The sequence below is a fragment of the Notolepis coatsorum genome, assembly GCF_963971535.1.
Source record: "Notolepis coatsorum genome assembly, chromosome: 9".
Taxonomy (NCBI): Eukaryota; Metazoa; Chordata; class Actinopteri; order Aulopiformes; family Paralepididae; genus Notolepis; species Notolepis coatsorum.
Window position 1 is genome coordinate 117,065,144 of NC_140173.1, and position 144,179 is coordinate 117,209,322.

Sequence of the window (144,179 nt, forward strand, 5' to 3'; positions counted from 1 at the left end):
TTGGAATGTTCCGAGCGGGCAGAGAGGATCAGCCTCATTCTGCTTCCTCGAAGAATATATGCGATCAACAGCAGAAAGTGACCAGCTTAGTAGATCCATATCGAGTAGGTTTGAGTAGAGAGACTGAATATATAACCATATAACCATATAACTGAAGATATAACCATCAACCATAACATAAATCATAATCAATCCAATCAATTATTTCGGCTCCAACACTGCAAGTTGTTACAAGCTGTCCAACTGTCTTTCAGAGAAGAGGTTGTTACAAACCGTCCAACTGTCACGCAGAGAAGAGGTTGTTACAAGCTGTCCAACTGTCACCCTGAGAAGAGGTTGTTACAAGCTGTCCAACTGTCACCCAGAGAAGAGGTTGTTACAAGCTGTCCAACTGTCACCCTGAGATGAGGTTGTTACAAGCTGTCCAACTGTCACCCTGAGAAGAGGTTGTTACAAGCTGTCCAACTGTCACCCTGAGATGAGGTTGTTACAAGCTGTCCAACTGTCACCCTGAGAAGAGGTTGTTACAAGCTGTCCAACTGTCACCCTGAGATGAGGTTGTTACAAGCTGTCCAACTGTCACCCTGAGAAGAGGTTGTTACAAGCTGTCCAACTGTCACCCTGAGAAGAGGTTGTTACAAGCTGTCCAACTGTCACCCAGAGAAGAGGTTGTTACAAGCTGTCCAACTGTCACCCTGAGAAGAGGTTGTTACAAGCTGTCCAACTGTCACCCAGAGAAGAGGTTGTTACAAGCTGTCCAACTGTCACCCAGAGAAAAGGTTGTTACAAGCTGTCCAACTGTCACCCTGAGAAGAGGTTGTTACAAGCTGTCCAACTGTCACCCAGAGAAGAGGTTGTTACAAGCTGTCCAACTGTCTTTGGACAATTTTGTTCTACTGAGGAACAGGCCAGTTCAGTCGCTCCCAGAGTGACTGTAGATGTGTGTTTGATTACTGTGTGTGCATGTGTACCTCTCCCACTGCGTCCTATGAAACGCAGATCGTTAAAATGGGCATGGCCTTGCTTCATGATTGACGTGGCGTTGCGTAGCTCAGCGCTGCTGTTGTCATCATTACCAGCCATCACCATGACAACCACCCCATCAGCAACATCACTGCCCAGAGCAACCACCTGGGGAGGAAGGCAGGGCGAGGGGGAGAGAGAGAGAGAGAGAGAGAGAGAGAGAGAGAGAGAGAGAGAGAGAGAGAGAGAGAGAGAGAGAGAGAGAGAGAGAGAGAGAGAGAGATGCATCGTCAATGGAGTGGGGCGGGCAGACTACAGGCAGACAGACTGACAGACAGGTACGGACTGTGAAGGGTCTTGGCAGGGTCTTGTTACATCTCCAGTGTGCAGGTAGATAGGTACAGAGGAAGTTGGGGCTGTCTGTCTGCACCAGGCCTCGGGGCGGTGCCACGCTGCGTTGGGGGAGGGGCCTCCGCAGTGACATCACTTCCTGATCCTCTGGTTGTCTAATGCTGGGGGGTGGAGTCTGTCGTCTCTTCATCAGTGGTTCTAGAGAGAGAGAGAGAGAGAGAGATAGACAGCAGACAGACATACATACAGAGGGAATAATATTTGTATTTTAGAAATCCGATCTGGCTCTGTTGACAGAATCTGGCTATGGGGCGACAATAATGTGGTCAAGAGGCATGGTTTCTATCTTTAGCCTTTGGCGTGGTTTATTATTATTCACATGGTAAACAGCAGCAGTTCTAGAGTTCTCCTCTCTCTGAGAGGCAGGTGGGAAAGAGGTAGAGGGGGAGGAGACATCTCTTTATATACTCGCCACCTGGTGGTATCATGAGTGGCTCCGCCTAGAGCGCCCTCTAGTGGAAACAGTTATATATGCAGTTAGACAGTTACTTGCAATCCTACATAGAACCTCTAACTTCAACACTCCCACTTAGGGTTGTTTAGCACACTGGATAACTTCTCCGAAAACATTTTACAAAGAAAATAATACAATCCAAAACATCAAAAGAGTATAGCAGTCAATATTTACACATTAAACATGACCTCTGCAAATCTCTTCAATTTCTATTTGGAAACAGGTTTCCTCATAGTGTCTGCTACCATGTCATCCGTTGGACAATAAATCAGTATCATTCTTTCTTCTCTGATGACAGATCTGATGAAATGATATCCTATATCGACATGCTTACATCTATGTCGGTACACTGGGTCCCTAGCAATCACAATGGTTCCCTGGTTGCCCTCATAAACAACAGTCTTCATATATACATAGGTGTCCATCACTAGCTAGAAACATACACTCGGCTTCACAGGTTGATAGTATCACTGTGGGCTTTAAGCCCTAAACCCTTGCTGCCCTTTCTGAAACACAGTTACCAGTACCTTTGGGATAACGAAAAACATGTTTTTGACGTAGTTCAATGCTTCTCTGTGGGGTCAGCAAAATGCTGTGACAATTTTTTGTCTCACTACAAAACATAGGTCAGGGCGAGTACAGGTTGTCAAACAACTGAGGCTACCCACAGCTTCTCTATACATCTCTTACATCAGTCAAAACATTTCAGGATCTTTTCCACATAATTAAATCATTTAGAACATGGTAAATCATCCACCTCTGTACTTAAACATGGGACCCATTTCTGTATTTAAAACATGTTGTCGTATATTTCTAAATGAAAACATGAACATAAGCAACTATAAATGTACCAAATGATAAAACAGAGAAGTTGATTTGAAAGACAGGGTGATTTGAACACCATGTGAAGTTATTTCTGAAGACCCTAGGCTAAAGAGGTTGAGAGACAATGGCCCCTCACCCGGCCAGCTGGCAGGAAGCGAGGTTGTTTAAAGTAAGTGGTATGAGACAAGGAAGGAATTTCAGGTTACAACACGGCAGCTGCTGACTAACCCAGAGGTCAGAAAGGTGACACAGGCTATTTGGAAATCGCCCCTTACACAGTAGAATGCCACTCTAATAGGTAGACTAGATGGTTTTTAGACCTTAAGGATATAAAGAAAACTATTGGCTTTGTCAGACAGATTAGTTAGATGGCTTTAGAAAACATTGCAACACATATGTAAAGAAAGGACCATTATGATAAAAGTGAGCTGTCATACCAAATCACCTTAGATAAATAGGTTTGGCAGGCATGAAAAGTTGACCATAAGTGAGCCAAATACAAAGACATTGTTTGTAAATTAATGTTAATACTGAACAAAATAATAAGTGATCAAAATAGAGCTAAAACCTAGATTACAGCGTACTTTAGAATAGGAAAAACAAACAGTAAGATAAATAGTTCAATCAAAAATAAAGTAAAAAGTGGACCCAACTGAAGACAAGACAGTGAGTCACTGGCTAGACAATAAAGAATTATCTTAGTATTCTAAAAATGCAATTACAGAATGATAAAGAGTTTGTAGATGGAAATAGCTCATGTTGTATTATCTAGGGATCAAGAGCCAGTCTGTCTCCCCATAGACTATGAAAACGGTTGTGTCAGCAGAAGAAAATGTGTAACATGTGGACACAGGACACCAACAGACAGGTTTCTGCTGGAATGTGGACCAAAATAAGAAAAGCGTATGGACGTGAACAGGCAGGCAGGGTCTCCCCCCTCCCTCTCGCTCTCTGTCTCCCCCCCTCCCTCTCTCTCTCTCTCTCCCCGCTGATAAAAAGGGCGAATGGCGACTCACTACAGACAGGACTCACACCAAAAGGGGACCTGGAGAGACAGACAGACCTGGAGCGACACACACACCCGGTGACACTCAGAGGAGACGGAGAAGGATCCCTGCAGAGCCAAGCCGAGACACAGAGGGACTGAGACCCGATGACAGACGAAATCGCTTCGCATCAGGAGAAGCGCTGACACACCAGAAAGGACCTGAAGACCCAGAGACATGGGGACAGACGATGACAGAGATCGCATCGCAACTGGAGCGCTGAAAACCTCCACCGACAGAGGGAGACTCGCCACTCGACTCGCCACTCAGGCTACTAAAGAGCCGATGACTCAGAGAGCCATTGAGACCAGATGACCGAGCCGAGGTTCATAGCGGACTCCGCCGATACGAAATCAAGCACTCCCTGCCTGATCGGCGAGGAGACAAGGTTGTCTTGACAACCAGACCAGCGAACCACAAGAGAGGACTCGGTGTTGGCCATGGACAACCTAAGACAGCGAACAGCACCGAGAGACGACAACAGCCAAATGAAAGAGATGATGTACTGTTTTAATTCCTAAAGCTGTTTTATTAATAAACACCGCCGCCCGTTGATTTTGACCATATCGTCAGTCTCCTCTTACTTGAAACCGAACATCTGAAAATACCTAAAACCATGCAGAGGAAAGGGTGAAATAGAACACTATACGATCAATGAACTTAGATAAGAGATACATGAATGAAGAAAAGACACGTTAATCTGGCGCCGTGACTGCCGGTCTGTACATCCGAACGGGACCCAGGACAAGGACAACAGAACTTCAAAAACTCTCAGAGCAGAGCAGCGACGCCTGACTACACCATCCTCGAGCAACAACAACCAGCAGAGGCCAACCGGTGAGTTGAAGATGTGTCTGTATTGTCGGGGTTTGTTTGGGCAGATTTCGAACAGGGGTAGGGAATGGTTGCATTGGCGCGATCGAATTAAACGATTGAGCGCACAGCCGTATCGGCACTAATGAAATGAAGGGGATTGGCGCGATCGGGTTGGACAATAAAATAGTTCAGGTCGCGCACTGCTGAGGGGCTAGAGGATTGCGCCAGGTTAGGCGACAGAGACTCTTGTTTAGAATCGTAGGTTCAAATGCAATGACAATAACTGGAGACGTCTGGTTTGTACGTTGCTAAAGACAAATCGACGTCGTACGAATCCGTTTAGTTCTTACGGAACAAGAGATCTGGAGCGCGTAAGGTAGTCCTCTTAAACCTCGGAAAAATTAGCACTTGTGCACTGGGGGGTTATAGAGATCTGCGCTTATGTTCGAACTAAAGAAGGGCACTTAGAAGCATTATGAGTTAGTATATAAAGCACTGTTTAGTAGCGGGGCTAATAGGGACCTGTGTAGAAATGTATAAAAAAAAATGGGTAAGGGATGTAGATTGTGATATGCATTAATTCAATGTGATATAACACCGATGCGCCAGCTTTAACATTGGCGTCGCGAGTTGCTACGGCGGGGACCGTGCTAAGAGGTTGCCGTTTGGAACCCGAGTGCTAATGTTAGGTGCTACGTGCTGTGTTGAGCTGCCCAGGGCTGAAGGTTATTATAAAATTGGATGAGAGAATGTGTGTGATTGTGGCGTTGTATGAAAGAAAATGGGGATGAGTTGTTTAGAAGGTTAGGAATGAATGAAATAAAAAGATAATTTTGTAAACAAATGAAGTCCCGTGACGAAGCCTCGCGTGTTGCTATTCTGGTGTCCAACGAGATCTCAGGAATGGCGGACGTGACGTAGTTTCGGGGATGACGTCTGCAGGATGCCGGCCTGCAAGACGAACTACAATTCGGTGCGGGGGATTCTGGGTGTTGGGGTTAAAATTGAGAGGGCACGTGGGCTGGCGTGCTACGTAATGGTGCACGTGTTGTTAGAAGGTTGAGGGCGCCTCCTGCAGGATGTTTGGGGGTACTGTGGTGCAAAAGTAGTGATGTGTGGAAAAATACAGCAGGGGGCGGTGTTATCATAGGAATTAAAATAGCTTCTGTTGTGCCACGGTCCCCTCTGCTGTGAGGGGTGCTTGTAAATCTCCCTCCCTCCCTCCTCCCTCTCCTCTCCCTCCTTCCCTCTTCTCCCTCCCCCCCCCCCTCCCCCCCCCCCTTCCCTCCCTCCCTCCTCCCTCCCTTTCCTCCTCTCTCCCTTCCTCCCTCCTCCCTTCCTCACCTCCCCCTCCCTCCCTCCTCCCTCCCTCTTCTCTCCCTTCCTCCCTCCCTCCCTCCTCCCTCCCTTCTTCTCCCTTCTCCTTTCCTTTCCTTCCCTGTCTCCTTCACTTCTCTCTCCCTTCCAATATGTGGTACGGTCAGCAGAAGTTTAGTGTGAACCCGCCTCCCCTCCATCCTCTCCTCCCCGATCCCTCCTTCCTCCCCCCCCCCCCCCCCTTCCCTCCCTCTCCTCTCCCTCCTTCCCTCTTCTCCCTCCCCCCCCCCTCCCCCCCCCCCCCTTCCCTCCCTCCCTCCTCCCTCCCTCCCTCTTCTCTCCCTTCCTCCCTCCCTCCCTCCTCCCTCCCTTCTTCTCCCTTCTCCTTTCCTTTCCTTCCCTGTCTCCTTCACTTCTCTCAAGGAGATGCGTTTGGAATGATTGTGTACAAATGAATAGTATGCTTGTGAATGAGACATTGTTTTGCTAAGTATATGTGTTTAAATGGATGGATGTTAGGAGCTCTGAGTAAATGTCAAGGTATTTTTTGTATTATTATGAACCAGCTGGTGGCCAAGGCTGCAACGGAGAAACCACACCCCTGTCCTGCCAGCATTAGCTGGCGCGACGGGACTAGCGTGTGGACGCTGTGTTGCGTTTTCGAGTGAATTGAATGAATGACATGTGAGATGGAACCTAGGAGATGTGTAATGTGCGTTGAAATTTTTCAAATCGGGGCTGTAGAAGTTTAAAAGTAATGTAGTAAAGATCAAAGAAAACGGGGATTTTAGAGCTGGTGACGTCATAGGGAGCGTCGGAGCTTGGGGTGCGTTAGATTTGGAGTAACGGGGCTAGATCGGGAGCGTTAGATTTAAAATACGGAGCCGGCCGGGGCCAAGCGGGCGAGCATGCTAGAATGAGGATAATAATATAGGTTCTGTAAACGGGGGCTTAATAGGATTAAAGTTATGTTACGGGGTGTAGCTGGGGTTGTGTGAACGTCGCGATGTGTTGTGCCGCTCGAGTCAACAGGACTGGGCCGTTTAGGAGAAGTGATGTTGGATGCTAAGCTAAGCTGGTGCTAGCGGCACTGAGCTAACGAAGCTAAGATGCTAAGCTACCTGTGCTAACAATATAGCATGATTGAACTCTCGGGGAATCTCGCGTGTTGCTACTCTTTGCTAGTGCGGGATCTTAGAGAGGCGATGGACAGGTACTTCCGGTGTAGAGGGTTCTGGGAATTGTAGTTTTGTGGTTGAGGTAGAACGTCGAGTTGACGTCTTGGGGTGGTTTACGTGATGACGCACTTGCGGGGGAGGCGTGGCGCCTCCTACAGGAAGTGGTGAGTGTTGTGGTGCGTTGGTGATGGACAGGACGTTCCAGCGGAGGGCGCTGTTGCCTCTTTTATAGTTTCACCTTTACAGGTGGAACGGGGTGCAGTTGGCAGTGGAGAAGGGTTTGTAATTATTATAAGTTTTGAGTAGCGACCATTTGTGGGGATTTATAAATTCTTTATGTTCGGTTTTTTCTGTTGTTGATGATGGGGGTGTTTACTGGTTTGATTATGAATCTGTATTTGTTATGGGCCAAGTATGGTTGAAGTGAGAGCAGCGGCGTTTTGTGATAGGATTGGCGTGAACCCCCCCCCCCCCCTTTTTCCTCTGTCCCTCCCTCCCTCCCTCCCTCTCTCCCTCCCTCCCTCCCTCCCTCCCTCTCTCCCTCCTTCCCTCCCTCCCTCCCTCTCTCCCCCCTCCCGCCCCCCTCCGCTCCATCCCTGTCTCCCGGCTTAACTTTGTGAGGGGACAGGTGCACAAAGGGAGTTTTTGTTTAGTATAGATTGCCTGATTGATTGATTGATTGAAAGTTTTTATTAACGGATTGTTTAATGGGTACGATACGGTACAGCTCAATACACACAATTGTTAAGGGGATGCAGACCGGAGGAAGACTTTCGTCTTGTTTACATCGGGGTCCCCCATTTTCAATTCATCATGGGTTTGGAGTATTGGTTATATTAATATAGTGTTACTTGCTAAAATAGGATTACATAAGGATAGACGGAATATTCATGGTCATTTTTTTGGTCTGATTTAAGTTAAGGTTGATTTAGACGGTTAGGGAGGGGATTAGGCACCCCGAACCTCTAGCCTTCAACAGGCGGCAGTGGGCTCGCAAGAGTCTGGGCGCACGTTAAACACAAATCTATAGTGCTGGGGAGAAACTGAAGGCCCTCGTGCGTAACGAGGTATGAAATAACATACCACTGTGGTACCGTCTAGTCGGCCCAGGAAACGTCGCACGTAAGTTGGTGTGGGCACTGGGTGGTACGTGGGCGACAGTCCACACCTAGGAGCAGGGCGGTGCACCGTAGGGGGCACAGCTCCTGCCATGAACAGGCAAGGCTGGCGAAAACGGTCAATATTTCCATGCCCAGAGCAAGCGGGGTGGGGACAAGACCGTCGGTTTCTAAACTGAGTGGCTGATAGGTACTACGGACAGTCAGCTGCTTGGGGTCCTGACTTGATGACGGACTATGAGGTCGCTATCGACTGGGTCGCCAGCCGGTCAGGAGAGCGTTATGACCCCTGCTTATAGTCACAGATAGCGGGACGGGGACCGTGAGTGACTGGACAGTATGGGCATAAATGCACTTGGCTCAATGTACAGTCAGGCCACGGTAACCTTACTAGCCGATACAGGGTTAGTAGGCGAGCTGTGCTTCTGTGATCAGTGTTTTTGAAAAGAAAATGCTGGGAAGCAGAGGGATGAGGGGTGTCAATTCAGAGGAATCTGAATTGTCTCTCCTAAGGTTGGAAAGGGACCCAGCCTTAAACTGCACCTGAAGGTAAAATAAGGGGACTTCTTCTGTTCATGTGAGGAGACCTTAGCCTGGAAGTGGAGGCCTGTATCCTTGGTTGGGTGAGAGGGGGTCCAGTGTAGGCGGCAATGCGGCCCTGAAAAAGCCGGTTTCCCCACACGTGGTATCTCCTGATCCTGGAGGGGAGAGGTGCATCTAAGTAGGGCAAGGAGTGCATCCGAACGGGAGGAGGGTACTCTTAACTGGAAGGAGGTTAAAAGGGTCAAAGCGTTTGGTAGTAGTTAATGTTGCATTGTGTGACCCCCCCCCCCCCCCCCTTTCCTCCCCTTAGTCCCTGGATCCCTGTATCCCTCCCTCCTTTTTTCTTTTCCCTTCCCTGTCTCTCCTTGTATTTCGCCATCCCTGGATTGCGGCGTGTGTTGTGGGCATTTGGTTGTAGGTTTATTTGTACTGCGTTGTTATTGTATATGTGAAGTAGGTACCGGATGGGCGCTGGCCTGTCTAGGTGCAGGTGGTGGTAGGATGATTTGTGATATTCTTGGTGTGGTAGAAGCTTGGGGTGATTCCGTTCAGGTTCGAAACTGAAGGGAGGACGCTTTGGGCTGTGAGTTGACGGTTCTTTGTGTATTCGGAGAACTGGGAGGATATTGCGGTGGCATAGTGCGGGTGTCCATGAAATTATTAACGTGGCCAGCTGTACTATGTGTCGGTCAGGGTTTTAGTGATCTAAGTTGCTAAAAGTTTATTGTTTTCCCTGATTAGGTGGTTGGTAGCAGTAGCAACACTGATTAATTTTTATTAAGTGTTGTGGGGGGTAATGGTTGTGTGTAAGGATGAATGAAATGGATGTAGTATGAGAAGTGAAGCGAAAGCGAATAATACATTTAGTCGATACGCTAATCGGGCATTTAAAAGTAAGAAATAAGGTTAGGATGAACAGATTCATCAAGCAAAGAGAGATTAGAATCAGATGAAGGACCAGGTTTACAAAGGATTATTAGACAATGGATAGGAAGGGGATTAATGATTATATTTCCCAGGAAATCAGGAGGAGAGAGCACACAGGGGATTGGAAAACTCCAGTGTTCCTGTTGAAGGAACGGACAAAAAACAAGATAAGCTGTATCGTTATTTTTTCAAGCAAATCACACTGTGTCTCTTTAAAATATTAGTATAGTGTTGCCCGACATTTCCAATGCGTAACGAAGAGTGGAAATAATAAGGGAAATGCCACTGTATTAAGTCTGGATTTCTGCTTTCTTTCTATACAGATGCTCGGCCGGACAGGTGCTCTAACGACTTCCATAACCATCTAGGGAAAACGGTTTTAAAGGCCTTGGTATAAGTATGAATGATAAGCCAATTATCAATCCTTGTCTGCACAGTAAAATTTTGACAGTGTGAGTGTTTTAACTCAAGTAAGTAGAAAATAGTGTAAGACGGAGAAATTTGTTTTTTCAAACGGTGATTACAAGAGAGTGTTGAAAGTGGAATGAATGACAGTAGCATAGGAAGTTCACCTTAGAGGGACATTTGATAGGAACAACTGAAGCGTTAGATGCAATAACAATAGAATAACAACAACGACAATATGGAAGAGGGCCTTAGTGATCGGGCCATTGGGGGGAGTAGGCCGAGGGCCTCTGCAGACATTTCCCAGATAGACTATACCAGTGATGATCTGATTGATTTGAATATGGACTTCTCTCATGTGACCAGTACGACAGAAGGACTTGGAATGATGACTTTGATTCCAACACAGGGGAGTGAACCAGTGACAACGGTGTTACTCCAACCAGAACCGATTCAAGCTGGAGTGTCCATTGCAGGCGACTGCGGTTTAACCAAGGGGCAGAAAAAGAGACTGAGGTTACAGCCGTCCCACGAAGTCCACTCTGGCCGGATGGCTGGAACTGAGACCGGCAGCAGGTATGGAATACACGAACAGTTTCTACAGCCCACCCGTTTCCCACATCCATCCTGCCCTCAGCACCAAAGCCAAGATGAGAGGCGGAGCCCAACGATGGGACGGCAAGCCGCCCGTGCTGAGATGGGGGAAGAGGCAACATACTATAGACAACAGAGAGCGTTTGTGACGGCGTTCGAACAACACGAGGCAGTTCATCGAGATCTGATGAAGACACAGCTGGAGATCGGTCAAGCCGCACACGAGACTCAGAGACTGGGACGAGAACTGGCGAGAAAGACTGTGCTACTAGAAGCGACAGCTGTTGAGATCATGCTTCGGGCGTCTGACCTAGGCCGCTGTGATCAAAGAATGCCCTGTGCTCTGTTGCCCGGACAGGGAACTGGGCCGCAACAGGGTGAACAGGACCGCAGGAGGGGTGAGTTTCCAGGCCCCTCCCAACAAGAGAAGGCCCGAGGAGAGGCAGCAGAAAAGGACAGGTATGCCCCTCTCTCCTCCAGGCAACAGGACATGCGACCAGAGGACAGGAGAGGGGTGGACCTGGCGAGGACGGTGGGAGGCCAGCCGAGAGACTGTGGGAGTCGTGGTAAACTGGGTGAACTGGAACCCCTGGGATGGCCGGCGTCGGCTGTGTGCTGGGGTTGTGGGGAGGTTGGCCATTTCGCTCGGTCATGTGACAAAGGGTGGAGGCCTCAGCGAACGTCCAGAAAGAAGCAAGAGTCCAAACAGGGTTGCTGGGAATGTGGAGAGTTGGGACATTGTCAGAGGGGGTGTCTGCATAGGTCATAGGTTAATTAAGAACGAGGCAGGAATGCACAAGCGGAGCTAATAGTGCTGGGGAAAATAGAGTTATTAATAAGTTAAAATGGGAAGAAGGACTGATTGGAACAAAAAATAGAATAAAAAATATATAGGAGCGTTGATACATTAGATTATGAGTGGAAGCGACTAAGATGGATGTGCAACTAACAGGGAGAGGTGAGATGACTGACAGATGCATGAGCCAATCGTACTAACAGTTAATTAATAGACAAATCATGGGTTTTCCTTTTTGCTACAGTGTGTCTGATCAACTCTTGCTGTGGCAGTGAGGAAAACGTAAGGGAGAATGGTATGGTGGACGATTTTTGGTATCTCCCACCTGTGCAGCCTGGCCCGGCTGCACAGATTGGAGAGAGAGAGAAGAATGGTCACCGCAATGGCTCTTGTGGTCATGTGAACTCTGAACCAGAAGGTGTCAGAGAAGAGTTAAATAGTTGGTTTTAGACAGGAACAATGGAACACATAATATTAGACAGAGTTAGAAACAAAGGACTATTTATAGTAGTGATTACAATACTTGATCAAAGGGTGGTCAAGGTTGAATTAAAAAAAAAAAAAAAAAAAAAAAAAAAAAAACAACAACAATATTATTATTTCATTACTTATTTTATTTCTTTTTGGATTTCTAATTTTGCTGTCTTAGTTTTGCGGGGGTATTTATGCCTCTGGATGATAGTTTAATTCTGTTGGATGGGTGTGTAGCATGTAGGCACTCACAGTTTTTTGTTTATTTTTAATTTTCTTTGTTTTTGGTTGACTATATTTTTTTTAGGAACTGGCTGGCTGGGGGGGTTCTCTCGCCGGTCAGGGGTAGCAGGTGGTGGTGACACAGCGAGACTGGTAGGAGGTCTGATATAATGAGCTGGAAACTGAGAATGGACGGGAGCTGGTTCATGGTTTGTTTTCCGCTCATTGAGGCTCCAGATGTAGAATCTGGAGGGTTGTGTCACTTTTTGGGTTATGATAAGTGTTGGGGAAACATATTTCTCTGTCTATAAGAAAGCTCTGTAGGTTGTTGGTCGCAATTTGGCCAGTTAGTGTTCATGTCGGGTGCAGACATGTGAATTTGATGATTGACTTATGGAAGACTCTGCACCGGCTTGTTGAAAGCTGGCGGAGTGTGTGTGATGTGTGTTTAAAGGGACTGTGGTTTGTTGACCATGCACATAGGTTCTGTTGGTGATTGGCCTCGTCTAGAGCTGACTGTCCGGACCGAGGAGCTGTCGGGAAACGAGGTATTTGGAAGTGAAATAATAGTTATTCCACTGTCAAGGGTGGAGGTAGTTGTGTTGATCTTGAGATATTGAATCTAGTAAAACAGTACAGCACAAAAAGAAATGAGACAAAGATGATTTGATTGAATGCTAACGTAAGAAGCTGTGAAATACATAGATAATGAATTGGAGAAAAATGTATTGTCAAAATGCAGAACAGTAGAGAATGTATCTGCGAAAATAACTGTTTCCAATCTATTGTGTGTTTTGTAAATAATAATCCAAAATGCAAAAAGGACAGAGGGAAAATCGATTCCTTCTGTGGAAAATCGGAGCAGTACCAGAGACCTGCATACAACGAAGAAGGGGCGGTGATTAGCACAAGATACAACAAGAAGAAAACGGTCAAAAACGAGTTAGCAGTAAAGGCCTTAGGAGGTTTAAACAGGGATAACTGACAGGGATGAAAGCAAAGGATAATTGAGGCCTCAGTGGTCTTTTTAAGGAGTAAAAATGATTTATGTTGCTTGTTTGAATTTCCCTCAAATGTTTAGAGAGTTAATCTTTTAGTGGTGTGATGTATTAATCTTTTCTTGCAGAGTCCATTACACAAAATAGACATTTAAGCTAAGTACATGGATAAATATAGTCTTAAACGAAAAGAAGCTGAGAATGGTACGATCATCTCTTTGCATAGAGAGACGGACCTAGACTGGATGTCATAATAATAACTGATAATGTATATAAACTGTGAAAGGAGGGAAAGGTAGGTGAAATGATGATTTTGTAACTGTACAGATGGAAAGGGGTTTTGTAGTTTGATTTGGGTCAATTTTGGATTTTTTTGAAATTTTGAAAAATATTAGCAAAAATTATGGATATGATTTTTAACATGTTTAATTTAGAATATTAATGTTGTATAGGAGGTTATTAAACCCCCTAAGGGTGGATTGTCGTATATTTCTAAATGAAAACATGAACATAAGCAACTATAAATGTACCAAATGATAAAACAGAGAAGTTGATTTGAAAGACAGGGTGATTTGAACACCATGTGAAGTTATTTCTGAAGACCCTAGGCTAAAGAGGTTGAGAGACAATGGCCCCTCACCCGGCCAGCTGGCAGGAAGCGAGGTTGTTTAAAGTAAGTGGTATGAGACAAGGAAGGAATTTCAGGTTACAACACGGCAGCTGCTGACTAACCCAGAGGTCAGAAAGGTGACACAGGCTATTTGGAAATCGCCCCTTACACAGTAGAATGCCACTCTAATAGGTAGACTAGATGGTTTTTAGACCTTAAGGATATAAAGAAAACTATTGGCTTTGTCAGACAGATTAGTTAGATGGCTTTAGAAAACATTGCAACACATATGTAAAGAAAGGACCATTATGATAAAAGTGAGCTGTCATACCAAATCACCTTAGATAAATAGGTTTGGCAGGCATGAAAAGTTGACCATAAGTGAGCCAAATACAAAGACATTGTTTGTAAATTAATGTTAATACTGAACAAAATAATAAGTGATCAAAATAGAGCTAAAACCTAGATTACAGCGTACTTTAGAATAGGAAAAACAAACAGTAAGATAAATAGTTCAATCAAAAATAAAGTAAAAAGTGGACCCAACTGAAGACAAGACAGTGAGTCACTGGCTAGACAATAAAGAATTATCTTAGTATTCTAAAGATGCAATTACAGAATGATAAAGAGTTTGTAGATGGAAATAGCTCATGTTGTATTATCTAGGGATCAAGAGCCAGTCTGTCTCCCCATAGACTATGAAAACGGTTGTGTCAGCAGAAGAAAATGTGTAACATGTGGACACAGGACACCAACAGACAGGTTTCTGCTGGAATGTGGACCAAAATAAGAAAAGCGTATGGACGTGAACAGGCAGGCAGGGTCTCCCCCCTCCCTCTCGCTCTCTGTCTCCCCCCCTCCCTCTCTCTCTCTCTCTCCCCGCTGATAAAAAGGGCGAATGGCGACTCACTACAGACAGGACTCACACCAAAAGGGGACCTGGAGAGACAGACAGACCTGGAGCGACACACACACCCGGTGACACTCAGAGGAGACGGAGAAGGATCCCTGCAGAGCCAAGCCGAGACACAGAGGGACTGAGACCCGATGACAGACGAAATCGCTTCGCATCAGGAGAAGCGCTGACACACCAGAAAGGACCTGAAGACCCAGAGACATGGGGACAGACGATGACAGAGATCGCATCGCAACTGGAGCGCTGAAAACCTCCACCGACAGAGGGAGACTCGCCACTCGACTCGCCACTCAGGCTACTAAAGAGCCGATGACTCAGAGAGCCATTGAGACCAGATGACCGAGCCGAGGTTCATAGCGGACTCCGCCGATACGAAATCAAGCACTCCCTGCCTGATCGGCGAGGAGACAAGGTTGTCTTGACAACCAGACCAGCGAACCACAAGAGAGGACTCAGTGTTGGCCATGGACAACCTAAGACAGCGAACAGCACCGAGAGACGACAACAGCCAAATGAAAGAGATGATGTACTGTTTTAATTCCTAAAGCTGTTTTATTAATAAACACCGCCGCCCGTTGATTTTGACCATATCGTCAGTCTCCTCTTACTTGAAACCGAACATCTGAAAATACCTAAAACCATGCAGAGGAAAGGGTGAAATAGAACACTATACGATCAATGAACTTAGATAAGAGATACATGAATGAAGAAAAGACACGTTAATGTATTTAAACATGGAGTATCCTCCTCCTGCATTTAAGCAGTGTAGCCACCCTCCTTCAGCATTTAAGCATTTAAGCATTTAAGCAATTAGCAATTAGCTACGAACCATACTTTGTATTTGTCGTGGCCTTCAATACCCTCCTTGATTGAATACACCTATTCCCCTCCCACTGTCCCTCTGGTAACTTGGTTAGAGTAAAAGTGTGGTTGTCCTCTAGGGACCTCATCTCCTCATCCATTGCTCTCTCCCATTTACTTGATTCAGGGGACACTATGGCCTCTTTAAAGGTCGGAGGTACCCCACTGACTACCCTGTAGCAGCAGTAATCAATGGTGGTAAGTGTACTGTCATCCTCGTCACTTTCTCTCCGGGCATAGTCTGTCAGATACTTTGGGGGTTTGTGTTCCCTTGAGGGATACCTCCCACTACTTGGGGCACTTGACGTCACCCTCGGGTGCTCCTCGTCATCGCCCTCTGGGGGTGGCTGACTGTCTGTCTGCACGACCGTGCTAAGTACACTGGGCTGAGGTGTCTCTGTTTCTTCACACCTTACTCTGGAGTCCAGCTCTGGCTCCTCTGTCTGTGTCTGTTGTCTTTGTGACAAACTTGACTAGCATGTGTTTCTGCACTCTCCCTTTACCGGGATGATAAACTAGGAAAGCGGGGCTTCCCTTGTCGTGCCCTACAAAGAGTCCTTTTTCACATCTGGACTCGAGCTTTCCCCTGTCCTGCAGGTAAGCATGACACACTGATCCAAATCGGTGCATTCTAGCTAGATTACACTTCTTTCTTGTCAGTGCTGTATACGGGGTGGTGCCTGTGTGCTTATTAAAGCACCTGTTTCTGGTGTAAGCGGCTTCTTGCACCGCATAATGCCATAGGCTCTTAGGTAAGTTACTGTCTACTAGCTTACACCTAGCCATTTCGAAAAGGGTGCACCATTTCCTCTCTGCCACTCCGTTCTGGTGGGGGGGATATGGACATGACGTCTCGTGTCTTATCTTGTACCTTCTCAACAATGATTGGAACTCTCTGTTTGTGAACTCGGTTCCGTTGTCGGACCTCAAGCATCTTACGTTACCATAAGGGGCTACGTCTGCCAGGAATTTCTCCGTGGCCTGGAGTGTGTCACTCTTTGCTTTGAGAAAGTAAACAAACACTGCTCCTGTGCACACATCTGTAAAATACTGTACATATCTAAAGCCTCCTATGGACTTGTTGCTTACTGGACCGGCTAGATCCGTGTTAACTAGCGCAAGTGGTACCTTTACTTTTTCTGTGGGATTTCTGTTTCTCGATTGAGTAAACTTCCCTGTTTTGCACATTGCAAACATTTTTGACAGGTCTACGCTTCTCCCCCTCAATGTGCATACCCTCTGACACTACTTGCAGTTTCAGTAAATCCTCGTAATTACAATGACCCATAATCTCGTGCCATGTCTGAATATCGTGACTGGCCGTCCCGCTACACACATCATCATTATCGTTACACTGGTCGTAGTCATTACACTCCGTTTTCAGATAAAATACTCTCTGGTACATCTTTATGTCAAACCGAAACCGGGTACCGCCAGGTTCTACAAGAACATTTTTACCTTTATCGAAGAATACCTTGGCGCCGCTTGCAGTAGCAGCTATTACAGAGAATAGTCCTTGTGGGAACGATGGTACATATAGAGCGTTCTTTAGGGTCACCGTACGCCGGCGCCCCCTGCTGTCCGTGAGGCATACCTGTGCGTCTCCCCTCTCTTGTGCCAATCCGTAGATGCGTCTACCGTCTGCCAGCTCCATGCAGTGCCTCTCAGAGTGGAAAGTGTCGTCAAAGTTCTTGAACCGACTCCTGTCGTTGATAACATGGGACGACGCGCCCGTGTCCACGATCAGTCTCCTTCTCTGGGCCCGCTGCATCTGGGCCGGTCCAAAAGCGCAGTCTTCTTGTCCCGTTATCCTCCGGGCGTCGTCTCGACTCGCCTCACGTCGATCGTCGCCGCCATCTTGTCCATGCGCGTATCGCGTGCTCTGGTTGTGTTTCTTCATGCACGCTCTGTCTGTGTGCCCCGTGGATTTGCAGAAGCTACACCAGACAGCCTAGACTAGACTCTTTTTGTATCACAAACAGTACTGTATTTGCAAATCTGGTATGTCATAAATGTATAGATGTAGCAGTACTGTCTATCTGTATGTCGTGTATGTCATGTTATGATGAATTGAAAATGGGGGACCCTGATGTAAACAAGACGAAAGTCTTTCTCTGGTCTGCATCCCCTTAACAATTGTATGTATTGAGCTGTACTGTACTGTACCCATTCTGCAATCGGTTAATAAAGTTTTCAATCAATCAATCAAAACTCTCCTCCATGATGCGTTATTTTTTTCCGTAGCCGCTCTCTGATTGGCCACTTCATGTGACATGTGTGCCCAATCGTGTGACGCCTGTTTCTACACCGGTTCAAAGCCATATTATACACAAAGTTAGAGGTTATATGTAGGGTTGCAATTAACTGTCTTAACTGTACTCAACTGCTTCCACTGACTGTATGTATATCTGTGTCCACTGGAGGGCGCTATAGGCGGAGCCATTCATGATGCCACCAGGTGGCGAGTATAAAAAGAGTTGTCTCCTCCTCCTCTACTTTTTTTTTTTTTTGTAGACCACTACACTTCCGCGTTACATTGAAATCAGGGAGGAGATTGCGGGGGAGCATATGAATGAATGTGGACGAGAGCCGTGATGTAAGTGGTTGCCGATACGGCTGTGGGGGTGCTAGAGACATGATCGAATAGACGTTTATGCGCCTCACTCTCCTGAACACGGCGTGACCCATTCCTAATCGATCAGAACTAAATCGGCAGAGAAAAAGCCCATTTTAAAGCACCTATTCCGCATGGACATGCGCAGATTGCCCATGGAGTCTGGACGACACGAGATGACGCACGAATGAATGTGGACTGTTCCATCAGAGGGCGGAGCTTCGGTGGTAATATGAGTGGCTACAGACCGCTGCACTTAAATATAAACATTAGTCTACCTGGAGACTCAATGAGGTAATTGCAGATGTCGCCATAAGACGCGTCTGGCCATTTAGTGGGATAATGTTTTCATTATCCTGTTCGGCTGAAAGGACACTGGCCACCGACGCTCGCCCCTCTGATGGAACAGTCCACATTAATTCGTGCGTCATCTCGCGTCGTCCAGCCTCCATGGGCAATCTGCGCATGTCCATGCGGAATAGGTGCTTTAAAATGGGCTTTTTCTCTGCCGATTTAGTTCTGATCGATTAGGAATGGGTCACGCCGTGTTCAGGAGAGTGAGGCGCATAAACGTCTATTCGATTATGTCTCTAGCACCCCCACAGCCGTATCGGCAACCACTTACATCACGGCTCTCGTCCACATCCATTCATATGCTTCCTAATTTATGCAAATGACATGTCGTCAGCTTGTGACTGCAACTTGTTCCTGTTTGCGGACGACTCAGCCCTGCTGGTCTCTGACAAGAACAAGTTACAGGTTGAAAAAACCCTCAGCTCGGAACTAGGCAAAATCTGCATATGGCTCGCCGACAACAAACTATCATTACACATGGGCAAAACAGAGTCCATTCTCTTCGGTTCAAATAACAAACTCAGCAAGACCGACGGCTTCTCAGTTACAGTGGGTGACAATATTGTCACAAGGAAAGATGAAATTACCTACCTGGGTTCCATCCTAGAGGCTAATCTTTCCTGTGACAAAATGGCATCCAATGTAATAGAAAAAGTCAATCAACGAACTCGATTCTTGTACCGGATCTCCTCTCTGGTAAACAAGAATACCCTGAAGACTCTGGCAGGAGCACTCATTCAAGGGTACTACGACTATGCTTGCACCTCATGGTACCAAAGCACCTCAAAGGCACTAAAAACCAAATTACAAACATCTCAAAACAAACTAGTCAGACTACTGCTTGACCTGACTCCTAGAACCCACCTCACCCCTGCACACTTTGCCAACCTAGGATGGCTTAGAGTAGACGACAGAGTACAGCAACTTGCAATGGGCCTGGTCTACAAGATACACTATACACGACCAAGGTACCCAGGGCCGCCTGGGAGAAATGCGAGGCCCTGTTTTTTTTCTTTTCTTCATACAGTCAACATATTCTTAAATAATAGCGCTGCCCGAGGCTGGGCATGATACAGTCAACATATAGCAAGAGAGAGAGCGAGAGAGAGCTCCCGTTCTACAGTCAATATACAGTGTACAGAGAGAGAGAGAGAGAGAGAGAGAGAGAGAGAGAGAGAGAGAGAGAGAGAGAGAGAGAGAGAGAGAGAGAGAGAGAGAGAGAGAGAGAGAGAGAGAGAAAGAGAGAGAGAGAGAGAGAGAGAGAGAGAGACACATTGGAAAGAAATTGAAATGCTATTTGGCCCTAAACAGAGAGTACACAGTGGCAGAATACCTGAGCACTGTGACTGAAGATCCTTGACTAGGTACAGACTCAGCGAGCACAGCCTAGCCATCGAGAAAGGCCGCCATAGGCAGACTGTGTGTGTTAGAAAGAGAGAGAGAGAGAGAGAGCATGTGTGTTTGTCGTGTGTGTTAGAGAGAGAGCATGTATGAGAGAGATAAGCAAAGATGAGCCCCTAAAGAATATTCAACTTTTAATGGAAGAACAAAACAGAAGGAAAAGATAACTTCACAAAGGCAACATGAATATACATAGATCCAAAAGGACAAAGATCAACACTTAAATCCAAAGAGAAGAGGGTCTATACCAGAGAAAACAAAGCAGCAAGGAGTGTAGCTAAATAGGCTAGCCAGGTACTGACACCAGGCCACACACAGCTTTGGCCAACGGCCCAACGCTACCCAAACTACACAAACGACCAAGACAATTCACACACAGCACATGTCGTATCTCCAAATGTTGTGAAGTAACATATGTTTTGCCTGGAAAAAAACATCGTTATTAACAAAACATTCGGGAGGGGAAGGAAGGAAGAGTGGGGTAATGTCATGACATTTTCATTCATCTTACCTGCACCAAGGAACGCAGGGCGAAAGGCCACAACACAGGTCTCCACGTTGACGAAAGGCCTCTCGCTGGCGGGACAAAAAGAAGCTATGGCCGGAGCCTTGTCATGGTGCAGGCCCGACTACATCTTCTGTCAAAGATGATGTCGTAGTCAGAGTGCCAGAACCCCTTGCTATTCTCACGGCTAATGTCAATGGTCGTAGCACAAGCTAACAGCTAACTCTAGGCTAACTGATAGCATCAAACTAACGTTCCCAGCCGAGCGCAGCCGGCAGCTAACGTCGTAGCTAAACAGCTAACTGGCTAACAGTTAGCTCAACCCGGCTATCGCTAACCATTAGCTAACGCAGAAGCAAGCTATGCGGCTACCACTGAAAAACTGTACAACGTGAGAAAAGCAATACAGGTGCTGACACCAGGCCACACACCGTTAGCTACTAGTACTACAACAGCTAGTCGGCCAGTTTGGCTCCAGAGAGAGAGAGAGAGAGATATCCACGGCGGGAATAGAATAGAGTGCATTAAAAACTCACCAAACGTCCAAGAGGATGGAGACAACCGCGTGGAGTTGACGAAGTTCATCTGCCGAACGACCATCCTCTTCATCTTGGCTGCACGCGCTGTCTCTAGGTTAGCTAACGCTAGTTAGCCTTTAGCTAAGCTAGCTACTAGCCGACATCATCATGGCTATATCCCGACTGAACCACACTTAATATTATAACGTAGCTAAAGCTAACTAGCTGTGCCTGTCTTTAGCCGGGATGGCTAGCCTGACTGAACTGTCTAACATGCAACAACTTTCATCTTCAGTCCATCTGCCGAACGATGTCCTCTTCATCTTGGCTGGCATAACCTCCAATGCTGCACGCGCGAAATAGTCAGACGCTAGTGATGGGTCGGTCATGAGCGACTCGTTCATAAGAGCCGATTCATTGCCGTGAGCGTGAGTCGAATCGCTCACGTCTGGCAATGAGTCGGTTCACGCCCCCCCCCCCCCCCGGCACGCACACAGACACACACAATGAACTCAACAGACGCTACCTGGCTGTAACCCCTCCCCTCATTGAAACCAATTCTGCTGCCTGCAGAGCCTCAGAGCCAGGAACGTGTCTAATGTGAAATATATAAGCATATAAGCAAAACTAGATTTTAGGTCTGTGATGAAAAAGGGCCTCGCGGGAAGGGGGGCCTCGCAAAAAAATAAATAAAAATAAAATAAATAATAAATAATTTTTTTTTTTTTTTTTTTGCGAGGCCCCCCTTCCCGCGAGGCCCTGTGCGACCGCACTGCTCGCACACCCCCTGAGGTGGCCCTGAAGGTACCCATGTACATGTCAAAATACTTCCCAAAGGTCAGTGAATACCACGATCACAACACCAGAGGGAGCTCCACAAATCATGTAAAACCCAGATTCGGCTCAAACAAGTCACGTTTCGCAATTAGGCCACAACAATGTGGAACGCCCTACCCAAAGCTGTAAAGGAATGTGAATCACTACCCACCTTCAAAAACACTCTCAAAGAACACCTACGGGAGACTGCAATTCAAAACTGGCCCCTACAAATGTCCTAACCCAGTTGTACAATAAAGACCAAGCATGGCTTTGTCATTATTCCAATGTACCCAACCCCCCCCCCCCCCCACCTCCAATGTACAGCCCCACCCAACCCCACCCCACCTACCCAACCTCCTCCAATGTACAGTTTCTATGTCAAATGTATGTCAGTATACCAATGTACAGTGTGTGTCCCCCCTACCCAACCCCCCCCCCCCCCCCCACCTCCAATGTACAGCCCCACCCCCACCTACCCAACCTCCTCCAATGCACAGTTTCTATGTCAAATGTATATACACTCTTTTTCTGGATTTTTTTAGTATCACAAACAGTACTGTATTTGAAAATCTGGTATGTCATAAATGTATAGATGTAGCAGTACTGTCTATCTGTATGTCGTGTGTGTCATATGATGAATTGAAAATGGGGGACCCTGATGGAAACAAGACGAAAGTCTTTCTCAGGTCTGCATCCTCTTAACAATTGTATGTATTGAGCTGTACTGTACAGTCTGTACCCATTCTGCAATCTGTTAATAAACTTTTCAATCAATCAATCAATCAATCCAGCCTCCCCTCCCTGATTTCAGAATCCCGGAAGTATTGCGAACGGAGAAAAACTACAGCGATCACACAAACTTGCGTCGCTGAGGGTTCTCTTATACGTCATCAAAGTGTGCCACAAACACGTATGGTTTCGTAGAACGAACGGAGGAAAGAAGAAAAGACGTTTGAACATAATTCAAGGCAACATCCTAAAACTGGGTCAGAACATCTCTCAGTACTCTCTCTTTCTCTTTCCCTGCCTCTGTCCGCGTGTTCTCTCTGTGTATATTTCTTGTGTCTTAGCACATTTGAGGCGCTCGCCTTATTAGTTGTGTCACTGTGTGTACATGTACCGTAATGGAGGAGGCAATTTGACAGTTGTGCACAAATCAATAGATGGATAGCTACCAGTCTATGAATATTAGTCTAAAACATAAAGGTATACAGGACTAATACACAACTGTTGACTGTCGGTCTACATTTCTTTTTTGGGCTGAATCATTTGTAAGCATAATTTCTCAAATGTAAAATACAGCCTAATCTTTGAAGATACACAGAGCCAGAGTGCACTTGAGGGGCAGGGGCTGATTGATTGATTGATTGATTGAAAAGTTTATTAACAGATTGCAGAATGGGTACAGTACAGTACAGCTCAATACATACAATTGTTAAGAGGATGCAGACCTGAGAAAGACTTTCGTCTTGTTTCCATCAGGGTCCCCCATTTTCAATTCATCATATGACACACATGACATACAGATAGACAGTACTGCTACATCTATACATTTATGACATACCAGATTTTCAGATTACCAGTTGGCTCAAGCCAACACGCACACAAGCCCCCCCCCCCCCGGCCCCCCCCCCCACACACACACAACCTAAACTTTGGTAAAATGGTAAATGACTGCTTTTTTATATAGCACTTTTATCCAAAGCGCTTTACAATTTGTTTCTCACATTTTACCCATTCACTCACACACCGACGGCGGAGGCAACCATGCAAGGTGCCAACCTGCTCATCGGGAGCAATGGGGTTAAGTGTCTTGCTCAACGACACATCACCACGCTGCCCAGGAGGAGCGGGAATCAAACCGGGAACCTCCGGATTGCCAGACGACTCCTAACATTCCAGTGGTTCCAAACCTTTTCAGGCCTAAGGCACACCGAAAATCAAACCAGAATCTCAAGACACACAAACGTAATACATTATAGGGTTATAGAGTACAGGGTAGCACCGGTACCAACATGGTCAATATATACGACCCAGACATCATGATGTGCTTCATCGAAATGAGCCCCAAAATCGTGAGGATCCAGCGACAGCAAGCAGTCTCCATGGCTACACGTTTAATGAAACCAAATTAATAATGCAGTGCACTCGTACTGTCAGCAGTAGTGGCGCAGCCATGTGTTCGGTTTCTACATTTAAATAGGTGATTCTGTGTTTGCGTTTGCGTGTTTATTTTTATTTTCTTTAAGTATCGATGTTGGCACCGGTTACTAGGAAGGACCTCCCATCAGTTTTGGCACCAGAATTGGAAAAAGAAATCGAACGATACCCAACCCTAATGATCAATTAAGAAGCTTTTGTCATAGTTTTATATTGTTATTAGAGATATTGCCCTATATGGCAAATTGACAAATGACCACTCATCAGAAATATGTAGGCCTATTAGGCTTTATGAATCAGAACAAGAGCTTGCAAGACAAGTGTGCAACACATTATTGTTCAGATCCTGTGGATGTTAACAGTATGTGCCACATACAGATGCCATATCCCAGAAAACTGAACCTAAGGAATCATTTGAGATCCATTGCAACACTCACTGTATGTCAATCTTTTGTATCTATTGTAATTGACTGTTGTGGACACGACAAGAAGAAGAATCTATTGATAAATCTATCAGGATCATAGAGGTATGGGTGTAGGCTATACTGTATAGGGCCTTGGCACATTACATTCCCATGCTCTCTTCTATCATTTGCTGCAGCACATTTTGGGTTGATACTGTACCATTAGTTAGACAGATTTGATTCATAATTGTTGACCCCTCGAAAATTTACAGGGAAAAAAGGCCAAAAATCCATTCAAAATACTACATGAAGACACCAAGACCTTGAAGAACACTTGAAAAAAAGTTCATACTGTGATTGATTTAGTATCTTAAGTCTACATAATCTGGAGATTTATGCAAGAATTGTAGTTTTTTTTTTCATCGGTTGTATGCTGAGCAGTTCTTTCTGAAAATGGCTCAGAAAACCCCACATATTTTCAATGTATCTTGGCAAGCCATACATCCTCTGAATGAAGAGCGTCAGTGTTACAGCCATGGCCATTTTATGCAATTCCTTAGGCTGTTTATGGACTATGCAGAAATAAGGTACAAAACACAAACTGATCACATCTTGGTTGCACAGTGCCTTCAATCCATTGAGCTAAAAAATTTCCCAGACTGTATGGCTAGGGATTGGCCATACAGGAGGGTTGACTACTGGTTAACCCCCCCCCCCCCCCCCCCCACTCGCTCTCTCACTATTAGCTATTTGAATAGGAGGGAACTGGTTCTATTATTATTCAGATTAAACTGCCGGAGTGGAAGCTAGTGGTCACAACACCTGTGTGTGTGTGTGTAGTCAGAGACCACTGTTTGTTTGGTTTATTGATTCTGCTGCTGTTCAGCTATGTTGTTATTCTAGATCTCTGTTCTGTTGTTATTCTAGACCTGTTCTGTTCATTTCTGTCCTGTTATTTTATACCTGTTCTGTTCCATTCTGATCTGTTCAGTTATTTTCTATTTTGATATATTGTGACTATGGTCTCCAGTGCTTATTAAAGACCAAAGCAGGTTGGGTAGGAGTTTAAATCTAGAGCTTATTAAAGACCAAAGCAGGTTGGGTAGGTCTTTAAATCTAGAGCGTATTAAAGACCAATGCAGGTTGGGTAGGTCTTTAAATCTAGAGTTTATTAAAGACCAATGCAGGTTGGGTAGGTCTTTAGATCTAGAGCGTATTAAAGATCAAAGCAGGTTGGGTAGGTCTTTAAATCTAGAGCTTATTAAAGACTAATGCAGGTTGGGTAGGAGTTTAAATCTAGAGCTTATTAAAGACCAAAGCAGGTTGGGTAGGTCTTTAAATCTAGAGCGTATTAAAGACCAAAGCAGGTTGGGTAGGTCTTTAAATCTAGAGCGTATTAAAGACCAATGCAGGTTGGGTAGGTCTAGATCTAGAGCTTATTAAAGACCAATGCAGGATAGGTCTTTAGATCTAGAGTTTATTAAAGACCAAAGCAGGTTGGGTAGGTCTTTAGATCTAGAGCTAATTTACGACCAAAGCAGGTTGGGTAGGTCTTTAAATCTAGAGTTTATTAACGACCAAAGCAGGTTTGGTAGGTCTTTAGATCTAGAGCTTATTAACTCTTAACAGGCGCCCCAAAAAGTGGCCATTTTTGTTTTCGTTTTTGAGGACTGCAAACTCTTTTTGCAAACCAAAATTCTATACTTCATACTTATAGCACATACATAAGCCTGGTCTCATTTGAAAGATAACATTCAGAAGTTTCTGATACAATAAGGAAAGATCACTTTTAGTGCTAATGAAATAGAGTAACATAGGTCTGAACTTGAGTTGTAGAAAAACTTGTTACTCACTCACGTTTTTCTGTAGTAGTTGCAATATCCAAATATAGTATTTTTTAGTATGAGCTGGAAATCACCCTGGGTCCATAGCCTGACGTCTTGTGTAGTACATGTCCAAATTTGATATTTGAAAAAAACAAAAGTCTGCCGTGTACTTTGGCGCACACCTCACATATCGGCATGTAATTCGAGAACCACTGAACAGATTTTGTCGCCTGAAACGCCAATCGACAGGCAACAAATATGGCTTTAATTCGATATATATATTGTATTAAAAGATATGCACAGCCAAGCCGCTAGAGGTCGCCAAAATGGCCAGGCCGTTATAGGTTAAGACTTAAGAGGATAATGACCAAAGCAGTTTGGGGAACATTATTGTGATTTTAGAGATATTCTTAACACCTTTTCAGGAAAACTACCAAAAGAATAATATCCTGAGTGACTAAGCAGTCTGTCTATTCTGTTCTATCTATTCTGTTGTGTTCTATTCAGTTTGATCTATTATCTTCTGCTCTATACTACTCTGTGCTATTCTATTCTAACCCTGTTGTGTTTGTGTGCTTATTGTTTTCATTAGGTGGGTGTGGTTATGAGCAGTCCCATGGCTAGCTCCACCCCTTCCAGCTCTAAGGACCGCCCCCTTTCCAGGACCAGCTTCATACCTGAGCTACAGAGCATGCTGTAACTATCCATATTCTAATATATAGCCCTCTAAACACTAACTAATGTAACTATACTTATTGTAATATATAGCCCTCTAATACACCAACTATACATAATACATTCCACTATATAATACACTATACACACACTATAATATACTAACTTGTTTGTGTGTTAGGGCTGTCCTACGGAAATTCTTAGTTGACTAATAGTCAACGACTTTTTTGACTAATCAATTAGTTGATTTAGCTGATTTCTAGCTTCACGAGAGAGTGATGCATGTTCACAAATACTGACTCGACTGTTCTGGGGCACAGAAAGAACATAATGTGTGAATTTTGAATGAGATGAACAAGGTAGATGTTACCCGGATATGTCTCATCATTTGAACCCCCCTACCCCCTAGCTGGGGACCAGCAGGCAGCAGCGGTGAATCGTCTGTTTGGAGTTGTCTGTCTGAATTCAGCCTAAAAACAGTTAATCCGGGGCGGCTGGGTAGTGGAGAATGCACTCGCCTACCACCGCAGAGACTCTGGGATCGAATCCAGCTGTCAGCGGTACCTCCGGCTTGGTCAGTCGTCCCTACTAACACAATTGGCAGTGCTAGCGGGTGGGAAGCCAGCAGGGTATGTGTCCTGGTCGTTGTAAACTGCGGTTCCTACTGGTCGGTCGGGGCGCCTGTTCAGCAGGGAGGGGATCGGGGGGAAATAGCGTGAACCTCCGCATGCGTTACATTCCCCCAGTGAGAGTCCTCACTGTCGGGTGAAAAGAAGCGGCTGGCTGACTCCACATGTATCGGAGGAGGCATGTGGTAGTTCTACACCCTCCCTAGGCCGGCAGTGGGACAATGCGCGCAACGACCAGGAAGCGAATTGGCATAACGACTAAATTGGGATGGGAGCAAAATACAGAAAAAGTCAAAAAAAATTATAAAATAAACAGTTAATCGACCAACAATATGTCTTGGTCGACTAAGACCAAACCAACTGACTAATGCCGGGATCAGACTACACCATTATTTGTCTAGACTATTTTTGTCTTTCACGATGGTCACCATGTCGGATTAGGTTAACGTAGCGTCATAACGACTTGCTGTGTCTTGGCCGGGAGACAGGGGGCGCTAATCCTTTGTCTCCGACAGATCAGCGCATGCCGTCTTGGCATGAAGTTCACCAGGGATCAGGGAGAGGAGGGGTTTGGTTTGGTCTTGTCATTTTGAGAAATAGTCAAAGAATACTTCACAGGAATTGCTACACTAAAAGAAAAAAAGGAAAAGATTCTAAAATACTAACTAGACCAGTGGTTCTCAAACTGTGGTACGCATACCACTAGTGGTACTTGGTGGTACTGCTGGTGGTACTTGAAAAACTTTTTTTTTTTTTTTTTTTTTAGTATATATATATATATTTTTTTTTGTTTTGTGCAGTCAGGCCACTGAACTTAGAAGCAGGCCAGGCCAGTGTTTCTAGTTGTGGTGGCGCGATAGTTAGATAACCTACGTGGGGAACAACCAGGAGATCAATGTGACAGAGAGTAATGCAGTCTAAACAGTCATAAATCTTTTATTCAACTTCAGCCCTGATCATAACTATTTTTATTTTTAGATTTTTTTGTAATGTCAGATAAAAAATGAAATACTCCCACTTTTCTGAAAATAGTTGTTGTTAAATCTGACATTACAAAAAATCCATCAAAATCTGTGTTGTTGCTAATCATTGACACATGCCTAGACTGTAATAACCCCCCCCAGAAAAATGTACTTTGCATTTGATATATTGAAAATATTTTACTTTTTTATTTATTACTTTTTTGTTTCAATAATTTGTGATGCCATCACACAAACTGGCATTTAAAGGGTTACAATTCGAAAATGTATTGAATGTGTGGTTTTTTTTTTAGTTTTTTTTCAATAATTTGTGATGCCCATCACAAACACTGGAATTTAAAGGGTAAAAATAAAAAATAAAACCCTGCACCAGAATGCAGTGCGTGTGTGTGTGCGTTTGTGTTTGTGTTTGTGTTTGTGTTTTACTCACCCCAATACAGGGCTGCGTTGGTGCTTCCAAAGAGACTGTTTGATGCCATGGCAACCTGTTTGATTGACACATTAACTGTCGTTAAGCAACCAACTATAGTGAATATAGAATGGATGGTTTAAAAATTTAAAACTGAGCTCGCTACAGCCTTCAAAACACAGTGAAGTTAATGGCGCATGACCTGCTGGTAGGTTTCAGAGGGTTGAAAGTAGGCCAGGTTAAACAAGGTCAGGACCGAGGAGGGGTTATAATTCACTTTTGAGATCTAAATGATGTTAGAAATAGACCTACCAGCAGGCTACATTTTCATTTGAAATGTATTTAAATAATGTTTTATTTTATTAAATTAAAACATGAATCGTTTGTTTTTGCATTTCTATCTTATGTAAACAGGACAATTTAATACAATTCCACCTATACTTATTTTCTTTATAAAAGCAAGATTCGATCTTCAAAAAATATCTTTAAAAAAAATTGTCTTGGAAAAAAAGGGTGGGGGTTGTCTTATATGTGGGCCCTATGGTAGTTCCACTGACTAAACTGTTAAGCCCTGACCATTATCACACAGGGTCAGACATTTAACCTGTTAAGCCCTGACCATTATCACATATAGTCAGCCTTTTAACCTGTTGAGCCTTGACCATTATCACATATAGTCAGACATTTAACCTGTTAAGCCCATTATCACATATAGTCAGACATTTAACCTGTTAAGCCCTGACCATTATCACATATAGTCAGATATTTAACCTGTTAAGCCCTGACCATTATCACATATAGTCAGCCTTTTAACCTGTTAAGCCTAGACCATTATCACATATAGTCAGACATATATATATATATATATTTTAGCCTTTATTTAACCAGGTTTGTCCCAATTGAGATTTGACATTTACACAGACCTGTAACTTTCATTGAATGGTTTACAAACATAATTGCATATATAATAGAACCTTAATCTTGATCATCACATCTCTCACCCAACAAGGTATTATAATAATAATAATACATATTGGAACAGTGAGCTGTAGCTGTGGCTGTTGTTTTCACATGGTTCCAAAGGTTCTAAAGGCCATCGTTTTCATATTGCTGCTGTCGATGAAAACATAATAGAAAAACAATGTGAATTGTCCTCTGATGTCACTGTATGTAGACTGGCTACAGTGACTTTGAGCAGGCTGGAGAGACTCTGTCAAACACCCCAAATAGGCCTCCAAATTATAACAATTACCATGAAGTATTTCTGCATTACAACGGCTAGATTTACACACACACACACACACACACGTGCAGTGATATGTTTTTTACTTTTTGCAGAACAAAAACAGGCCACCTGTGTTCTGGGGTCACAGTGCTGTGTGTGTGTATGTATGTGTGTGGGGGGTACTCACTGTGGTGTGTGGTTGCGGAGAGGTTGTGTGTTGGTGGTCAGACGCTCTGGAACCAAACTAAACCCTCAAACCTGAACCTTACCTGAACCTTAACCCAACCCACACAACCCCAACTGACAGCTCCAACCAACCAATAACAGGCCACAGGAAAGAGAGAGCGAGAAAGAGAGAATGAGGGACAGAGGGAGGGATAGAGAGGATGTGGTTTGGGTCAGTTTGGCATCATGGATGTGGCTTTTCTCTATGTAAATTGAGGCCTGACCAAATGTGTGTGTGTGTCTTTGTTGCCTGTGTGTGCGTGGTGTGTGTGCACATGTGGGTGTGTGTGTATGTGGTTGAGACAGTGAAAGAAGTACCTAAATCCTTTACTTCAGCAAAAGTAGAAATACCTTGAAATACCCAGCTCGTCTTACTAGTAAAAGATACCGTAGGTGGTCTCATCCCAGCTCATTTCATTCATGAATCAAAATAACCTTTGATTCATGAATGAAATTGATCTAAATTGAGAGCACTACATATTCAAACCCTTTGATCAAAAGTAACTAGTACTGCAGGTGTATGGATAAATGTAGTGGCATAGAAAGTAGGACACTTCTCTTGTAATATAGAGGAGCAAAACTATGTATATAGTTTCCTAAAATGATATAATAAAATACACCAACATCTAAATTGATGGTAGAGCCTTCCTAACTCATTACAGGCCTGTGCATCCATAGTCAAAATGAACGTACTGCCCAGGATACATTTTGTTAGCTCAATGCTCCCATTACCTCCTCCAATAGACCACAGGGGCAAGACACAAACTATCATATCCAAATTTATTTGGAATAACAAACGCCCAAGAATCAAAAGAACTACCAGTCAACGTAGGAAACAGGATGGGGGCCTGGCAATCCCCGATTTTAAGTTGTACTTCTGGTCCTTCTCGCTGAGACCCCTGATAAGCTGGTTTGACCCTGACATTTCTGTATCGTGGTGCTCCTTAGAGGCAGCAGCGGTCTCACCGCAAAGATTACAAGATGTAGTATACTCCAGTACCCCTATATCAAAATGCCAATTACGATATGGACCGATCATATCCCACGTGATTCAAACATGGCGTAATGTACAGAAGTATTGTGCTGTCAAATGCCCATGGCACCTCGACACTCCAATCTTTCATAACCAACAGCTACTTGTTGGGCACAAACCTGTTAATATTCCTCAATGGGAGGGGCGCCCTTGTGGCGCGTACCATAGTGCCACGCGCACCTACGCGGCCGACCCGGGTTCGATCCCAGCACCCGACGTTATTTTGTCGCATGTCCTCCCCACCTCTCCTCCCGTTCGCCCTCTCCTCTGTCGGTCCTGCGTGACCAAGAAAAGCTGTAAAAATGCTAAAAAATAATAATAAAAAAAAAAACCTCAATGGGAGAGGAGGGGAGTTCATACTCTGGGGGATATATATGATAAAAAACGGCCTTTGAGCATTTCAGGACCTAAGAGATTTTGATGACATCCCCGGCGTATCATTCTTCCTCTACTTGCACCTAAGGTTGGCGCTCAGGGCGCATGGGGTACCGTGGGCTCAAGCACTACACCCACACCCTTTTATTAAGCTTATCAGGGACAGAACAACCTCAAGAGGATTTGTCTCAGATTTGTACACACTCTTAATCAAATCCACATATAAAACGTATCATTGGATACAATCTGGCGAGGGGATATCCCAGAATTAGACTCTGAGTTTGACTGGGACAATATTTGGGCTAATGTTATACATTAGCCTCCCGCAACCCTAATCACCAGCAAATACATTTTAATTATATTCATAGGACGTATCTCACAGCTAGGAAGCTGTTTGCTATGCGACTGGTGACCGACTCTCTGTGCACTTTGTGCGCTCTGAGGGCCACTGGCACTTATATGCACATGTTTTGGGATTGCCCACCAGTAGCTCGTTTTTGGAAATTCATAACAACTAAACTTTCAAACATAATGTAACCTAACGATTCCACTTACGGCAGCAACACTACCCCTAAATGATATATCATTACTACAGGCATCCATACAACAAAAAATAATCATTCTGGCGGGTGTCACTGCAGCCAAGAAGCTGATAGCCATGAGCTGGAAACAACCTGAGAAACTTACAATGACACTACTGGATATAGTTTATATGGAAATATCTACTGCACGCGTAATTGGGGTTGGACAGGCCAAGACTGAGCTGTGGGTCTCAGCAGCCGAGAAAGTCAAGGCCACTATCTAGCAGCGGAGCGGGGTTGGGGGGTTGGTCCTGGGGGGTACGGAGTGGGAGTGGGGGAGGAAATGTCTCTTGTGGTGTCTGTGATAATATAATTGGTTTTTATTTTTATGTCCTGTATTTATTACTTTAGTTATTTCTATTGTTATTATTATTATAGTCCTGTGAAGTCCTGATTATTATTATTATTATTATTATTATTATTATTATTATTATTATTATTATTATTATTATTATTATTATTATTATTATTATTATTATATTGTGTGTTGTCGTGTTTTATGTTTCATGTAAAAGAAAAGAAAGAAAATTAAAAAGAAATTGATAAAGTTTCCTAAAATAAAGTTGTACTTAAAGGCCCAATATGTAATTTATGTGACGTATACATTTGTGTATACATATACTGTAGGTTCTTGATGAGTTTGACTTGAAATGGAAAATAAGTCTTTTCATACTTTCATTGAGTCAACTTTTACAAACAATTACAAATGGAATTAGTCTGTTCTTGTCTGAATAACTCCACTTCTGGTTGGTACGAGTTAAATGCAATGATCTAATTTCTAGAGCATAAAATGTGAATGACACAAATATAAAACAGTTTTTCCTTTGGTTGCAGTTTTCTCTTATCCTCCATATTTAAATAAGGTGCAGTCTTCCATAGTACAGCTTTAATGAAGCATTGAAAATGTGTTTCTATCTCTGTGTGTCAGGTTTGCTCTAGGAGATGCTCGCCGGCCGCTGCATGAGACAGCTGCTCTAGTGGAAGATATTGTCCACACGCAGCTCATCACCATGGTAATACACACATCTTATCATTCGAGCCATGCAGTACCAGTTTTGATTAGATTATGGAAATCATTATTGATAAGATTTTATAATCAAAACAATCATCATTCTAATCTGGCGTTGTGGACAGCGACGCCTACAGGTCGGGTCTGGGCGCCTGCTCAGCGAAAGGCAGGAAATGGTGAAGGCAGCATGACCTCCCACGCGTTACGCTTCACCAATGAGAGTCCTCGCTGCCAGGTGAGAAGAGAGCCACTGGCTGTCTCCACATGTGTCGGAGGAAGCATGTGGTGGACTTCAGGGTTCCCTTGTACCAACCAGTAGGAGGAACATGCGCACAACAACCAGTTAGGGGAGGGGGGGGAATTGGCATAATGAATGACTAAATTGGGATGGGGAGAAAAATAGAAAACCAGGCGGAGAAAGAGGATTAAAAAAAAAAAACAAAAAAAACATCATTAATTTATATAATCATTGCAGCCCCAGTTCCCCCATACAGGAGAGATATTATTTCCATTATATGTATGCTTAAATATAATAATAATGATAATATAAATGTAATTCAATATATGTTGCAGACATTTAAATATATACACAAATATTTGCAGCAATATCCACATAATATATTATCATAAAAAATATATGCATACATTCAATTGATATGAACAAGCTTAATTTGTCTGACAAAATTTTGGCATGAGAATTATATAAAAATATATTGTTCACATTCATTTTTCACATGGCTGTCAGTCTAGTTCATGGGGATGTTCCTAATTTTCTGTACTTTCTGTATGTTATATAAATCTGTGGTAATATGTCATCTAATCTAATCATGTCAAATATGTAGACGATTATGTCATAAAACATCTGTAGGAATATACTGTATGTCATGTAAAACATCTATAGGACTATGCCATATAAAACAGAAAATAATATTTCATAAACATAAATTGGAATATATATGATGTAAAACATGAATAGGAATGTCATGAAATATCTATATATATCATATACAAATATATATATTTATATAACATTTATATAAAGTGGCCATTAATTCATTCAGCGCCAAACACGTAATAATACGTTTTTAGATCCTTTGATCTTTTTCCTCTGATCCCCATTCTAAACCATCATCCGGATCATTCTGTGTCCCTGGCTCGTTTGCCTACGTTGGAATGGACCTATCTCAAACCCTGCCCTCTTTTCTTGATCCTCCAATCACAACTGTCGCTTACCTCGGACAAACAAAGCTTGTCCGAGGTAAACAACTGTCGCTTACCTCGGACAAACAAAGCTTGTCCGAGGTAAGCAACAGTTGTGATTGGAGGATCAAGAAAAGAGGGCAGGGTTTGAGATAGGTCTATTGCAATGCCGATCGAATCTCACCAGGTGGCAGTATCGCCTACCTTTTGAACTCAGAAAGAAATGGACCAGGAGAGGCAATGAATGAACCGGACTATCGAGACTCGCTCTGAGGGGGAGGAGCTCTTCCAAAGCAATCGCTAGCAGATCTGCTCGCCTCAAAACCTATAGTGTCCCGTAAACACGTGTAATTACTAGGGATGTCCGATATTATCGGCCTACCGATATTATCGGCCGATATCGGCATTAAAATGTGATATCGGAAAATATCGGTTTTCAAAAAAATATATATATTTTTTAGTTTTTTACATTTCTATAACCTTTATTTACCCAGGCAAGCAAGTAAGAACAAATTCTGATTTTATTTATTGTCAAAAGTATGCATAATGTTGTGTTAATTCCACAACAAGAGATATGTAATGTTAATGACCTGAAATGATTCCGTTTTTTGGGGGGGGGAAACCCTGCATATATCGGTTGATATCGGTATCGGAAATTAAGAGTTGGACAATATCGGTGTATCGGTAAAAAAGCCAATATCGAGCATCCCTAGTAATTACATATAAATGAGTAATCGCGATCGCCGATGGCATCATTGGAATTATTCTTTTTGGAGTACCTCCTGGCTAAGTACCCCCTATGTCTATTTTACCGAACCTGAAACGGGGTGTAACGATGCAACCTCACAACGATTAATTTTGATTACGATTATTCAGGCGACGATTCAATGCATCATGAAATCTCTTCATTTGACCACGATTCGATTCGATACATTTTCTATAAATTTTCTATCAGTTAATTCCCCCCCAAAAATTTTATACACAAATGTGGCTGGGGGAACTGATTCACTCACAATACACACAAAAAAAACATTTAAAACATTTTTATAATTTCGATTAATTTAGATTATAATCGATTCTAACATTTTCAAATCGATGCAGTTGAATCGTCACATTAGAATCGATGCATTTCGATTCATCGAGGCATCGTTACACCCTACATGTTTCTGTAACGATCACAGTGGCTTACTTTACCGGACATAAACCAAGCGTTCGCTAACGATCGGATTTTCGGGGTAAGACTAATGCGTCCTATCTTGCGATCTATGGAAAAAGACTGGATTATTCCGGAAATGGACGATGTTTAGCATGTAATAAACTACAAACTACAGTGTGTAGAAACAAACTCTTTTTTACATGTTGGACTAGAAATAGTGTCTGTCAAATGAGCCGTACTATTGTCTCCATAGCTATAATATAGAATATACAATAAGCTCCGCAAAGATCGTGAAATATTGCGAAAATGGTCATGAAAAGCTGGCGCTAGACAGTGAATGATGGGGGAAGCTTATGGCACTCAAAGATTTGATTGGATATGTGGTATAATTATTCTGATATTGATTATGCTAATGACTTTGGATTGATTGGATAGCTGCAGCAGGCATGTGAGGGGGCGTTGCTTCGAGGGTCAAGGGTCATCTCAGTAGAGGACATCCTATTCCTGATGAGGAGAGACAAGGTAACCATGGGAACACATACCAACACATGCACACGCACATCCACACACAAGGTTAAGGAGCTTTCAGTGTCACCAAATAAAGAGGATTATCTCTCTCTCTGTCTCTCTCTCTCTATGTCTCTACCAGAAAAAGGTGTCCAGGTTATTAAGGTTTCTCGAGTTCAGAGACTATAAATCTAAACTGGTAAGAAATCTGGAGGATGAGGACATGCAGCAAGACACAACAGGTACACGCACGCACGCACGCACACACACACACACACACACACACACACACACACACACACACACAACTGTGTGTAACAGTTGGAGAAGTCTTTTAAACTCAGTATTTTAAACTATGGTACTCAGTATACTGCCCTTTTGATTTGGCTCCATCAGTAGCTTTGAGAGCACAGAACCAGGTATCTCCCTTGGCCTGAAGCCTAGTAAGCCTAATATCTCCCTTGGCCTGAAGCCTAGTAAGCATAATATCTCCCTTGGCCTGAAGCCTAGTAAATCTAATATCTCCCTTGTCCTGGAAGCCTAGTAAATCTAATATCTCCCTTGTCCTGAAGCCTAGCAAGTCTAATATCTCCCTTGTCCTGAAGCCTAGTAAGTCTAATATCTCCCTTGTCCTGAAGCCTAGCAAGTCTAATATCTCCCTTGTCCTGAAGCCTAGTAAGTCTAATATCTCCCTTGTCCTGAAGCCTAGTAAGTCTAATATCTCCCTTGTCCTGAAGCCTAGTAAGTCTAATATCTCCCTTGTCCTGAAAGCCTAGTAAATCTAATCTTACTAGGCTGACCATTCTGCTGTGTTGTAGACAGGTGTGGAGGCGGTGTTGCCGGGGGTAACCAGCGGAGGAAACGATTGGCTCAGGACTTCCTAATGTGGGTGGACCAGACAGGAGAGCTGTTGTCATTGGCTGATAGACAGGAAGTGGACTCTGTCAAACAGGAACGGCTGGAGGTTAGAGATCATGAAATGATGATGGTGTCATCTTGATGTAAATGTTCCTGACAAGAAATCCATAAAATGTCATTCTTCTCTATTTCCTGTGTGTGTGTGTCCAGCGTCTAGAGCGTCAGACCAGAGCGATGGACCAGACTCAGTACTCTGAATTCTGTGAGAGTCGACAGCTCAGCTTCGGTAAGAACCAAATCACCATGACAACCATCACTATAAACATCAACATTAAAGGTGATGTGATTGTTTATCCATTTGTCTATCTATCTATCTATCTATCTATCTATCTATCTATCTATCTATCTATCTATCTATCTATCTATCTATCTATCTATCTATCTATCTATCTATCTATCTATCTATCTATCTATCTATCTATCTATCTATCTATCTATCTATCTATCTATCTATCTATCTATATCCATTTTCGTAGCTAAGAAGGCATCTAAGTTCAGAGACTGGTTGGACTGTAGCAGCTTGGAACTGAAACCCAACAGCATGGCCATGGAGATCCTGTCTTACCTTGCCTATGAGACCGTCGCCCAGGTAACACCTATGCCCCATCCCATTGCGCCTCACTCAAATCAAATCAAATCAAATTTATTTGTAAGGCCCGACAACACACGTTAATGTCCCCATGGGCCGGACACGTCTTCTTTAAACAAGTCAAGAAGAAACATCACAATAAGTCAAGAACTAAACAAAAACACCATAAAGTCCAAAACATTTTAAATAAATGCAAAATGAATGCAACACTCCGAGACATACCCCACGCGAAGGTAAGGAAAAACTCACTAAAACCTAGCAATAGGAAAAAAAATGCACCACAGGCAATGAGGAGGAGAGAAACCTTAGAAGGGCCATTCAAGGGGGGATCTCCCTTCTTAGATGTCGGTGATAGTAGTGTTGCAATAAAACAGGCGAACAGTTGGTAAGCATGCTCTCATATGTGTAATGAAACTGAACATTTTGAAAGATTAAAGATAGAGCTGATAGCGGATCTATTTGAGGCAAAGGGGCGGCGCAGAGAGGGTTGCATCCTCCCGGTCATCATCACGGGACGTCCAACACTCTGGTCATCACTCCGAGACAGCCACGGTAAGATCCAAGCTGATCCATGGCCTCTGTGGTGCACGTAGAACAGTCACTGCAATCTTGGCCAAGACCTTGAGACATCCACCACCTTGGTCAGCACTACGAGACAACCACTCAGAGAGATGGGGGTTGGGGGGGGGGGGGTTAGAGAGTTCCCATGTTTGTAGTGGGCGGAGATGGAGCAATAAATACATGTAGTGAGCAGTGCATGTGAGCGGAGCGTGAGCGGCGCGGGCGGTTTTGACGTGAGCGAGGAGTGGGTTTTAAAATGGGTCGGCGCGACGTCCGGAGCGAGAGTTCTCCTCCACTCCAATCCGCTCCGGGCCGCTCTCACAGTGGTTTAACACTGATGTAATATACATGTAGTACAATGCCAAAGCAACAGATGGCGATGTACAATAGGCATGGGCGGTATGACGGTATTAAGGTATACCGGGGTATTTAGAGATACCGACAGTATTGAAAATCAATACCGTCAAAATCACAGATCCATTTCAGTTTATATTACAGTGAAACAGAGTTTTAACAGTGGTTGGTTGTAGTGCACTGCACACACGCGCCAGCAGAGGGCGAGACCAGTCCTCGAGTCACTAGTGGAACGAGGCAGCGAGCCGCAGGAGGAGGAGGGGAAACCCCGCTTCACTGGAAATTAAATGAGAGTCGAGACACGCTTACCGTTGCTGCCTGGTGCTGCGGGCTAACTGGCTGTTCTGAGAGCTAACTGTTGTGTATGTGTATCACAACGGTGGTCACGCTTTACGGTAATGTTGCGACAGTGCTGTGAAAATACCGTAAAACTTTGTGGTAACGAGAGTGTGTGTTGTTGTGGACTGGTGGAACAAGCAAATAAACGGTAAAACGTTACGTCGCAGTCCGGTGTGTTTTTGAATACACAATACTAACGTTACTAGTACTAGGGTGCTGCGGGGCTCCTGGCTACCATTCTGAGAGTTAACGTTAGTATTACTCGGATGCTGCGGGCTAACTGGCCATCTCCGCGATCTGTTTACGTGGTATTACGTGGCCATTGCCCCCCCCCCCCCCCGCTGAGGAAAATGAAAGTCATACCGTTCAATACCGTACACCGGGGTATTATATAATCAAGGTATAACGGTATGAAAAAAGTGATACCGCCCAAGCCTAATGTACAAACATGAAGGCCATTTTCAACCAATGAGAAGGGTGAACCTGTGATATCCTGTTCAGGCTTTGTCACTCACATCCTGTTAGAAAAAGTTTTGACGCCATTGTTGTTGTCGTTAGCTTACATGCTAACGTTAATGGCAGCGACCATAGCATTGTGGCTAGGCTAGCTATCAAAGCTTAATAGAGCTAGTGAATGGATAAACAACGTTATTTAACATTGCAGAATGGGTACAATTACAATGCGGCTCAATACAAACAATTGTTAAGGGGCCCAGGGGGTGTAGACAGTTGTAGTTTGAGCTAATTTACACCATGCTCCTTGGGGGCGGGGTCAACATGAGCGATTAGCGGAGCGGACCAAGCTTTAAAGAGCGAAGAGCGGATTTCTCGCCCGCGCCGATCCGCTCACGTGGCCTGGTAGTGAGCATATGCATACATGGTAGGGGTGTAACGGTACACAAAAACTACGGTACGTACCTCGGTTTTGAAGTCAAGGTTCAGTACGGTTTTCTGTACAGTGGGGGAAAGTTTGGCTTTCCATGTTTCACTCAGGGGTGATGTATTGTGCAGTAACTAATTGTACTTGTAGGGCTGTCAACGAATATTCTATATTGAAATTGATAATCGACTTGTATTTTTTTTTTTAAATAATAATAATTATATTAGATTGTGAAAAAAACAGCCCCCGTGGGCAGTCGTTAGTGGTTAACATACCGTTGTATTCGTTCGGTACACTACACCAGTGGTTCCCAAAGTGGGGAACCCGCGGGGGGTCGCCGGATGATATTTCTTTTTTTAAAAGGCCACTGAAGCAGGCCAGGCCAGTGTTTCTAGTTGCAGCGGCGCAATAGTTAGATAACCTAGGTGGGGAACAACCAGGAGATCACTGCAACTCACACAAGTTGGAGAACTATCTCTCTCTCTCTCTTGCTCACACACACACACACAAAGGGAGCCGCATGTGATTGGTGGAGGCGGTACTCTTACAAAAACAAAAAATCCATCAAAATAAGTGTTGTTGCTAATCATTGACACATGCCAGCCTGTAATAATCCCCCCCAGAAAAATGTACTTTGTATTTGATATATTGCAAATATATGCCATCACACACACTGGCATTTAAAGGGTTAGAATTATAAAATGAATATGTGGTGTTATGATCAGGGCTGAAGTTGAATAAAAGATTGTATTATTTTCAATCTGACATTACAAAAAAACAGAAAATCCATCAAAATCAGTGTTGTTGCTAATAATTATGCTAGCCTGTTTTTTAACAATAATTTGTGATGCCATCACAAACACTGGAATTTAAAGGGTACAAATAAAAAAAATGCCTGCACCAGAATGCAGGAAATGAAGTCTTTGTAACAAAAAAATTCCTGGTGGGGGACCCCCAGACCCCCGCTTAAAAAGTGGCATGACTGGGACTGTATTTCTTGGCCTGAATGATTTCCCCAGTCTGGCCCTGGTTAAAAGCCTCCAATGCTTATTAGTGTGTGTGCGTTTGAACGTTTGCATGTTTCAACCATACATTTCCATTTATATATAAAAAAAAAAAAAATATTACAAATCTTATATATATATTTTTTTACCTCCTATAATAGTGGGGATCGCGGCTCTCTGACACCGTTATTTCGGGGGTCGTGGCCTGAAAACTTTGGGAACCCCTGCACTACACAGCCGTTCGGTACGGTACGGTACACACTGAAACTTGTTTGGTTCGGTACGGATACGTGTACCTTTACACCCCTAATGGTGACAGTAGAATCATAGTATATAAGAAAATTGTGTAATTGAGTAATAGATAGAACTACTCCAAGCGTATGGATACAGGATGAGATACAAGACAATAGCTCAGGGCCGTATGCCCCGGGGGGCAGGAGAGGCCACTTAGAATTTGTCAGGGCGGAGCAGGTAAGGTTCAGCACTGCAGGCCAGACAGAAGGCGGTATGAAGCTGTTCCATGGGACCGGTTGAGACAGAGACGGAGGTTAAAAAGGTTCTCCCATGTCTGCAGAAAATGCTGAACCTGTTCTATCAGTTAAATAAGATTTAAACCAAGCAAGTGTGTGACCCCGAATGCCAACATGATTTTCGAGCCGACCTTGAAAAATCGAATGATCGATAGTGTCAAAGGCTGCACTGAGATCAAGCAATAAGAGCACAGAAGTTAGGTTTTAGTCGAGAGAGAGCTGTAAGTCATTTGTGACTTTGGTAACCACCGTTTCGGTGGCTCTAAAGCCAGATTGAAAAGATTCATTAAGATTATTGTCTGATAGATGGTCAGTAAATTGCTTTGCGACAATCCGTTCTAATATTTTGGATAGGAACGGAAGATTGGAGATGGGTCTGTAATTTTTCAAGATTAGAGGGTCGAGGTTCGGTTTTTTAAGTAGTGGTTTAATATGACTGCTGATTTAAAGGCCAGGGGCACCACGCCAGTAGACAAGGAGGTGTTGAAGATATTGAGTAGGGCAGGGCCTAGAGTTGGGAAGAGTTTTTTGATGAGAGTTGCTGGAAGAGGGTCAAACAGACAGGTTGAGGGTTTAGCCGCACCAACCAAATTAGAGAGGGCACTAAGTGAGATGTTTTCAAGGCAGCATAGCGTATGGCTGGATTCAAAGTCAGGGGAAAGCCCATCAGAGGTTGGGAGGGACTCTGATTGTTGAGTAAGCCAACAATTTCATCTCTTATGAGATACATTTTCTTGGTAAAGAATTTAATGAATTTGTTAGCCGAGAACGCATGGTTTAGGGCAGTTGGTTGTTTCTGAGTAAGTTTTGCAACTGTGTCAAACAGAAACTTTTTTTGTTTTTTTGTTAACACATTAACTGCCACGCTTCTATCCATCAATGTATGATCACTGCCAGCAGTCTAAGCCTATGGAGATGTTCACCTTCTTTGCAGGGCTATAACTTGTTAAATTGTATTGCTAAATTGACATTACTATGGCCCATTCAACATCGATTATCTATCGTTCAGGATGTAGGAACGTTATACTTTTTCATTCATAGATTCATACGAAAATACCGTCTAGAATATAAATGTTTTTATCGTTTTCGGCAGTAATTCCTAGAACGTGAGTTATAGGCATAAACGCATATATATAGATTATCAACTGCCGTTTGTTGCCGATACACGTTATATAAAAAATGATCCTAAACGTTATGACTGATCATGCGCGGATGAATGGGGGGGGGGGGTCGTTTATAATTCCGCGATCGTCAGTAAATGCTTTATGTAGTATGGGTGATATATTGATCAGAGCAGTTTGCATGAATAATAATAAACACTCACACTGAAAATGACGTCGGCGTCCTCTTACCGTTCGCCGATGAGACTGGAGGAAAAAGATCCCACTTATTTGATGGTGATCTCCTAGATCCATTTCCGGTTTGTATAATCATAATAAACGCCCAAATCATATTGATTATTGAGTTATGGCAGCGATCCATATACACGATGTGTGTCTAGAGTCCCGCAACAATATGTGAGTGCCGGACGCATTTGCCCTGTGCACCGAGATCACAAGAGATCCATTTCCGGTTGTAACTCTCCGATCATCCACCAGGCGGCAGTATTGAAGCGTTGCAGAGTTGTGCAGGCTCCCACTGCATCAGACCAGGCTCCGTGAGGGCATTCTGAATACCATGGCGAAAAAATGAAATATGATCTCAATAACGTCGTACGCCGTGGAATGGCAGAATTAGCATGACCTTGAAACACGTTGTACGGCGGTTTTGGCGCAGGATGTGTTAATGAGCCTGGAAAAATGAGGTTTTGGCAAGTGAGAGTGCCTTTTTTTCCCCATTTTTTTCTATTTTTCTCCCATCCCAATTTTGTAGTATCCAATTCTTCCCTCCCCTGTCTTGAACGTTGCTAGACTATGCCTCCCACTGGTCGGCTGTAGTGAGGACGGAAGCCTTGCATCACGTGTCCCCTCCGGTACACGAGGAGGCAGCCTGTCGCATCTTTTCACCGCAGCAGCTCGAACTCTCAGTGCGAGGAGTAACGTGTGGGAGGCTCACGCTGCCCCCGCTGCTTCCTGCTTCTGCCGCACCGGTGTCACCAAACCGACCTGTAGGAGTCGCTGTCCACAACGTCCAATCCCTACCCACCGGCTTTCCCACCCTCTAACACTTGCCAATTGTGTTAGTATGAACGACCAGCCAGCCGGTAGCAACGCCGAGATCTGGGCTCAAACCCAGCATCTCCTGCGTTAGAGGCGAGCGCCTTGCCCACTGTGCCAATCAGCCGCCCATGAGAGTGTCTTTTTGTAGTTACGTAAACTATCATTCCAGGCAAGGCGGAACACTTCGAGTTTGGTCGAACGCCATTTATGTTCAAGTTTGCGACATGCCTTTTTAAAGGAGCGAGTTTACAGGAACATAGGGATTGATTGAAAAGTTTATTAACAGATTGCAGAATGGGTACAGTACAGTACATCTCAATACATACAATTGTTAAGGGGATGCAGACCAGAGAAAGACTTTCGTCTTGTTTCCACCAGGGTCCCCCATTTTCAATTCATCATAACATATATGACATACATGACATACAGATAGACAGTACTGCTACATCTATACATTTATGACATATCAGATTTGCAAATACAGTACTGTTTGTGATACAAAAGTGTCCAGAAAAGGAGTGTATATACATTTGGCGTAGAAACTGTACATTGGAGGAGGTTGGTGGGGTGGGGTTGGGAGAAACGGTCAAATCTGACACAGTGAGACCGCGGGCTAGGACTAAGTCAAGGGTGTTCCCACCACCACCACTGTGAGTGGGTTGGTCAACGATTTGAATGAGACCGACCAATGATGTCGGTAAAAGCCTTATTTAGGGGATCTAGAGTTTTGTTGGAATGAATGTTAAAATCACCAACAATTAATGTTATCTGAGCGTGTAACAAGCTCAGAGATTAAAGTGGAAAACTCATCTAGGAAGAGGGTGTAAGGGCCTGGGGGTCGGTAAATGACAGCCATTACAAAGGATGCAGTCGAGGTAGGAATCAGACGTCACACTTTCTGTTTGGGGGAGAGGGACGCAACAGGAGCACCTCAAACGAGGAAAACGTACAGTTTGCGTCGGATGTAAAGTTGTGCTTAGAGTCGTAAATTATAGCAACTCCGCTTCCTTTCTTGGAGGTGCGTGCAATATGGGAGCTACTAAAATTAGGGGGTGAAGCCTCGTTTAAGGGCAGAAAGTCATTAGGTTTAAGCCATGTCTCAGTGAGGCCCAATAAGTCGAGACTATGGTCTGTTATCAGTTAATTTACCAAAAGAGCTTTGGTTGGCAGAGAGCGAATGTTGATAAGGCCAACATTCACGCACTCTGTATATTTAACAGAGCGAATTTCAGCCATGCGGGTAGGTTTAATCGCAATTAAGTTGGCATGGTTTATCGCACAAAGACGAGCTGGGTAAAGCGGAGCGTAACGAGATATACTGGGTTAGGGATAGAGATAGAAAGAGAGGAGTGGGGTGCCTGGTGGGGGAGGGACCCAGCATGGTTAGGAAAGGTATAGGGATTGGCAGGCTCCATCGGTTTAGCATGACTAGCAGGCTCGCTATGAGCCTGTACCCTGGCATGCTTGTGGGGTGGCTGTCAGCCCAAAGCTATAATCTTGTCTATATTTCTAGATAAGAGAGGCGCCTTGCATGTTAGGATGCACACCGTCCTTTCTTAGCAAGCCAGGGTGCCCCCAGAAAGAGGATCAGTTATCCACGAACCCTACCCCTGTTCTTTACAGTATTTTTTCAGCCATCGGTGTAGAGAAGCTGTCCTACTCATGAACTCATCATCATGCCTGTTTACAGGCAGGGGGCCAGAGAAGATTACTCGATGCAGACTCATCTTTCTGGCGAGGTCAGAAAGCCTAACTATGTTAATCTTTGTGACCTCAGAGACTTTCATCCTACAGTCATTATTTCCAACGTGTATAACAATATGCTCAAATGTATCTTCAGTGGGTGCGGGATGTATGTTATCTTTTCCCTTTTCTATGCTATTCGCCCGAAATCTCAGGTTGGCTTCAATGTCTGTAGCTCTGGCTCCCCCAAAACATTTAATCTCGGCTGGCTTGCCTAGTTTAATATGCCGGGTGATGGAGTCGCCAATCACAAGGACAGGTAGACAGGGTTTCAGTGGAGACCGCTGCATGCTGGGACCGGAACCCGCAACATGTGTAAGATCAGGTTGCGGAGCAAGTGTCAAGACCGAGACCGAGCGGTTACACTGCCGCCCCGTATCGGGCGCAAAGGCCAAGTCCTGAGCACTATGTCTGGGACTCTACAGACTAGAAGACCTCGCTCGAGGCTCCTTAGAAAAGCCTGAAATGTCCAAGACTTCTAAAGCTGACTGTTTTCCTGACTCAAGTTCAAGGACACGACTCTCTAACAGAGTTAACCTATCTAGCAGAGAGGCACACTAAGCTTAGTGTGCTTAGGTACTTGCCCACTTTGGTGACATTGTGACGTGGGACATATAGTGTGCAGGGATTTAAAAAACAAAACAAATGGAACAGACTCAATGAACTGGCTTCATTCAGATTCAGATTATTTTATTCTTACAGCTTTTAAAAATGTACACTGTAAATGGGGGACCCTGATGTAAACAAGACAAATGTCTTTCTCTGGTCTGCATCCCCTTAACAATTGTGTGTATTGAGCCGTACTGTATTGTACCCATTCTGCAATCTGTTAAATAAAGTTTTCATTCATTCATTCATTCATTCACATACATTCAGAAAAACGTGAGATGCTTGTTTTTCCTGGCTGTTCAACTGTAGTAGAATTGTAAACACATTGCATTGTCTATTGCGAACTCAACAACAGTGTTATTGTACCACAGTGTAGGTGTCGTGGTATTATGGATTCACCCCGACTGCTGTGGTGGCAGATCCTATGTGTGAACGCGATACCTGGAATAGATTTAATCTGAATCTTCACATTTGATGTGCACATTCATGACCCCTAGAGGAAGAACCCTACTGATATTAGTGACACCAAATTTCTGAAAAACGTGTGGTGAACAGAAAGTGATTTGTTACTTGTGATTTCTAATTCCCACCAAACTTGACAAATATATTAGCCTTTCAATAGCAAGGCCTGTAATGTTCTGGGTCATCCAGCCTCATAGCTGCGCTATTCTCATAAAACTAAAAACATTAACTACTTGTCAGTGGCTTGCCTGATGATGATGATGTTTCAAATGTGTTGTTACTTTGTGATATCCTAGTGTTGATATACCACTAGTTACATTTCTCAAAAACTATTGTTTCCTCTCAACAAACCTCATGTGTGCCATCTTAAAAGTTGTATAAAAGCAGTTTGTTGGCCAAACCATTTGATTCTAGTTATTATCATACAGCGGTTGTATAGATCTCTTTAGTGCTTGTTGACACCATGTTTCTATATGGTGATGCTGAAGGAAACTCCTGGAGCTGACTGGGACCAGACGACTAAAAGATTAATTCACATGAATTCACCTGCTTGGTCTGTCTGTCTGTTTTTCCATCTCTCTCTCTCTCTCTACATCTCTCTCACTCTCCAGATTGTGGATTTATCTCTCTTGGTGAAACAGGAAATGACATCAAAGACCAATCCTATTAGTCATGTGATCTCCGCCAGCTACATCCACTACAACACGCACATAGAGGTACACCTCTACTGTGGTGTAGATGTATATAGTATACGGTATATACAATATATATAATAGGTGTTTGTAGTGAAAGTTATTTTTTCTTTTAAGGTCAAGAAGGATCCAGACTCCCCTGAGGCCACACCCCCATCCACTCCAGGTCCTTCCCACTCTGCTAAGCCCCTCCCCCAGGGCAATGGCAGTCTGGATGGCAGAGCCAAGCAAAGAAAACGCAAAAAGGTCTGTTTATATGTATATATTAGGGGTGAAACGGTACACAAAACTCACGGTTTGGTTCATATCATGGTTTTGGGGTCTCCGTTTTTGGTTCAGTTGGGAGAAAAAAAATACAATTTAAGAATTCCAACAAAAATAACAAGGTTTTGCCTTCATTATGTTGAGAAAATTAGGAACACAAAGGATTTGTCTCTAGGTGGCTCTAGAATGTAGAGCCTTTACTAGACCTGAAGATGGACCAAACAACTTTTTCACTTTCAGATTATAAGATTATCAATGCTTGAATCCAAAATTACAATGTGGTTAGAAGTGGTGGAGAGAATAAAAGCTAGCATATAATTGTAGTGCCTGGTTAGGAGCGAATGATAATGGATGGATTATCCAAGGGGGGGCCCGGGGGGGGGAGCGAGCGAGAGCATATGTGTGTAGGGTATTAGATAGCAGGTATTAGGTGTATATCTTGTATAAGACATTTATTTAAATGGTGATTTCATTGGATGTGCACTGTTAATTAATGCTTGTATATCTAATTTTATGTTGTCATGTTTGTTTGTGTCTGTTTAAAAAATAATAAAAAAATTAAATACAAAAAAGATTATCAATGCTACTTTAAAAAAATAATAATAATAAAGTTTACAAGTTGTACCATTAACACTTTCTCTGCCAAGGACGCCTAAACTCGTCATTCCCCGCCATGCTAATTCTGCCAATGCCGCCGTAACACGTCATTGAGATCAATATTTCAGAAATCTGTGATCGCAATCATATTTCTCCCCCGGAGACTTGAGATCTACTGTTGATCCCCTCTCAACTCTCCAACGGTTCAAGAGCGCCATCTGGTGGCCGATCGGCGGATCGCCCAAACCGGAAACGGAAGCTGGTGCTCATTCCAATTCGGTCCGATCACTCGCTAATAGTCCCGGGACTCGAGCTAGACACAATGGATAGCAATCCGTTACCAATAACTCGATAAACAACATGATTTGGACGTATATACTATTATACAACCTGGAGATGTATCGCATATTTCAACATCCCATAATAGGAATATTTTTGCTCCACGCTCATCGCCCAACGCTACGAGGAAGCTACGGTGAGTTTCAGCGTTTTTTTTTAACGTGTTCGATATAAACTGCTCTAATGATCATATCACCCACACTAGATGAATCATCTAACGTTGGCCACGGAATTATAAACGACCCCCCCCCCATCCAGTCAACATCAGATGATAAGTAGTAACTTCTAGAAGCACGTCCATTTGAAATTTTTTATCTCGCGCAGATCGCTATCAAACTGTATTTGATCATCAATATAATGCATTTAGGGCTATAAATCACGTTCTGGAGAAAGCTGCAGAAAACGATAAAAACATATTTATACTTTAGACCGTATTTTAGTATGAATATGTGAATGAAAAAGTATAACGTTCCTACATCCTGAACGATAGATAATTGACGTTGAATGGGCCATAGTAATGTCAATTTAGCAATACAATTTAAAAAGTTATAGCCCTGCAAAGAAGGGGAACTTCTCCATAGACAAATAGAGCTGGCAGAGAGGGGTATATTGATGTACATAAGCCTGGCGAAGAAAGTGTTAATGTTTGATTATCTGTGTGTAGAGCTCTCCAGCTGCAGTGGAGCCCCCTAGTGGAGCCATTCAGCCCTGTCACATCAGAGAGGCCATCAGGAGATACAACTACAGACACACAGTACGTACACACAAAGCATAAATCAGTCTGTTAACATACTATACCCCATATTTAATAGGTCATATCATTTCTGGATTGGGGCTGTCGTGGAAAGAGAACATCCGATGGTCACCAACACCGGAGACGCTGGATTCGCCTGTTCGAATCCAGCTCACAGCTCCGGCGTTGTCACCAGCTTGGCTGGCCGTTCACACTAATACAATTGGCTGTATTAGAGGGTGGGAAAGCTGGCGGGGTGGGTCCGGGTCGTTGTAAACAGCGACTCCTACAGTTCGGTCGGGGCGCCTGCTCAGCGCGGATAGGATCTAAGGGGGGTAGTGTGATCCTTCCACACGTTACACCCTCTCAGTGAGAGTCCGCGCTGCCAGGTGAAAAGAAGTGGTTGATTGGCTAGACGTGTGTCGGAGGAAGCATGTGATAGCCTCCACTCTCCCAGACCGACTGTGGGGGGTAAGTGCGCAGCGACCAGGAAGGGGATTGAGAATTGGCATAACGACTAACATTGGGATGGGAGAAAATCGGAGGGGGAAAAAGATCAAAAAAAAAAAATAACATCCGATGAGCCCCTGGGAAAACTTAACGCCTACATTAGAGCGTCGCACATGGTCCCTGCTTGCCATCGTGGAAGAAAAAAAAAACTGAAACATACAGACTCTGGGCTAACTTCCCGCTTGTGAGAAAGAATTAAAAAATAGAGCAGTGCCTTAAAAACCTTGAAAGAAAAATCATGAAGTGCCCCTTTATCCTAATTTTCTTTATGAAAATACTGCAGTTCGACCAGATAAAATTGTAAAAAAAGAAGTCAAACCTGTGAAAACCTGTCCCTCTAACAGAACAGCGTCTCAAAGGATCTCTGAACCTCAAAACCCCAGTCCCCTCGGGACTTACACAGCTGTCTCCCTCTATTACAAAACAGATCAGCGCTATAAAAAAAAAAAAATTATCTTTGAAGCTCAAAAACCCCAGTCCTCGCCCACCGCGACTCTTGCTTGAACTAATTATTTACTATACTCGTAGTAAACCTTGCCTCTTCCTCGGCCTCTCAGCCAAAGTCGGACAAAGTCTAATCCTCCCTGGACATACTTAAGACTAAGTATTTAGATAAAAAAAAACGTTGCCAGTCTGCCAAGCACACAGTAATATATACAAATACAATGATATGTCCTAGTTTAGACAACTCTTAGACAGAAATCAGAATCACAACACCTCACAGAATGTTCAGGCCGGGTCTATCGACCTTGCACACGTCCACAGGGTAAGTTATGCCGGAGGTGACAACCAGACGGTCTCTCAGTGGTTCTCTCTTCTCCTGTCATTTTTCTCTGAGGATTTTGAGACAGGGAAATGATAGTGTTCCCCTGGAATGCTCTAGGATTCACCATCTTTTAGTCTTTTTACTAATTACTAAGAGAACATCCGATGAGCACAGTAAATCATTCTGAGTCTAGTTATATAAAAAAAATAACAGATTTATTCATTGTGGCCACAGTGAAAATGATCAGTTTATAGAGAGACACGTGTACACACAAGCGTCTGACCAGAAAGTGACCAAGAGGTCTGGTCAGACTAGGGATGCTCGATATTGGCTTTTTTACCGATACCGATATTGTCCAACTCTTAATTTCCGATACCGATATCAACCGATACCGATATATGCAGGGTTTTCCCCCCCAAAAAACGGAATAATTTCAGGGTAATTAACATTACATATCTCTTGTTGTGGAATTAACACAACATTATGCATACTTTTGACAATAAATAAAATCAGATTTTGTTCTTACTTGCTTGGGTAAACAAAGGTTATAGAAATGTAAAAGAAAAAATTGAAAACCGATACCGATATTTTCCGATATCACATTTTAATGCCGTTATCGGCCGATAATATCGGACATCCCTAGGTCAGACAGATTACCGTAATTTTCGCACTATAAGCCGCACCTGAATATAAGCTGCAGCAGCTAAATTGAATGATGTGTACATATATAAGCCGCACTGGACTATAAGCCGCAGGTGTTTTTTTCTTTTTGTTTTTTTTAAATCTTTTTCCCCCTCCTTTTTCCTCCGATTTTCTCCCATCCCAATGTTAGTCGTTATGCCAATTCCCAATCCCCTTCCTGGTCGCTGCGCACTTACCCCCCACAGTCGGTCTGGGAGAGTGGAGGCTATCACGTGCTTCCTCCGACACACGTCTAGCCAATCAACCGCTTCTTTTCACCTGGCAGCCCGGACGCCTGTTGCTTCTTCCCAATCCAACAGTGCAAAAATGCTTCCGCATTCGTCACCGCAGGTACCGTAGTGGCGTGCGGTAATGCGCCTTTCATTTTCCTTCGCCCAGCGCCCAGGTGCGTGCACCGGAGCGGAGCTCATTATATCCCAGTAACCGCCCCTTATTCAGTATCCAGAAATATAGCTCAATTGGCAAGACTGCATGGCTGTGGATCCTACGGCTCGTTGCTGGCGAGTTCGATTCCCTTCAATTTCTTTTTATTTATTTTTTTTTAACGTGCATTCGGCATTCTTTCGCCGTTTCATTTCGCCGGTTAAGTTTAGGCATTGTTTCGGAGTTGGTTAAGGTTAGGCATTGTTTCGGAGTTGCTTAAGGTTAGAAGGGTTAAGTTTAGGCGCTGTTAAGGAGCTGGTTAAGGTTAGAGTTTGACTTAGATAATGGCAATATTTTTTAACGTGCGTTCATTTCGCCGGTTAAGTTTAGGCATTGTTTCGGAGTTGGTTAAGGTTAGGCATTGTTTCGGAGTTGCTTAAGGTTAGAAGGGTTAAGTTTAGGCGCTGTTAAGGAGCTGGTTAAGGTTAGAGTTTGACTTAGAGAATGGCAATAGACAGCCAGCCGAGGTTTCAAGTGATTCGTTGCAATGTACGCGGAAATGCCATAGCATTTGTCTAAGCGGGCCTGAAAAGAAAGGCGCTTTACCGTAGTGGCGTGCGGTGACGAATGCTTCCGCATTTTTGCACTGTTGGATTGGGAAGAAGCAACACGCAGCCCGGACTCTCACTGAGAGGGTGTAACGTGTGGAAGGATCACACTACCCCCCTTAGATCCTATCCGCGCTGAGCAGGCGCCCCGACCGAACTGTAGGAGTCGCTGTTTACAACGACCCGGACCCACCCCGCCAGCTTTCCCACCCTCTAATACAGCCAATTGTATTAGTGTGAACGGCCAGCCAAGCTGGTGACAACACCGGAGCTGTAAGCCGCAGGTGTTTTAATGTTTAATTACCATATGTAAGGGTTCGTGCACAGAGGGGATTGTCAGGAAAGAGATGGCTGTTTGAGGAAGCTCCCATTTATTAACATTTGTTTAAACAGGAACGATAGCCAGTTAGCCAGCGCCAGGTATAGTAGGTACCAACGTTAGCTCTCATAATGATAGCCAGTTAGCCAGCGCCGGGTACAGTAGGTACCAACGTTAGCTCTCATAACGATAGCCAGTTAGCCAGCGCCGGGTACAGTAGGTACCAACGTTGGCTCACATAACGATAGCCAGTGCCAGCTACAGTAGGTACCAACGTTGGCTCTCATAACGATAGCCAGTTAGCCAGCGCCAGCTACAGTAGGTACCAACGTTAGCTCACATAACAATAGCCAGTTAGCCAGCGCCGGGTATAGTAGCTACCAACGTTAGCTCTCATAACGATAGCCAGTTAGCCAGCGCCAGGTACAGTAGCTACCAACGTTAGCTCTCATAACGATAGCCAGTTAGCCAGCGCCGGGTACAGTAGGTACCAACGTTAGCTCTCATAACGATAGCCAGTTAGCCAGCGCTAGCCAGCACCTGCGAAATCGAATGCCAAACTGATGATATCAGGAGCTATCAGTAGCTAGATAACATTAGACAACGCCTCATGTATTAATAAACTAAAGTGAATAGTTTGTTGACTGGGTCATTTAGTTTAATGCTTGTTATGTTGAAAGAGGAGCTCTGAGCTACTCATACACTAGACTCTTGCCGTAATGGTTTGTTGATGTGGTTATGTGAGGCGGAGGAGGAGGGGCAAGGCGTGCACTGCTGCAGCAGATTTAGGAGTCTGATCTGACGGTCACAGAGCTGAGGGAGCGCGCCCAGTTAGCTGTAAAAATCCATAGATTAGCCGCACCGGTATATAAGCCGCAGGGTCGAAAAATGGGGGGGAAAGCCGCGGCTTATAGTCCAAAAATTACGGTAAATATACAATTGAAATGACGTACATTAGACATCCAGATATGACAAAGGATAACCAAAATATGAACAAGCCTTGGCTAGGCGGTGTTATTGTTACGTCTTTAACTGGAATGGGAAACAACCTTGGACCTCTCCTATCTCCTCAAACCTTGGTTCGCTGTTAAAGACACAGTCAGACTGTAGCCTAGTGTCTGCTGTAGTCAGACTAGTTTACTAGTTGACCTATATTAAACTAGTCAAGCTGTACAGACATTTAAACACAGATGGACATAGATAACATTTTCCATAACAGGGCTTTAATGTGAATTAAGGAGAGAAAAAAAGCCTAATTTAACATTAATTACTTCCTATCTCTCTCTCTCTCTCTCAGAGTGCCTATCGGAGGAGTGGGATGGCCTTCCTAGCCTGTTGACGATTCCGCACAGTCTTGCATTACTGTTTAATTTGTATAATAAAGAATTTTTCATTTTTTTTCATTCAGTCAGCGTTTCAGCCTCTGGTCGAATCAGATGTTTATTTGTATCTGTGTTTGTGTATAGATGTTTGTGTGTAGGTTTGATTCCTTATTGATTTGACCGACAGTATTTAATCTAGTTCAGCCAAAGGTATTGATTTGATTTAGGTATTGATGGAAATACCATACTTTTTTGTAAGGGCTATTTTGATATTTGATATCTCTGCTCAACAACTTAATAACGAGACATGTTTAATTTTATATCACTGTGAAAGTCCTTTTGTTTTTCCGCTTTCACTAAATGGAGCTAGTAGTGTTGTTTTACTGCCATTTATAATACAACTTTGTATAGCACCTTTCATATAGAAACTGCAGCTCAAAGTGCTTCACAACAGAAAAGACGGGCATACAATGAGCACATAAAAGTGTAGACATATAAAATCAGTTATTTTTTTTACAGTGCAATAAAATAGTTCTGGTTGACTCTTTACCTTCTCTGTTTGGTATCCACAGTTTAAAACCTGACAGTCTTCCCTCCTGTTTGATACCCACTTTGACCCTTCGAACCTCCCACTCAGGGCGCAGTTCTAGGCCTGGTCCTAGTTTTAAAGCCCGACAGTCTCTCGTTTTGATACCCCACACAGTTTAATACCTGACAGTTTTGAATCTGTAATAAAAAGCAATAGACAGAGTAAAATAGTGCAGTGCAATAAAATAGTAGAATAGACTGTAAAATGATACAGCAGTGCAATAAAAAGTAAAGTAAAATAGAAATGCAATCAAATAGAATGGACAGTAAAATAGTGCTACAGTACAATACAGTATTAAAAGGCTACGGTGAAGAGGTATGTTTTTAGCTTATTTTTGAAAATATTAAGATATCTAGCTTCCCTAATGTCCATAGGTAATGTGTTCCATAACTTTGGTGCAAAGTTAGCAAATTGAATGTTGTTTGGAACCCCAAGCCTCCCTATGACTAATTAAGAGGGCTATACAAAGATTAACACAAAGAAAAATACATTTCGCATACAATTCTGATTGGTTGGGGGCCCTAAGCCAAGTGGGCAAGACGGCCCTGACACTAGAGGCAAAGTCTGCATCCACTGGATTTACAGTACATGTTTTTAAATAGGGTGTCGTGGTGGTTGGCGGAGGGACTTCACCCCTATAGGGAGGTGTAGTGGTTACGTCATTTTCGTACCTTTCTGTGCGTATTCATCCACAATGATTGTGGATGAATACGCACAGAAAGGTACGAAAATGCGGCACAATCTAGCTCAACATGAAAATATTTGCAATTAACCCATTCTCCGCCATTGACGGATTAAGACGTTATTCCTCGCCATGCTTAATCTGCCAATGACTGATTACGCCGTCATCGAGATCAATATTTCAAATTTTCGTCATGGTATTCACCCACGGAGTCATGACTGTGCTGTAGATCTCCACTCAACTCTCCAGCGCTTCAATACCGCCACCTGGTGGCCGATCGGCGAGTTGCCAAACCGGAAGTGGGGCCGGAAGTGCTTGGTGTCACCCCTATTCCGTCCGCCACTCGCCTTCGCTCGCGGGACTCCATCTGGACACTCGATCCGTTGCCATATTATACAACCTGGAAATGGAGCGCATAGATCAACATCCCATAATAGCGATCTTTTTGCTCCAGTATCACCCCCCATCGCTACGAGGAAGCTGCGGTGAGTTTCAGCGTTTTTGATTTATCCATACAAACTGCTATGATCAATATCACCCATACTACATGATTCATTTAACGTCGGTCATTGCATTATAAACGACCCCCCCCCCCCCCCTCTGGTCAACCGCGCATGATGAGTCATAACGTCTGGGACCTTGTACAGTTAAAAATTTTTATCTGGCGTCAATCGGTATCAAATTGCATTTGATGATGTAATATATGCATTTATGGCTATAACTCACGTTCTATGAAATACTGCAGAAAACAATAAAAACATTTATACTCTAGACCGTATTTTTGTATGAATGTGAATGAAAAAGTAAAACTTTCCTACATCCTGAACGATGGCTAATTGATGTTGAATGGGCCATAGTAATGTCAATTTAGCAATACAATTTAAAAAGTTATAGCCCTGCAAAGTAGGTGAACATCTCCATAGACAAATAGAGCTGGCAGAGGATGGTATAAGAAGGGTACAATGCGGGGGGCGGAGCTGAGCGATCATGGAGTAGACGTGTTTCACATGAGCTCCCTTCTACCGTGCTGAATATACGTTTCTCCCCATTAGTCTTTATTTTATTTTTATTTGTTTTTTATCTGTTTGCTAGGTCGTCGTGCTTAGTATACATTCATCAACTTTTTTCGACTTTCTACGATGGCGGGGGTGGAAACCAGAGCCATGAAAGAATTAGGCACGACACCGGCACCGCCGAGCATGGCCGCACCGTCTCCCGCTGTCGGGGAGTTAAGCGAAGCTGTGCTCTTGGTCATGACCAAGCTACACGCAGACTCTGAGACACGCATCGCTGAAGCACAGAAGAAAGTACACGCAGACTCTGAGGCACGCATCGCTGAAGCACAGAAGAAAGTGTTGGCGGATTTCTGTATCAGCCTCCGTCGTGAGATATCAGAGGAAATACGGCTGGCGGTAGTACCGCTAACAGACAAGATGGAGGCGATACACGCTGCCTCTTCGGCTAATGCTAACGAACTAGCCATGCTAACAACGGAGGTATCATCACAGTGTGAGAAGATGGCGGGTCTTGAATCCGCCCTGCTGGCTAGGCAGGCTGAAGTCAACAAACTACAGTCGGCGATGGAGGAGATGCAGTCCCGGGATAGACGCCACAACGTCAGGATTGTTGGAGTACCGGAGACCAGCGGTGAAGGCCGTCTCTCTGAGACCGTGCCCGAACTGCTGCAGAAGTTACTAGGGACAGACGTCCTCCCTATGCCTCCTATCTGTGAGTCGGCCTACAGAGCGGGCAGGTTTTCTCCCGGCGTGAACAAAGAACCGAGGCCCATCATAGTCAAGCTGAACAGACTCCAACAGAGAGAAATCATCATGCGGTCGGCTCGTACCAGAAGGGGTACTCTGAGGCTTGGCGATCACAAAGTGGCCATTTTCGAGGACTTTACACCGGAGGTTCAAGCTCAGAGAGCCGAGTACAAGGTGGTCCTGACTAAGCTATGGAAACTAGGCCTGAGGCCCACGTTATTCGCTCCCGCGAAATTATCTGTGTTGGAGAAGGTCGGTGGTCAGCGTTTGTTTTGGTCGTTGGCTAAAGCGAAGGAATATCTCGCGGAGACACCCGAGTCTGTTGCTTGATATCTATGGAGGGTGAGTGACTTGGCGGTTTGGACCTAGATACATTGATTAGGTCGACTATTCACAAACACTTGCTGTCATGCCCAGACATGCTAACTGTCCTCTGCCCATCCAACTAGCGGGGCTTCCCAATGACTTCTGTTACTTGCTAAAGCTGACCTCATGGTCGTACTTGTGTATCGCCTCTTTGGAAGCTAACGAGCTAGCTGAACAATGTACATAGTAGGCTAACGTGCTATCCGGATTCGTCACTAGCTTACGCGCTAGCCTCGGGCTAGCCAGCGGGCTTCGACTATGGTCTGCGCTGAGACATTCGAGACCCGTTAATGGTTACGTATTTTGGTTGCTGTTGCTGTTCAAAGGGACATTGGTTTGCACAATTCAAGAGTGACCGAATCCCTAACTAACTTCTGATATGCTTTTTATTTTTATATCCAGGTTGTTTTGAGCTTTGGTGATCCAAAGTAGATGCCAAGGTCGGTTGAATATGCATATACAATATTTGATAACAGGTTGGGTCGGGTATGGCTTGCACTTCATGGCTATATGGTTATATGGCTTGCACTCTAGCCATTACCCTCTTTTCCTTTCCCTTTTTTTTTTTTCTTTCCTATTGTCGCTGTTTTTATGTCATCTATATGCGCGATTTAAATGTGATCCGGTTCTACCTTGGACTAACTGCTGACTCGCCTTAATTTTGTTTAGAATTTTCCGTGAGCCACTTATGCTATAACGTTGATACATTAATATGCAGACTCCAAGGTAGATGGTTACAGGTTGATGCTGAGTAATTATATAATAATTATTGTCGCTGTTTTAATGGCATTTGAATGAGCAATTTAACTGTGATCCGATCCTACCTTGGACTAACTGCTCCGACCGATATCTTTATTGAAACAATGTATTATATGGCTTGCACTATAGCCATTACCCTCTTTTCCTTTCCTTTTTTCTTTCTTACTGTCGCTGTTTTTATGTCATCCGTATACGCGATTTAAGTGTGATCCGATTCTACCTTGGACTAACTGCTAATCTGCCTTAAATGTGTTTTGAATTTTCCGTGATCCACTTATGCTATAATGTTGCGACATTAATATGCAGACTCCAAGGTAGTTGGTTACAGGGTTGATGCTGAGTAATTATATAATAATTAGTGTCGCTGTTTTAATGGCATTTGAATGAGCAATTTAACTGTGATTCGATCCTACCTTGGACTAACTGCTCCGACCGATATCTTTATTGAAACAATGTATGATGACAGGTGGTGTCAGGTGTTGCCTATTACCATCCCCGGATTGATTAATGAATGATTGTGTTTAATTCTATTCTTACATAGGTTATGTCATTTCAGCCGTTGTGCCTGATCAGAGGGACGGCTAAAGGGATGCACTTTGACCATAACCCTTTTTTTCCCTTCCTCCCTTTTTTTTTGTCATTGTTTAATTGACACTGTTCACACAATTTTGCACAATTAACCTGTGACCCGAACCTGCCTTAGACTATCGGCTGGGATGCTTTAATTTAATTTTGTTTTGAATTTTCCTATACCCTTTTGGGCTATAACAAAGTGATGTTGAAGCGCAGATTCGGAAATAGAGGGCTGCAGGTTGATGCGGAGTTATTATTTAATAATGGCTATTTTTACCATTATGGTTGTCTCATGTTGGGGCCAGGGCTCAGGTGGGTTTCGACCGATATCTTTATTGAATTTTATTTTATTATTATTTGTGTTTATTGGACTAGTGGGGGTTTACTCAGGGGTTTATCTAGAGGGGGGTGGGAGTGGGGAGCGTCTTATTGATCCATGTCTCTAGTGGGAAGTGATAGGAAGATGACCATCCTCAGTGGATGGGGCATAGGGTGGGGACTGGAGAGTGGGTATAGGGGAACTTATAGTAGGACGGGTGGGTTAGGGTTTAGAGTAGAAGGAGGGGGGGTTGTAGCTGGGGTGGTATTTTTATGTGTTCTATGTACTGTTGTCTTATATGTGTGTAAGTGTTCCTCCTCTGAACTCCTGGGATTGACCGTCCGGGCCCGCCGGGATCGGCACCTCTGTACTCAGCCTGGCTGCACGGGTATGTTCTCTACGCACTTATACAAGCTCGACCATGGCTAAATTGAATATTTTAATTTGGAACGCAGGAGGGCTTAACGCCCCACACAAGCGTGCCAGTGTCCTTTGGCTATTGAGGAGAAATATTGACCTTGCTCTCCTTAGTGAGACGCATTTAATGGTAGGTGACGTGTCAAGACTGGCAAATCGGCAATATCACGTTATCTCCTCATCCTCAGCCGATGATAAGACGAAAGGAGTAGTCATAGTTACAAGACGTAACCTTGATATCAAAATCTTGGATGTATGGTCGGACACGGAGGGAAGGATTACTATAGCAAAAGTTGAATTCTTGCATAGGAAGATGGCTATAATAGCATTGTATGCTCCTAACACATTTGATTCAGCGTTCTATAATACAATCACGAAGAATATGTTGGAACTTAATGGATACGCTCTCATTGTGGGTGGCGATTTTAATGCGTGCTGGGATGCGGAGATGGATAGGTCCGGGCCCTCTGAAACGAGCGACCAGAAACGGGCCTCTAAGGCCCTCAGGATGTGGGCCAAAGACACGGGGCTCACAGACCTCTGGCGCTTATGCAACCCCACCCTCAGAGATTACTCTCACCTGTCAGCCAGACACAAAAGCTTCTCTCGAATTGACTATGCATTCGCGTCCCCTAATATGTTTGATAGTTTCGATGTCTCATTGGTTCCCTTGGCTCTCTCAGACCACAAGGGGATTTTCCTTACGGCAACCTTTGGCAGGCTCTCCGCAAGAGCTCCCAGATGGCGTTTTAATTCGACCTTGCTAAAGAACGATGACTTCTGTTCTGAGTTCAGGAGTAAACTAGCTGAATTTTTGCAGATCAACGTTGGCACAGTAGAAGACCCTAGGGTCCTGTGGAACGCATTGAAAGGATTCATCAGGGGTCATGTCACACTATTTGCCTCCAATTTGCGAAAATCCCGGTCAAAAAAGCTAGAAGGACTGGAATCATTATATGCGGACCTATACGCATCCTTGCAAACTGACTATAATGAACGACTAAACACACAACGTAAGATAGTCAAAAAAGAAATAAACTCCATACTTAAACAACAGTCTGAGTTCTTGATACATAGGACAAGACAAAATTACTATTTTCACGGCTCCAGACCTAGCCATCTATTGGCAATGAAAATACGCTCAAATGATCAATTCTCGGATATCCCCTCGATTAGGACGAGCCAGGGTGCAGTCACTACTGATTCGAAAAAGATCAATGACACTTTTAAAGAGTTTTACTCACAGTTATATAGCTCAGAGGGTAATCTGGATGACTCTAAATTTGAATCGTTCATTGGCGGGCTTGAGATACCCCACATTTCTGAGGAAGAGGCCAAGGAACTGGGGAGACCGATTACTCTCGTAGAATTGAGGGAGACTATTGTTGAAATGCAGAGGGGTAAGGCGCCAGGCTGGGATGGTATTCCACCCGAAGTGTATTTAGCTTTCTGGGACCAACTGGGTCCATTGATGCTCGATATGATCAATTACGCTATCGAACAAGGGGAGTTCTCAAGAGATGTCAATATGGCGTTGATTTCTTTACTTCTCAAAAAGGACAAAGATCCCAATGATTGTGGTAGCTATAGACCCTTGAGTCTTCTCGGGGCCGATTTAAAGGTGTTTGCCAAGGTGCTGGCCCGTCGCCTGCAGAGATTTATGTCTGTATTGGTACACTGCGATCAAACTGGTTTTATCCCGGGGCGTCTGGCTGCAGATAATCTTAGGAGGCTGTTGCATGTAATCGATAACAGTAAAGACAATACAACTCCATCCACAGTTCTGTCTTTGGATGCCATGAAGGCGTTTGACAGACTTGAGTGGTCATACCTGTGGAAGGTACTTGAGGTCATGGGTCTTGGAAAGAGTTTTATTCATATGATTAAAGTCCTGTATGCCTCGCCGTCTGCGATGATACTGACAGGCAAAAACTGTTCCACACTCTTTCCAGTCTCCAGATCTTCTAGACAGGGTTGCCCTCTGAGCCCGGGACTGTTCGCGCTTTCCCTCGAACCTTTGGCCCAATTTATTAGGCAATCGGAGGACATCGTCCCCATAATGGTCAACAATACTCCACACAAAATTGCTCTCTATGCGGATGACCTGCTGATTTTCATGGACGACCCCTCCCGGTCGGCCACAAAATTATTGAGGATAATCGACGACTTTGGTAAATTGTCAGGTTTTAAGATTAACTGGAACAAATCAGCCTGCCTACCTCTTAATGAACTGGCCAAGGCGGTACGACTACCAGCTGATATCCCCATAGTAGAACATTTTAAATACTTGGGCATAGAGATATTCCCCACGCTGAACCAAACTACTAAGTACAACTTCACGGGTACTTATGATAAAATACGCCAGGATCTAGACAGGTGGTCGTCCCTTCCTAACTCCTTACAAGCCCGGGCTTCCATAATCAAAATGAACATCCTGCCTAGGATAAATTTTATTAGCTCAATGCTCCCCCTGCCCCCTCCAATAGACCACTGGCGCAAGGTACAATCGATGGTATCTAAGTTTGTCTGGAATAACAAACGCCCGAGAATCAAAAGGGCTACTACTCAACGTAGGAAACAAGATGGGGGCCTCGCAATCCCTGATTTTAAACTTTATTTCTGGTCCTTTTCACTGAGACCTCTGATGTGCTGGCTAGACCCTGTAGAGGCTGTATCGTGGCGCTCCTTAGAAGCGGCGGCGGTGTCTCCGCTAAGATTGCAGGATGTAGTGTACTCCACTGTCTCTATTGCAAAATGCCGGCTGAGGTATGGACCGATCATAACTCACGTGATCCAAACGTGGCGTAATGTACAGAGGTCGTGTGGGGTTAAATGCCCTTGGCACCTGGACTCTCCAATTTTTAATAACCAGCAATTACTTGTTGGACACAAGCCGGTTAATATTCCTCAATGGCAAAGGAGGGGAGTGCATACTCTGGAGGATATTTATGATAAGAACGGCCTCCGTGCGTTTCAGGACTTAAGAGAATTTTATGATCTTCCCGGCGAGTCCTTCTTTCTTTACCTTCAACTAAGGTCAGCACTGAGGGCGCATGGCGTACCGTGGGCTCAAGCCTTGCACCCACACCCCTTCCTCAGGCTCATAGTGGACAGGACGACATCCAGAGGGTTTGTCTCCGACTTTTATACGCTCTTAATTCAATCCACGTATAAAAATTTATCATTGGATACAATCTGGCGTGTGGATATCCCGGAGTTGGACCCCGAGTTTGACTGGGATGATGTTTGGGCAAATGTGGCATTATCTTCCCGCAACCCCAATCACCAGCAAATTAATTTTAATTATATTCATAGGACCTATCTTACACCTAGGAAGCTATATGCTATGGGACTGATAACCGACTCTCGGTGCACTTTGTGCTCTCAAAAGGCCACTGGCACTTATATGCATATGTATTGGGATTGCCCACCAGTGGCCCGCTTCTGGAGGTCAATAACGGACAAACTTTCAGATCTGTGTGGCTTAACTATCCCATTCACAGCTGTTACGCTACTCCTGAACGATATAACGACACTACCCGCGTCCGTACAACTGAAAAGGGTTGTCCTAGCGGGCGTCACAGCAGCGAAGAAGCTAATAGCAATGAGATGGAAGGAGCCTGAGAAGCTTACAATGATTAACTGGTCCCTAACTCTATTGGATGTGATTTATCTTGAGATATCCATAGCCCGGGTGATTGGGGTGGGGCAGGCTGGAATTGACCTGTGGTTCGCAGCAGCTGAGAAGGTAAAGACCGCAGTGTGCGGCTGAGCGGGGTTGGGGTGCGTGTTCGGGTGAGTCCGGCGGTCTCTTGGGAGGGGGAGGAGGAAATGTTTTTGTCTGTCTTGTCCCTTGTCTTGTCATATTGAGTTTAGCTGGGGATATTATGGGGGGGCAGCTATTTAACTATTTCTTCACTGTTTGGCCACTTTTACACGGTCTCTGTGAGTCTATGGAACACCTCTACAGGTTTTTGTTTTTTCATGAAGGTTCATTGCTCTGTTTTCAGGTCGTGTTCCCCCAAAAAATGGTCCTTGTGGTGGGTTGGAGATGTACGTTTTATTAATATGGGGTCACACGGCCGGGAATCGGGGCTGAACACTGGGAAAGACCATTTATTAGATAGTACCCCTTGGAATTAATTTAGAAGGTTGAACTCTGGTTTCTTTTCTCTTGTCTGTATAATTGTTAGTCTGTATTATTATTATTGTTTTTGTTATTTTCTTGTGAAGTTCTATGTATTGTGATTGTGGTTAATGTGTTTCGTGAGTGTCAATAAAAAAATTTGATCAAAAAAAAGAAGGGTACAATGCCTGGCGAAGAATGGGTTAATCGTAAAGGTAGCTAAATAACGTTTATGTTTTCGTTAACTGGGAAACTACACTGCCATTTTGGCGCTGCTGACTGACGTCGCCACAGCGTAGACGCCTGGCTTTAGTCGCAGACCTAGGATCAGATTTCCCTTACATTCCATAAGCTTAACAATTCATACAATGGGAAAATAACGGACCCTGAATCTGTGGCTAGTATCTCTCTGGTGCTTAATCTTAATCAGATGAAGCCAACTATTTCTAAAAGCAACAACCACATTATTTGTATTCGCTGCATATTAAATCACTGAAAATACTAATGTAAATCATTGTTTCGTTGTACATAGGGTATAGTTTATAACGTTTTTTACATAACGTTAGTAGCTAGCTAGCTTGCTAGCCATTCCCGAAACTACATGCCCCGATTTAAAATGGTTCTCTCCTCTTTGTATACTTTTGTCCTCACAAAGTATTCTGCCAGGGAACTTATGGACACAGCAGTAGTAGTTATAAGGTTTTTGAGCTTGTAACGTTATCGTATCAGCGGGCCATGACGTGTAGCTAGCTAGCTTGCTAGCCGGCATGATGCGTGCAGTGCTTTGCCCCAGAATGTAACCACAGGTCTGAGAAGAGGACCTGCAAATTTTATTCGTTCCCGAAACTCCTCTACATGCCCCGATTTAAAATGGTCACAACAGTAGACATTGCTAACGTCTAGTATGTTTAGCGGGGTAACGTTAACGTTAGCTAGCTTGGTATCAGCTTGCTGTGACGTGGATTAGGCGACCAGCCTATTGGTAAATGTAGTTATTTTTTTACGACAAATTAAAAACCTTATAACTACCTTTATTTCAACAAAAAATGCTTAAACAATAATGTTAGTGTTAGAAGGGAACTCATTTTGTGCAAAAATGGAAGCTTGTCAATTTCCATGCGGCAGAATTGTTACAATAGCCGATAATCCATTTTCCCAATAATGAATCCCTATACGGGTGGAACAACCAGTGACGTCAGACTACACCTCCCTATAACTACGCTATATCACATTTATTCCAACTTTGATTAGTCATGTAGAGGAATACTTTGTCATAAATGCTAAGCACTGGGATACATAGCAACTGTTATCTCCTTTCAATCGTGCTTCTAATAGCAATGCATGCGTACACACAGACCCAGAGCTGTTAATGTTGAAAAGAAACTTTATTGGTCATTATTAATACAGAAACACAAACGACAGACTCAACAGGGCATGCTCACAATTCTGACAGCACTGCAACATCAGCAAAAAGGCGGGGCTAATCCCTGGGGTTGCCATGGTGCTCATAGAGGCGGGTTCTAGCAGAACAGGAAGGATGTAGAGTGTATGGGGGGGGGCATCAGTGTGTGTATTTGTCTCATTTAGTGTGTGTGTTTATTTAGTGTGAGTATCAGAATGTTTATGTGTGGTTGACCAGGGTCTCTCTCTCCGTCATTAGCTCTCCGTATCTCTGCTGCAGCTCTTTCTCTCTCTCCATCTGCCTCTCTACGTCCTCACGCAGCGCCTGGCACACACACACAGAGATACACATAGGACAAGAGAATGAAGCAGTCAGTGTGAAACTGACAGACTGGTTTAAGGTCAATTCGGTACTTTATTGGACTCAATACATCTTGTTTGCTCATACTGTAGACTGGATGTTTGACAACAAGCCTTTTATAACTTTCAGAATTCTGATCACTTGTGTGTGGTGTTCAGCAGTGTGTATGTGTGTACCTCTTTTCTGCGTGGTATAGCCGTATCTTCTTGTTTTTTCAGTTGATTGAAGGTCTGGAGCTCAGTAGCAGCCTGCTCCACCTGGTGGTCAAAATGTCACATTACAACATAATTAAGAGCCTTTACTGGTTTTACCATAACCCTACATCTAACCCCATCCAAAACTACAGACAAAATGGAGATGCAAGGACATTGCATTTTATAAGTGTCATGGACATTTATTATAATATTCTTTAACCTTTTTTCTTCCATCTCCCCAATTTAGTTTTTATGCCAATTCCCTTCCAGGTCGACCAACACATGTGGAGTCACCAGCCACTTCTTTTCACCTGACGGCTAGGAGTTTCACTGGATGAGTGTAACGTGCACAGCGGTTCATGCTATCTACTGACCCCACTGACTTCCCAAACACTACCTATTATGTTCGTAGGGACGACTGACCAAGCCTGGTACTGCTGCCGGGAACTGAACCTGGGTCTCTGGGTAGTGTAGAGGTCTTAAGCACTCGCCTACCACCACAGCCACTCCAGTGCTTAGACCTTTACACAACCCAGCCACTCCAGTGCTTAGTAGGGTTGGGTACCGTTCACATTAGAACCGGTACCTGGGAATCGATGCCGGTACCTTTTTCAGGTACTTTACTCTATGCAATTATTTATATTTATTGTAAAACTAAACTAAGTCTAAACTTCTCAGTTTCAACATTGTTATCACACCACACAAACTAAAACCCCTCCCTACCTCCCTCTCACAAACCGTTCCTACAACAATTTTTTTTTAACGTTGCATGATCATGTATAATTAATATTTTTTTATGTATTATATTTAAATATCAACATTATCTGGCCATCGTCAGTAAATACTGTCAAACTCCTGACCCCATCTGGTCTTTCCAACGACCAAAAAGATGGGACGCGCGCACACACATACATACAGAAAGGGAGAATGACTTATAGCAGACTTAATGATTTTAGAATATTTCAGCTAATGAAGTTAATGTTAATTATCTATCCAGTTTGTTTTTTATAGTGTAACGTTTGGCTACTTAAAATAGACTGGTCAGACTAGAGGTGGTGGCAGAGAGGTGGATGAGAAGGAAGCTGGCCATTATCCTGGAGAACACCTCCCTCCTCTATGATGAGAAACACGTTCAGTCACATACTCATACCCCCCGACACACCACTATCCGCCTCGGCCAGTCCTTCGTACCAGCGGCCATCAGGACCGCTGCCAGGAGTCGGAGAACTAACGGCAGCAGAACTCAAACTACTAGGAATGTATGATCACAGAGTGCGTCTGACTCCCACCCAACGGCACGGACTACAACGTATAACGTATATCATGCCATACGTACCTTATGTATACTGCACCTGTGTATACTGTATACTTACTCATAGTATTTAGATTCTAGTGTTTATCGTAACCATAATTATTGTAATGCATAATATACCGTAATTTTCACACTATAAACCGCACCTGAATATAAGCCGCAGCAGCTAAATTGAATGATGTGTACATATATAAGCCGCACTGGACTATAAGCCGCAGGTGTTTTAATGTTTAATTACCATATGTAAGAGTTTGTGCACAGAGGGGATTGTCGGGAAAGAGATGGCTGTTTGAGGAAGCTCCCATTTATTAACATTTGTTTAAACAGGAACGATAGCCAGTTAGCCAGCGCCGGGTACAGTAGCTACCAACGTTAGCTCTCATAATGATAGCCAGTTAGCCAGGTACAGTAGCTACCAACGTTAGCTCTCATAACGATAGCCAGTTAGCCAGCGCTAGCCAGCACCTGCAAAATCGAATGCCAAACTGATGATATCAGTAGCTAGATAACATTAGACAACGCCTGATGTATTAATAAACTAAAGTGAATAGTTCGTTGACTGGGTAATTTTGTTTAATGCTTCAGTTATGTTGAAAGAGGAGCTCTGAGCTGCTCATGCACTCCTCTTGCCGTAATGGTTTGTTGACGTGGTTATGTGAGGCGTGCACTGCTGCAGCAGATTTAGGAGTCTGATCTGACGGTCACAGAGCTGAGGGAGTGCGCCCAGTTAGCTGTAAAAATCCATAGATTAGCCGCACCGTACTCAGCAAGATGGAAGGAAATTGAAAGCGAAATGACAGACGGGGTCCCACTAGCAGCACTAGTGGCAGATAACAAATTAATAGACAACATGAAAGAAAAAAAACGACCCCTGGATTAATGTAGCACTGAGAATCTGGCAGGACACAATCAAGCTGTGTGGAGTGAAGGGTCCTCTCAGAATGTTGAGATGGTGTGCATTCAATTCCAATTTCCCCCCCAATAAATCAGATGGCAGATTCAAAGTATGGACAGATAAAGGCCTAACAAATTATTTTACTTTTGTCCACAAAGGGGTGTTTCAGAGCTTCGAATCACTACAGAGAAGACACGGACTGGAGCAAAAAGATTTCTTTAGATACCTGCAGGTACGACATTACTTCAAATCAAAATTTAGTGGGAGAAATAGGAACGGGAGAACAAGAAATCATGGAAGTGTTTACATCAGCAGACAAATCATCAAAATGTAATAGGATCGTCTCCAGAATATACGGAGGACTCTGCCAGGCCAAATCGAAATCAACTAACACAATGTACATAAAGGAGAAATGGGAAAAAGAACGCAATATGTCAATCTCAGGAGAGGTATGGGACATATTATGTACACAACAATGGGAAACAACAGGCTCAAACAACTGGAGGGAATTTGGCTGGAAGAACCTAGTTTTTATCACCCCATGGCAAAAAAAACATCAGGGGACCGGGGGAAAATGCTGGCGATCCTGTGGGCTAAACGAAGCCAATCATATTCTGGGAATGCCAAACCCTGGTACCATACTGGCAAGAGATACACAAGAACCTAGAAGCAATTTTTGAGACTGACATCCCCTTCAAATTTGACACCCTATACCTAGGAAATATTCCCTATGAAAAATGGGACTTCAACGACAAAAGATTGATAATGATACTTCTGATAGCAAGCAAGAAAGCTATCACAAGAAGATGGTTAAAACCAGAGGCACCTACAGTAGATGATTGGATAGACGTAACTCATGACATCTACATAATGGAAAAGATGTCATTTTCAATACAAATTCAGCAGGAGAAGTTCTACTGGATCTGGTCGAAATGGACAGAATATGTCAAACACACACGATCTGACTTCTGCTAAAAGTAATAACGATCAAATGTAAAGGATCCTCCCCAGGAACAGCCGCTAGCCTGTCTGATATATTGTATTACTGTTTTATGTTCCGTCTTATGTCTGACCCTATGTGATGCCGCCCCCCCCCATTTTTTTTTATTTTTATTTTAATTTACATTTTATTTTGTCCTTGTTTTTATTATTGAGTCTTATTTTTGTTTGTCTTTTATTTTATCTTTTATGTTTTCTTCTTCTCTCCTCTCTTTTTGTCACCTCCACCCCTTCCCCTTCCCTCTTTCTCTCTTTCCCCCCTCTTTCCTCTCCAACTTCTGCTCACTCTATGTTACCTGATGTGTACCAAAAGATTTATCTAGTGGCCATTGCCCACTGGTAAAATAATTTTTTTTAGATTAGCCGCACCGTTATATAAGCCGCAGGGTCGAAAAATGGGGGGGAAATCCACGGCTTATAGTCCGAAAATTACGGTAACTGATAGGGCATACAGACCCTCATCTGCACCTTGATCACACTGCCTACTTGCTCAAATGTGTACATTCATAGTTTATTATATTGTTTACACTGCCTATTTTTACTTTTCTACTGCACTATCATTTTATTGCCTGTATTATGTCTTCTACTATACGATTCAGGTGCCTGCGATCGATATGAGACGATATTATATGCCTATTTAACACAATCGGTAACATTTAGATCAACTCAAAAAAGGCAACGGAAATATCATTTGACATTTTTATTTTTGAGCTCTTCCAGACATTTCAATGAAAAACAATCTATTGTTTTTAATACAAATAGACCTCCTGTTCACTGTAAAGTGCCACGTTTTGATATATTGAGCTTTAAACTTTAAGTAAAAAATGTTGGAACTCACAACACGCAACCTAAAACCTTCAGACAGGCAGGACAACATCAGCACACTAAGGTACACAGGCATTGAAAAGGTAGAGAGACCAGCCAGAGGAGGAGACCATGGCAAACTACTCTTGCAGAGAGAAATCTACCACATACATACCCTTCAGACTATGGCCCCTCTTAGACTTAATGAAGAGTTTGATATCAAACCCTTCCTGTAAACACACACATTCCATCTCTGGTTCTGTTTTTAAGTTTTCTCATTATATTTTTCTCAATTTTACATGTGAAAGTGTGATCCATCTAGCTACTACTGTTATTGAAACTATGTATGTTCTAACATTTAAGCTGCGCATTTTTTTGTGTGCAAATTTGTAGCCTATAGGCTAATTGATTCAAACTTGGGAACACTACAGACTGTGTGCTGACTTCTTTTTGCAACTTTACAGATCTATTTTTGAGTCAAGCACCTGTGACTACACTTTGGATGTAAGTGTTAATTTTGGCAGCTAATTTAATTTTAGTTTTAGTCTTAGTCATGTGTCAAATGCTCCTTTTTCGTTTATCATATTTAGTCACCTTCATTTATTTTTCGTTTAGTCAGTTTTAGTCAACTACAGGTCTGAGCATTTTAGTCTTAGTCAGTTTTAGACTTGATTTTGTCTTTTTTGTTTTAGTCTAGATTTAGTCACAGAAAACGGATGACATTTCGTTAATGAAAAAAAAGGCATTTTATTCTCTTGTAATGCAATTCTATGTACCGCTACAGTCAGTCAAATTCACATTAATTTCTATTGGGATCATAGATTCATGTAGACGCCCCTCTCCCCACTCCCCCCATAACGTAATGAGTTAAAGATGTAAACAGTTAAAGACCCTCACCAGTCTTAAAATAACAAAAACAGTAAAGTGAACCCAACGTTTCCACAGCCCATGTGAAGCAGACACGACCCTTGGTTGTACAAAAATAATATATATATATACATATAGAGCATAGAAGTGCTCCACATATATACACCGTAAGACATAATCAAACCAATCGTTTTAGTCATAGTCATGTGTCAAATGCTCCTTTTTCGTTTATCATATTTAGTCACCTTCATTTATTTTTCATTTTAGTCTTAGTCAGTTTTAGTCAACTACATGCAGGTCTGAGCATTTTAGTCTTAGTCAGTTTTAGTCTCGATTTTGTCTTTTTTGTTTTAGTCTCGATTTAGTCTTTTTTGTTTTAGTCTAGATTTAGTCAGGGGGAAAAGCTTCGTTGACGACCATATATAGTCATAATTTTCATTGACAAAATTAACACTGTGCGTGAGTCTTTTCTACTACATTCGAAAAAGAAACAACATTGTACTTATTTGGAATAGCAGTGTCGGATACCTAACTTAACGTTACATTTTCAACAACAGATTCGTTTCACGTATGAACTCGACATAACATTAACGTTATTCCGTTTCCATGAAGTGTTAAATTAAGTCCATGGAGTTTCCAGTGTTGCTGCCACCGTTGCGTCGCAGATGGATGGTACACTCGGCTGTGTCGTGTTATTCCACAAGTCCACAAGACTAAATATGGTGCATTCATTTATTTGCACGTATTTTAAATTTGTTGGACCTTATGGTGTTCTTGTTTTGTTCTTAACTTATTGTTATGTTTCTTCTTGACTTGTTTAAAGAAGATGGCCCATGGGGACATTAACGTGTGTTGTCGGGCCTTACAAATAAATTTGATTTGATTTATACACGCGAGTCCTCGATATTTGTTTATTCTGTTAGCTCCGTAGCTAATCCGCTCCTAGACTACCGATAGCAGAACTGATAACGTCGGATCTTATCAATACTCTGTTTTTTTAAATTTAGAACCAGTTCCTGTTTAGAACCGTGTTTCGGGGGGCATCCCCAGTCCCCACTAATAGCGCTTTTAGACCGCCCGGGCTCCGGTTCAAGCTCCAGCTCCGTTCTGAACCCTCTGAACCTTGGTGCTCTCTGGCGAACCAGCCCGCGTTTACACCCATTTAAGCAGAACCAACATTCCACCATCTCCGTCATCAACGGGGGCATTACTCAGGCGGAGGTAAACATAATGCGTGGAGAAAGGCTTAGCGAGCCTCAACGTGCGAGCGCACACACAAAAGCACACATGCACTGTATACGTTTGAAATGAATCGTTCCAGCAAAGTAGGCTTTTATGATTGGAATTATTGTTTTAATGGGTATCATAGTAGTAAGTCCTACTGTAGAACATGACATATTAGCATGACATCTGATTTATTAATGCCAATACAAAAAAGTGTAAATTATGGATTAGTCACTTACAGTTAATATCTGACTGATTAGCTCAACTGGTAAGGCCGCTGGCTGTGGATCCTATGGTCACAGGTTCAAATATCTTGCTTCCAATTTTTTTTCGTTAATTAATTTATCCACTCTGGTTGGATGGTGTATTGTACTTGTGCTGTATAATGACAATACATTTTAATCGAATCTCATTTTGAAATCGCTACCTGTTGAGTGGATCAGCATGGTGCAATGCCACACCTCCGAAGCTGTCTGCCACTGTCGTGTCCATAGGCAGCGTAGCGATTTCAAAATGAGATTCGATTCAAATGTATTGTCATTATACAGCACAAGTACAATACACCATCCAACCAGAGTGGATAAATTAATTAACGTAAAAAAAAAAAAAACGTTTGGATGCATGAGTTACCTGTGTGTGTGTGCGTGTGTTGACCCGTGTGTGTGTGCGTGTGTTGACCTGTATGTGTTGACCCATGTGTGTGTTGACCTGCGTGTGTGTTGACCCATGTGTGTGTGTTGACCCATGCGTGTGTGCGTGCGTGTGTTGACCCGTGTGTGTGTGTTGACCTGTGTGTGTGTTGACATGTGTGTGTGTGTTGACCAGTGTGTATATGCGTGTGTGTGTGCGTGCGTGGGTTGACCCATGTGTGTGTTGACCTGTGTGTGTGTGTGCCTACTGACCTGTTCCCACAGTTCCCCGTGTTGTTTGAGCAGCCCCAGCGCTCTGGACTGGAAGCCTCCCAGCAGGATCTTCAGACGCTTCTCCAGCTTAGCTGCTCGACGAGCCTCTGCTGTCATGTGACCGCGATTCACCTGGAGAGACAGAGAGTCAGTCAGACAACATGAGTGTATATGTGTGCATGCTCGGGTAGGATAGTATTCTGATTAGAGCTGGGCATAGATTAAAATTTTTAATCTAGATTAATCTAGCTGCAATCCTGGAATTAATCTAGATTAATCTAGATTAAAATGGCAAAAAAAAAGCAGGTTTCTCAACAAATTAAATGTCCCGGGCCCCATTACAGTCAGAAATGTGGGAACTACTTTGTCCTCTTCAATTCCATTAGCTATAATTAGCGATGCACCGAATGGGAAATTCTTGGCCGAAACCGAAAATAGAAAACAGTTGGCCGAAAACCGAATGCCGAAAATGATTCATAGAATAGAATTTTTTTTTACCAATGTTGTGGAACATTATGATTATGGAAAAATATATGATTATGGCAAAACTTAACTTAAATAATCACTATTATGGGTCCATAAAACATTTATTCAGCACTTCTGAATGCATACAGCATGTAGCGACTATCCTCATGTCCTGGTAGACGCTCGGTTGGGTGCGGGGATTCCTCGTCTTTGACGCGCAATTAGAAATAACACAATATCGAGTCCGTGTCACCTGCCGTTGGGTGAAGTTCCCATTTAATTGAAGTATTCAACATAATACATGTGATGAGCCAAACAATAATTTCTGCATACTGCTGTTAATAATACTGAAAACGAGCGAGGGTACGTGCGTGTGTTCGTGCGGTAAAAACCGTGAGATCTCTCCGTCACCCATACCTAGATACCTTGATTAACAATAGCCTACACCTGTGCCTTTATTCAAAGCATATGCGCTCCGTGCTGCCACCCAGTGCTCCGTGCTGCCACCCAGTGATGAACTTAACAACCTACAAACTAAGCACAAAAACCAACAAATATCTCCTAGTACACAGCACATTAATTCCATCTTTTCTCTGGCTGCCGCGGCGGACATCTGTGCTCTACTGAGCGCACCTTTCTAGTCCCCAGTTGAATGTGCTCTCTTGACTCGGCACAGTAGACGCGCAACGTGTATGCTTGAGAAAGATTATATTATCAACGACAGACAGCGTCAATGTGAGAAACACTATCCCCCCCCCCCCCTCTCGCTCTGAATAATATGCATATTAGATCACTCAGTGATTAACCGCGACGGGCATATAGTAAATAAGGATGTTAAAGACGCATTTATTGGACGCGTTGCGCGCAGAGTTTACATAGAAACAGCGCGACTCCCGACAGCGCGACATCATCACAACAACACGCGTTAGGTTACTGGTTGTTTCTGTTTCGGTATTATATTTTCGGTGAAAAAACTCTTTCGGCCAAAAGCCGAAAGGCCATTTTTTGCCATTTTCGGCCGAAAACTTTCGGTAGCCGAAATTTCGGTGCATCCCTAGCTATAATGAAGTAATCAAAACGCTCAGTGTAACAGTTCCATAACTCCACATTGTCATCAAATGGTCCAATATTTCCAATAACCCAAGCCATTTCTGTTGTAAACACTCATGATAGTCCAGTCGATCCTTCCTTTAGTGTGTAAAGTGGATTTCCTCCTCTTGTAGATGTTTCCAAGTGCCGGTGTCCACGACGTGAGCTAACATGCTAACTCGCTAAGCTAACGTTAATAATGTAAACAAAGCTCGCAACGGACTTCTTCTTTCTTGCATTGCACAGATTCAGACGTCCTCATCGACGAATTGTGTTATATCCTGAGGACTTCTTAACTTCACCTGTATTCACACACATTATTCTGACTACAGCTCCGGTACATACTTGTTGCAATCACTTCCGGGTACCACAGCTGGGAACTACGGCAAGTATTTAAGGACAATACAGACCCAACTTTGAGAATTAGATTAACGGCGTCAATTATATTATCGCGCGATACTAGTCTCGTGTTAACGCAGCACGTTAACGCCGTTAACGGCCCAGCTCTAATTCTGATACTATTGCAATTTTTTTTTATAAATGCAATACAGTGATAATCAAGTTCTATTAATAAAAATGATTGTAATGCTGCACTGTATGACAGCAAAGGAGAGTATTGCTACAATGTGGAAAAAGCAATAAAGAATATGGCCAATGTTACATTATCTGATTTAGTGTGGCAAGGAGAAATACTACTAGAAAATGTTAAAGTGTGTATGTGTGTGCGTGCGTGTTACCTCTAGTTTCTTCTCCAGACTCTCAATGCGGTCTTTCTTAGAGGCCAGATTAGCTCTGGTATACCTGCTATGATTGGCAAGATACAACACCTAGAGAGAAAGATATAGAGCGGTAGAGGAGAGAGAGACACAGAGGGGTGAGACAGGTACTATGGACTCAGGTCCTGGTTCTCCTGGTCTTGCAGACGGATATATATACCGTATATAGATAAACAGAAAGAAAGATAAATAGATAGATACCTGTCCGTAACATTCCTCCCATACTTGGCAGTAGGCCTCCATGCTGAGGTCACCATGTCCCATCCCCACCTTCACCACCTCCATCTCTGCTGTTAGCACTGCTGCTGCCTGCACGCACACACACACACACACACATCATCACTCATGATAGCACTGCTGCTGCCTGCACACACACACATCACACATGATCAAACTGCTGCTGCCTGCACACACGCACATCACACATGATAGCACTGCTGCTGCCTGCACACACACACACACACGCATGATAGCACTACTGCTGCTGCCTGCCTGCACACACACAAACATACACTATCACACATGTTAGCAGTGCTTGATTTTCACAGAATCCTGGCTTAATCGCTAGATTCATGACAGTGCTATTGAGCTACCAGGTCAAGTGTAGACCTTTCCATCAGCCCAGGGAATTTACAGCTAACATTTTAACGGCATTCTAGCAAGAAAGGCTGGACTACAAAAGGCAGGCAGTTCAGGAGCAGTGTTTTCTGTCTCAGAGAATAACTCCCTGTGGATTCTGTAACACTACAAACATTCTACATACACCTCCAGCTATAACACACTAAAGGTAAGGGGGGAAACCCAAAAAGTACAATATGTCCTCTTTAATGTTGTTGATGTTTTAACATTGATGATGTTGTAGTTTTAACGTGGATGTTGTCGATTTAACATCGACATTGTAGTTCCAAAACTGACCATGTTTATATACCAAACCGCTTCTAAATGAACATTTAAAGGATATTCTAGAGTTGTGTCTCCGATGTGATAATCGTATATGTATGTGTGTGAATGTGTGTGACCTTTTCCATCTCCTCCGTGCTGATTGGCTGGTAGGTGTGAGAGTCCAGATAGGAGATGTGAGAGGCGTTATTGGATGTAGAGGCGGGCCCTCTGGCCTTGCCGCGCTGTGCTTGGTTGGCTGTGTTGAGAGACGGGTGGTGCAGACAGTCATAGTGCATCATGGTGATCATTTCCTGTTTGATGAGCTCCTCAGCCAATTGGAGGTCAGACAGAGGCTCCAGGGAGGCAGGACGAAGTACAGACTCGTTCACCTGAAAGCACACATACACTGTAGGTGAGGATATTCTCTGTTTTACTGTTAAAGCTAGACTGCAGGTATTACCAAGCAAATACAACCTGGCATTATGGTTCCCTGAAAACAATCACCCCACAACGTGCCCTGCACCCCGATTCATACATCAACATCTAGAATCTGTATCACATGTTGTTAATGATTGTACTACATATAAAGGGTCTATAATACACAATGGTATTGTTATTGGCTGTACTGTATATATATATATATATATATATATATATATATATATATATATATATCAAGGTGTGTATTCTACTAGACATGATGGTATTATTGTTAATGGTTTTACTACATATAAAGGCCTGTATTATATTGGACATGATGGTATTGTTGTTAATTGTTTTACTACATATAAATGCCTGTATTATACTGGACATGATGGTATTGTTGTTATTGGCTGTACTGTATATATATCAAGGCCTGTATTATACTGGACATGATGGTATTATTGGTCTGGTTGCTCAAGCTGTCATGTACTTCTGAATAAACATTCAGCAGTGATGCCTAAAAGGTTTAGGATGTTTTTAGGATGCTTAATACTCCTGATATCAGAGATCAGAGAGCAATGCCTCTCCTTGAGAAGGGGTGCCCATTCCACCTGTATATGGAACAAACTGACCGAGGACCAGCCCTTGGCTGCACATGCCAGAGGCCATGGCTATGTCTGTATGCTAATTTTATTTGATTTATCCTTTATTTATCCAGGAATGTCCCATTGAGATACAAGATCTCTTCTTGTATCTCTAATGATACTAACATCAGAGGCCTTAGCTATGGCTGTAGGCTAATGTTCCTGATATTTGGCAGTCTCTTCTTGGCTATGACTATAGGCTAATGTTCCTGATATTTGGCAGTCTCTTCTTGGCTATGGCTGTAGGCTAATGGTTGTGATATTTGGCAGTCTCTTCTTGGCTATGGCTGTAGGCTAATGGTCGTGATATTTGGCAGTCTCTTCTTGGCTATGGCTGTAGGCTAATGTTCCTGATATTTGGCAGTCTCTTCTTGGCTATGACTATAGGCTAATGGTCCTGATATTTGGCAGTCTCTTCTTGGCTATGGCTGTAGGCTAATGTTCCTGATATTTGGCAGTCTCTTCTTGGCTATGGCTGTAGGCTAATGTTCCTGATATTTGGCAGTCTCTTCTTGGCTATGGCTGTAGGCTAATGGTCCTGATATTTGGCAGTCTCTTCTTGGCTATGGCTGTAGGCTAATGGTCCTGATATTTGGCAGTCTCTTCTTGGCTATGGCTGTAGGCTAATGGTCCTGATATTTGGCAGTCTCTTCTTGGCTATGGCTGTAGGCTAATGGTCCTGATATTTGGCAGTCTCTTCTTGGCTATGGCTGTAGGCTAATGGTCCTGATATTTGGCAGTCTCTTCTTGGCTATGACTATAGGCTAATGGTCCTGATATTTGGCAGGCTTGACGAGGTCCATATACTTGCCGTTAATAGCTTGAGAGTAGGGATGCACGATATTGATTTTTTGACACCGATACCGATAACTTTATGCTCCTCAAGCCGATAACCGATATCGATAACCGATATTTATTGTATTATTGAATTTTTTTTTATTTTTTTTTTAACATGAAACAAAACATATCACAATACAATAATACGTCAAATGTATATACTCTCTTTTCTGGACTCTTTTCGTATCACAAACAGTACTGTATTTGCAAATCTGGTATGTCATGTATAGATGTAGGCAGTACTGTCTATCTGTATGTCATGTATGTCATTATGTTATGATGAATTGTAAATGGGGGACCCTGATGTAAACAAGACAAAAGTCTTTCTCTGGTCTGCATCCCCTTAACAATTGTATGTATTGAGCTGTACTGTATTGTACCCATTCTGCAATCTGTTAAATAAAGTTTTCATTCATTCATTTGCTGTCTCGTTATAACACAAACAGCTCACCATGAACCATGACAAGCTTAATTACGTTAGTTAGCATCCAAGCTAGCGTGATAACGTTAGTAGTTAGAAACGGCTAGGCTGCCTGCTTACCTGCAATAATGTTGTCATCGTCCTGGACAGATAGACTTTTTAAATCATAATATCCACACTTTGTGCTGGTCCTCGGTAAATGTCCCGCCGCCCGCCAGCAGCTGGTTTTGGATTAGCTTATGCCGCGTTGCATTAGCCTTTAGCTGCTCGGCGTCGTCGGATTTTAATACACCATCGTAGCGGTGGTGATGTTTCAGGTGACTTATTATGTTGGATGTGTTATCGCTTGTTGCCCCTTTTCCTCCTCGTGGAACTTCTGCATTTGTTACAAATAGCAAGCAAACTGTTTTCCTCTGAAACTTTGAAAAAGTCAGACGACGCCGCCATCTTTTTTTACTATCTTGCGTCAGTCAGTCTGAATGTCACCTGACTACGTCACAGCCAAGAAAGGGAGCGCTGGATTTGTGAAAAACTCCCTCTTCCTAAACCACACGCTATCAGTCGTAATACAGTACTGGCAAAACGGGAGGAGGCTATAATAAAAACAAGTGCCCTTCAACCCAATCCACCCACAACGGATTTCTTTTAACCAAAAAATGTATTATATATTATCGGAGCTATCAATAACGTTATCGGGTTTATCGGGATGACGTCATAATTGCTGATATCGGCCCAATAATTATCGTGCATCCCTACTTGAGAGCACTTCAGGCCTTCTGGGAGAAGCTTGTAAGATTCTAAGTAGGGTAGCCAGGTAGGTAGGGGGGGGGGGGGGGGGGGGGGTGCATGCGTGCGTGTGTACGTGCGTGCCTGTGTGTGAGACTGAGACTGTGTTACCTCTGTAGGTCTTGGTAGACTCCTCTGGACAGCTGTGTGTCTCATCTTCAGATCCTTTTCTTTCTCTGCATCCCGCACAGCCTGAAACAAAAACACACAGTAAGTTCCAGCTGTGTTTTATGATAGATGGACAGACAGATATATCTAGATAGATAGTAGGGGTGTGCAGAGATAACTGGTTTGCCGGCTAACCGCTTATTTGAAATTAATTGGACATTCATAAGGGTTAATTTGCATATTTGACAGTATTTTGCATTTAGTTAGATAAAGTGAACACACAGGGGCACAACGGGACATAGAAGCGTGACGAATTATTATGCACTAGCAGGCATTGTGTTGTGCTGAATGATCCCTGTGTGCATGTTGTGTGGTTAGCTGTATTCGTTTAATATTATGGGTGTGTTGAGATCAAGTTAGATCAGCTGGAGAGAGATAGAGAACTGGATTGACTTATGATTGCAAAAGAAAACACAATGGTTAATTATAATGGACAGCCGGCCCTCCAAATAACTGCTATTTCCATCCCTAATAGATAGATAGAGATAGCCAGATAGACTGAAAGATGACAGATACACACCTGTTTGCGGCACTCTATTTCAGAGGCATCCTCTATGAAGCCACCATCAGGGTCCGTCTCCTCCAGGTCTCTCTCAGCATTCTCAGGAAGTACAATCTCAAAGTCATTCTTGGGAACCGGAAGGGACAGCAGACCCTGCTTCAGCTGCTGCAGGCTCTCCCTCTGCTGTAGGACGGACACACACACACCACACTCAATGTGTCAGCTCATTGTAGGTGCTCACCAGCTAGACCGGTTGCATCAGATAATGCTCTTAGCTATAAGTAAGGAATGTGTGTGTGTGTTACAGATGGGCATTTGAAGGCATATCAATATTAGAATAGTCTATAAAATCTTGATAACAGGGACTATGTGAAGTCATGTGGTGTGCAGTGCACTCATGATGTAGCCTGAAAGGCTTCGGTGATCCTTGCCTTCACTAAACAAATAGTATCCACAAATAGTGACCGGTATCCATTTATTAGTCAAATAAATAAGGAAACCAAACCCGATTTGTTCAATTTATAGAACATGGGGGGGGGGGGATGTGCCCATCCCTAATGTGTGTGTGTGTGTGTATGTTTACCAGGTGTTTGGCGTAGGCTGGGTCAGCTAGCTGCTCTTCACTGTTTATGTTCAGCTTGTCTCTCAGCGGAGTTCGAACAGGGGTTAAACCAGGGGTCACAGTCCCTCCTACTCCGGGCTGGGGGGTCATGCTACCCTCTGATCCCGGACCTGGCCCAGGGGTTCTGCAAGTATGACATCACAGAGTTAGAGGAGGTTGACCAGTGACATCCAAGTTAGAGGAGGTTGACCAGTGACGTCACAAAGTTAGAGGAGGTTGACCAGTGACATCAAAGTTAGAGGAGGTTGACCAGTGACATCCAAGTTAGAGGAGGTTGACCAGTGACGTCACAAAGTTAGAGGCGGTTGACCAGTGACATCAAAGTTAGGAGGTTGACCAGTGACATCCAAGTTAGAGGAGGTTGACCAGTGACATCCAAGTTAGAGGTTGACCAGTGACGTCACAAAGTTAGAGGAGGTTGACCAGTGACGTCACAAAGTTAGAGGCAGTTGACCAGTGACATCCAAGTTAGAGGAGGTTGACCAGTGATGTCAAAGTTAGAGGAGGTTGACCAGTGATGTCAAAGTTAGGAGGTTGACCAGTGATGTCAAAGTTAGAGGAGGTTGACCAGTGATGTCAAAGTTAGGAGGTTGACCAGTGATGTCAAAGTTAGAGAACAAGAGAAGGTTGACCACTGACATCAAAGTTAGGAGGTTGACCAGTGATGTCACAAAGTTAGAGGATCTTGACTAGTGACATCAAAGTTAGAGGATCTTGACTAGTGGTGACATCACAAAGTTTGAATGTCCAGTGAGGTTATCGGAGGACACTGAATCATTGTGTTGTGTTAACTCAATTAAATTATATTATATAGATGACAAAGTAACAATAGGGATCGCTATTTTTCATCATCGCCATCAGTAGTAGTAGTAATAGTAGCAGTAGTAATAGTAGCAGTAGTAATAGTAGCAGTACTGTAACAGCAACAGTAGTAGTAGCAATAGTAGCAGTACTGTAACAGAAACAGTAGTAGTAGTAGTATTAACGGTAGTAGTAGTAGTAGGGAGCAGCAGCAGTAGTAGTAGTGAATGGAGTAGTGAGGACAGTGTTAGTAATAGTACTACCTGAATGGAGTAGTGAGGACAGTGTTAGTAATAGTACTACCTGAATGGAGTAGTGAGGACAGTGTTAGTAATAGTACTACCTGAATGGAGTAGTGAAGACAGTGTTAGTAATAGTACTACCTGAATGGAGTAGTGAGGACAGTGTTAGTAATAGTACTACCTGAATGGAGTAGTGAGGACAGTGTTAGTAATAGTACTACCTGAATGGAGTAGTGAGGACAGTGTTAGTAATAGTACTACCTGAATGGAGTAGTGAGGACAGTGTTAGTAATAGTACTACCTGAATGGAGTAGTGAGGACAGTGTTAGTAATAGTACTACCTGAATGGAGTAGTGAGGACAGTGTTAGTAATAGTACTACCTGAATAGAGTAGTGAGGACAGTGTTAGTAATGGTACTACCTGAATGGAGTAGTGAGGACAGTGTTAGTAATAGTACTACCTGAATAGAGTAGTGAGGACAGTGTTAGTAATGGTACTACCTGAATGGAGTAGTGAAGACAGTGTTAGTAATAGTACTACCTGAATGGAGTAGTGAGGACAGTGTTAGTAATAGTACTACCTGAATAGAGTAGTGAGGACAGTGTTAGTAATAGTACTACCTGAATGGAGTAGTGAGGACAGTGTTAGTAATAGTACTACCTGAATGGAGTAGTGAGGACAGTGTTAGTAATGGTACTACCTGAATGGAGTAGTGAGGACAGTGTTAGTAATAGTACTACCTGAATGGAGTAGTGAGGACAGTGTTAGTAATAGTACTACCTGAATGGAGTAGTGGGGACAGTGTTAGTAATAGTACTACCTGAATAGAGTAGTGAGGACAGTGTTAGTAATGGTACTACCTGAATAGAGTAGTGAGGACAGTGTTAGTAATAGTACTACCTGAATGTAGTAGTGAGGACAGTGTTAGTAATAGTACTACCTGAATGGAGTAGTGAGGACAGTGTTAGTAATAGTACTACCTGAATGGAGTAGTGAGGACAGTGTTAGTAATAGTACTACCTGAATGGAGTAGTGAGGACAGTGTTAGTAATAGTACTACCTGAATGGAGTAGTGAGGACAGTGTTAGTAATAGTACTACCTGAATGGAGTAGTGAGGACAGTGTTAGTAATAGTACTACCTGAATGGAGTAGTGAGGACAGTGTTAGTAATAGTACTACCTGAATAGAGTAGTGAGGACAGTGTTAGTAATGGTACTACCTGAATGGAGTAGTGAGGACAGTGTTAGTAATAGTACTACCTGAATGGAGTAGTGAGGACAGTGTTAGTAATAGTACTACCTGAATGGAGTAGTGAGGACAGTGTTAGTAATAGTACTACCTGAATGGAGTAGTGAGGACAGTGTTAGTAATAGTACTACCTGAATGGAGTAGTGAGGACAGTGTTAGTAATAGTACTACCTGAATGGAGTAGTGAGGACAGTGTTAGTAATAGTACTACCTGAATGGAGTAGTGAGGACAGTGTTAGTAATAGTACTACCTGAATGGAGTAGTGAGGACAGTGTTAGGCGTGTGGACGTTCTGGCGTTGAGGCGTGACTCCACTGAAGTCGCTGTTATTTAGCGGTGTGTTCAGCCCTCCCTTCAGCGGTGTGTCAATGTTGGTCAGCGCCATGAGGTTCTGAGCTTCCTGGAGGATTTTGTCCTGAACAGCCGGGGTGCGGGGGGTACGAAGACCTGATGCCATGGCATTGGTAACGCTGTATTCCGATAGGAGGGTTGAGGAGGCAGAGTTAGTCATGTCACTCTCTTCGGCAGCCTGACGGGCGACTTCACTGGCCACGCCCAGTTTGACCACTTCCTCCAACTCAGCATCACTGATCTGTAAACACAAATCACACAATTATTATACACACACATACAGCAAACAAACCGCTACACATATAAAACAGCTGTAAAACAAGTGACATCCACCTCTAGTTCAGCACCAATCACCTATAAGGAAAATATATCTTTACATCAATACATAGAGCATTTCTTGGTGAACTAGTTAGTGTTTACTAGTTACCTGAGGAGCTGGTAGAACTAGTTTGGAGCGTTTCTTGGTGATCTAGTTAGTGTTTACTAGTTACCTGAGGAGCTGGTAGAACTAGTTTGGACTGTTTCTTGGTGATCTAGTTAGTGTTTACTAGTTACCTGAGGAGCTGGTAGAACTAGTTTGGAGTGTTTCTTGGTGAACTAGTTACTAGTTAGTGTGTACTAGTTACCTGAGGAGCTGGTAGAACTAGTTGAGTGTTTCTTGGTGAACTAGTTAGTGTTTACTAGTTACCTGAGGAGCTGGTAGAACTAGTTTGGACTGTTTCTTGGTGAACTAGTTACTAGTTAGTGTGTACTAGTTACCTGAGGAGCTGGTAGAACTAGTTTGGAGCGTTTCTTGGCGAACTCAGCCACTCCGCTGGTCTGGAGGATGGCAGAAGGCAGGTCGCTTTCTTTCTTCTTCTTTATCTTCTGTCTATCCTTCTTCCTCTCCCTCTCCTCACGCTCACTACACACACACAGAAATATAATCATTAATAAGAACTATGCTTGTGTGTGTGAAAATGAAGATGTGTAGATTGGACTGAAATACTAGATAATAGAACATGCTGCTTTAAATGGGTTGAATATTTTTGACATGCATATGGCGTGTATAGTGATTGTGTTAGCGACGTGTGTGTATTTGTTGGATTAATGGTTACTGACTTGCGTAGCTCTCCGTCCAGATGTTGTTGTCTGAGTCGTTTGAAGTTTGGTTCCAGTCCTTCATGCTGCTCCATGCTGGTGTCATAGAAACCCTAGAAATATAAACAAATAAATGTGAATAATATACTGAATATCTGACTAACTATATATCAGACTTGCTAACAAAGCAGAGACCAATACCCCTCAATACATTTGAATGGGACTTAAAGGCCAACCTTCATGTTGTATTTTTGTTCAATAAACAATGTGGACTAACTAGGCCAACGGTGACTTTCATGAAGGAAAAAAAAAAGTATTGAAATTGACCCAGTTTTAGCGTTTTTATCAAACATTTTGTCTGCCCAACACAATCACCACGCACGTGGATATTTTAATCAATGGTTCATAACATGCGTGTGTAATCGAAATGATGTCGTCACAAGAGGTGCAGGGCACCAGGGGGCTCACCAGGGGGCGCTGAGAGTCACACACAGCTAGTGGCAGGCACTGAGAGCCTTGCTACTACTAACCGAATGAAAATGTATCTGTTTCACCTAACAACACTATTGCTCCGTGATCATAGCCATCCATCTCTAAAGCTAACCACTATTTGTAAAAGCCACAACCACGTTACCATATTTGTAATAATGTAAATCATTGTGTCGTTGTACATAGTGTACACCGTTATAAGCTAACATAGCTTAGCTTGGTAGCTATTGTGCTAACAACATATCCCGACGTCCGGCTCGCTGGCCGGCATGAACGCCCGACACAAAATGGTTCTCTCCTCTCTGTACACCCCCGTCCCCACGGGTACCCTGCCGGGGAGCCCATGGACGCGACAACAGCGGCAGCCGTAGGGTGCTCGAGCCCGCCATAACGCTAGTGGTACACGATAGCTATGAGCTAACTAACGCTACGGCCGCCGCTGTTGTCGCGTCCACAAGCTCCCCGGCAGGACACACGCGAGAACGGGGGCACACAAAGAGGAGAGAACCACTATAGCTCCGCAGGGACAGCGGAGCTATAGACTAACGTCAGTGTAGTGGTCCCGACTGTAGCAGGGACGGCGGAGCTATAGGCTAACGTCAGTGTAGTGGTCCCGACTGTAGCAGGGACGGCGGAGCTATAGGCTAACGTCAGTGTAGTGGTCCCGACTGTAGCAGGGACGGCGGAGCTATAGGCTAACGTCAGTGTAGTGGTCCCGACTGTAGCAGGGACGGCGGAGCTATAGGCTAACTGTGATGCACCGAGTGGGCCACCATTGATCAACATGCAGCGACGTGTAGCTTGCATGATGCGTGTGCAGTGCTTTGCCACACAGGTCTGAGAAGAGGACCTGCACATGATTTTACTCGTTCCCCAAACTCCTCTACATGCCCCGATCTCAAATGGTTCACGACAGTAGACATAATGCTAACGTTAGCCAGCGCCATATATCGAGTAGTACTATGACCCGGACGGGCATAAGGCATACGTTTCCTGAAGTGACGTCACGGCCGTGCTAGCGTCTGATAAGCTTTTAGATTCGGCTCATTAATATGCACCTGTAGTGACGTGGGCGTTTGATAAGCTTTTTTGATTCGTGCGTGCATGTTATTCGTGCGTGGACCCTTTTAACTCTTTCGGAGTGGCATTTCCGGTGTCAAATGGAAAAAAATAAATAATGAAATTATATACCAATGATGTAAACTACCCATAATTGATCAGTAGGGTTTAACCTGGATGTTGGGCTTTAAAGGAACATGCCAACATTAGGGGAAATCAATAAATGAATGCTTAAAACTCTGGGAAGGGTGTTTTTGGCCAACAGCTAGGCTAGCTGGTCCATATCCACTTCCATTCATTTGTGCTAAGGAAGGCTGGCAGCCAGAAAACGTTCTACTGAACGCACAGAGATTTTAGGTACACGTACAGTGGACTCTCCATCAGAATACTCAAATAGAGTATGTGATATATAATTGACTTCTGGTGTTCAACTATATATATATATACACACATATGATCTAGTTAACCTCTTAAGCCCGTGCCTAATTTTCTGAAAATCTGCCTAAAAATACATACAAGATACTTTTAATGCCACACAACTATGGTTGGTGCCGGTAATCGTTTGCGGTACAGCATGTTAGTTAAGCACTGTCTGGGACATCAACATGGAACATCAAACGCCCCCCTCCCACTTGCCACAATAAATACATACAGGACAGTCACATATAACAAGTGTCAGTCAGTGTCAGTTCATGTTCACTTGAGTTCAGATGCTAAGTAAATGGAAGATTGCTCCACTTCTACAAGGTCCATTTGCATGTTCTTTGTATCTAGGGACATCTATGGATCTCAGGGAATGTATTCCCAGTGTCAGAAATATTGTGTCTGTTACTAGGCTTGAGTAAATTGTGATGAACCAATGGTAAATAACACCATGCTAAAAATGACCAGCCCTTACAGTAAAGACAGATGACTGGCTCAAGAAAATTAATAACTCAAAGATGACTGGTGCAGTATTACTTGATTTTAGTGCTGCATTCGATGTCATAGACCAGGGGTTCCCAAAGTTGGGGTCACGACCCACAGGAGGGTCGTGAGCCGCGGCCGCCGCGGGGGGGTCGCCAAATGATTTAATTTTTTTTTAAATAAAAATCCGATTTTTTTTGCAGTCAGGCCACTGAACTTAGAAGCAGGGCAGGACGCCTGTTACGGAGTTCTGCGATTTGCGAATCTGATTGGCCAGTATCATTTCTGGTCATGTGACATGTACGCCCAATCGTGGGACCGCAAGTTTCTACACTGGTTAGGCTTAGGCGCTCGTTCGAAGTCGGTTAAGGTTAGAGTTTGTCTTAGAGCATGGCGATAGAACGCCTGCCCTGATTCCGACGGTTAAGCTTAGGCACTCTTTCGAAGTTGGTTAAGGTTAGAGTTTGTGGCGATAGAACGCCAGGTGCTTTGCAGGCTGTTCGACGCGGAAATGGGCAAAGACATAGCTCGTCACACTATTGGGCGCACATGTCACCTCTCCTCTGTCCTGATTCTCCTAGATCTATCTGCAGCCTTCGACACAGTCAACCATCAGATCCTCCTCGCGGCCCTCGCAGGAATGGGAGTGGCTGGATCTGCGCTGACATGGCTGACATCATACCTCAATGACCGCTCCTACCAAGTGTCATGGAGAGGGACTCTGTCGGCCACCCGCCCCCTCCGGACGGGTGTCCCCCAGGGCTCGGTCCTAGGACCCCTTCTCTTCTCCCTCTACACTAAATCACTGGGTAACATTATCACGTCTCATGGCTTCTCATATCATTGTTATGCCGATGATACTCAACTCTTCCTCTCCTTCCCTCCCTCAGATATCCACGTCTCTGAGCGGATCTCGGCCTGTCTGTCCGACATCTCCACCTGGATGACGACCAACCACCTCAAACTGAACCTAAGCAAAACAGAATTGCTCCACCTGCCGGCCAAATCCTCCCCCCTGACCGACCTCTCCATCACAGTCGAGAATGCAGCTGTGACTGCGTCGCCGACCGCCAAGAACCTTGGTGTTGTCCTCGACGACCAGTTGAACTTCTCTGCTCACATCGCAGCGACAACCAGAACCTGCAGATTCCTCCTGAGCAACGTCAGAAGGATACGCCCCTTCCTGACAAAAGAAGCCACCCAACTCCTCGTCCAATCAACAGTCATCTCCCGCCTCGACTACTGCAACGCACTGCTAGCTGGCCTCCCGGCCACTGCCACCAAGCCTCTTCAACTCATTCAAAATGCAGCGGCCCGCCTGATCTCAAACCTACCAAAGTCGGCCCATGTCACCCCACTTCTTAGGGACCTGCACTGGCTCCCCATTGCTGCACGTATCCGCTTCAAGGCCCTCGACCTAGCATACCGTGCGGCAAAGGGAACCGCTCCCGCCTACCTCCGGTCAATGGTCTCTAACTACAGTACACACCCTCAAGACCCCTACGCTCTGCATCTTCTGGCCGCCTCAGATCTACACTTTGATGAACATTGTTACTCAGCTGATAGAGTTATACCCTTCTTGCTGTCTTGTCGCACAGAACTTGTAAGTCGCTTTGGATAAAAGCGTCAGCTAAATGACTAAATGTAAATGACCAGAAACGTCAGTGGCCAATCAGATTCGCAAATCGTCGAACTCCGTTGTAGAAAAATAGGACGCGGCCAGGACAGTGTTTCTAGTTGCAGCAGCGCAATAGGTAAGGGATAATGTATAGCTACGAGGTCATTGTCGCAAAATAATTGACCGACACGTAGTTTAAAATACCGAGCCGCTTCGGCGAGGTGTTTTAAACGTCAGTGAAGGTCAATTATTTTGCGACAATGACCGAGTAAAGCTATACATTATCCCGCTTATTACATGGCTAACTTACTAACAATATACCTAATTCATTTGACAAATCGCAGTTGTTCTGTGGCTCTGTCAGCCCAAATAAAGTGATTATTATTATCGCGGGCAGCCTGTTCTGGCTCCGCTGTAATCTACACACACTCCGCTGTCAGTGCAGCCGCGGCAGGTGTGTCTGATTTGCTGCACTGATGTGGACTTGATTGCAAACAGCTGCGCACATCGGTCATTATTGTCCCACAGCGGTCATTATTGAAAAATAATGACCGCTGTCGGGGGGCTATTGACCAATCACAAGCAAGCATTTCGGCGAATGTGAAAACGCCATGTAATAATTAGAGATAACCTAGGTGGGGAACAACCAGGAGATCACTGCAACTCACACAAGTTGGAGAACTATCTCTCTCTCTCTCTCTTGCTCTCACACACACACAAAAGGAGCTGCATGTGATTGGTGGAGGCGGGACCATTACAAAAAACTGTTGTTGCTAATCATTGACACATGCTAGCCTGTAATAATCCCCACCAGAAAAATTTACTTTGCATTTGATATATTGCAAATATATGCCATCACACACACTGGCATTTAAAGGGTTAGAATTATAAAATTAATATGTGGTGTTATGATCAGGGCTGAAGTTGAATAAAAGATTGTATTATTTTCAATCTGACATTACAAAAAAACTGAAAATCCATCAAAATCAGTGTTGTTGCTAATCATACTTATGCTAGCCTGTTTTTTAACAATAATTTGTGATGCCTCACAAACACTCGCATTTAAAGGGTACAAATAAAAAAAATGCCTGCACCAGAATGCAGGAAATGAAGTCTTTGTAACAAGAAATGTCCTGGTGGGGGACCCCCAGACCCCCTGCTTAAAAAGTGGCCTGACTGGGGCTATATTTTGCACTATATTTCCTGGCCTGAATGATTTCCCCAGTCCGGCCCTGGTTAAAAGCCTCCAATGCTTATTAGTGTGTGTGCGTTTGATCGTGTGCATGTTTCAACCATACATTTCCATTTATTATTATTATTTATAAAAAAAAAAAAACTGTTTTACCTCCTATAATAGTGGGGGTCGCGGCTCTCTGGCCCCGTTATTTTTGGGTCGCGGCCTGAAAAGTTTGGGAACCCCTGTCATAGACCACGATCTGCTCATCGGTAAACTATAATTTTGTCAACGAAAATTATGACAAAATATGTTAGTCAACGTCAACAAAGGGTTTTTTTCATGACGACAACGAGACGTCACGTTATTGAAGACCATGTGACACTAACGTGACTAAATAATTAATTAAAAACGATAATTTTGTCAGACAGTCTGGAGAACTTGATTTATGAGGTGATGTCCGCCCCCCCGGACCGCACGGGCGGAAGAGGTTAAACCATTGGTAAACAAACGTATTGCTGAAAATATACACTTTGACTGCTGTTTTGACAGGGTTAGAGTCTTTACTCTTGGCTACATTAACGCAATCAGCGCCAGACCCAAGGATAGTCGGGTTATCTCGCCATGCGTTGAGCGCCAGGACCCCCGAAAACCAGAGTATAGTGGGGTTTTCATCGTTATTTCTTTTATTCTATATTTCTATTCATTACAGGCACACAGACTCGGGGTTAACATGGGGAATCATCCTGAGAATGCCAAAGTGCAATAGCGGCCGCATCCTCCCAGGTGGCAGTATCGAGCACCCTTTGAAACCGTATATTTTGGCCTGTGCAACGTTCAAATGTCTCCGGGCGCAGTTTTCTTTGTCAGGCGAGTCGAGCGGGTATCCTGATCGCATTGAGAAGCATCAAATGCCCCCGATGCATCTGTTGTGGTGGATTATGTTGGCGACACAATGGACACCAATACTTGGACTCGCGATCAGACAATTGGAATATTCTTTTTGGGGTACCTCCTAGTGAAGGTAAGGACTAAATGATATCAATCCTGCTTTGATCAAACCATGAATTCACCTAGATCGCAACGTGTGTGTAATGTTACTCCACAACGTATGCCGTTGGTGATGATCAAAGCATCAAAAAACTACCCCCCCCCCCCCCCTAATACCTATTATGTACATTTGATTTGGAAATAGTAGCGTGTCCAGGCGAGAAACGCCAACGCTTTTAGTGAAATTCACGCTTTACTGCATATCGTCGTTTTCTGAGATTAGACAGGATCACTCTAAAACTATACTTATATTCACCACGGTATAACACGCAAACGTTTTTTTTTTTTCACATATTGAACGATATAGTTGATGTCAAATGGGCCATAGTATTGTATCCATAGTTATAATATAGAATATATATTATATAGCCCTGCAAACACCGGCACTTATTCCCATCTTTTAGAGCGTTGGCGTGGTAGGAACAAACGATGCTCAAGTCTGTGGCATCCAATGAGTTAAGAGAGAGAGAAAAAACATTAATTCATACATTCTGTAGAGATGGATTTATGGGGGTCCATGGAATTTATGATGTCCAGTACCGGACCGCTCTGGCTTAAGAGGTTAAAGACTAGTTAAACTATATCTCTGACTAGTTAAACTAGTAGCTTACCTGAGCAGGCTTCTTTTCAAAGGGGATCTCAGCGTTGTAATCCACTCCTCTCTTCTTCTTTCTCTTTTTCTGCACATCGATCCCTGCTGCTCTCAGCTCCCTGCGCTTCTGAAGAGCAGCCAGACGCCTGGAGAGACAGACAGACAGAGAGAGAGACAGGTGTATGAGTGTGTGTGAGGCCAGGGTGAGTGGAGCTAGGATGGGTCAGGACTGGGCGGGTGGGCAGTACGATTCTACGAATGTACTGATTTCTCTACTGATATGTTAGGGTTAGTAGCTGTAGTTACCTGGCTTCCTCCAGCTGTTTTTCTCTGGCCTTCCTCTTTGCTTTCTTACCCTGGGTGTTGGCCAGCCTAGCCCTGGCTTCAGACAACATCTCCAACTCATCTATACACACAAATACAAAACACAGTAGGTCAGGAGAAGAAAAACAGGGCAGCCTCCTGGCGTGATGACATCATCCACCCACAATGCAAAGTGTCCTACTAAAGACACTAACATTTTCAAGAAAATATAACATTTAGCCAAAATGGTCAATAAAAGTACTATTTTAAGTTCAAGTCAAGTCAAGAGTTTTATTTGTCACGGCATACAAGCATACAGTGAAATGCGGGTTATTTGTATCTGTGAGGTTGGTACCTGGTTAGTTCTACTGGACGTGGTAAATGTACACCTGACACTACGGTGGTTCTAGTGTGTGTGGTGTAGGTTTGTCAACATTTTTCAAAAATTACTTTAAACTATTCCTTCTTAAAAAAAAATTAAACATAGATTTGAACCATTTGAATATCCATTATTGCACATTATGTCCACATGAGGGCAAACCAATACAACAGGAGACATAAAGTATGGGTAATATTTATTTGTATGTATAAATTACCTTTAAGATAAACATACCTACACCAGCATAGGGCTGGACAGTATGGTCTAAAATGTATATCACGGTATAATTTGAAGCATAGACGGTAACGGTATATATCACGGTATATTCATTTATCTTAAAATGTCTATATAAATGCTTCAGAAGGGGTAAAACACTGGTATGGCAGCTATTACTGTACTCTTGTATTACTAGGACATATTTCACATAGTACAGAGGTATTTTAAGAACATTTATTGTGCAAAACTGCAATAGAAAAATGCAAAACCCTTTCTCAAGTTACTTCCATCTCTGAAATTGTTTTTTTTCATGAAATACAATCAAATCAAGCGGCACAAAGTGAAAATAAAAACTACAGGAGGTTTCTTTCCCTCAAACAACTGTCTCAAACACAATAAAACTCCAACATAACTTAACTTGTAAGTTAACTTGTTAACTTGAGATGTATTAGGTTTGAGTTTGAGGTTTGAGCGGCCTAAGTTGCCGTAGTTGATGATGTCACACCAAGATTTCATTGTCAACACACAGAGTTGGAAACGGGAGCAGCCCGATGGACAAAGCGATATAAAGAAACGAATAGCCAATAAATGTGAAGTTATCTTTGAACCTCTGTTGTCAAGCCTCGTCAATATAACCCCCCCCCCTCCTTTCATCACTAATGGAACTGGTGCTGCGGAGTCACGGTAGAACGTTAGTTAGCGGCTAACATTAGTTAGCGGCTAACGTTAGCCCGTTGCTGCACTAAAGCAAGTCTCCTCGCAGCCTCCTTAGACAAATTGAAATGCCAAAATTATATGGCAAGGTCTGTGAGCAAGTGGAGAAAAACTCTGTACAATTAAACACTATGCAAGAACAACCACTGCAAACGTCGAGTGAATCGCCAAGTTAACGCCATTGCTACTTTAGAGCTGCTCTAGTCTACCGGTCATAAAAGGTATAGTCAAAAGCCATACCGTAGCGCAAATTCATACCAGTGTACTTTCTATACCGTTAATATCGTCCACCTCTACACCAGCATACATATAAAATAATGTATTCTCTCTTTCAATGCGTGAGGAGAAATTGGTGCTAGATTGAGAACGTCTTTCGGAGCAAGATAAAAATTATTAAAGTTTTCAGAATATAGAAAGGACATTCATACACAGCAACGCGCTGAGCAAGGTGTGCTAAATATGGAACAATATATTTTCCTTGACATGAAATAGGAAATGTGAGAAGTCAAGAGGAAGATAGCCGGGGGCTGTTCTTTTCCACAATTGATTATTAATAATTTGTATCCCTTTCTTTTTACCATTTGTAATTGGATTATAGAATATTTGTTGAGAGTCCTAGTGTGGTGTAGAGCTGCCCCGGTATTGATTTTTTTCCTTACCGCACAAATTAGCGAAGCCATTAAAACCGCTGCGGTAACAGTCATATAAAAACATAAAAGGGATCCGAATTGGTTCCTAAATAAACTTTTTGAATGCATTTATTTCTGTAGTAGTCTTTATAGCCTCTAGTCTAACGTTAAATGTCTCTTTATTCCAGTGTTGTCATTAACACATTGCCCGCCGGGGGTATTGCCCATCTCATACCCCTCTCTGCCAGCGCTGTAAGCCTATGGAGATGTTTACCTTCTTTGCAGGGCTATAACTTTTTAAATTGTATTGCTATATTGACATTACTATGGCCCATTCAACATCGATTATCTATGGTTCAGGATGTGGGTTAACGTTAATACTTTTTCATTCATACATTGTTGTGTTAATACCTTCTAGAATATAAGTATGTTTTAAAAAGATTCAGCTGTAATTCCAAAAACGCTAGTTATAGGCCCAAACGCATTATATAGATTATCGATTGCCGTTTCCCCCCCATACACGCTACACCAAAAAACTCAAATGTATAGGTATACATTATGCCTCATCATGCGCGGAGGAAAGGGGGGGGGGGTCGTTTATAATTCCCCGATCATCAGTAAATGCTTTATGTAGGTTGGGTGGATATATTGATCAGATGGTTTGCAAACAAGGAAATGCACAATCGGGTTGAAAATAACGTTATATTCCTCTTACCGTGGGCCAATGAGACTGGCGGTGAAAGATCCCAATTATACGACGCCGATCGCCTAGGTCCATTTCCGGTTTGTATGTCGCAATAAACGCCGAAATCATATCGATTATTATGTTTAGAAAGCGATCCATTATGTACATACATAGTGTCTGTCGGGAGTCCCGTAACGAGATGTGACTGCCGGATGAGTTTCATCGATGCACTGATGGCACATCCTGTTGGCGAGTGTAACTCGCCCGACCATCCACCAGGCGGCGGTATTGAGCCGTCGTTGCAGTCACATCTAAGGTCCAGCTGCAGCACCGGGGGTGGGTATATGAATTATGAATGCAATGTCGAAAAAATGAAATATTGATCTAAAAAACGCTGTACAGCGATCCTGGCGGTCAACGCATGGCGGCCAATAACGCTGGACAGCGTTTTTGGCGCTGGATGTGTTAAAGAGGACGACTTTGCAGCAGGAATATTGGTTTGAAAACAGCTGGTTGTTCTTGAAACTGCTGCTTGCGGTAGCTAACGTTAACCAAACGCTTGGTTCAATAACCAACTAGGAATTAATTGACTGTGTCCTATCTATCTGCATAACAGATAATAACGTCATGGAATCGTTTGTTCAACCCGGTGGCCAGCGAATTAACAGAGTGTGTACATTCAGAGTGTATTCATGTGTATCCAGTGTGCATTAATGTGTGTTTACCCTCGTCCATGTCGACAGGGTCAGGTCTGGCAGGTTTCGTTTCTGGGTTGGGGTCGATCTCTCCTGGTTTTAACTTCCTGGGGTCGTCACCCACCTCATCCTCATTATCCCTCTGGGCTGCCTTATCTCTGGAGATACACACACACATTTACAAAAAACAGATACACACATACCATGTAAGGATTTCACTTTTCTCATTGACTGGTTAGTGTGTAGTTAATTACCACATGTTTGTGTGTATGTGTATCTTACAGTAAGAATTCATAGTGCTCTAGATACTGTGGGTGCATGTGTGTGTGCATGTGTGTGTGCGTCTTACATTAATAACTCATAGTGTTCCAGACACTGTCAGTGTGTGTGTTTTGTGTATCTTACAGTAAGAACTCATAGTGTTCCAGACACTGTCAGTGTGTGTGTATCTTACAGTAAGAACTCATAGTGTTCCAGACACTGTCAGTGTGTGTGTTTTGTGTATCCTACAGTAAGAACGCATATTGCTCTAGACGCTGTGTGTGCGTGTGCATGTGTGTATCTTACAGCAAGAACTCGTAGTGCTCCAGACACTGAGCGGCTGTGCGTCCAATAATCGGTGCAATGGTTCTCCACTGGGTCGGCATCAGCTTGGCGAGATGAAGAAGCTTCTCTTCTTCCTCACGACTCCATTCTGTCTTCTTAATGCTGGGATCCAGCCACTCATACCTCCACACACACAGTTAATACACGTATTAATGATTTCTTTCTATCCAGATACATTCCAACAAAACAAGGTACATACACATCGTCAGTCTGATATTAAGAGACCTTTCAGTTCCACCTCAACTGACACACAGGTTGGTCCATCCAACAGAATAACACAGACAGCACAATAACATGGGGGTCCCTGGGACCAAACTTCATCAGATGGAGTCCCTGGGACTAAATGTTATGAGATGGGGATCGTTGGAGATAAATGTTATCAGATGGGGTTAGGGCTGAAACAATTCATTGAGAAACGTGATACTAAAAAGCACTGAGGCACAGTCTTTGGGCCTCATTTAACCCATATATATATACAGTGCACTGTGTTTTACATGGATGATTATTACTGTGGCTAGAGCTGCCGCGATTACCGCATTACCGCGGTATCGCTGTTACATCACGGCCACCGCAGAGTAGGCTGAATACCGCGTCACCGCTGTTTTTTATAATAATAATAATAAATTACCCTCCTCTCGTTGGGCTTGCGGCTCTGCAGATATACCCTACTCATCTATCGAGGTTCCAAGCGACCCTATTGGGTACCAGAAAAGTCACGTGAAACATTGCAGACCACTGATTGGTCAGAAGAGAGACGCGTCACACGTTGTAGCGTCATGCAGTGTGTTACCACCAATCGGCAAGCGCGTATTAGGTTTTTACTTCCTGAATGTCAGATCATCACAACACGGCTAATAACGTTAGCTTTAACTCTCCGCCGGAGTGGACTACGATCGCTCCTAAGGAGTACTAAACGAGACATAATGATTTTACTGTCTGCAACGAATGTTATAATAAAAGCCCTTCGTTCTATACACTTGTCTGATTGAAAACTTTATTAACAGACCGCAGAATGGGACAACTCAGCACGCTCTGAGCAAAGAAAGGAACTGAGATATGAATAGAGTATTGCTTGCCTTGCTATTGTCCGGTAAATACGCTGATGTTATTGAACGTATAACTATATAATGTTAATGCCACAAAACGAATGCCTTTATTATAAAGTAGTAACTTTATAGTAATAATAATAAGAAAGGGTCGGGGGGGTTAGGGGTAACCACCCCTGCCCGCGACACCGAGTGAACGGCGCACGACCAGAGGGTAAACTTCGAATCCGTGTTTCACTTTCAATAACTAATGCGTGCTTGCCGAATCCCAAACAATATTCATGCTGCAAAGTCATCCTCTAAAGATAGACATTTAGACTAGAGGCAGGCTATATGCTATAAAGAGTAGACTACTACTAAAAAAAAAATGCATTCAAACTTTTTTTTTTAATTTTTTGTGTGCATGCGGTAATAACCGCGGCGGTAGGAAATATTTTGCAAATTTGTGCGGTAAGGAAATAATCAATACCGCGGCAGCTCTAACTGTGGCACAATACGTTTACGAGAGTGACTGGACATGGAAGACGTGATTTGATTGCACGGCTAAGAGAAGAGACAGGCCAGAGAAATTTACAGAAAGTCTCCAAAGTTTGGGATAATTTCAAGCAAAACTAAAACTACTTCCTCACCAGCTCCGGAAAAATAAGCAGCTGAGCTTTCTCGAAAAAAAAATTTCTTCGCTCTGAGAGCAACACACAAGAGCATGGATTCTCCATGGAAAGGCAAAGGATTCCAGTAAGTCCATACTGTATGCAAGGCCTGTGAGAAATCATACAGCTGGGTTTCAATTGATAAGAAATCTGTTAATACAATTTTCAATCAAGCAGCAGCCCTAGATTGGATTTCTGGGACTGAACAGGGTCACAAATGCTACCAGATGGAGTCTCTCTCTGGGATTAAGTCTTATCAGATAGGGTCTCTGATAGGGTCTCTGGGACTCAATCTTATTATATGGGGGTCCATGGGGCTAAATATGGATATATTTAGAGGTCTGTGGTATAATGTGGATCTGTTTGGGGGTTGGGTTCTAATGTGTATGAATTTTTGGGAGTCTGTGGTTTAGCTACCAGACTTACCATCGGGCTTTACACTGTTTAGCAGATTTGCGGTGGAGCAGAGAAGCAATACGAGACCATTGATTCTTGCCATATTTCATCACCGCCGCCTTCAAGATCTCATCCTGCGTGGATAGGTAGATAGAGAGAGGTAAGCACACAGACAATCACACACAGCGTCATCAGTAACAGGCTTCCCTCACTTATTTATGACACATGTTTGATTCAATGTCAGTTATTTTTTTTTATTCATAATGAATAAGTACTGAAGCAATGTGCCAGTTAATATTTAGCTAGCATGCTGGGCTAACTTGCAGTTAACAGTAGCTGCATGCTAACTAATCCCTGTTATATTTCAATTAACTTAGCGGTTAGCTTTATGCTAACAGCCAGCTCACCTCCGTGTTGCGCCAGACGCCTCCTTTGATCATAATTCTCGGCATGTTGGCTGCTGGTTGTTTCTCCTGCAACAGAAACAGCTGCTAACTGGTAGCCAGTCACACAAACAGAAATTAACCAACTAATACAAAATAACGTTAGTTTGACTAGTTGGTAGTTGGTCAGAAACTAAACAAACCAACACAGTAACTGTAACGAGTGCAAAATGACCCGGAAGCGGAAATGCACGGACGGAAATGCTAGAAGGATAGTCAGCCAATGGGAGTTGGGGGTGGGACAGCGCACGCATAGATATATATAGAACACTAGATAGCTTAAGGCGGAGTCACTAGCGTCACTGAACCACCGCCATCTTGCCCCAGTCAGCCTTTGAGTGAGGGTGAGTGATCTGCACAGACAAAAATACTCATAACTCGCTGAAATATTGACGGATTTACAAACGGTTTGGTTTATTACAAGCATTATTAACGTGGCTATGATTCAAGCGGTTTGTAAAAAAATATCTTTACATTTTATTTTTTTATATAAGTATGCAGTATCATAACTGGCAGCACCGCTCCAGCATCTTTTCAACCTCTCCCTGAGGCTGGAGAGGGTGCCCCAGCTCTGGAAGACCTCCTGCATTGTCCCGGTGCCCAAGAAGGGACGTCCCAGCACCCCCAACGACTACAGGCCAGTCGCTCTGACGTCACACGTCATGAAGACGTTTGAGAGACTGGTCCTGCAACACCTCAAGCCCCTGGTGCGTGACTCCCTCGACCCCCTGCAGTTTGCATACCAGGCAAACATCGGGGTGGAGGATGCCATCATCTACATGCTCCACAGAGCGTACACGCACCTGGAGAAGCCGCGCAGCTCAGTGAGGATCATGTTCTTTGATTTCTCCAGCGCCTTCAACACCATCCAGCCGTCACTGCTAGCGGAGAAGCTCTCTGCGATGCAGCTGGAGCACGGCTTGGTGGCCTGGATCAAGGACTACCTCACTGAGAGGCCACAGTACGTCAGACTAAAGGACAGTCAGTCTGACGTACTGGTGAGCAACACCGGCGCCCCCCAGGGAACTGTGCTGTCACCCTTCCTCTTCACCCTCTACACCTCAGACTTCTGCCGCAACTCCAGCGGGTGCCACCTGCAGAAGTTCTCAGACGACTCCTCCATCGTAAGCTACATCACCGACGATGATGAGGAGGAGTACAGAGCCCTGGTGGAGAGCTTCGTGGGGTGGAGCGACAGCAACCACCTCCAACTCAACACCAGTAAGACCAAGGAGCTGGTGGTGGACTTCCGGAGGGGCAAGAAGAGGCCCCCCCCGATTCCCATCTCCATCCGAGGGGTGGATGTGGAGATGGTGGACTCATACAAGTTCCTTGGGGTACACCTGAACAATAAACTGGACTGGTCGGACAACACAGAGGCCCTCTACAGGAAGGGACAGAGCAGGCTGTTCTTCCTGAGGAGACTCAGGTCCTTCAATGTGTGCAACAAACTGCTGCAGTCTTTTTACCAGTCTGTTGTGGCCAGCATCCTCTTCTATGCTGTGGCATGCTGGGGAGGCTACATCAACTCAAGGGACACCAACAAGCTCAACAAGCTGGTGAGGAAGGCTAGCTCCGTGGTGGGAGTCGAGCTACCTAGACTTGAGGTGATGGTAGAGAGGGGGATGATAAGGAAGCTGGATGCCATCATGGAGAACCCCTACCACCCCCTCTACGACGAGCTAGTCAAGATGAGAAGCTCGTTCAGCCACAGACTCATCCCCCCCCGACACTCAACTAACCGCCTCGGACAGTCCTTCATACCAGCGGCCATCAGGCTCCACAACAGTGGGCAGCGACTAGCAGCCTCCAGGCCCCACAACAGGGGGCAGCGACAGCGACTGCTACCAGACATTGACCTGGGACTTATAGGAACCCAAGGGGGACAAAGTAGACTACCCTGGTACTTTGATTAATGTATACTCAGTAGATAGTAAATTATTATAACACTACCTCTTGCATACTGCACCTCATGTGACACTGTGAATAATGTGAATATTCCTCAGCTAGTCAGATAGTAAATTATATTGACCATATTGATCAAATTGTTTACACTGCCTGTGTTGTCTTTTACTACCTGTATACTGTGTTGTTTTACTACCTGTACCCCTCCCCCCTCCCCCCCATGCTGCTATGATGCCTGAATTTCCCCAAGGGGATCAATAAAGGAATATCTTATCTTAACTACATCTTTGCTGTTTATAGCAAACCAACCCGTTTGAAAATCGGTAAAGAATTGAGCAATCTATGGTTATTTAAATAGTACATGTGTAGCACTTGTGTTAATACCAGTAACAGCTGTTTGCCACGGGCACAGTTCTAGGTTCGAATGCGACAAGGAGTAATATACACAATTAAAAGAATAGTAGACCAGAGGCAGAGTTATAACAATAACCGGTGTTTTAATTAAAAGCGCGCTAGATAAACAGTAATAATACATACGTACGTAAAGTACAACTTATGCTTTGAAGTATCCCTTTTAGATTAGGTCAGTAACCTCTCCTTGCGGGAGGGTTAGGTCGATATCAAGGCCTAGGTCGATTGGATCAACATATTGGGGTTCGTTCAGACGTCTCTGAGGTTATCATCGGTAACTCTATATTAGTTTATCAGGGAATGCAAATACCTTATTAGGTGAATTGGCCCTTTACTCTCGAAGGTTCTACTATGACATCACCACAACCAGGAAGTGATTCGGCTATAATCTATAGTTGAGCTATAATCGGTATGTCATCTAGAATGTTCTATTATGACATCACCACAAACGGTGTAGAAGGTTCTATGTTCTAGAAGGTTCTATTATAACATCATACAATGGTAGCATTTACCCTCTAACTCTTATAGGGGGATCTGTATCCATATATCAAGTTAAATCAAATCAAACACAAAATACAATATCAAAATAACATAAGATGAACGGGATTGACTCACTTGGAAGTCCTTGTAGTCTCGTTCAGTTCAACCCTACCGGATTAGTGGTGTAGCAATAGTTGAGCACTAGTTGAGCCTCATGGGTATTCACATCAGGCTGGCAATAGTCTGGAGGTATATCAAATGTTCCGGGGTTGGCTCGCCATCGGGTATCTATCCAGCTGAACACGCTTGGTGATGGGTGGTCGGGACTGCTCCGGGATGCTGGTGGAGACTTGCGGCTTCCAGTCGGTTGGTTAGTCCGGTCCGTCTGGGTGATGTTGCTGGTTCGGTGGTCGAGGAGAAAGAGAGCTGGCTTCTTCTTCTTCTTCTTCTTCTTCTTATTTGAATTTCCGGCAGTGTAGACGCATCGTGGCGTATTACTGCCCTCCACAATTCTTGCTTCGTCCACACTTGAGAAAGTTTACACTCCTCTTCTTCTTCTTCTTCTCATCTTCAAAACACATTTCTATCGTCTCTGTCTCCTTCTTCTCTGCTCCTCTTGTCATACAATCACAATACAAACATCATCTCCTCTCTTGGAGGGCCCCCCCAAGAGGGGGAACCCTCCATCTCCTTCTTCTTCTTCTTCTTCTTATTTGAATTTCCGGCAGAGTAGACGCATCGAGGCGTATTACTGCCCTCCGCAATTCTTTTTATGGGCTCTTCTTCTTCTCCTTCTTCTCCTTCTTTTTCTTCTTCTACTGGACCCCGTCATCACCTACATTGTCCATTGGAGTGCAGCTACTGCTGCTACTTCCTGTCTGAGCCCCCCTCCGCGGGATTTCTTATACTACACTAGTGGTGTTCCATCTTTAGGCCTCTTCAACTCACACTTTCTCCTTCTTCTCTGCTCCTCTTGCCTGTCCAATACTAATACATACACTAACGCTATATCCTCTGGTACAACTCTGAAGCATGCAGAAATGTCAGCACTGCCTCTGTGATCAACTGGTGGTTCTCATTATCCATGCCAAAGAATGATTTAAGAGAGAAGGAAGATACTCCCAGCTCTACCAGACTTTTATAAAAGATTTCCCTCTCTTTCCTATACCTTTCACATTTTAGGAAGACATGCCCGACAGTTTCAGTCACTCCACATTCACACACCCCATCTGGATGTTTGCCCACAATGAACAAGCTACTGTTCAACCCACAGTGCCCCAGCCTCAGTCTACACATCTTCACCCTATCACTCCTTGACCCATATCCCTCCACCTTGATCTTGACCCGAGGCTGCAGAGAGAAATAGTGCCTTCCCTTGGTCCCCCTTTCCCACTCATCCTGCCACTCAGCCTCAACTCCTTTCTTTATCTTATCTCTGAGTTCTACTCTTCCCATTGAAATACCTATCTCTTCCTCCCTTCCCAGGCTCTGTTTGGCAAGGGAGTCAGCCATCTCATTCCCCGCAATCCCAGCGTGTCCCGGGACCCAACAAAACTCCACTGACCAGCCTGCCTTCGCAATCCTATATAAAACCAACATTATTTCCTGAATGAGATCAGGGCGAGCTTTAGACCCACCTGCACTCAGAGCCATCAGTGCAGCAGCCGAGTCAGAGCATATAATCACCTGGCTTGGTCCCACTTCCTCCACCCACCACAATGCCCAGAGGATGGCAAGCAACTCTGTCACAAATACTGAGCTGCCATCGGATATTCTTTGTCCCTTACCGATCCCTAACCAAGGCACCCACCACCCAAATCCTGCCCTCCCACTTTCAGGATCCACAGAGCCATCAGTGTACACCTCCATCTCCTTCTTCTTGAGAGCTAGCTGTATTTATCGAAAACCAAGATGTTCCGGAACGTTCTATATGACATCATAGGATGACATCACAAAGGTTCCAGAACCTTCTATCATGACATCATACGCTGGTTTACATTCTATATACAGGAAGTGGTAGCTCAGAGATAAACAGGAACTATTTATGTTCCTTTGATAATTATGAATCTGAACCCTGGGTTACATTCTCCCCTTCTATCCTAATGCACGTCCCTGTGCATATTATCCCAGGACTACATTATCACAATCCTAGGGGGTTTTGGGGAGTCTGGGCCTAGAATGTTTTACTGTCTAGAAAGTTCTTACTTACTAACATTAACTATTTATGTTCCTATGCTAGTGTAGCAGTCTGGAAAATATGGTATATTATTCAGAACTGCTGACTGTGTTTATATCCCTTTTTGTACACAAAGACATTCTAACTAGTGTCATTGATTCACACGAACATGACACAAACGTCCCCGTCCAAAGAGCGTTGGAATACGGATTATAAATGACAGTATTGATTCATATTTTACAGTGCGCCTCCCCTTGTGACTGGCGGGCGGGACCAGCAGGGGGCAGTAGCACGCAGAGAGTGGCGGAGAGAGCTGAGAGATGATAAAGGGAGGAGGCCAGCGGAAGTCGCTCTCTTCGGCCGTGAACTTGACAACGAGAGGACACAGCTAACGGGAGCTCTAGACAGCCCCGTTGCTGACGTTTATGCCGGAGTGCCCCGGGAGAGGACAACGGGTGATAGGAAGTACTGCTGGCTAGTGGATACGATATCATAGCAGTACCAGTGTTATGATATGAACAATAAGTGCAGAGTCAGGCACTAACAGTCGAGTTATACCTAGTTACAGTGAGCGGTATAGGTAGCGTGCGGCTAAGGATCACAGTAGCATTGCTCGTGGTATACTTAGTTACAGTGACGGTATAGTCTGCGTGCCAGAGACGTGCGGGACCTCCAAGCAGTCTGCCCGGGCGTCAACAGCTGTTTGCACCGGAGAGCAGCAGCACACCTGCTCCAGGCTGCCTGCAGGACACGGGGAGTTCTTTACCACCAGCAGAGGTCGTCATCGCCGGCACCAGCTCAGCCAGCGCTGTCTCTCTGCTAGCTCCGCCTGCTGACATCCTAGCGAGAGCGTTCGACGCCATCTTGCCTCCCGGACAACAGTGGAGTGGCGAGACGGCCATCTTGGCTAAGTACACTGGCACTTCGGTGACCAGGATCCTATCGTACATTACACAGCGTGTCGCAGCCTACGGGCGAAGCTAATGTTTGCTAACCACAGTGCATAGGGGTACCCCATAAACATTACATGCCGGCATTAGTTAGGACTTTTGTTTGGTAAAGTGGGCCCACCTTTTTCATTTCCTTTGAGTGTGATAACGTGTATATTCATTAATATTACTTTCCCATCTATTTAACCCTTCCCCTCTTGGAGGTAAACGTAACGCTGCCATATAAGTAAAGCCTAAGAAGAGGTATTATTATTGGTACTAGCCCAGACGTGGGTAAGGAGTCAAGTATATTGAAGTCTACAATATCTGGGTCTATTAACTTTGGGTCTGCAATACCTGAGTCTATACTGTGTGGGTGTACAATATAAGTGTTTGCAAGGTATTGAATTACAACTTGAGTAATAGTAGAACTACCTTCCGTTTGACCCATTGCTATTAAATATTTGTAGATGACCAGTCTTTAAATAACAGTAAAGGATGTAGATGGGAGTCTTGTGTGTGTGTCTTTCATTATTTCTAACCCTAACCCTAACCCTTTGCTACGGGTAATATATGTAATCGTAACCCCTTGCTATTCTACCTTTTCCATTTCCATTGTAAGGGTTCTGGTGTCACTAAGGGAGGGTACTGCTTGCGGGGGGAACCCAGTTATTTCTCTACCATCCGGTCAGTAGGTGTGGGAGGGAAAAAGGGGCAACTGTGGAGGGTGAGGGTGTGTTGGGGAGTACTGCTGAGAGAGGGAGGAAGACCAGAGTACCGGACCAGGTTTGTAAACCCTGGGCCTCATTCACCCCCACTGCCAGCCTCCAGTTGACGCTCCGGACCCCAAAGACGGAGGTGCAGCTGGCCAGGGTGATACTGTGTCTCGCTACCTATTGACCGCACCCCACAGTTCCCACGAAGCAGGGATAATCCACCCTGCTACACTAGTTATGAATCTGGACCCTGGGTTACATTCTCCCCTTCTATCCTAATGCACGTCCCTGTGCATATTATCCCAGGACTACATTATTACAATCCCATGGGGTTCTGGGGAGTCAGAGTCACCTAAAGAGTCTGCGATTACTTTACATTAATGTCTATTCTCCACTTGCACAATCTGAAAGTAGCCACTTCCGGCTGACTTCCGGTTGCCAATGGCACTTCCTGTCCCATCCAAATACATTGGTTTTAGCTACTTTTCTCCCCTTATTTAAACAACTTTGTCGTCACAGAGAGGCAATGAAACGTTTGTATTATTATAGTATAGAATGTATTTAATAAGCAAACGTTTGTCAGCAGGGTTTTTGGGCTGTATTTCATGTAAAAACGTTTACTGTTAGTTTCCTTGCTCAGACAGCAGAAGCTAGTGGTTAAACAGGCCGGATTAGCTTTGAGCTAACTATCTTTCCCGACCCATGTATTCATTCCATTCTAAACATAACGTTAGTTTACAAAACATGACCCGTCTATATAACGTTGAGGAACAAATTATATAGACGGGTAATGTTTTGAACAACTAACGTTACGTTTAGAATGGAATGAATACATGGGTCGGGAAAGATAGTTAGCTCAAAGCTATTCCGGCCAGTTTATCAACTTCCTGTCATTTAGAAATATGATTTTATAGTGAAAATCATTACCAAAACGTCCGGAAAAACCTCACGGGAGCATTATAGACTGTCATACAAATGTACAAATGCTATAAGGTGGCAAGAAATGCACTATAAACAATACTTTATGCATCAGCAAAGATAGTTAGCTCAAAGCTATTAAGGCTAATGCTGGCTAACAGAGGCTAGCGCAAGAAACGACGCCGCAAAGTATTGTTTATAGTGCATTTCTTGCCACCTTATAGCATTTGTACATTTGTATGACAGTCTATAATGCTCCCGTTAGGTTTTTCCGGGCGTTTTGGTAATGATTTTCACTATAAAATCATATTTCTAAATGACAGGAAGTTGCTAAACTGGCCGGAATAGCTTTGAGCTAACGGATCTTTGCCGATGCATTCCATTCTAAACGTAACGTTAGTTGTTCAAAACATTACCCGTCTATATAATTTGTTCCTCAACGTTATATAGACGGGTCATGTTTTGTAAACTAACGTTATGTTTAGAATGGAATGAATACATGGGTCGGGAAAGATAGTTAGCTCAAAGCTAATCCGGCCTGTTTAACCACTAGCTTCTGTTAGCTAATGCTGGCTGAGCAAGGAAACTAACAGTAAACGTTTTTACATGAAATACAGCCCAAAAACCCTGCTGACAAACGTTTGCTTATTAAATACATTCTATACTATAATAATACAAACGTTTCATTGCCTCTCTGTGACGACAAAGTTGTTTAAATAAGGGGAGAAAAGTAGCTAAAACCAATGTATTTGGATGGGACAGGAAGTGCCATTGGCAGCCGGAAGTGGCTACTTTCAGATTGTGCAAGTGGAGAATAGACATTAATGTTATCAGTAGCTGAGCTGCCTGGGGCAAGATGGCCGCCCTACGACGACGTAGCTCTCCATTGGCCGGCAGTGCGGGTAAGCTATCTAGTGTTCTATATATATATCTATGAGCGGACGACTTTAAAATGTTTTTAATTATTAGTTATTTTAGCTCACAAATATATATATATCAGATTTATAGTCAAATAAAATAAAATACACAAATACAAATTACGTTTCTAATGCAAACATTTAAAAAGCCCAAAACATTTTAGAGTATTTAATACTGTACTGAAAAAGAATATAATAATACAGAAATCTATAATAAAGTCACCACTTACACAAGTGCACGCACACACACAGCCAACGTGTTCATTAGAGTGGTTTGGGGTTCACTGTCTTGGGCACTTCAGCAGATATGTTTGGCACAATTTAATACTAGTCACCTCACCAGCTCACAGCTGAAGTACAACCTCCTTACTATACAGGTGTTACACCAAATCTCCACACAGTAGTTCAGATATGGTAGTACTAGTGAGCAATATAGAATGTACAGTGATTTATGATCCAATATGTGTTTTGTTTTCCCTAGTACTGCAGTGCTCCTTGCGATTTTTGTTTTTATGTAGTTTATGTGAGGTTTCCAGCAGAGTTTGTGGTTCAGTCTTTCAATGTTAACATCATCTGAGGACCACAATGGAAATAAACCGTAAGGTTTTATTGTGTTTTAATCCTCGACGATTTTAGATTATATGTGATGGCTGTACATGTGTACCGGTATTGTATGTAATTTTGATTGTCAAATAAATTCAATCAATCTATAGTAATTTGTACTTGTGTGTCTATTTTATGATTTCCAAATAACATAAGTTTGGTTTTACTCAAATTTAATGACAATTTATTTAAATCAAACCATAATTTTAATTTACTAATGTCTGTGGTGGTGACCTCCAGAAGCTGCTGCAAATTTCTCCCAGAACAAAACACACTGGTATCGTCTGCCAATAAAACAAATATCAAAATCCAGTCCTAACACTGACCCCTGTGGGACTGCACAGGTGATATCGGCATATGATGATTTATGGTCACCCATCGAGTAGCCTCCAGCTGCAGCCCTGGAGATTGTTCCAGATTGAGTAACTTCCGCCCGGTCCCACGACATTTCTCCCGGGACAGGACAATGTGCGCTGATTGGCGGAAAGTACGGAAGTATCTCGAAGTACGTCTGACGTATCTCGAATTACGTCTGACGTTTCTCTACGTTAGCGAACGTTAATTGAACGTTGTATTCATAAGATAAGATAAATTCAGCAGCATGGGGAGGGGGGAGGGGAGGTACAGGTAGTAGAAGACATAGAGGTACAGGTCACATAATTATAGTACAGTGGAGAAGTAAAAATAGAATAAAAAGGCAGTGTAAACAATATTATTAACTCTTGATTGATTGAATTGATTGAAAAGTTTATTAACAGATTGCAGAATGGGTACAGTACAGTACATCTCAATACATACAATTGTTAAGGGGATGCAGACCAGAGAAAGACTTTCGTCTTGTTTCCACCAGGGTCCCCCATTTTCAATTCATCATAACATATATGACATACATGACATACAGATAGACAGTACTGCTACATCTATACATTTATGACATATCAGATTTGCAAATGCAGTACTGTTTGTGATACAAAAGTGTCCAGAAAAGGAGTGTATATACATTTGGCGTAGAAACTGTACATTGGAGGAGGTTGGTGGGGTGGGGTTGGGTGGGTTGGGTGAGGGCTGTACATTGGAGGTGGGGGGGGGGGGGGGGTTGGGTAGGGGACACATACACATTTTACACTGTACATTGGATAATAATAACACGCCTCGCGGGCTCATTATAATACGAGAGCCGTGGGTCTGCATTGTATAGAGCGGATCCCCCGGCCGTATTCAAGCGCTGGAGCGCTTTGCGATGGATCAAAATTAGATAGGAATCAAATGTATTGTCATCATACAGCACCTATAGCTATATAATGGAATAGACTGTATTAATATAGTAGTAATAATAGTAGTTGGCTAGTTGCGCGCTTCTGGCCACCTCCCGCAGTGCGCGCATACACACATACTGTATACAGTACGTGCAAAATTAGTTGTCAAGAGCCAATCGCACAGGTTGCCTCATCTCATCTGGCCCTGCAAATAGATCTAGAGTCTGAATATCATATATAGCCTGCTGATGATCTCTCTCGAGTCAAATCCATTCTGAGAACGGAATGCAGTGCCCGCGACGCGGGTCTTGATTGATTGATTGATTTGAAAATTGTATTAACAGATTGCAGAATGGGTACAATACAGTACAGCTCAATACACACAATTGTTAAGGGTATGCAGACCAGAGAAAGACTTTCGTCTTGTTTACATCAGGGTCCTCCATTTTCAATTCATCATAACATATGACATACACGACATACAGATAGACCCTCTGAGCAATTTTACGTTGAATAGACGTTTAAAAGACGTCTAAATGGCCCATAGACGTCTAGGCTAAAGTCGGTCTAGAATGGGGTGAAAAGTGAAAGTTTGGTAGACGTCTATTCCAGACGTGTTTTCAACGTCTAAGCTTAGACGTGTTTTGAACGTCTATGTTTAGACGTTGTTTCAACGTCATGACATAGACGTCTAAAATCAGTCTAGAATGGGGTGAAAAGTGAAAGTTTGGTAGACGTCTATTCCAGACGTGTTTTTAACGTCTAAGCTTAGACGTTTTTTGAACGTCTATGTTTAGACGTTGTTTCAACGTCATGACATAGACGTCTAAAATCAGTCTAGAATGGGGTGAAAAGTGAAAGTTTGGTAGACGTCTATTCCAGACGTGTTTTTAACGTCTAAGCTTAGACGTGTTTTGAACGTCTATGTTTAGACGTTGTTTCAACGTCATGACATAGACGTCTAAAATCAGTCTAGAATGGGGTGAAAAGTGAAAGTTTGGTAGACGTCTATTCCAGACGTGTTTTTAACGTCTAAGCTTAGACGTGTTTTGAACGTCTAAGCCTAGACGTTGTTTCAACGTCATGACATAGACGTCTACCAAACTTTACATTAAAGCATAGCGTTGAAAATGCATTGTTTAAACATTAACACATCAATAACATGGAATAGTCAAAAGTTAGCCGTTTTTATAATTTCTTTTTATTTTAAAATACTAAAGGCTGACCCAACACACATACATAGCAACTGAACATTTTGAAGATTAAAGATAGAGCTGATAGCGGATCTATTTGAGCTAAGGGGCGGCGCAGAGAGGGTTGCATCCTCCCAGTCTTCGGCACTTCGAGACAGCCGGAGAGGCGCAGAGGGGGTCGCATCCTCCCGGTCTTCAGCACGGGACGTCCAACACTCCTGGACAGCCACTGACAGGGAGACAGGGAGACGGGACAGGCGTTAATACAACTCACGTGATTGTGATGGGCGGACATAGCCAGTGTTGGGACTAACGCGTTACAAAGTAACGCGTTACAGAAACGAAGTTACTTTTTGCCGCAACTAGTACTCTAACGCATTACTTTTGAAATTCAGTAACGCTACTTACGTTACTGAATGGTTCGTCACTGCGTTATTTGCGTTATATACGGTGTAGATTGATAGCGAGCGGTAGTGATTATTATTATTATCCTCATCCCCACCCGCATAGAATGATACGAGGCGAGTCTGGCCACTGGCCAATCAGAAGTGCGCAAGAAATGCGGCTACGGAAAGAAATAGACCCTCTCTATTGTAAACAAAACAAACGCTCGCTATGAATCTACATAAAAAGAACGCAGTAACAAACTAACAAACCATTTAGCAACTACTTGGAGAGATAATTAATATACAACATGGAAACGAGATAAAGAACATGTTTGAGGCGCTGCTGGAGTCAACTGGACTAACGTAACGTTACTACATCTCAACCACCGCAGACTTTGGTGAGTCAGTGCAATGTGTTCACTGAAACTCAAGTTGATCAACGGATTTTGACTGTACGAAATCTGCCAGGGAATCTCATAATACTAATCAAACAATATAAATATAGTCCTTTCATGCACAATTGATATCCTAACTATTCTAACGTTGCAATGCTTTGATTGATATCTTAAACAACGTTGCAACTTGCAAGATGGTGAATGAATGAATGAATGAAAACTTTATTTAACAGATTGCAGAATGGGTACAATACAGTACGGCTCAATACATACAATTGTTAAGGGGATGCAGACCTGAGAAAGACGTTTGTCTTGTTTCCATCAGGGTCCCCCATTTTCAATTCATATAGACATTTATGACATACACAACATACATGACATTTATGGCATAGGGACATATAGGTATTTAGTACTGATACATTTGTGACATAAACGGTATTCAAATATACAGTACTGTTACCCCTAGCTTTGGGTAGGGCGTTCCACATTGTTGTGGCATAATTGCGAAACGTTAGTCCCTTGTTTGAGCCGAATCTGGGTTTTACATGATTTGTTGAGCTTCCTCTGGTGTAGTGGTTGTGGTATTCACTGACCTTTGGGAAGTATTTTGACATGTACATGGGTACCCCGGTCGTATAGTGTATCTTGTAGACCAGGCCCATTGCAAGTTGCTGTACTCTGTCGTCTACTCTAAGCCATCCTAGGTTGTCAAAGTGGGCAGGGGTGAGGTGGGTTCTGGGGTTCAGGTCAAGTAGTAGTCTGACCAGTTTGTTTTGTGATGTTTGTAATTTTGTTTTAAGCGCCTTTGAGATGCTTTGGTACCATGAGGTGCAAGCATAGTCGTAGTACCCTTGAATTATAATGGTTATAATGAAACGCTCCGGCGACATCAAGGCTGTTCCTTCAACCGGCGCACTTCTTATTATATGACTCGGGACAACATTTGTTTGTGTCAGATTTGTGTTTGTATCTAGACCACATTGCTTAGCAGAGTTCGGTGATGTGAATGGAAACTGTCAAGTTGATCAACCGATTTTGAGTACTATAGGGCATGGGACTCGGGAGCAATCTTTTTTTTAATCTTTTTTTTTTAAATAACTAAATAGTTACTTTTCACAGTAACTCATTACTTTTGGGTGTAAGTAACTAGTACAGTAACGAAGTTACTTTGAAATGAAGTAACTAGTAAAGTAACTGAGTTACTATTTTTCAGTAACTAGCACAACACTGGACATAGCAATAGATACAAGTGGTAAGCATTAGTAGGTTACAGCAGTAGGGATGACCCCCGGAAATATTGTGTCTATTACTAGGCTTGCTTAAATTGTGAAGAAATGAGAATATGAATTAAGATTTTTCTTTGCATCTTTGACAGTGAATAACACAATGCTAATAATGACCAAACATTAAAAACTGCCACTGATCTCGTTCAGTACCTTCTTGAGATCATGTGTACAAAAAAGTCTAAGGAAATTAATAAAGGGAATATGATTAAACCGAAGGTTCTGTAGATACAGTACTGAATTCTCCCATCCGGACCAATGCCATTAGAAATATTATAGAATAGGAGGCGTATAAATTACCTTATTATAGCCAATTCGCACATATATATATATATATATATATATATATATATATATATATATATATATATATATATATATATATATATATATATATATATATATATATATATATATATATATATATATATATATATATTTACATATATTAGCTACATAAATATACTGTAACAGGTTAAGCCTTTGAACATTAAGGCAACTAGGTAAATAAAATATTGCTCCACTTCTACAAGGACATTTGCATATTCTTGGTATCTAGGGACATCTATGGACCTCAGGGAACGTAATCACAGTGTCAGAAATATTGTGTCTATTACTAGGCTTGCTTAAATTGTGAAGAAAGGAGAATATGAATTAAGATTTTTCTTTGCATCTTTGACAGTGAATAACACCATGCTAATAATGACCAAACATTAAAAACTGCCACTGATCTCGTTCAGTACCTTCTTGAGATCATGTGTAAAAAAAAATCGAAGGAAATTAATAAAGGGAAGATGATTAAACCGAAGGTTCTGTAGATACAGTACTGAATTCTCCCATCCGGACCAATGCCATTAGAAATATTATTATAGAATAGGAGGCGTATAAATTACCTTATTATAGCCAATTCGCACATTTATATATATATTTACATAAATATACTGTAACAGGTTAAGCCTTTGAACATTAAGGCAACTTAAAGGAACACTCCCAACATTTTGGGAAATTAGCTTATTAAACATCTTCCCTGGAGTTAGACATGCATGCATTGCATTAGGCTTAGGGAACACCTGGACCGTTAGCCTAGCTTAGCTTCATCCGTGGAAGTAGGTGCTACATTAAGCCTAGTTCCCAACAGTCATGAAATACAATACCTCTCCTATCTCTCCTCTGCTCTCTGCCTCTAGACATTTTTTAAATTCCGTTATCCGTTCCAACATACACGGTAGAGGGCAGTCTCCTTAAAGGCCCTCTTGTCTCGTAGACCACCCCCTTTTAAATTAAAACGGGACATGACTGCATTTGTCATGAGTCTCTAAGAGAAAGTCACGACATTAATAATTCAAGCAATTCAACAAGTGACTAGTCAAAACAAATACAAATTGAATGGAAAAGCTGTACTAGGACTACAAGTGTATCACCAGTTTCATAAAACCCCTTCCTCCCATTGTTTTTTGTTGCATGATGATCATGAACACATTTATTATGCATTGTATTTTTTGTTTAAATGTCAACATCATCTGTCCATCCTCAGTACATTTACTATCAATATAATATACGCGTCTGACTTCATCTGGTCTTTCCAAACATAAACACAGAAAGTGAGAACGCATGCCTGCCTGCCTCAACCTGCATCTTTGTACATGCATATAAATACCTGTCCATCATCTTGTTAGTGCAGTCGCGGACACTCTTTCCCCCGATCCCCGTCAATGTGGATATCTGAATAAGAAAAAACCAAATGACATGTATATTAATGTAACATCATGTACAATACAATTTAAATCCTTTGAACATATGAGTCAGTAATCCCTATCCTAGGAAAAGATTTAAAAGTCACCATTTTTGTCCTGATGTCCGCCCTCCCAAGGTCCTCCTCAAGCAGGTTCAACGCCTCCTCTGTCTGGCAGGGGTGTATGTCGACCCTCCCATCCGGATGAATTTCTTTGTGGAGTTTTTTGATATCATCCTTGATTTCCAGGAGGGTCTCCATCACTTTTCTCTGGAACCCTGATATAAATGACAATTATTAGTTAAATGTAGTGAAAACATTCCGTACTTCAAATAACCGCAAATATTGTGCAAAACAACTCAAACCGTTTGTGACTGAGGGCGTTTTAATGTATTCTCCCATACTTCACAGAGGAATAAACTCAAATTACATGCTAAGATTTTATCACTGTTAGTTGTTGAAACAACGGTCACCAGTGTCTAGGCATTTTTACCCAACTGTAAGAATGTTTACACCAGCAATAACTTATAATATGGTAAATTCTATTTATAATCTTAGTCTTTTCAGGCAGAGGAAATTTGTCTCTCCTGGGAGTGGGCCTTGTCTGGGGTACATCTGAAACAAGTACAGAATATTTCTGTGACATGCTACAGAAGCTTCAATACACGGGTGCGTTTATGGGGGACCCTGATGTAAACAAGACGAAAGTCTTTCTCTGGTCTGCATGCCCTTAACAATTGTATGTATTGAGCTGTACTGTACCCATTCTGCAATATGTTAATAAAGTTTTAAATCAATCAATCAATAAATAGCATTTTTATGAAACTATTGTATATTTGTATGTCTCTAAATGTTTTGATGAATTGAAAATAGAAGACCCTTATGTAAAAAAGCCAAAAGTCTTTTTCTAGTCTTCATCCTCCAGTCCACTGTTGTTGTATTGAGCTGTACTGTATTGTACCCATTCTGCCATAGTTAATAACGTTTTCATTCATTCAATCATTCAGCCGGCAACAGAATAATTTTGATTGACAGTCGAGTCTGCCAATTACGTCACATCGCTTGCACCCGCCCTGCTGTTCTTAGCACCAATCGGCAAGCGCTATGCGTTTTTTACTTTCCTGAAAGTCCTCCATTGATTTTGATGAGAGCTAAGCTCAACGACAATTTTCATAGCACCACGACATTGTGTCGCACTGTACAGCCTTGGTTGTAGGCTAAAGTTTTACAAATTTTTTTATCCAATTTGTATTGATTAATTTAGAGTGAAATGCCAATGAAGGTTGAAATCACTACTCACAACGTTGCTCCCAGATATTATTTTTCACTCGCAACGGCCAAATTAATAGGCAATTTGCGATCATCTCGTCGCAGTGTACAGCCCTGCAAACATTAGAGCTGCTACGTCAGCCATCAAATGTTACAGCTAACACTAGTTGCGTTAATCAACGCAACTAATACCAACAGCAGTGGAAACAAGAGATGGTGGGATGATGTCACAATTTACCAGCTCTGGTGTAGAACCAGTTCTCATCATTAGGGGCCTTGTGTTTAGCCAGCTTGACCAGGTCCACCCAGTCTGGCACCTTCAGCTTTCCTGACCTGGTGACCGAAGAAATGTATCATAACTGTGGAATATGCTTTTTTATATTCTTTTAATAGTGTGACTGTCACACCCTTGGAGGAAATTAATTAAGTCAACTCACTTTTTCAGGAAGTCCGCCAGGGCACGAACAAACTCCTGTAGGTTCACATCTTTCACTGACGCCCGGCATCTGGACACATGCAACAGAACGTTACATTTTAAATAGGGATTAACATAAGTATTTGACCTCTAGACTAACGTACAAGTGTCTTCTCAATACAAGTATATTCGATTTAGTTACACAGGATATTGGCAGCAGGTCACAGCATAATTTAAATCAATCTCCTTTCAAATAGGCCAAGTTTTTAATAAGAAAGAGAGAAAAAATACCAACAAGGAACAATAACAGGGTCTGCTGTAAATATAGCCTATTTTGTGTCTTAATTTGTTATGTTATCCTACACTTTAAGCTGTCTGATATTTCCATTACCTGTAACTCTTGGGTCTCTTTCTCTCCTTCTCTGCCTCCTCCCTGAGTCTGCACAGTCACCATATCATTCTACATTAAGGAGAGCAATACACTTATGAATACACTGAACCGGTTTGAATACACAATCTTTATGCTACTCTGTAAAGAAAGGGAGAGGGGGGATATATAATCCAAGTATTTGTGTCTTAATTTGTTATGTTATCCTACACTTTAAGCTGACTGTCTGATATTTCCATTACCTGTAACTCTTGGGTCTTTCTCTCCTTCCTGAGTCTGTACAGTCACCATATCATTCTACATTAAGGAGAGCAATACACGTATGAATACACTGAACATCATTATGAAACATTTCTATTGCACCCTTACTTACAATTCATTATGAATTGAAAATGGGGAACCCTGATGTAAACAAGACGAAAGTCTTTCTCTGGTCTGCATCCCCTTAACAATTGTGTGTATTGAGCCGTACTGTACTGTACCCATTCTGCAATCTGTTATTGATTGATTAAAAATGTTATTAACATATTGCAGAATGGGTACAATATAGTACGGCTCAATACACACAATTGTTAAGGGGTTGCAGACCAGAGAAAGACTTTTGTTTTGTTTACATCAGGGTCCCCCATTTACAATTCATAATGAATTGTAAGTAAGGGTGCAATTAACACCGTGCAATCCATTATTTGTGGAGCCCGCCCTTTAAGTCTTTGAGCTATTAGGCTACTAGGGTTCTTACTTTGCGTTTTGGTGTACTGAAAAATGCTCCGATGTCTGTATTCTTTCTTTTTTCTGCCATGTTACCTGGTTGGCTGGACACACACACACATTTTCATTTCAGGTATTGTACCTTAAGATAATTGAACATCTTGATTTACCGTAAATCCTCAAATATAGGACGGGTCTTCTATTTACCTCAGCTGCAAAGAGCACCAGGCCTTTATTAGAGAGGCTTATATAAGAGGCAGGCCTTAATTTCTAAAAATTACACTCATGGACATAATCCCTTCATTTTCAGACTTTTATTGCATTATTATTATTATATAAAAAAAAAAAAAAAAAAAAAAAAAAATTGTCACTCGTCACTAAAGGCCCACGGGCCTCGGCCGTCGTTAATCCGGTGTTCTGCGGAATCCTACTGCCTCCTCGAAAACTGCTGCCGTAGCGCGACTCGCTAGACGCGTCTGCAAAATTCCACTGCTCTGCTGAGAACTACTGCCGTAGCGCGAATCGCCTATATCTTTGGACAGCTGGGTGACGTCACCCTATAGTTCACTCCATATATGTCCTGATTAATTGAAAATTGGGGACCCTGATGTAAACTCTCTGGTCTGCATCCCCTTATTATTGTGTGTATTGAGCCGTACTGTACTGTAGTCTGTACCCATTCTGCAATATACTGTATCTTAGTCTGGGACAAGCCTAGTGTATAATATTGTAATAAATACGTGAGTTATACCAGTAGCAGGAGAAACTGCTACTTAGCAGGGAAACTGCTAATTATCCAGATGCCGGAAATAACCAACTTCACAACCGGGTTTACAAGGAATACCAACTTTATTTTATTTAAGTCCTATGCTAAACAATGATCTGAGCTATTAATTAAAACCTATGAGCCATGAAGCCGATACACCTTTCCCTTCTGTGACATGCAGGGTTTAACCGAACCAAAGAATGCAGCAGGTATAGACAGACATCCCCCAGGTAAATTTATATCACCTGCAAATATATACATGCTTATACAGTAATAAGTTATGTATGTACAAATATGTTTTAAGATATTGCGTCACCATCAACAAGTCAAACAAGACGTTCGGCAGCAGAATTTTGTAGCTGAAAACGAGTGGAAAGGGATTGTGGGTCATGCGCATGCGTGCGCAAGCGCAGTAGCGCTCGGCAGTAGAATTCTGCAGGGAGTAGGATTTTGCAGAAAAAAAAAGTTAAAAAAAGTTAAAAAAAAAAAAAATTGTCACTCGTCACTAAAGGCCCATTTGCAAACGAAGTCAACGATAGAAATACAAGCACGTACACTCGTATGAACCAACTACACATGCCATTACATATATAGTAGTCAACCCGGTTACGTTTCGAAAGGGAATAGTAATGGGCTTGGCCACATTTTATTAAAATAATAGAGACATTTACCTTGCTTGTGGACAGCCAACAGGCAGCGAAGGAACCAGGGTGGAAGGAAGTGAACGACGGGGTTTCCAACCCGTGTTCAAACGGGCGACACTCGTGCGATTACGCGAGACTTCCGCGTTGCCCCCTCCCTCTCAGCACCACTCATTGATTGATTGATTGATTGATTCAAAAGTTTATTAACAGATTGCAGAATGGGTACACACTACAGTACAACTCAATACACACAATTGTTAAGGGGATGCAGACCAGAGAAATACTTTCATCTTGTTTACATCAGGGTCCCCCATTTTCAATTCATCATAACATAATATTGATTGATTGAACACTTTATTAACAGATTGCAGAATGGGTACAGTACAGTACAGCTCAATACATACAATTGTTAAGGGGATGCAGACCAGAGAAAGACTTTCATCTTGTTTACATCAGGGTCCCCCATTTTCAATTCATCGTAACATATATGACATACATGCCATACAGATAGACAGTACTGCACCCACAGTACTGTTTGTGATACAAAAAGAGTCCAGAAAAAAAAGTATATACATTTGACATAGAAACTGTACATTGGATTGGGTAGGTGGGGGGGGGTGACATACATTTTTTTATTTTACCTTTATTTTACCAGGTAGTCACTTGAGATCAAAGATCTCTTTTTCGAGCAAGACCTGGCCAAAATGGCAGCAAAACAAAAACAAATATACAAATACACAAAACACGGACAGAGACATAAAAGACAAACTGGGGCAAGGGAATACATTTGAGCTGCAGCAAAATAGATTGAATGGGATTGGGGGAGATTGGATTTATGACATACCAGATTTACAAATACAGTACTGTTTGTGGTACAAAAAGAGTTAAAAAAAAGAGAGAGAGTACCGGTATATACATTTGACGAAGAAAATGTACATTGGAGGAGGGGGGGGGGGGGTAGGTGGGGGGGGGAGGCGGACTGTACATTGTAGGTGGTTGGGTGGGGCGGGGGGGTAGGCGGGGGGGGGGGGGGTAACTGTACATTGGATTATCGACGAAACCTTACTAGGTCCAAGAAGAGGGTGAGCAGGGTGAGCAGTTTCAAGTACCTGGGAGTCCACATCACAGAGGACCTGACATGGTCAACACACATATATTATGTGGTGAAAAAGGCTAAACAGCGCCTCTATCACCTGAGACAGTTAAGGAAGTTCAAAGTATCGGGGAAGATACTCCACTCCTTCTATTCCGGGGCTGTAGAGAGCATTCTGACTGGAAACATCACTGCCTGGTTTGGAAACAGCACGGCACAGGACAGGAAGGCACTCCAGAGAATGGTGCGCTCAGCAGAGCGTACTACGGGTATTGCACTACCACCCCTGCAGGTCTTATATAACAGGAGGTGCAAATCCAGAGCCTGCAGAATAATTAAACACCCCCCACCACTCCAACAACAGCCTGTTCAAGCTGCTGCGGTCAGGCAAACGCCGTACACACACTACGAGAACAGAGACACTCCGGCTCAGCTTCTTCCCCCAGGCCATCAGAACACTGAACTCTCCATCTCACAATGTGAACTTGGTTAATTATATTAACGTATAGCTGGTAATATAAAGTTTACCATAATGCTTCTAATAATTTAAATTAGATATGTACAATTGCAAAAATTACACAAGATTATGCACATATTCTTGAGGATACTACATATATGCAGTGAAAGGGTTAACATACTGTGTATTGTCGCAGTGAAAGGGTTAACCGTTTGGTAGTGTGGCAGTGAAAGGGTTAACAATTGTGTGTATTGAGCTGTACTGTACTGTACCCATTCTGCAATCTGTTAATAAAAAATGTCAATCAAGGCTATAGGCTAAAATCGGTCTAGAATGGGGTGAAAAGTGAAAGTTTGGTAGACGTCTATTCTAGACGTGTTTTGAACGTCTAAGCTTAGACGTTTAAAATCAGTCTAGAATGGGGTGAAAAGTGAAAGTTTGGTAGACGTCTATTCTAGACGTGTTTTGAACGTCTAAGCTTAGACGTTTAAAATCAGTCTAGAATGGGGTGAAAAGTGAAAGTTTGGTAGACGTCTATTCTAGACGTGTTTCGAACGTCTAAGCTTAGACGTGTTTTGAACGTCTAAGCTTAGACGTTGTTTCAACGTCATGACATAGACGTCTAAAATCAGTCTAAAGTGGGGTGAAAAGTGAAAGTTACCCACACACACACACACACACACACACACACACACACACACACACACGTCAGACAGAACGGTCAGACATGTTATTTAATCAGGCAGGATTGTGATCAGTCAGGTTTCCCAGCACTATCAGCGTCACCTGCTGATCAAATGGCAAACAGCAGGTTAGGCTGGTGATGAACACAGCAGACCACCAATCTTCGAAAATTACAGACCAGGCTGCAGAAACAAATTAGTGGGGGGGGCATTAAATCTTCTCGGGGGGGCACAATGGTTTTTCAACACAGGTTCCCTTTTATACGTTTCAGCTGGGACAGCGGCGCTGTGGCTTGCTTGGCGCTGCCCACGGTGATGAACTAAACAGCAGAGAGTCAATTGAAAAATCTAATTTCTCTCTATCTTAAGAACTTTCACTTATACAAAAACAGACTGAACGGATATATATAACAGACCTGCTGGGGCAGCGGACTGAGAGCAGGGGACACAAACAGGCTGGATAAGATGGTCAAGAAGGCCAGTAGCGTGGTTGGGGTGGAGCTGGACTCTAGCGAGGGTGGCGGAGAGGAGGAACCTTGCTAAACTCCAGGCCATCAGGGAAAACCCCTCCCACCCACTATACACAGACTTGGCTGACAGGAGGAGCATGTTATAGGCTCACACTACCTAAATGCAGCACTGAACGGCACAGGAAGTCCTTCATTCCGACAGCCATCAGACTATACAATGCATCACTGTGCCTCACTGCATCACTGAGCACAGAGTGACAATTACCATCTTCCTGGACTCTTACTTTTTAAACAGCACTGTGCATTATTACACCTACTGTAGACTTCAGTATATTTTTACTGTATTTATTTACTGTATCTTTTATTCAATTTTTATTCTATTTCATTTTATTCTATTCTTAGGCCATTTGTTTTGTTATTCTTATTTGTGACTTGTTCTGTCTAAATGTTTAATGTTGAGTGATTTGCAGTGTCAAATTTCCCTCAGGATAATACATTTCTATTCTATTCTATATCTTTGAAAAGTCTCCATTTATTCAACACTTCTGAATTCACTGACAAACTGAACTGAACTGACAAAAATAAGGTGCATAAAAAAGCAAACAAAATTCCTCCACAGGCTACTCACCATCATAAGTAGAGAGGCAAGTGGTGTTTGGGGACAGAGTGAAATCTTCTTAAAACACTGCCCCTCCACTCATTCCTGAACTTTTTTGTTAAGTCCTTCTCACATGCCAACTGAATTAAATTGGCCTTAGCTGCGTCGATGAAACATACTAAGGCGATGTTCTGTAAAGACGTTCTTGAGGGTAAAAAACGAATTATCACAGAGTGCCGTGCTAGCTTCAGTAGTGTTGTTGTTGACATCAGTGCCCACTAGGGCTGTCCCCGACTAAGGATTTGGATAGTTGACTTTGATTAAAAAAATAAAATATAAAAAAAAAAAAAAAATTTACCAGGGTGGGCACAGCTGTATCAGTGGGCGGGCCCGGCCCCCTAATGCCCGCCCATGGCGCCGGGACTGCGAAAATATCGTGCTCAGATATTTGTAGGCGCATTTGCAGGACGTCTGTGGTGCATATTCTTCATATTTGGAGATGTTAATACATTGAAATAATATACTTAGTGCATAGTTTAAAATACGTCTTAGCTTAGACAAGATTATCCTGGGCTGAATGCGAGCGATGGATAGACCTCACATAAAATCTTCGAAAATATCGTGCTCATATATTTGTAGGTGCGTTTGCAGGATGCCTCTGTCCATATTGATAATATTTTCAGATGTGAATGCATTGAAATAATATACTTAGTACATAGTTTAAAATACGTCTCCAAAAAAACACGATTTGGCCCGGTTATACGAGAGCTATGAAAAACGCTTGGTTGAAAAGACGGCTTTTGCTCACTGGGACAGTACTGCTACATCTATACATTTATGAAACTGGCCCCTGTAAATGTCCTAACACAACCCCCTCCAATGTACAGTAAATTACCAAGTATGGTCTTGTCAATATTCCAATGTACAGTTTTGTTTGTACAGTTGTACAGTGTCCCCCACCCACCCCTCCTACCCAACCTCCCCCCCACTCCTACCCAACCCCCCCCCCCCCCCCCCCCACCCACCCACCCAACCACCGCCAATGTACAGTCCCTGGTACAGGACCCTGATGTAAACAAGACGAAAGTCTTTCTCTGGTCTGCATCCCCTTAACAATTGCATGTATTGAGCTGTACTGTACTGTACCCATTCTGCAATCTGTTAATAAAGTTTTCAATCAATCAATCAAAGAGTATAAACAACAGTACAGGAATGAGAAACAGTCTAAATGGGTTTTAACATTTTAGTTTATTTCATGCGGATATGATCTGTAATACCTGATCGGTACAATATCTACTAACCTGATCAATACAAGCCCCCCCCCCCTCTCGTCAGCGCAGACGTACTTGCTTTTGATTTTGACGTTCATTTTGACGTTCAACGTCAGACGTACTTCGGAAGTTGCTCAATCTGGAACAATCTCCAGGGCTGCAGCTGGACCCTATTGCACCCATCTGCACAAACTGTTGCCTATTCCATATATAACTATTCTTCTAGGTTATATAGGTATAATAAAGGTGCTATAGATAACATTCAGCCACTAGATGTCGCACTAGAGCAACACGTCATTTATCCAATCAGGTGCATTCCAAGCAGGGAAATGGGAAGTAGTGAGGAGAGGGGATACATGCATGCAACATGTAAACAACATACATTTTTTAAATTATACATTTATTAATCAATACTTTTTTGTGGGAAAAGTAAGTTTTATTCCACACCTTTTTAAAAACTCTGTGAATGCATTTTTTAATGATTACTCTACATAAAATGTTATTTATAGCACCTTTAAAATGGCCACGTGACACGTGTGAGTGGGATTCATTGACCAGTGTAGCAGCAGTGCAAAGATATTCATTTCTTTTTTGATCATCAATTTTTTATTGCAGGTTGGTACATTTGTTGTTAACACATTAACTGCCACGCACTTTCAGCATCTTATACCATTCTCTGCCAGTACTGTAAGTCTATGGAGATGTTCACCTTCTTTGCAGGGCTATAACTTTTTAAATTGTATTGCTAAATTGACATTACTATGGCCCATTCAACATCGATTATCTATCGTTCAGGATGTAGGAACGTTTTACTTTTTCATTCACACATTCATACAAAAATACCGTCTAGAATATAAATATGTTTTTATCGTTTTCTGCAGTAATTCCTAGAACGTGAGATATAGGCATAAATGCATTATATAGATTATCAAATGGCATTTGTTGCCGATCCACGCTATATAAAAAATGTCAACTGTACATGGTCCTAAACGTTATGACTGATCATGCGCGGATGGACGGAGGGGTCGTTTATAATTCCGTGTGTTGGCATATTTACAGTTTTTAATTTGTATTAATTTATAAATGTATAACTGTTGATTGATATGCGCTGTCCCTGGGGTGAGGCTGGTGAGCCACCGTTTCATTTGAGTATTGTTTTCCCCCTTTTTTGTTAGCTTAATGGTTTAGGTTAATTAATGTATTTTCCTTTACAGATAGTGGTGTTGGTTTGTTGTTTTGCCCTTGGCTCACCCTTGAGTTACCATTGTGCTTCCTTTATGTTAATAAATATAATTTTTGTTTACAAACCTGGTCATCATTTCTGTCAACCAATATTTATGTTACAGCCCTTACCCTCAGAGGTCGTAACAGGCTCATTGAAGAAATAGGTGTTGCATGTTTTCTGTATGAATGATACATTTACTATATTACTGTTTAGATGTTGCATGTTTTCTGTATGAATGATATATTTACTATATTATAGATGTTGCATTAAGTTTAAGTAGAATTAACAATTCCCCCCCCAAAATCTATCTATTCTTTCTCTAAATATCTCTCAAGAGGCTCTATTGTTATGCCTTATTGCCCAACATTACAAAATTGATTATTCTTATTTATACTAACAATGACTCAATTCACACCATTCAAAAGTGGCATTATCGCTGTTTTGTTTAGCTAGCATACCTGCACCACAATATAATTTGTGAATGATTAGCCCACTCACCCCCCACAGAGAGGTGTTAAGAGGCTTTGAGTTTCAAAAACACACAAATTATTCAAGAACATGCTTGTCATAGAGGATGCTTTATTAATCCAGAAATTGTACACATTTGTATTACTGCTGAAACCCCAGCGTCCAGTGACACAAACAGCACTATGCTAGCTTATATACTGTACATGAAAGAAAATATGAAATATCACGTTAACCTCTTAACGATAAACAATGAACTGCGGGCACTTACTTTTATAACATTGACTTCTAACAATCTGAATCTTACAGGATTAATATATGAAAATGAAATAATTATTCAAGTTAACGTTCACATTCAACGAGTGTCTAAATGGACAGTCTCCTAAATCTCCCAGCCTTTTGTATCGTGTGGCTGGACGAGCCGGCGATAACGAGGTTGTTTTTGGGGGGAATGCATTTTCATGAACACCGTGTCGTGATTGGTCCGTTCGGAGGCAGCTTCCAGGGGAGGGACATTCTACCCGATTCACACTTTCGGCCGTAGTGCTTTACCAGGCTTTATCTCACGAGATAAAGCTGGGAACGAGGTTACAGAAGAATCCAACAGAGGCGTATGATGAGGTGAAGCTCCTAATAAACCCTTTGTGTAAGAATCTCGTTGTTGGTGGTGTGGACCCAGGCGCAATACAGGAATGAGAGAGAGGCAGGACACAAGCGGGGTGTAGTTGAGAAGAGGCTTTAGTTAACTCTTTACAGTACAACTACAACAACAAAACAATAAATGTACCACAGCCTAAGCTGGCAGATAACGAATATACAACAAAGGGTACAAGCGTGAATAACACAGAAGGGTGCTATCACAACCACAATGGTATAATGATAATAATGTTCTGACAACAACGGACGACACAAGATACGTTTACAAACCGACAGGGAAGTAACAGGACAGCACAGAATATATAGGAGGACTAATCACACTGATTACTAACACGACACACCTGCTGACATTAACAGTGACACCAACATTAAACCAGACCGGGGAATAGAGTGGACAACACACACACAGGAGCATGAATACACAGAGGCAACAAGACTAGACACTAATACCAGGTTCCAATACAATGTAACAAAACAACACAGGGAAGATAGGACTAGACAGGGATAATAGGGACACATAATAATAGGCAGCCAGGTCTTGAGCCAGGCAGGGATTAAACATTGTAAACAAATACAACACAAGGACTGAGGCCACAGTAGACAGGAGGAGTTCACTCCCCGATAAACCACAAGGTGGTGCCAGAGGGTAATGTTCGAAAGGTGGTGCCAGAGGGTAATGTTTATTGTTCAGAGAATTCCTGAGTCCAAAGGGCAGATTATGACAGTACCCCCCCCCCCCCGAAGGGGAGACTCCCAGACGACCCACAAGACCGACCAGGGACAGGCAGGGCGAAGGGCAGAGACCCCGGAAAAAACTGGGGACGAGGACACGGAAAACTGGAGCCGGGGGGCCGGGGAACAGGACCAGAGGGGAGCCCGGAGAAGGGCGCACAGGGCACAGGACCAGGGGCACTGGAGAGGGGGACAGAGACAGAGGCCCGGAGAGGCGGGCTAGAGACAGGGACAGAGGCCCGGAGAGAGGGGCTGGAGATGGGGACAGAGGACCGGTGAGGGGGGCTGGAGACGGGGACAGGGGCCCGGTGAGGGGGGCTGGAGACGGGGACAGGGGCCCGGTGAGGGAGGCTGGAGACGGGGACAGAGGACCGGAGAGGGGGGCTGGAGACGGGGACAGAGGACCGGTGAGGGAGGCCGGAGACGGGGACAGGGGCCCGGTGAGGGGGACTGGAGACGGGGACAGGGGCCCAGTGAGGGGGGCTGGAGACAGGGACAGAGGCCCGGAGAGGGGGGCTGGAGACGGGGACAGAGGACCGGTGAGGGAGGCTGGAGACGGGGACAGGGACCCGGTGAGGGGGACCGGAGACGGGGACAGGGACCCGGCGAGGGGGGCCGGAGATGGGGACAGGGCCCCGGTGAGGGGGGCTGGAGACAGGGACAGGAGCCCAATGGCGGAGGCCGGGCACTGGGACAGGGGCCCGGTGAGGAGGCCTGGAACAAAGGGGCGAGGGCAACAACTCCAGAGCAGGACCCCAGACGGGGAACACTCCAGGTGCAGACCCCGGGACCGAACGAGGGGGCCCGGAGATGAAGGGCGGATGCGACGACCCCAGAGCAGGACCCCGGACGGGGACCACTCCAGGTGGAGATCTTGGGACCGGGCGCGGGACCCCGGATGGGAGCCCCTCCCGGCGTTGACCTTGGTGCAGACCACAGTGTCGACCACGGCGCAGGACTGGACCAGACAACTCCAGGTGCAGATTGACCCCGGTGCAGACCTCGGCGTTGACCACGGCGTCGACCACAGCGTAGACCACGGCGCAGGACTGGACCAGACGACTCTCCAGGTGCAGATCGACCTTGGTGCAGACCTCGGCGTTGACCACGGCATAGACCACGGCGCAGGGCTGGACCAGACGACTCTCCAGGTGCAGATCGACCTCGGTGCAGACCTCGGCGTTGACCACGGCGCAGGGCTGGACCAGACGACTCTCCAGGTGCAGATCGGCCTTGGTGCAGACCACGGCGTTGACCACGGCGCAGGGCTGGACCAGACGAGGAGCCGGAGGCAGGAGACTCCCCGGGGACAGGAGCACGACCCGGACCAGACGTTGGGGTCTCCCCGGGAGCCGGAGGAGGAACAGGGACAGCTAGAGTTGCCCTAACAGGGGCTAAACTGGCAGTAGAAACTGGGTTAGCTACCTGGGATATGCTAGCTGCCGGGCCTGTGCTAGCTGCTAGGGTTACACCAGCCGGCGGGGCTAAGGCCCTAGCAGTAGGGACTCTAGCGCAGTGTTTCTCAACTGGTGGGTCGCGACCCAAAAGTGGGTCGCGGGGCCATTTTGAGTGGGTCGCGGATGTGTGTGAATTTTTTTTTCATTTTTTTTTTCACAACCTATCTTTGTGAAAGTCGCTTTTCAGCTCTGGTCCAGCTGAAGACAAAGCGGAGGAACAGATTGGACATTGAGCATGACCTCAGAGTTGCTTTGTCTACCATCACCCCAGACTTTGAGACTCTTGTCAGGAGCAAACATCATCCCCAGTTATCCCATTAGTTCCCTGCATGTTAAGCTAAGAAGTCTGCTAAGAAGGATATATTATTTATTATTATTTTATTTCATTGTGTTTTTAGCCCTTAGTTGCACTTTTGTTGCAACCCCAGTTATCCCATTAGTTCCCCCAAACGTATGTCTGTTATGTTAAGCTAAGAAATCTGCTAAGAAGCATATTATTTATTATTATTTTATTTCATTGGGTTTTTAGCCCTAGTTGCACTTTTATTGCAATCCCATTAGTTCCCCCAAACTTAGGTCTGTTATGTTAAGCTAAGAAGTCTGCTAAGAAGCATAATTATTTATTATTATTATTTAATTTCATTGGGTTTTTAGCCCTAGTTGCACTTTTGTTGCAACCCCAGTTATCCCATTAGTTCCCCCAAACTTAGGTCTGTTATGTTAAGCTAAGAAATCTGCTAAGAAGCATATTATTTATTATTATTTTATTTCATTGGGTTTTAGCCCTAGTTGCACTTTTGTTGCCCACTCAGTTATCCCATTAGTTCCCCCAAATGTAGGTATGTTATGTTAAGCTAAGAAATCTGCTAAGAAGCATATATTATTTATTATTCTTTTATTTCATTGGGTTTTTAGCAATAGTTGCACTTTTGTTGCACTTTTTTGTGTTTATTTCATGTTTTGAAAGATTGCGTATTACTGCATTTTTTTTTTTACATAAATCATAGTGGTTAAACATTTTGGGTCGCGACTTAATGACTAAGGAAAATGTTGGGTCCCGAGGCTAGACCAGTTGAGAACCACTGCTCTAGCGGACAGGACTAGGTGGCTAGCAGCAGGGGCTCTAGCGGACGAGACAGAGGGGTTAGCCGACGGGGCAGCTCCCGGGAAACTGACTTTGCTAGCTGAAGGGGCAGTCCTAGCAGCTGGGGGACTGACCTTGCTAGCTGAAGGGGCAGTCCTAGCAGTAGGGAAACTGACCTTGCTAGCTGAAGGGGCAGTCCTAGCAGTGGGGAAACTGACCTTGCTAGCTGAAGAGGCAGTCCTAGCAGCGGGGAGACTGACCTTGCTAGCTGAAGGGGCAGTCCTAGCAGTGGGGAAACTGACCTTGCTAGCTGAAGGGGCAGTCCTAGCAGTGGGAGACATGCTGGTGGTAGAGGCTACATAGGCAACCTGGAGTACGCTAGCAGGGGCTGAGCTAAGTGCAGGAGCAGTACTAGCTGCAGAGAGTCTGCTAGCAGTGGGGGATGTGCTAGCTGTAGATGCTACACTAGCAGGAAGGACTATGCTAGTCTTCTTAGCTTTGCTAGCCTTCTGAGACCTGCTAGAAGTGCGTGCTACGCTAGCAGGCGGGGCTCTAGCGGACTGGACTGAGGTGGTAGCTACCAAGGCTACACTAGCGGCAGGGGCTGTGCTAACCACGGAGGCCATGCCGGCCGAAGGGGCGGTCCCAGCATCTGAGGCTACGTTAGCTATAGGGCCTGTGCACGCGAGGGCAGCTAGGTAGGTAGCTACTGCAGAGGCTGCTCTATCACCAAATGTTCTGCCAGTTGCATAAGCCTCGCTAGCAGTAGCAGGAGGGAGTAAGCTAGTGGTAGAGAACAAGCCTAGCCTGAGCCTCCTAACAGAATAAAACCTTGACTTAGCTGTGGGGGCAGAGGTTCTGCTAGCTGTGCAAGCTACGGGAGCTAGGCTAACCACAGGGGCCTTGCCAGCCGACGAGGCGGTCCCAGCATCGGAGGCTTTGTTAACTATGGGGCCCGTGTCTGTTGAGAGAGCTATGGGGGTAGCTGCCAAAGCTACATTGGCTACAGGGGCTAAGCTAACCACAGGGGCCTTGCCGGCCGACGGGGCGGTCCCAGCATCAGAGGCTTTGTTAGCTATGGGGCCCGTGTCTGTTGAGAGAGCTAAGGGGGTAGCTGCCAAAGCTACATTATCTACAGGGGCTAAGCTAACCACAGGGGCCTTGCCGGCCGAAGGGGCGGTCCCAGCATCAGAGGCCTTGTTAGCTATAGGGCCTGAGCTTAACAGCCTGGGCAGTGAAGGCTGCGGAGGCTAACTGCTGCAGTGGCAGTACTAGCTACTGGGCTTGTGCTAGCTGCCGGGGCAGTGAGGGCCGCGGGGCCTATGCTAGTAGGACTAGCTGAGGTGCTAACTGCTACAGGGACAGTACTAGCTACTGGGCTTGTGCTAGCTGCCGGGGCAGTGAGGGCTGCAGGGCCTATGCTAGTAGGACTAGCTGAGGTGCTAACCACCGGTGGCCTGGCAGGTGAGGCTAAGATAGCCTTTCTAGCACTACCAGCTCTCCGAGACCTACGCACAGCGCGAGCTACGCTAGCAGCACTAGCTGTGGAAGCTAGGCTAACGGCTGTGCTAGTAGCATGGACTGGGTTAACGGAGCTGGGGTTAGCAGTACCAGCTGGGGAGCCTAGGCTAACGGCTATGCTAACGGCTGGGCTAACGGCCTGGGCAGTGAAGGCTGCGGGACCAACGCTAACTGCTGCGGTGGCAGTAGAGGCCTTACTTGTGGAGGAAGGCGTGCTGGTAGCCGTGGCTTCGTTGGGAGCAGGGGACCAGAGCACACGAATAACCATTCCCAGCAGGCGGTCGTATTCCGCGAGCAGTGGAGCCTGCTCCTCGCCGCACGTTGCACTTGCATCCAGAGAGCAGCGAGTGTAGCTGCATCCTCTCCCACATGGATGAAGAGCAGAAATCTCCCTGGAAGAAGCGCTCCATGGTGAGCAATACGTCGTTCGCAGAATATATAGGAGGACTAATCACACTGATTACTAACACGACACACCTGCTGACATTAACAGTGACACCAACATTAAACCAGACCGGGGAATAGAGTGGACAACACACACACAGGAGCATGAATACACAGAGGCAACAAGACTAGACACTAATACCAGGTTCCAATACAATGTAACAAAACAACACGGGGAAGATAGGACTAGACAGGGATAATAGGGACACATAATAATAGGCAGCCAGGTCTTGAGCCAGGCAGGGATTAAACATTGTAAACAAATACAACACAAGGACTGAGGCCACAGTAGACAGGAGGAGTTCACTCCCCGATAAACCACAAGGTGGTGCCAGAGGGTAATGTTCGAAAGGTGGTGCCAGAGGGTAATGTTTATTGTTCAGAGAATTCCTGAGTCCAAATGGCAGATTATGACACTTTGCTTGCCAGCCAGATGAATCTAACGTCTTCCACTGACCCCTCGTTGTTAAATTTTTTTGGGAAATTAGTAATAAATGTTTGATCCTGTAGGAGTGTTGTGTTGAATAGCCATATAGGTGTTTTGTTTAATTTGAAGCTCAACTCCACCTTCATCATCAGCGGCTTGTGGTCAGATAGTACCGCTGGGAGTATCTGCATGGGATCTACGCAGTCCTTTAGGCCTCTGGACATTAGAAAATAATCAATTCTCGAATGAGATCTATGATATGCTGAAAAGCACGTGTAGTCTTTGGAACCTGGATTTTGCATACCCCATATATCTAGTAAATTGAGGTCTTCTAACATGTTGTTCAGAGCCTTTGATGCTGCTATTTGGCCGGGGCCTGCAGATGTGTTAGATTTGTCCAACCTAATGTCACACACCGTGTTCATATCCCCACCGATGATCAATTCGTAATCTATTAACGCTAGTAATTCTTTTGTGAGTTCAGAGTAAAAGTTTTTGTCAAAGACCGCCGGTGCATAGATTGAGATGGCCACTTTCTTCCCATAAATGGATGTACACATGTATGCTATTCACCCAGAGGAGTTCCCACTACACTTTTCTATTACCAATGCTGAATTCCTTTTGATCATGATCACTGTGCCTCTAGAACTAGAACTTCCACATGATAATACCGCTACCTTATACATTCTGTTTTGAAGCAGGGGGACATCTTTCTCCCACAGGTGAGTTTCCTGGATAAATGCCACATCTGCATTTTTCCTACATAATAAATCCATGCATTTCCCTTTTAATTCTCTTATTCAATCCCCTAACATTGTAGCTGACTATTGTGAGATTAACCATTATTCCATATCCTTATGATTCCCTTTTGAATTTGAGTTTCCAATAGTATCCCTTCCAGATCTAGGTGCACCCCGAGACTGCCCTCCTCCCCCCATCCCTAACCCTCTCCCCGCTGCCGCACCCCCAATTATCACCTGTACGTGTCGTTCCTATAATAAGCCTAGTTTAGTTAGAAGCTTCTAATCCCCTACGTCCTATTATAATACCCGCTTCAATAATTATATTACCCTCAGTTGTCTAAATCCAACCTATCAATTACTATAAACATTGTAAACATTGTGAGTTTTTTTTTTTTTTTTATCCACTTTTTCTCCCATTTTCTATATTTTTCTCCCATCCCAATTTCGTATCATCCAATTCAACCCTCCCCTGTCACGAACGCTGTTTCTTGCCTCCCACAAGCCGGCTGCAATGTGGACTAAGTCATACATAGCACAAGTCCCCTCCGGTACTTGAGGTAACAGCAGTCGCATCTTTTCACCTGCGCAGCTCGATCTCTCAGTGGCGAGGAGTAACGCGTGGGAGGCTCACGCTGCCCCCGACACTTCCTGATTCTACTGCGCAGGCGCACCAACCGACCTGTAGGAGTCGCTGTCCACAACGCCCGATCCCCACCCATCAGTTTCCCACCCTCTAATACTGCCAATTGTATTAGTATGGACGACCAGCCAAACTGAAAACAATGTGGAGAGCTGGATTCGAACACGCGAACCCAGCGTCTCCACATTGGTGGCGAGTGCCTTGCCCACTACACCACCTAGCCGCCCAACATTGTGAGTCTTTTGTGCATTCGCCGTAAACAGCGTACTCAGAACAGTAACCATTATGCTTTTAGGTTAGTTGTAACGTTAGTTTAGGTTCGTGTTAACGTTAGATAATGTACAAAATAAACGTTTTCCGCTGCTATAAACGTCGCACTTTTATTTTGAAAACCCCAGAAAGGAAGTCATTATATTTGCTTTACCATCCTCCTGTTCTGCGTTAGCTCCGGTTAGCTCCGAGCGTCCAGTAGTTAGTAGTATATTATCAATACCAGCCATTGGATTACTGTTTTCTAAATTGGGGAGGCTTTTAATCGTCAAGGTAAGAGGATTTTAAGTCATGGTATCCATAAACTTCAATCGGTTCGGATCCTTTGAAGGAATGAGAATATCAACAAACCTGTAGGGAACGTCACGCTACTGTCCTGCCTCACTTCCAGTGATGAAGCTAAGCTATGCTAACGGAGCGACTGTTCCCAAAGCTAAATGCACGCACAGAGACAAAAAAGGTATGTATCTTCTTGTCTAACTCCAGGGAAGATGTTAAATAAGCTAATTTCCCAAAATGTTGGAGTTTTCCTTTAAGCATTAAACATTAGACATCAGTGATACTACCGACTGGGCCTCCCATGCGCATGTTAATTATATTACCCTCAGTTATCTAAATCCGACATATCGATTACTATAAACATTATAAACATTACGAACCTTTTGTGCATTCGCCGTAGACAGTGTACTCAGAACAGTAACCCTTAAGCATGAACTGTTAAGCATTAAACATTAGACATCAGTGATACTACCGACTGGACCTCCCATGCGAATGTTACAGGATTCAGAACTTCGAGTGGTAGTCGTGGCCCTTGTGGTCACTGCATTTCCTCCTCCTCCGCCGGTGGGGCTGAGGGTCCCTGGGTGTTGCGTAGTTGCTCGTATAGCGACCTCCGCACGGTTCTGCCTCTTCTCTCGTCATCCAGAAAGCACCTGACCTCCTCCGGTGATGTGAATGAACGTAGGACACCGCCATAGTTCATCTTCAGTGTAGCCGGGTATATCAGATAGGATACACAGTTTACACACTTCTTCTCCCGCAGCTCTTTTATCACTTCTGCGTACGCCTTCCTCCTCTCGTTTGTGTGGGCGCTGTAGTCTGCATAGAATCTGATGGTCCTCCCTTCGTCCTGTATGGGTCCGGTCTTTCTCGCCTCTCGTGCCCCTTTCAAGACACCCTCCCGGTCCTGGAAACGGAGAACTTTGAAAATCATGGTGCTCTGTCCGTCGTCCCTCGGCGAGTAAATCCTGTGGGCACGCTCTATTTGGATCTCTGTCCCAACCAACGTGGGGATCCACCTGGGCAGCATGCGTTTCAAAAATTCCCCTGTGTCCTTTCCTTCCCTCCCGGCTGCTAGTCCGGTGATTCTGATGTTATCTCGTCTGTCCTGGTCTTTGAGCGATGCCAGTTTGGACCGAAGCTTATACACTTCAGCGTTGCCTTCGTCCATCTTGCGTCTTATGTCCTTATTCCCCGTCTGCAGCTTCTCCACCCTCCACTATCCAGCTCTCTGATGTCCGTCACGTGCGAGTTGACTGTCGCTTCCATGTCCCCAATTGCTTTGCACACCGCCCTTTCCATGAGTTGCCCGATTGAGCCAAATTGTTCGGTTTGCTTTGCAAACGCTTTGGCATGTTTCGCAAATTCTTTCATTACCATTTCCAATACATTTTCCATCTGCTTCTGTATCTGTACCCGCAATTGTGTCTGCATCTGTCTCTGCCACGTTGCGTTTAGGGCCATCACTCTCTGCCAAAGGCTCTCCTCGTCTTGTACCACGTTAGCCATTGTTTTTATGCTAGCGATTCCCACCTGTTCTTCTGTGTCTGTTTGTTTGCATTTAGATTTTGGTTCTTTCAGCGGCGAATCTCTCGTGCCTTCACTGTTAGACATGTTAGTCGACTTTATACTTTACTTTGTTCGGTTTTTAGCTAGTTTAACCTGTCTATTTGACCCTATTAGGGGAATTTTCATGGAGCTCTCGTTCAGCTAGACCATCATAGTCGCGGGTCACGTGCCAGTCCCAAAGATATTCATTTCTAAGGCTGCACTTCTAACCAATCAAAGAAGCTCAAGGGGAATTTCACTGGAATAAGCACTTTTATTGGTTCAATCTACTTGGTCCTCATTCAACACAGTCGAGCAATGACGACTATGCAGACTAACCACTAGATAACAAAACAATTGTGGTTGTGCTTAGTTATTCCAACACAATTCCCTTTGACTTTCTCTGATTGGTTAGAAGGGGTAGCCTTGCTGTGATTGGTTAGAAGGGGTAAGCCTTGCTGTGAAACTTCCACATGCACCCTATATCTACCCGGCCACGCCCATTTCCGGTCACATATATAAACCGTGGCGTGAGGCCGTACTCATCCTTCCCGAGTCTTGAACTTCAGGTCATGGGTCCTCAGTGCGTGAAAGCAGAACGCTCGCAATAACTCATATAACTCGGGTTATAGGATAACCTTTGTTATATTTCGTTCTTGTCTAGCGTTCTGCTCGCTATTGGACAACAGGAGCGGAGCAGGACACGAAGGCCTGATAAATACACCTGCTGAGGTCCCCTTTACAACCACCAGAACAATGGGGAGGGTCCGGGCCCTCACACCCGTCCTAGTGAGGGGTGGAGGGATAGAACACAGACTGTGCGAAAAAAAGGGTGACAGCACCCAAAAAGATCCACAAGGCGAGTAGACCGTGGGGAAAAAGGCCAGCGTCTACCCCACCGCACATAACGCTTGTTATATGTGAAAACATACACGAAGCATATGTTCGCGTTACCGCTTCCACATCTTGTGGGGTTGGGGTTGTCGAACCCTAACTCTGCCAGCGAAGCGTCTTGTGGGGTCGGGGCCTTAGTGCGGGACGCGGAGGAGGTCCCAGCCCCATGGACCACCCAAGGAACAGGGCTCTCTGTCGAGTCCAGGAGCTAGGACCCAACCAAAGGGACCTGGTAAGGGGAGACAACCTGGCATACCGGGGAGACAACCACTCCTCAAAAGAGGGTTGCTCCTTTAACCCAGGCCGACAGGTTCCTTAGCAAGAGCATGGCTCGACCCATGCCTGGAGGACCACGAACTACACAGGGGCGCTTAGAGGGGCTGACTGCTAAAAAAAACAGTACCTCGATGGGAGGAGGGGCCGCCGTGACGTCAGGTCCGCCCCGGTATTTCCTCCTGGAAATGCACAGGGCCCTCGGGCTGACAGATACATTGTACGAGCAGAGCTCAACTGTTACCCGGCGGAACACCGGGCTGGACTGATCTGGTCCGGCGCGACCAGAACGTGTCCTGGGTCCCCAACGCTGCCGCCTCGCTTTTAAAACTGGTTACCCAGGCGGGGGGGGGGGGGGGGGGGGGGGGGGTACACGTTTTGATCAAAAACCACAGGGGGCGCCACCGAGACTGACTGTAAAAACAGCTCCACGGTGGCCCACCCACTGGGTGTGAAACCCCCCTGTGACGCTCGATCTGCCCCGTCATTTCCCCCCGGAAATGTTGGGAGCCTTCAAGCTACAGATATTCAAGATTCAAGAGATTCAAGATATATTGCACGAGCAAAGCTCGCCTGCCGCTCGGCAGAGATGAACTCCCTCCTGGCTGACCGCATAAATGCTGTTATGCTGCTCGGACAGACCAGGGCGCGCCTGTCCCTAAGATGGCTAGTTCAAATCAGATCATTTGAAACACCTGGGACCAGGCGCTGATATCGGTCCCTAAGATAGCCAGTTCAAACCAGATCGTTTGAGACGCCCAGGACCAAGTCAAGTCAAGTCAAGAGTTTTAATTGTCACTGCATACAGGTATACAATGAAATGCGGGTGGTCTTGCCCGCGACGATGTGCAATACAGTGGTACAACATATAATAGAATCCAATAAAAATACAGTGGTACAACATATAATAGAATCCAATAAAAACAACAGTGCAATAAACAGGTAACATGGTGTGACATCTCGGTATCTGTACATAGTATTTACAGAGCATATAGGACGTGCTAGGTAGCTTTAGTAGTGCAATACACTGTTCCTGTTGTTATACTAATTTAAAGTGGCCTTTCCTCTTGGCCATAAGTGTGCGTGTGTGCGGCATGAGTGTTAAAGTGGCTGCTAGTGTGTGAGCGTGCTCAGCGTGCGTGTCGTGTGTGTGCTTGTGTGTGCTTGTGTGTGTATAGTTCAGTTTCTGTGGCTCTCAATGTTCATTGTTCAAGGCTCTGATGGCCTGGGGAAAGAAGCTGAGCCTAAGCCTCTCCGTCCTAGTAGCTGGGGTTCGCAGGCGTCTGCCTGACCTCAGCAGCTGGAACAGGCTGTTATTGGGGTGGTGGGGGTCTCTCATTATTCTGCAGGCTCTGGATTTGCACCTCTTGTTGTATAGAACCTGCAGGGTAGGTAGCGCAATACCCGTGGTACGCTCGGCTGAGCGCACCACTCTCTGTAGGGCCTTCTTGTCCTGTGCCGTGCTGTTTCCATACCAGGCAGTGATGTTTCCGGTCAAGATGCTCTCTACAGCTCCTGAGTAGAAGGACTGGAGTATCTTCCCCGATACTCTGAACTTCCTTAACTGTCTCAGGTGGTAGAGGCGCTGCTTCGCTTTCTTTACTACTGTGTCTATGTGTGTTGACCATGTCAGATCCTCTGAGATGTGGACCCCCAGGTACTTGAAGCTGCTCACCCTGTCCACGGTAGCCCCGTTAATCATCAGTGGTGTGTGTGTCTCCTGCTGTCCTCTCCTATAATCCACGATCAGCTCCTTGGTTTTACCAATGTTCAGGAGCAGGCTGTTGTCCTGGCACCAACGTTCCAGTACCTCAACCTCCTCCCGGTAGGCCTTCTCGTCGTTGTCCGAGATCAGCCCCACCACCACCGTGTCGTCTGCGAACTTCACTATGGAGTTGGAGCTGAACTTGGCCACACAATCGTGTGTGTAGAGTGAGTACAGCAGGGGGCTTAGAACACAGCCCTGGGGGGACCCGATGCTCAGGGTGATGGTGTTGGAGGTCTGACCCCCCACCCTGACCGCCTGGGGTCTTCCACTCAGAAAGTCCAGTACCCAGGCGCTCAGGGCGGAGCTCAGACCTAGCTCGATCAGCTTGTCCACCAGTCTGGTGGGGACTATGGTGTTGAACGCTGAGCTGTAGTCAATGAACAACAGTCTCACATAGCCCCCCTTCTGACGGTCAAGGTGGGAGAGAGTGCTGTGCAGTACCTGGGAGACCGCGTCGTCAGTGGACCTGTTTGTCCTGTATGCAAATTGCATAGGGTCCATATCACTGGGGAGGGAGGCACAAATGTGGTCCTTGACCAGCCCCTCGAAACATTTCATGACCACAGAGGTGAGTGCCACCGGTCTGTAGACCAGGCACTGATATTGAAGGATAGGGAACAGACCTTTACATTATGCCCATTCAATGGGCTGTGACTGCCCCGGTTCGAAAAAGAAAAAGAACATCTCTGATTGGCCGGGGCTGTCTGAACAGCGCTAGGTTCGTAAAACCCAAGAACGGTGTTGGGTGAATTTCAATAAGAAAAGCCCCAACCCATCGTCTCTCCCCCCATTCGGGTAAAAGGAGGGAGACCGGTCCCCCGCAAGGGCCCTTGACACAGGATTTATACACAGAACCTGTGAAAAACTGCCCGTCGTTACCTCCGCTCTCTTCGAGAGGGGGAAGACGCTAGTTTATCCCGCAGAGACCTCTTTTGACAGCGTGAGTTGGGATCTGAACTACGCAGGCCCCAATTCACGGGCATACCCATCGGACCAATTAAAAACTGGAAACCTGTGACTTTGTTATGGCAGGGGCCAAGGGCGTAATTTTGTTTTCAATGGTGGAAGGGACACATTTGGGAGCGTGGTCAGTGGCGGAGGATGGCTGTTGTAGTTGTAAGGTTGCAGGGGGTGGGGGGAGGGGGGGTGAAGCCAGTTGTGCAAGTCAATATTGGTGAGTTGTTTCTATATACAATTCACTTATGACAAGTCATAACACCGCGCGAGTCTCAGAACGTGAGAGAGAGAGAGATATCGCGCTATTTATTATCTACAATGTATAAAACAACAGCCTAGAGACTTTTAAATACAACAAGGTCATATACAGATATTTCACAGACACCAAGCAATGCTGTAGCATTTCATGGCAATCACACAGACCATCGTTCACAGTTTCACACCAAACATTGAGGGGAGGGGTGCTATGTATTTGAGCACACCTGACGACATGGCTGTTGTTATGCAAAGACAGCTGTGGTCAGTACTGAGAGCGTGCACACAAATATGCAACTCGTCCCTCGCCGGGTGCTCACCTGGCTACTTTTCTTTGCATGACAATGGCTCAGGTCATCAGAGACCTGAGCTCAGAGATGGAACAAGCAGCCGTTTTCCGTGTGGTCCTATAGTGCCGCATCGCCGTTTATTATCGTGTAACATTGTTTTGGATGGTAGAAAAGTGCAGGGGACAATAACTGCCTTCTGAAAACATGCAGGAGACATGCCCCCCGTGTCCCCCCCCATAATTACGCCCCTGGCAGGGGCCCACCCCCACTCTTCTGAGTCGGCGGGCATGGGAACCCCCCCCCCCTCTGCAACGAGCAGGGTATGTTAATGTCTGCTCTGACAGCGCGGAATCCCACGTGCGTACATCATTATGCTGGTGCGTACAGGGGATCCCCTAGTGATGAGAGCGCCTGTCTCAGGCTATTGCCCTATTACACGCACCTGTCAGAATTTCACCAATTTGATATAACACACACAAAGAAAAAGGGTTTATATCCCCCCCCCCCAACAACCTCACGTAAAGTGAAAAACATACGAGGTGAAAAGGAGTAGTGTCTTTAGCCCTGTGTTGATTTATAAGTGAAAGCATACGCAAAGCATATGTTTGCTTCATCGCTTGCAAAGCCAAACACGACAGCCAGCCACCATCCGTGGGCACTGGGTCTACGTTTGTTTAAAAAACGTGTCCACACGAGTCCCAAGAATTGCTGCCTGCTTACTTTTACTTATCAGAAAAAGGTAGCGGAGCCCTCATCGTCACTTTGTTTGAGGCATACACAAAACACATTAGTGAAATGACTGCACGTTGTTTCAACAAAAAGATGCCACTCTTAAAAAGAGAGTCTTCTTTAACAAAACGTAGTTTGGGGGAAAAAACGGGGGGAGGGTGAAAAGAAAAAGGGGAAGAGAGGGGTGGAGGGAAGGGGAACCACAGACGGTTTAGGCTCGGTCCCACACCCATCACCTCCTGCCGCGGGACACGTCCCATCATATGGGGGTCCCCGGGGCTTTAAAAACTCTCTGAGGAGGAGGCTCTGAAACTCGACCTCAAACGCACGGCACAGACAGGTAGTTCAGAGTTAGCCAAATACTAGGGCGTATTTATTTACAGAGTCAAAAAGGAGTCAAGTAACAATTTCAAAACAAAAAGGGAGACTGCCTTCGGCAGAGTTATCTGCGGCTCTGCAGATCCTCTTGGTGTTGGAGGTGGGGAATCGGTGTTGACGCCGTAGCGGCTCTGCAGATACTCCCAGCTTCAACTCGAGGTGGAAAAGGAGAGAGAGAGAAAGAGATCAATAACAGTCCCACATAACACAGAGGCAGTGCGGTTTCCTCCTCCCTTAGCTGAGTCCAGAACAAACAAAACGATATCTTCAGTGTTCTCCACAACACACAATTTAGCTGAGGGTTAGTGCAAACAAAAACGATAATCTTCAGTGTCTCTTCTAAACACACACTTCAGCTGAGTCCAGTGCAAGCAAAATGATAATCTTCAGTGTCTTCTTTAACACACAATTTAGCAGAGACTAGTGTAGGCAAAAATGGAACTCTTCAGTGTTCTTCAAAACACACAAAACAGAATAGTCCAAAAAAGGGGTTTGGTTTCAACTCACCAAAGCGCAAAGCGTAAAGCGGGTAAACGAGGCGCAGCTCCAAACGGGGGGACAAGGTTTTCACCAGCGGCAATCCACAGATGTCCTGGAGGGAAAGTAGACGAGGCACAGCAACGGGGGGACACAGGCAGAAGCAGAAGTATTCAAAGCAGTAATACTCAAAACGACCCGACATCGAATGACAGAAGGCTCTGGAGCGCTGATTAGAACACACATCAGGTGCGTGATGGTAATTGATACTTGACCTAGAAGTGTACGTTAGGCAACGGACCAATCATCACAGTACCTTAAGAAGCGTGTGGCGGGGAATGAACCAATCCTCACAGTACCCCCCCCTCCACGGGAGCCACCCGGCGACCCACTCGGCCCCAGCCTGCCCGGATGGGACCGAAGGAAGCCGGCGATCAGGGGCACTGGAGAGGGGGACAGAGACAGAGGCCCGGAGAGTGGGACCGGAGACGGGGACAGAGGACCGGTGAGGGAGGCTGGAGACGGGGACAGGGACCCGGTGAGGGGGGCCGGAGAAAGGGACAGGGAACCGGCGAGGGAGGCCGGAGACGGAGACAGAGGCCCGGAGAGGGGGCTAGAGACAGGGACACAAGGGGAACCCCGGGGCGAAGGACTGGACGCCGCCTGAAGACACTGGGCATGACAGGAGGGGCTTCACCCCCTGATGGTGCCGGAGGACCAGGCGATGTGGGGCTCATGCAGCGCGAGCCAGGGCCGACCCAGGACTACCGGGACAAGAGGGGATCTGGTAATGAAAAACTGGAGTCTCTCAACGTGGTTACCAGCCACGGTGACGAGGACAGGACAGGTGCATTGAGTGATGTCAGCCAGGCGGTGATGATCCAGCGCGAAGACCTCCAAGGGCCTCTCGAGGTCCTCAAGTGGAATGTTGGCCCGGGTGGCAAACTCAACGTCCAGGAAACTCCCATCAGCACCAGAGTCAATGAGTGCACCCACCGTCGCCCGCTGGTCCGCCCAGGCTAGGGTGACGTTCGTCAGACGGTTAGGTGGTGCACGGGTGGGGGAACAGGAAAAACGGCTCACCAGGATCTCCCGGGGTCCCGGTGAGCCTGGTCTTCTTGGCCGGGTAGGGCAATTGGAGACACGGTGTCCATCCCGGCCGCAGTAGAGGCAAAGGCCGGACCTGAGCCTGGACTCCCGTTCGGCCGGACTAAGGCGGGTGCGTCCCAGCTGCATGGGTTCCTCCTCGGTCACAGCCCGGGAGGAAAAAAACCCAGCAGTCACGGAGGGGGCAGGACGGTCAGCAGAACGGTCCCGAGGACGGGGGGTCTGGGGAACGTCTGGGGGTCCTAGTCGTGCTCGCTCACGCCTTCTCTCCCGGAGGCGTCCGTCGATGCGGATAGCGAGGCTGATCAGGCCCTCGAGAGAATCGGGCTCCTCTTGGGTCGCGAGCTGGTCCCTTACTGCGTCGTTGAGCCCCCTCAGGAAGGTGAGACGAAGCGCTTGATCATTCCAACCGCTCTCCGTTGCGGCCAGTCTGAACTCCAGCGCATAGTCTCTGACACTGCCACTGTCCTGCCGGAAGGTGCCCAACCGAGCTCCTGGGTCCTGGCCACGAGCTGGGTGGTGGAAAACCCTTCGGAGCTCTGCCACGAAGTCTGGGTAGGAGAAACAAAAATCGGCCCTCATAGCCCAGGAAGCAGTGACCCACTGTGCTGCTCGGCCCGTGAGCAGGTTAGTCATGTAGGCTACTCGGGCTCCCTCTGACGAAAAACGGCTGGGTTGATGAAGGAAGACCAACTCACACTGCATGATGAATGTGGCACAATCCTCGAAGTTACCCTCGAACAGACGTGGTTCGGAGACGGGGCTCCCGAGGTGCGAGGTCTGCCGCGGGTGGTGAGCTGGCTGAGACTCCTGGGACAGGTGGGGTTAAAAGCAGAGTGTTTAATGCTGTACTGAGAGCCTGTAGCTGGTGCAGAACAACAGCCTGCTGATACCCCTGGGTAGTCTGCTGGGTGGCCAGAGTGTCAATGGCATCCAGAATAAGCTGGACCTCGGCCCGGAGGTCCTGTAAAGCAGCCGCAGCCGCACCCAACTGTTGGGTGTGGTCGTTGACCAACTCGATCTGGACCGCCAACGCTGCCCTGACCCTGTCTGTGTCGGCTGAGGTCGTCATGGTCGGGTCGTAATGTTAGGGTTTGAAACCGACCTCAAACGCACGGCACAGACAGGTAGTTCAGAGTTAGCCAAATACTAGGGCGTATTTATTTACAGAGTCAAAAAGGAGTCAAGTAACAATTTCAAAACAAAAAGGGAGACTGCCTTCGGCAGAGTTATCTGCGGCTCTGCAGATCCTCTTGGTGTTGGAGGTGGGGAATCGGTGTTGACGCCGTAGCGGCTCTGCAGATACTCCCAGCTTCAACTCGAGGTGGAAAAGGAGAGAGAGAGAGAGAGATCAATAACAGTCCCACATAACACAGAGGCAGTGCGGTTTCCTCCTCCCTTAGCTGAGTCCAGAACAAACAAAACGATATCTTCAGTGTTCTCCACAACACACAATTTTTTTACATTTACATTTTACATTTAGTCATTTAGCTGACGCTTTTATCCAAAGCGACTTACAAGTTCTGTATGACAAGACAGCAAGAAGGGTACAACTCTATCAGCTGAGTAACAATGTTCATCAAGTGTTGCGTGTTACAGTGTAGGTTAGTTTATTAGGACAAGTGCATGACAGTAAGGTTAGTCAGGGTTAGATTTTCTTTTTTCCTTTTTTTTTCTTTTTTATAAATCATTTCAGATAATGGTTGAAGAAGTGAGTCTTTAGTCGACGGCGAAAGATTGGACGGGATTCGGCTGTCCTAACTGGGATGGGTAGTTCATTCCACCATTGTGGGGCAAGGACTGAGAATAGGCGGCTTCTCTTTGATGACCCTCCGGGAGCTTGGATAGGAGTAGGTCTGAGGCGGCCAGAAGATGCAGAGCGTAGGGGTCTTGAGGGTGTGTAGTTAGAGACCATTGACCGGAGGTAGGCGGAAGCGGTTCCCTTTGCCGCACGGTATGCTAGGTCGAGGGCCTTGAAGCGGATACGTGCAGCAATGGGGAGCCAGTGCAGGTCCCTAAGAAGTGGGGTGACATGGGCCGACTTCGGTAGGTTTGAGATCAGGCGGGCCGCTGCGTTTTGAATGAGTTGAAGAGGCTTGGTGGCAGTGGCCGGGAGGCCAGCTAGCAGTGCGTTGCAGTAGTCGAGGCGGGAGATGACTGTTGATTGGACGAGGAGTTGGGTGGCTTCTTTTGTCAGGAAGGGGCGTATCCTTCTGACGTTGCTCAGGAGGAATCTGCAGGTTCTGGTTATCGCTGCGATGTGAGCAGAGAAGTTCAACTGGTCGTCGAGGACAACACCAAGGTTCTTGGCGGTCGGGGACGCTGTCACAGCTGCATTCTCGACTGTGATGGAGAGGTCGGTTAGGGGGGAGGATTTGGCCGGCAGGTGGAGCAATTCTGTTTTGCTTAGGTTCAATTTAGCTGAGGGTTAGTGCAAACAAAAACGATAATCTTCAGTGTCTCTTCTAAACACACACTTCAGCTGAGTCCAGTGCAAGCAAAATGATAATCTTCAGTGTCTCCTTTAACACACAATTTAGCAGAGACTAGTGTAGGCAAAAATGGAACTCTTCAGTGTTCTTCAAAACACATGTGGTAGTTTTTGAACATAGATCATAACGGGAATTCAAATCAAACTAATGTGTAATAGTCTTGTAGAAACATGCCAATCAAAAAGGTTCTAAGCAAACATAAGATTTAGTCAAAACAGCTGTCTTATTCAGTCAGTCCATGGGCCAAGTTAGCGCAGGAGGAAGTAATCAACAGCTTGGAAGGTGCGACAGAACCGGTTTCCTTCAAGACAATAGAGCAACTGTTTACAAGGGGGGTGGGTAAACAGCTAACACAATGAGATGATCAGATCACATGCAGTTGGTATCGGCTGCCCCGCGGCCTAGGGACAACACAGGTGTAGCCAACTGGTCTGATTAGTATGAAAAGTCTCAGATAGGAATTATAGTTAAATAACTTAAATGTGTGTTTAAAGAGATAGGAGGTTTACCATCAATATGACATACCTGCATATATGACTGTTAGGCTGGACTGATGAGGCTGAATAGAGTAGTGTGATAATATGATGTGATTATACTAGCTCAGAGACAAAGTAAGAAATAAGTAAGGAACACATGTGACCACCTGACTTGCTAATACTAAGTACATCTTCAAATGTCTGGTAACACACTTAGATTAGTTTGATATGAAGTACAATTAGGCCTGTTTACATTGTGGTAATAATTCTGAATTCATTGAAAGTTAGCAGACTTTGTGGTAAAGAAGATTAGTTTCACTTAAGGTGGAACTAGTCTTAATGATAACAGAATGTGTACAAGTATAATGTGTTTAAATATGATATCTCTGGGTTCATGTAATTAATTATAATTCAAATATATGTATTATGAAATGAATACCTCAAATTGGGTTGTTAGATGATTTGGGTCTCTGACTAGAGAACAAAGGAAAGTATAGAGTTGGCTGTATAAGCCAAACCCCTATTTTCAAATCCAAACTTAGCAGGCCTGGCATTGGAGGAAAGGATTTGATGATGTCATTTTTGATGACATCACGCAGAAGGCTCTAGGTTTGGGATATAAGCTGGGGTGGGGTGACGGTGAGGGGGACTCTGAAAAACCCAACTCACCGACGAGGAGGAACCACACCCAGATCTACACACCAACGCGGGCAGAGGAGGATCAACGGACAAAGGACATCACTTTTGGAGGGAAAAACAGAACTATACTTTGTTCACTAGCCAAGAGAACAAAGCCATCAACAATTTATCAACTATCATTCTTTAATCTGATTTCTTAGATAGGGCGAGAGCGGCATAGTGCTCCGGTACCTTGAATCTTTTATAGCATTCTTTATTGTAATTTGTATACACTCTTAACTTTGATTAAACAGCTGTTGTTATATACCCTCTTCTCCTCCTGATTCCTCCTGCTGCACCGCTGATCGCCATAACAAAGACCCTCAAGTCTTTGTTTAAAGTATTTTCCAGGGCTTTAAAGTTTTTGAATCACAACGCAGAGCAGATTAGAGCAGGTTCTGATACATCTCTAGAACCATATAGCTTGGGAAAATACTACACACACAAAACAGAATAGTCCAAAAAAGGGGTTTGGTTTCAACTCACCAAAGCGCAAAGCGTAAAGCGGGTAAACGAGGCGCAGCTCCAAACGGGGGGACAAGGTTTTCACCAGCGGCAATCCACAGATGTCCTGGAGGGAAAGTAGACGAGGCACAGCAACGGGGGGACACAGGCAGAAGCAGAAGTATTCAAAGCAGTAATACTCAAAACGACCCGACATCGAATGACAGAAGGTCCGAGTATATGAAGCCTCTGGAGCGCTGATTAGAACACACATCAGGTGCGTGATGGTAATTGATACTTGACCTAGAAGTGTGCGTTAGGCAACGGACCAATCATCACAGTACCTTAAGAAGCGTGTGGCGGGGAATGAACCAATCCTCACAGGGGGAGGCTCTGTAACTTACAAATGTCATAATCTCGTGGGGT

The 144,179-nt window shown here is 44.2% G+C and overlaps 3 protein-coding genes across 3 annotated transcripts in view; 1 reads left to right on the plus strand and 2 right to left on the minus strand.

Annotated features, from left to right (window-relative positions):
• LOC311234727 (protein lozenge-like) overlaps positions 1-1,447 on the minus strand; it is a gene marked incomplete at both ends in the record, with an annotated part of 15,258 nt that extends 13,811 nt beyond the window's left edge. The window contains 2 exons of the mRNA XM_084321970.1: positions 972-1,131; positions 1,310-1,447. Of these exons, the coding sequence (XP_084178096.1) occupies positions 972-1,131; positions 1,310-1,447 (298 nt within the window). The remainder of the gene's footprint in view (positions 1-971; positions 1,132-1,309) is intronic.
• A 21,127-nt stretch (positions 1,448-22,574) lies between these two features.
• supt3h (SPT3 homolog, SAGA and STAGA complex component) lies at positions 22,575-53,986 on the plus strand. Its single transcript, XM_084321211.1, has 12 exons — positions 22,575-22,668; positions 26,665-26,768; positions 33,133-33,217; positions 36,005-36,091; positions 36,219-36,318; positions 36,895-37,040; positions 37,145-37,220; positions 37,471-37,583; positions 46,836-46,940; positions 47,034-47,162; positions 48,781-48,870; positions 53,415-53,986. The coding sequence occupies exons 2-12, from the start codon at positions 26,677-26,679 to the stop codon at positions 53,454-53,456; spliced, it is 1,065 nt and encodes a 354-aa protein (XP_084177337.1). The 5' UTR covers positions 22,575-22,668; positions 26,665-26,676; the 3' UTR covers positions 53,457-53,986.
• A 10,419-nt stretch (positions 53,987-64,405) lies between these two features.
• LOC311234509 (cell division cycle 5-like protein) lies at positions 64,406-97,142 on the minus strand. The gene is made up of 18 exons (XM_084321741.1): positions 96,946-97,142; positions 96,569-96,672; positions 94,408-94,569; positions 93,871-93,998; positions 90,526-90,625; positions 90,239-90,365; positions 83,353-83,444; positions 83,011-83,155; positions 82,152-82,492; positions 79,569-79,731; positions 79,004-79,168; positions 78,427-78,507; positions 75,342-75,593; positions 74,524-74,631; positions 74,284-74,373; positions 71,993-72,124; positions 64,972-65,052; positions 64,406-64,759 (listed from the first exon to the last, which is right to left on the minus strand). The coding sequence occupies exons 1-18, from the start codon at positions 96,988-96,990 to the stop codon at positions 64,655-64,657; spliced, it is 2,421 nt and encodes an 806-aa protein (XP_084177867.1). The 5' UTR covers positions 96,991-97,142; the 3' UTR covers positions 64,406-64,654.
• Positions 97,143-144,179: the final 47,037 nt, after the last annotated feature.

Excerpts from the sequence above, each read along its gene's own strand:
- supt3h (XM_084321211.1), top strand. The coding sequence starts at position 26,677 with ATGAGCAGTCCCATGGCTAGCTCCACCCCTTCCAGCTCTAAGGACCGC. Across the intron at positions 46,941-47,033 it reads ACTACAACACGCACATAGAG|GTCAAGAAGGATCCAGACTC; the intron begins GTACACCTCTAC and ends TTTTCTTTTAAG. Across the intron at positions 47,163-48,780 it reads AGCAAAGAAAACGCAAAAAG|AGCTCTCCAGCTGCAGTGGA; the intron begins GTCTGTTTATAT and ends ATCTGTGTGTAG.
- LOC311234509 (XM_084321741.1), bottom strand. The coding sequence starts at position 96,990 with ATGCCGAGAATTATGATCAAAGGAGGCGTCTGGCGCAACACGGAG. Across the intron at positions 82,493-83,010 it reads TAGTTCTACCAGCTCCTCAG|ATCAGTGATGCTGAGTTGGA; the intron begins GTAACTAGTACA and ends TTGTGTTTACAG. Across the intron at positions 72,125-74,283 it reads GTCTGGAGAAGAAACTAGAG|GTGAATCGCGGTCACATGAC; the intron begins GTAACACGCACG and ends CTGTCTCTCCAG.